Below are 144,179 nucleotides of genomic sequence, written 5' to 3' on the forward strand. Positions count from 1 at the left end.
GCCGTTGAGCATGCATTGTATATCTGCTTTAGAGATTCCCTATGGCATGAGCAAAGGCCCTTGAGATAAAGGTGCAACTTCTCTCCCCCTCCCAACGTTGGCATCTCCTTAAAGATTAAGTATCTTTCTTTAGGCTGGGAACCGATTGCAGCGCTCATCTGTGACCGCCCAGCCCGAGGCAACACACCTGCCACCCCACGGCGTTCACTGAGACAGCAGACCTATCTGCTGTTTCCATCAATCGCTGTGCTGACAGAGCAGCCTCGTGACTATTGTAAAAGGGACATTTCAATCGTATGTGAAACATCCTCTTTGAGGGTATATAACCACCCTGTGTACCCCCGCTTCTTTGGAGTGCTCTGTTCCTTTGTGGAAAGACTCGCCTGGGTTATAATCCTCAGATTTAAGCTCAGAATAAACTCACCCAAATTTTCATTTATAGATTGGTTATGGATTATTTTTTGTCGACAAGGACATTATGATAAGCGAAATAAATCAGTCACAAAAGGACAAGTATTATATGATTCCACTTTTATGAGCCGCCTTGTGTCGTCAGGTTCATCAAGACAGAGAGCAGAACGGTGGTTGCTGAGGACTGAGGGCAGCTGCTGCTTTATGGTACAGAGTTTCAGTTTGGGAAGATGAGAAAGTTCTGGAGGTGGTTGGCGGTGATGAGAACATACTTAATGCACTAAACTGTCCACTTAAAAATGGTTAAGTGGTAAGTTTTGTTATGTATATTTCATCCCAAAAAGCTTAAAAAAAAAAAAAGTAACCGGACTGACGATGCATTTTGGAGAAGTGTGAGGACTACGTGTGCTGTTCTGGAAAGCACAAATCATGGGACACCTGATAGGGACTCCAAACTAATCGCTTCTCCTTCCCTTCCCAAACCTGCTGGATGACCGACAGCACTCGGGAATCACTCCGTTACACAGAGGGAAAGCCTGCAGCAATTTCACATTCGATTATAACGATGATTCGTTTATTGTACTCCACATTTCTGTTATTGCCTTCCCTGCCAAAAGCTTTGCCTCAAAACACACCCACCCCCCAAAACACACAAAGACCCCATCCTTCAAACGCTAAAACCTCAAAAATAGGACAGAGAGAAAAAATGCCTAGAAAAGCAACAGAAGGCATCATCACGTTCTCATAGCTGCTGATTTTACTCCGCAGGGTCCGTTTGAGTTTCCATGAGCAACAACAGCACCGCTGCTGTTTTATCGCTAAGGTTTTAATCGTGAGTAAATGCAGGACTGGCTTCGAACGATTTCTTAGCTTCTGAGGTTCTGCATCGAAACAACGTATACTTGGTGCGTTCTCAAACTGGAAAGACAGCAGTCGGCCACATCTCAAAGGCGTCTTCGGCTCCACAGCCCAAAAAGCAGAGTGCGCCTCTCTCTATTCCTGTCTCCCTCTCATCTCGCCCATCTTTCTTTCCACCTCCTCTCTTTTCCCTCTTTCTCTCTTTCAAGTGATGAGCTCGCGCAACCACAAGCCCAACAGAAATCACGCATTCTTCTTGGGAAAGATTAGTGCCTCAAAAGAGGCGAGAAGCAGCGAGGCCCCACCCACGGGGTGGACCCTTCGACTCCTCCCTCGCGCCAAGAAACAGCAGCCCCCGGCCGTGGGGTCGCGGGCGCCCAGGCTCCGCGCTCGGGCTGGAATCGTGGCCGGTGGCCGCTCCCCGCTGGGAACAACCTCCGCACTGTTCTTGCAGGGAGCGGGCGCCAGCCGTCTGCCGCCAGCCGCCAGCCGCGCCGCAGCGCCCGGGGTGCCAGGGTCAGATCGGGTGACCGCGCAGGCATGCGCCTGGCCGTGGAGCCGGCCTCCGGACAAAAGGAGGGCGCGTCCCGGTCCCGGCTCCGCCCCGCCCCGCCCGCCGGCCAGGGCGCGTATCTCGGGCGTCCGCCGCGCGAGCGTACCCGCCGCGACTCGCCGCCACTCGCCCGGCCCGCCTGCAGTTGCGCCCGCTCCACGCGGCGCAGCCATGTGTCCCCGAGCCGCCCGAGCGCCAGCGCTGCGGCTCCTGGCGCTGGGCGCGCTGCTGTGGCCGGCGGCCGGCGCCTGGGAGCTCACCATCCTGCACACCAACGACGTGCACAGCCGGCTGGAGCAGACCAGCGAGGACTCGAGCAAGTGTGTCAACGCCAGCCGCTGCGTGGGCGGCGTGGCGCGCCTCTTCACCAAGGTGCAGGAGATCCGCCGAGCCGAGCCCCACGTGCTGCTGCTCGACGCGGGCGACCAGTACCAGGGCACCCTCTGGTTCACCGTGTACAAGGGCGCCGAGGTGGTGCACTTCATGAACGCCCTGCGCTACGATGCCATGGTAAGAGGGCGGCTGCCCGGAGGCGCGGGAGCCCCGGCGGGAGGAGTCCCCGAACCGAGAGAGAACCCGGGTGAAGGAGCAGTCAACGGCATGGCACGGGGTGGCAAGCCTAGGACCCGGGCGCACAGTGATGTGGGGAGAAAGCCAGACTCTGGCCAGTGTGCCATGTGGATGCAGACACAGAAGTCCCTTGGGTGATTTGTCCTAAACAGACTGATGTCGTGGGGCCCCTACTGTGAGATGGGGTGTTTAGAAGAGCGGGACCCAGCCCTGCCTACTAGGGGGTTCAACTGGGATTCGTGGGAGCGTTGGCAATTATCCAGTGCCAGGGACCGAAGTAGACCTGTCGGGCATCTCTCTCATTCACTGCTCCGTCTTTGGAAGAATGCTTTATCTCTATCTTATCGGAAGAGAAACTCTGGGTCAAAGAGGATCAGTACATTATCCAAGTCATCAGCTCCCAAAGATAAGAATGGACGCCAGATCCCTTTGACCCCAGAGCTGGTGCATGCTTAATCAGCTCACAGCGTTGGGGTAGACTGGCGGGGTTCAACCACCTTCTGTGTGTGGGTTACTTCCTCTGTCTCTGCCTTACTTCCAGCCCCTATCAAATGGGAACAGTAATTATGTCTACCCTCAGAGGGTTGTCTGACACACAGTTTGGACTCTGTAAGTGTGAGTTCTTCTTATTACCAGACACTACTGTATAGGTTTAAAAAATGAAAGCAGGTTCCAGAGAGGACCAGAATGTAGAAAGAGTGGGGTTTGAAAGGATTTCAATAAAATCAGTTTGGCAGCAGAGATTTAGGAAGAGAGTCCAACTTAAGAGATGAGAGGCTCTTAAAACATGTGCAAGAGTTTAAGTTCAAGCTTCCAATTGCTCTGATAAAGGCGATGCCTTTTTGTTCAACTAAATTCTAGAAAAGGAGCAGAGAAGGGTTACAGAGTAATAAATAAGTGTGACCAAAACATATATATGGTTTGTTTGCTTTTTTAAATCAAACCACCACCCAAGTTTAATCCTGTGTGAAAGCCTAAAGTAAAGGGATTTTGTAGAGAAACCGGGGACAAAAAAATCCTAGGAGCTTCGGAGGAGGAAGAACAGAGCAGGAGTCCAGGGAAATCTGAGAGAGCCACGTGTGTGGAAGGAAGATGCGTGGTCCTGGCCAGGATACAAAGGGTTGACGAGGCCCTTGGTATGGGAAGAGAGTAGAGGTCAGCAAAGCGCAATGCTGCATTTTTTCCGCTGGAAACTTGGAGGGAGGAGGACAGGAAATGGTAAAAGAGTAGAGCTGTTTGGTATTTTCCCCCGACAAGAAAGCTCATTTTAGAGAGATGAGAGAGGGGCAGAGAGCTCCTCTCCCTTCCGATTGTTGGTTTTAAGGGTATCAGGGCTGCTGAAAGCAGCAGCGATTCAAACAGATCCCTAAGCCCCAGAGTTCATCTGCAGGGCTCGCTGGCGGCCGGCCTCTGCTGGCGGAGTACCTATTAATTGAATTGTTACTAGCCTACCTACGTTTCCGTTTCTTCCCAGAAGAGTAGAATAAACCTTCCATGTTTGTTTCGACTTCAATACACCACAACTTTGTAAACTTTTCTTTTTGCGACATCCTTTTCTCCACGGTTATATAAACTCCTTTTGGTAGGAAAAAAAAAATGGAGAATTCTTAGTTTTTCCTAATAATGATATTTTCCTCTTGAAGTCCAATTGAGCTCATGGCGTTAATCATCGCATCAGGTGTTTCTGACAGTACTCCCGGGGAGGCAGATCAGCTACAAGTTACAGCCCATCACCCCCAGGAATGTTAACTATACTTTTTGTTGGATGGAATTACTTTCTTTTAAATTTTGCTTAAAATAATTGGCCTGAGACCCGAGATAAAAATGGGCTAATTATATATAGCTGACAGAAGGTAAAGAGAGGGCGGAGAGCCAGTGGTGAGGCTGATGGCCATGCTCCTGATAGCATCTCTGTAGTTCTGGGGTTTGACAAACATGACTTGACCTGCATGAAATCATCGTGCTTGTAATACTTTAGCGTGTGCTAGCGCTCTGCCCTCTTGTTGTACGGAGATTGTTCACTTTTTGCTTATGTTAGCCCCCTCTCCTGGAATTCACTGCTGTTCTGCTATAAAGCTTCCCCCACCACACCCATCCACCCGCCGCGTCTTGAATCGCAGGAAGCTGGAGAGTCACATCACAGTGGAAAACAGCTGTGGAGGGGCATCTCCAGTTCTCCAGAAACTAGACATCGTTAGAGGAGCCACATCTAAGGACTTGAGGGTGTAGAGGGCAAAGAGGAAACTCCTAGAATCTAGCTTAACTCCAGGAGCACTAGCCTCTGAGGAGGTCCAGACTTTCTAGCCCTGCATGTCCCAAGGATTGCTGTGGGGTCCTTCTGAGAGGCAAGCCTGGAGACCCCCAGACCCAGCTCCTGGAGGGAGGATGTCGAAAGTGCTAGTTGGGCAGCCAGCCCCGTGGCCAAGTGGTTGAGTTTGCACTCTCCACTTTGGTGGCCCAGGGTTTTGCTGGTGGGACCCTGACATGGCACTGCTCATCAGGCCATGCTGAGGCGGCGTCCCACATACCACAACCAGAGGCACTCACAACTAGAAGATACAACTATGTACCCGGGGGCTTTGGGGAGAAGAAGAAAAAAAAAAAAAGATTGGCAACAGATGTTAGCTCAGGTGTCAATCTTTAAAGAAAAAAAAAGTACTGGTTGGTATAGCTGTCTAGATGGACTGGTGTCGTGTCCCCTGAGGCACCAGGAGGACAGCCTGGATGCCCTCACAGCATGAGCTCGGCCAGCTTGCTTTCTCTGAGCCTCGTGTTCCTGAACTGTACAACAGGGGGGATCACGCCCAGCCCACCGTGTAGGATTTTTGTGAGCCATACATGCGATGCGTGTAAAATTCCCTAGCACCCTGCCGGCTCGTAGTAAGTGGTCAGTGAAGCTTCGCCCTGAGCGCCCTGCCAAAAAAAAAGGTTGTGAGGAAGGGAAGGCCTGGTTTTGCGGCCGTCAGTTTATCTAACTCTTACTGGTCAGCCACGCTGCCTAAACTGTTCTTAGTGTTTACTCACTGAGTGGACGTATGAAATCCCCCAAAGCACAGAGTCCAAGGGGATTCATTCCCAGAGAGGGGATGCTTGCCATCGACGTGGGCTGTGAGGAAGACAGCTTCAGTACAGAAGGGCGGCCTGTTTCCGGCAGGCCCTGCATCTGAGGCCCTGCGCCTGAGGCCCTGGACCCTGAACCCACTTTCTGTCCAAAAGCCTGCAGCCTTATTGACCTCAGCATATTGCTCCCAGCGGCCTGAGCCAGGGGCCAGCCCGGCGTAGACCATGGCCCTGCCTTGAACTCCCCCAGGGACCATTAGTCAGATCTCCTTTGTCACATTCCCCTCTTTCCACGCAGGCAACCACGCTAATGTGCGTGATGTTGATGTTTTGTTTCTGTGTGTACTGCAGAAACTTTATTATTGTTTTAGGTGCTTTTTTTTTTTAGGAGGATTAGCCTTGAGCTAATATCTGCCGCCAATCCTCCTCTTTTTGCTGAGGAAGATTGGCCCTGAGCTAACATCCCTGCCTATCTTCCTCTGTTTTATGTGTGGGATGCCTGCCACATCATGGCTTGATAAGTGGTGCAGAGTTTGGCACCTGGAATCCAAACCGGTGAACCCTGGGCAGAACGTGCGAACTTAACTGCTGCGCCACTGGGCCCACCCAGTGCTTGTATTTTTAAATTATGTAACACGTCGTGTTACTCAGCTCATTCTGTTTCTTACTTTTGTCCCAAACTGGTGTTTTTACAATTTCTCCATGCTGCTCTGTGTCTACCATGTGCGTGTACTGTGCATCGTGCCCCCTGTAGGTCCCACATGTGAGGATGTCTTTGGGACTCATCCCCAAGGGCAGAATTGCTGGTCACAGGGATGGGGCACGCACTTGGATGAAGGACTGCCCGATTGCTTTCCCAGAGCCTCTGCGCTCCCGCTCACACCCACACAGTGTGAACCCCCATGTCCTCCCCCATACCTTCAGTATTATCCAGCTTTGCGGTAGGTGCAAAATAACATCTTCTTATTTGGTCTTGTATTTTTCTAATAACTAGTGAGTTTGAGATGTTTGTTAACTTTTTGGGTTTCCTCTTCCCAAATTGCATGTTCATATTCTTTGCTCTTTTTTTTTAAACTTCTTTTGCTCTGTTTTTCGTAATTTTCAGGAGTTCCAGGCATTGGTCTGTGATCAATTTTAGACAATGCAGATAGCTTCTGATTATGTTATGTCTATTAACTTTGTCCATAGTGTCTTTCGTTGAACAGAAATCCTTCATTTGGTATAATCAAATTAATCTTTTTTATTTTTTGCCTTGTGGTTTGTGCTTTTGAAGGTGTACATAAGAGTTTATTACTTTGAAGCTTATCCTCCCCAGCACTCATCACCAGAAGTTCAGAAATTGGCATTGTTCTCTCTGCCTTCTGAGAGAGAATTAGTCTGTAATCTGAGGCCGTGACATTCACCTCTCTGGGTCACTGGTTCCTCGTCTATAAAACAGGAGGTTTGAACCAGCTCATCTCTCAGCTTCCTCACGTCTCTAAACAAATGGCATCCTAAGAAGGGTTTTCATTCCATTTCAACTCAGTGAAACGTTTCAATTCAGGGAAGGGCCAAGAGGACGGAGCAAAGGTGCAGAGGCAGGAATCTGCAAGATGGCCCAACCTGGACCAGAGCCAGGTGGCAGGAATCATGGGAGATGAGGTTGTGTACTGCTTAAAGGCCGCCATGAAAAGTTTGGGCTCTCCCCTGTTGTCATGGGGAGCCACAGAGGTTTCTGAGTAGAGGGCAAGTGTGGTGTAATAAAAAATAAATATTTCATCTTTGTCCCCAGTTCCTGGCAAACAGCTCCCCAGACCCTTGGAATCTCCCCAGTGATAAGTGTCTTTTGTATACTAATGAGATAATTGACCTTAATAAAATCCCTTCCTGAGTTCTGTGAGTCGTTCTAGCGAATTATCAAACCTGTGGAGGGGATGGTGGGAACCCCCAAGTTATGGCTGATCGGTCAGAAGTGAAGGTCGCCCAGGACTTGCAACTGGTGTCTGAAGTAGGGGGCAGCCTTGTGGCACTGTCGATGAAAATAATCCATAACCAACCTATAAATGAAAATTTGGGAGAGTTTATTCTGAGCTAGAATGTGAGGACCATGGCCTGAGAGAGTCCTTCCACAAAGGAATGGAGCACTCCAAAGACGCGGGGGTATACAGGGTGGTTATATACCCTCAAAGAGGATGTTTCACATATGATTCAAATGTCCCTCCCACAATAGTCACAAGATTGCCCTGTCAGCACAGCGTTTGATGGACACAACAGGTAGTGGATCTGTTATCTCGGCGGGCATAGCAGGAAGCAAGTCTGTCGTCTTGAGCTGGGTGGTCACAGGTGAGCGCAGCAGTCGGTTCCTAGCCTAAGGAAAGATGCTTAATCAAGGAATTGCCAACATTGGGAGGGGAAGGGAAGTTGCACCTTTATCTCAAGGGCCTTTGTTCTTGCCATAGGAAATGTCTAAAGCAGATATACAATGCATGCTCAACGGCCATGGTCAGGCCCTTTTGGAAAGACAAGGTCAGGCCGAATTAGGTTTACACCAAATGGCTTCTTCATATACTCACATATATCCTATTGCTTGCCATTTCTATTTGTCAGCACCGAGCCCTTCACTTGTGAGATCTGATGCTCACTCCGGATAGACAGTGTCAGAATTGAATTGAATTGTTGGACACCCAGTTGGTAACCACAGAGAACTGGAGAACTGGTTGACGTGAGGAAAATCCTCTCAGCATCATAGGAAAATCACGGTTTTGGAAGATGAGCAGAAATGGATGGGAAGGGGAAGAGGTTGGGAGAAGAGGCTGGGTAGTGGTGTGGGCGTGAGAGGCCAATGACTGAACTGTGATAAGGGGGATAGAAAGGCTGACTCCACAGGACCCAGTTTCAGTGGGCAGGCAGTATGGCGTAGGGCTAAGAGGGTGAACTCGGGCATGACTCTGTGTGGGGTCAAGTCCCCTCTGTGACAATTAGAATCTGTGGACTGTGTGAGCAGGTTGTTTAATCTCGTCAAGCCTCCATTCCCACATGTGAAGGTGGGTGTAATGGTAGTCTTCTTCCCATGGGGTTTAAAGGAGATGACAACACCTATAAAGTGCTTAGCACAGTGCCGGCCTGTCGTAAGGGGTCAGTCAGTGTGGGCTGTGCTCACCTTCTGCCGGCAGGGGTGGCTCGGGAGAGGGTGTGATCAAAGATGACTAAGGGTTCAATCTGGGGGCACGTGGAGAGTCAGCAGGATTTGACACCACTACACAGGAGAGCGAATTCTCCTGCTTAAGCTTACCTGCTGACAGCTGAAGCCTGCTATTGGAGCACAGAGATGCAATCAAAAGGCTTTTCCTGGGCTTACTGGACGTAGTTGGACCCTGGGGGGCCATGGCAGATGGGGCAGTGGAAAGAGATTCGTATGGGACGTCGGGACAGCCGGGTTTTGCTGCTTGCCTCTTTCAACTCATTAGCTACGTGAGTTTGGGCAGCACATTCCTGTCTAGAAGATGGGAGAGTTGGAGAGGGCCATCTGTGCGTGTCACTTCTCAGCATCTCAGTCCCCGCCCAGCCCTCTGTCTTGCCTCTAATCTGCCAATATAACTTGATTTGTCCTGGGACTTAATTTTACACGTAAGTCTGTTGGCCTGACAGCTCTGTTATTTCCTCCTCACAGTTCCTTTCATGCCAGCTATTTCTTTGTGAAGAGATGACTTGGGTCTTCTCCCAGGTCCCCTCTAGTCAGCCACTGTTTCCAAACCAAGAGGTGCCCAGGATTTTGGATGGAGAGCTCCTCTCTTAGTAACAGAATGATGGCCTAAGGAATGGGAGGGTGATGAGCCCGGTTTCAAGCCTGTTCAAGTCTTTGAGGCTCATTTATTCATTCAGTCCTCAAACATTCAGCAAGCCCTACCATGTGCCAGGTCTGGTCTAAGTGCTGCAGACAGTGAACCAGACCTGCCAGGGTGAAACTTACTGTGCAGTAGATAGAGGGGCGATGCTCATTTGAGCCCTTCCTAATCACATAGAGAGGCTGGGTAAGACCCATGAAGGAGGGAGCATAAGCAAAGCAAAAATGACTGAAATTCCAACACCTGTGCGTGAGGATTCTAGAGCTAAAGATCTGGGCTGCAGGAGACACAACTTCAGGTCCCCACATGTACTGTATATGCCCAAATTGACAGTGAGCGTGTTTCCTCTCCACTCCAAAAAGAATCCCTATACAAAGAGAAGTCACCTTGTATGCAAGTGCTTGCAAAGTCTCTCATATCAAGGAAACTCTCAGAATTACTTTTTCTTCGATAACAAAGCCATGTTCAAGGAAGACAGGTTAGCAGTGCTACTTTGGGAAGCTTGAGATAGCCTGATGGCAGTGATATTTTGTAAAAGACAAAGAATGTTGGTAGTTATTCCAGAGCTCAGGCCTCGGAAGCTGCGAGGGTCTGGGAAGTTGGATCCCCAAGCTTCAGGGATGTGGACAGCACCTACCCCATCCTGGCTGTGGCCACCACCCTCCTGCTTCCTGTTTTCCGGGCTGAGGTCCACACCAGAGCTGGGCTGGGTGAGACTGGACTCAGGCACAGAGGCAGGAAACAAAGGCAGCTTCTTAGCTTGTCTTGTCCTTGTCCTAGCATCTGGTTTTCTTCACTGAAAATTGGAAAGAACCAAACAAATTGGCAGCTTTCCCAACTTCATTTAAGGGTACGTCTGAATGTTCTGTAAATTCCCTCCGTGTCTATTTTCTTCAACCACATTACTAGAATTAAAAAATTCTCTTGACACCTCCTTTTCTCACTTGAATAATTGGTTCTCTATACAATCCAGACATTAGCTGGAGCCCTCTAGCCTCTCAGAGGTGTAGTTAAACCCACCTGAACCCTAATTAGTTGAGCAGGTAATTCTAAATGTAACATGGATATGTGTATTTTGCATGTATGGAGAGTTTGTAGATGTTTTCATCTGCCATGGAAAATATGAAATGCTGTCTGTTCAGTACTCATTCATTCAATCATTCAACAGATATTGAAGTGCAAGTGAGCTGGGTTGGACACCCAGGATCTTTTCTGTCATTCAATCAGACACCACATTCACCTGCCAGGGCCAACATGCCTTGGCCCAGGACTGGGAAGGTGGAGCACAGCCCGTCACCAGAAATGGTCCACAACTCCAGAAATGTATCAGCCAAACCAAATGTAATTTATAATCCTCCCTGTTAAGGTTGTTGTTGAGTCTCCCTGAGTGATTGGCATTTGAGTCCCATTGTATAATAGACCAGGCTCTCCCCTAATCCGTAGATTATAGGGTGCACTGTGACTTCCCATCCTTAACAGGATGAGCTAGTGTGTAAATGACTAGCTAAATACATGTGTTGCAGATTTCTGACAAATGGTTTTTTGATGTTATTATAATTGATTTCTGTGGACTAAAAAGAAATTCTCTTCTTCTGTATCATGTGTACTACATTGCTCTTAAATCAATTCTTCTTTCCTTTGTTTTTCTTTTAATATCATGTTTAAGCCTCCTGTCTTCATTTGGGACATTTTCGACTGCCTCAGCCCTCATGTTTTCATCCCCTAATCTGTTTATACAATTGATGTTATTTCCCTCTGAGTTTCTCCTCACCAGCACCATGGTGGTGAAGCTTGCTCTCTGAGCCCCTTCAATCCTTAATGAGCAGGGTGTGCCTGCATCTTTGCCGGGCTGTCTCACACACATCCCTCTCTGTGGTTCCCACATGTTTTATGGATGGATGGAGGGATGGATGGACAGATGGATGGATGTGCTTAGGTCTTGCTCTCTCCCTGTATGCTCTGTCAGCTTCTTGAGGAGGACCAGGGCCTTGTTACTTGGTACTCTAGAACCCTGTGAGAAAACTAGTGAGTTGTTGAATGATACCCATCTCTACCAGGTGTTTACATCAGCAGCAGTTTGGCAGGGTGGTTAAGGCCCTGGATGCTGAAGCCTCACTACGATTGTTTAAACCCCAGCTCTGGTACTTGCTAGTGCCTCAGATTTCTTGTCTATGAAAAGAACAGATAAAGGCAACCAACCTCATAGCATTCTAAGGATTAAATGAGTTAATATGTGAACAGGGCCTGGCCATGTAGCATAAAGTCTTAACTATTAATATTTCTTTTTGTCATGTTTTTTGTTCTTTAAAAAATCTTCCTTTTCTTGAAATTCCTTTATGTCAAATTCACTGGTAATTTTACAGTCCTCTGCAAACAAAGCTGAGGCTATGAAATCCCCCCTTTCTAATTCAGTTATAGCTATCGTTTGACAGACCAAAGAGTTAATCTCCTTAGCAGATTTGCAATAAAAAGAGACTTCAAAAAGTTCCACTGTCGACCAATGACATCAGTATCATGGCAGAGTGAGTTGTTCCCTTTTTTTCTCCCCTCTAAGTTACAACTAAATGGGATGCTCATTAACCAGCAGAAGATTCCCTGCACAGCACAACAGAACATCTGAGAGATCCATACAGCCGTGCCTCTGAAGGTGGGTAGACTGGATCCCTAGGATGCAGTAGAACCTAGGTGAGCACACTCCTCTCGCTTCCCGGTGGCAGTGAGCTAGGTCATGGATCTTCACACAGTGGCAGGCACTTCTGTAGGAGGAGTTTGGGGCAGCCTGGCCTGTGTGACTTCTCTGGCAGCTGTAGCCTGGCCTGTGTGACTTCTCTGGCATCTGTAGCCTGGCCTGTGAGAGCATCCACCATGCTGCAGTGGCCGCACCAATGGCAATGCTCTACACCGAGTGGTGGTGGCTCAGCCCTGGTGAAGGCGCCTGTCCACTGATCGCAGTGCAGGTGAGAAGGCACCCCACCTGCTCAGAAGGTGCCCTGCCCACGGAGCACAGCAGCTCGAAAAACTGATGGAGTGGTGGCTCAGCCCCAGCAAAGGCACCTGCCCACCAGTACAGCGCAGGTAGGAAGGTGCCTCGCTGGCTCAGTCTCTGCACAAGTGCCCCACCCACCTAGTGCAGTAGCTCAGCCTGTCCCCTGCCAAGAGCAGGGGCCCCACTTGCACGAGAGTGACCCATCCACTGAGCACAGAGGCCCAGCCTATGGGGCACAACCTGCCTGCCCAGTGCAGAGGCCCTGCCCTTGTGAGCACAACCTGCAGAATGGCTGCAGCCAGCCTGTACAAACACAAAGCAGCCGTACCTACACAACTACCAGCATAGGGAATGGGATCAGAAAACACAGCTCCTGCTTCCCTCTAGTAGTGGCAGTTGGAATCTGAACATGATACTACCGCAAATGTGCCAGCAAAGGATTGATTCATCAAACACCATGAAGAACTACAGCAACACTTCAGAACAGAAGGATAATGACAAGTCTCCAGAAACCAATCCTGAAGTCTCAGAAATTTACAATCCAAATGACAGAGAATTCAAAATACTTGTCATAAAGAAACTCAGTGAGTTACAAGAAAACTCAGAAAGACAGTTCAGTGAGCTCAGGAATAAAGTTAGTGAGCAGAAGGAATAGTTCTCCAGAGAGATCGAAACCCCCTCAAAAAAAGCCAAACAGAAATTCTGGATATGAAGAACACAATTAATTAGATAAAAATCTAGAACCCACAAAAAATAGAGCTGATATTATGGAGGACAAAATTAGTGCATTGGAGGATAGAAATATAGAATTGCTTCAGGTGGAGGAGGAAATAAAACTAAAATGGTAAAAAATTAAGAAATGCTTTGAGAAATATCTGATTTAATTAGCAAAAGCAATATAAGGATTATAGGTATTCAACAGGGAGGTGGGAGGGAGAAAAGAGCAAAGAGCTTGTTCACAGAAATAATAGCTGAAAAATTCCCAAACCTGGGGAAGAAACTAGAGTTACAAGTACATGAAGTCAATAGAATTCCTAATTATTTCAATGCAAAAAAACCTTCTCCAAGGCATATAATATTAAAACTGGCAAAAGTCAGTGACGAAGAGAAAATATTAAGGGCTAGAAGGCATAAGAAAATAACCTACAAAGGAACTCATATCAGGCTTTCAGCAGAGTTCTCAGCAGGAATCTTACCAGCTAGGAGAGAATGGAATGATAGATTCAAAATACTGAAAGACAAAAACTTTCAGCCAAGAATACTCTATCCAGTGAAACTATCCTTCGGATATGATGGAGAAATAAAGGCTTTCCCAGATAAACAAAAGGTGAGGGAGATCATCACCACTAGACCTCACTTACAAGAAACAATGAAGGAAGCCCTCCAACCTGTAACAAAAAGGCAAAGGTTTACAAAGCTTTGAGCAAGGAGATAAATAGACAGACAAAATCAGAAAACCGCAGCCCTCTATCAGAACAGGTTAGCAAACAATTATAAAAGGTAAAGGAAAGAAAGCATCAAAAACAACTATAAATGCTTTGATTTAGTTACAAACTCACAAGACAAAACAGAATAGTGACAACAGTAACTCAGAAGGGGAAGAGAAAAGGATGGAACCTGCTTAGGGTAATGGACATAAGAGACTATCAGAAAATGGACTGTCTCATCTTATAGTAACCACTAAACAAAAAATCAGAGCAGAGCCACGATTGATAAATAAAGAGAAAACTGAGAAAACCATCACAGAAAACCACCAAATTGAAATGGCAGTCTGAAAAAGAAGGGAAAAGAAACAATGGAAATATAGAACAGCCAGGAAAAAAAGATAAAATGGCAGTATTAAGCCCTCATATATCAATAATCACTCTAAATATAAATGGATTGAATTCTCCAATCAAAAGACACAGAGTGGCAGGATGGATTAAGAAACAAGACCCAACAATATGCTGTCTCCAGGAAGTGCATCTCAGCTCTAAAGATAAGCACAAGTTCAGAGTGAACAGATGGAAGATGATACTCCAAGTAAATGCCAAACAAAAGAAAGTAGGGGTTGCCATACTTATATCAGACAAAGTAGACTTCAAGATAAAAAAAAAAGACAATGAGAGGGGCTGGCCCCATGGCCGAGTGGTTAAGTTCACGTGCTCCACTGCAGGCAGCCTAGTGTTTCGTTGGTTCGAATCCTGGGCACCGACATGGCACTGCTTATCAAACCACGCTGAGGCAGCGTCCCACATACCACAGCTAGAAGCACCAAAGTATATAAAGCAACTACTAACAGACCTAAAGGGAGAAATTGACAGTAACACAATAACAGTAGGGGACCTCAACACTCCACTTACATCAATGGAAAGATAATCCAGACAGAAGGTCAACAAGGAAATAGTGGCCTTAAATGAAACACTAGACCAGGTGGACTTAATAGCTATAGGTAGAACATTCTGTACAAAAACAGCAGAATATACATTCTTATTAAGTACGCATGGAACATTCTCAAAGATAAATCATATGTTGGGAAACAAGGCAAGCCTCAATAAATTTAAGAAGATTGAAATCATACCAAGCAACTTTTCTGAACACAATGCTATGAAATTAGAAATCATCTACAAGAAAAAGGCTGGGAAAGGCACAAATATGTGGAGATTAAACAACATGCTACTGAACAACCATTGGATCCATGAAGAAGTCAAAGGAGAAGTAAAAAAATACCTGGAGACAAATGAAAATGAAAAGACAACATACCAACTCTTATGGAATGCAGCAAAAGTGGTGCAAAGAGGGAAATTTATAGCAACACAGGCCTACCTCAATGAACAAGAAAAAATTTAAATTAATAATCATAAACTACACCTAACAGAAGTAGAAAAAGAAAAACAAACAAAGCCCAAAGTCAGCAGAAGGAGGGAAATAATAAGAAATAGACCAGAAATAAGTGAAATAGAGACTAAGACAATAGAAAGGATCAAGGCAACTAAGAGCTCGTTCTTTGAGAAGACAAACAAAATTGACAAACCCTTAGCCAGACTCACTAAGAAAAGAAGAAAGAAGGTGCAAATAAATAAAATTAAAAATTAAAGAGGAGGGGCCCAGTCCAGTGGCCTTGTGGTTAAGTTTGGTGTGCTCCGCTTTGACAGCCCCAGTTCAGTTCGAGGATGTGAACCTACATGACTTGTCAGCAGCCGTGCTGTGGTGGCGACCCACATACAAAATAGAGGAAGATTTGCAGAGATGTTAGTTCAGGGCGAATCTTCCTCAAGCAAAAAGAGGAAGATTGGCAATAGATGTTGGCTCAGGATGAATCTTCCTCAGCAAAAGAAAAAAGGAGAAATTACAGCAGGTACCACAAAAATACAAAGGATTATAAGAGAATACTCTGAAAAACTATATGCCAACAAATTGGATAACCTAGAAGAAATGGATACATTCTTAGACTATACAAGCTCCCAAAACTGAATCAAGAAGAAATAGAGAGTCTGAATGGATCAATCACAAGTAGAGAGAGAGAAACAGCAATCAAAAACTTACCCCCCTAAAAAAAAGTTCAGGACCAGATGGCTTCTCTGGAGAATTCTACCAAACATTCAAAGAAGATTTACTACCTATCCTTCTCAAACTATTCCGAAAAATTGAAGAAGATAGAATACTTCCTGACTCATTCTATGAGGCCAAAATTACCCCGATACCAAAACCAGACAAGGACAACACAAAGAAGGAAAATTACAGGCCAATTTTGCTGATGAACATAGATGAAAAAATCCTCAACAAAATATTGGCAAATCAAATACAGCAATACATTAAAAGGATCATACACCATGACCAAGTGGGATTTATACCAGGAATTCAGGGATGGTTCAACATCCGCAAATCAATCAATGTGATACACCACATTAACAAAATAAGGAATAAAAAGCACATGATCACCTCAATAGATGCAGAGAAATCATTTGACAAGATCCAACATCCATTTGTGATAAAAAAGAAAACCTAAAAAAAATGGGCATAGAAGAAAGCACCTCAACATAATAAGGGCCATATATGACAAACCCATAGCCAACATCATACCTAATGGGGAAAAACTGAAAGCCATCCCTCTGAGAACAGGAACAAGACAAGGGTGCCCACTCTCACCACTCCTATTCAACATAGTACTGGAAGTTTTGGCCAGAGCAATTAGGCAAGAGAAAGAAATAAAAGGTATCCAAATAGGACAGGAAGAAGTAAAACTCTTGGTGTTTGAGGATGACATGATTCTGTATATAAAGAAAACCATATAGAATCCACTAGAAAACTATTAGAAATAATAATAAAAAAACCCAGCAAAGTTGCAGGGTACAAAATCAACTTACAAAAATCACTTATGATGAACTAGCAGAAAGAGAAGTCAAGAGTACAATCCCATTTACAGTTGCAACACAAAGAATAAAATACCTAGGAATAAACATAACCAAGGAGGTGAAAGACCTCTACACAGAAAACTATAAGACATTATTGAAAGAAATTGAAGAAGACATAAAGAAATGGGGAGATATTCCATGCTCATGGGTTGGAAGAAGAAACATAGTAGAAGTGTCCACTACTGAAAGCAATCTACAGATTCTATGCAATCCCAATGAGAATCCCGAAGACATTCTTCATGGAAATAGAACAGCGAATCCTAGTGTTTATATGGAACAACAAAAGACAGTGAATAGCCAAAGCAATCCTGAGAAAAAAGAACAAAGCTGGATACCTCACAATCCCTGAATTCAAAGTATACTACAAAGCTAGAGTAATCAAAACTGCATGGTAGTGGCAGGAAAACAGACACACAAATCAATGGAACAGAATTGAAAACCCAGAAATAAAACCACACATGTATGGACAGCTAATCTTTGATAAAGAGGCCAAAAACATGCAATCAAGAAAGGAAAGTCTCTTCAATAAATGGTGTTGGGAAAAGTGGACAGCTACATGCAAAAGAATGAAAGTAGACCATTATCTTAAACCATACACAAGAATTAACTCAAAATGGATTAAAGACTTGAATGTAAGACCTGAAACCATTAAAGTCCTAGAAGAAAATACAGGCAGTACACTCTGACATTCTTCTTAGCAGCATCTTTTTCAATACCATGTCTAGTCAGGCAAGGGAAACAAAAGAAAAACTCAACAAATGGGACTACCTGAGACTAAAAAGCTTCTGCAAGGCAAAGGAAACCATGAATGAAATGAAAAGACAGCCCACCAACTGGCAGAAAATGTTTGCAAGCCATGTATCCGACAAGGGGGTTAATTTCCAAAATATATACATTTCAACAACAAAAACAAACAATCCAAGCAAAAAATGGGCAGAGGATATGGACAAACATTTTTCCAAAGAAGATCCACAGATGGGCAACAGGCACATGAAAAGATGGTCAACATCACTAATTATTAGGGAAATGCAAGTCAAAACTACAGTGAGATATCACCTCACACCCATCAGAATGGCTATAATTAGCAAGACAAAAATGACAAATGTTGGAGAGGACGTGGAGAAAAGGGAACACTCATACACTGCTGGTGGGAGTGCAAACTGGTACAGCCACTATGGAAAACAGTATGGAGATTTGTCAAAAAATTAAAAATAGAAATATCATAGAATCTAGCTATTCCACTGCTGGGTGTTTATCCAAGGAACGTGAAATCAAAATACAGAGACTTATGCACCCCTGTGTTCATTGCAGCATTAATTGCAATAGCCAAGATGTGGAAGCAACCCAAATGCCCCTCAAGTGATGATGGATAAAGAAGATGTGATGTATAGATACACAATGGATAAAGAAGATGTGGTATATAAATACACAATGAAATACTACTCAGCTGTAATAAAAGACAAACCCATCCAATTTGCAACAACTTGGATAAACCTTGAGGGTATGATCTTAAGCAAAATAAGCCAGACAGAGAAAGACAAATACTGCATGGTTTCACTCATATGTGGAAGATAAACAAACACATGGATAAAGAGAATAGATTAGTGGTTCCCAGAGGGGATGGGGGGTGGGAGGTGGGCAAAAGAGGTAAAGTGGCACATATATATGGTGACAGGTAAAAACTAGACTATTGATGGTGAGCACGATGCAGTCTATACAGAAACTGATAACATAATAATGTACACCTGAAATTACACAATGTTATAAACCATTATGACTTCAATAAAATAGCTAAAAGAAAGAAAAAGTGGAAACAACCTGTCCTTAAGGGAGTGGATCAAAAAAACGTATGGTTTATTCTTACAATGGACTGCTACACGGCAGTTAAAATAAATGAGTTATATTTACCAATATAGTGAGTAAACATTGCAATTTTAAAAGTTCCATTTTCTCCCTAATTGCCATCATGAAATCTCATAATGTTCATGCACAAGACACACAGAACAGTTCAACAAAGTTTTAAAAGAAAATCTGTTCCACTCACAAAGTGGCAATAAGATCTTAGTAGAAATATAAATAACACAGGAAATGAAAACCAGGGACCCAGGCAGATGGCCCTGAGAGGGGCTGCCACCGGTGTGCGGGGGATGGTTATGCGGTTGGCTAAGGTTTTCACCGGCTTCCAAGCCGCTGAGTTTTTCTCATTTTACAAGTAAGACATTATTTACTGTTTGTTTTTATTTCCTGCTTCTGAAAAGTTCTAATGACTCACATAACAAATCATAGAGTAAAATGGGGCAGGAGGACTGGGTGGTTTTATTATTCATTCAGTAAACGTCTCCTGAGCAGTGGTGCCAGGCGCTCGTCTGGCGTCACCGAAGGTACAGGGACAGGGGACGCCCTGTGAGAACAATGTGTGACCGACCCCTACAGCAGGACAGGCGCTGTCCGAGACGTGCGTGAGAGGCAGGACAGACGCACAAGCCGGGGGGCTGTCGCCACGTCTTCTCAAGGAAGCGACACTCGAGCTGCATGTCGGGCAGCTCGTTACGTGTGGGCGGCTTAGTGTTCCTGGATCAGAGGGCACTTGAAGTTTGGCAGGAAAAATGAGGCCCCTGAGGGGAGATGGAGGAGGGTCACCCGATTGCGGCGGGAGGCGGGAGCCCTGGAGAGGCGGAAAGCTGGAGCTCGCAGTGGGCAGGTGGGGTTCGCGCACGCGCCGTGGGACGGCTGCTGTGACTAGGTAGGAGGTGTGAGCCTGGCGGCCAGGACACCCCCTGGAAAACTCCGGCGAGGTTTGGCTCAGAAGAGAGGAGCAGAGCGGGCAGTGGGCTGCGGTGGAGGAGGAGGCCCCTGGAGGGGCTGGTGCAGGAGCAGAGCCGCGGGCCTCCCCGGCGAGGTGGCCGGGAGCAGAGGGCTGCCCGGTGGCGCCCTGCCACCTGTTTCTCCGTCGGGGTGGAGGCCCTTTCCCGACCCTGGGACCACACGCATCCTCACTAGTGTCTCGTTCACTAGTTACTGGGGGGTCACTGTCTTTCCCTGCTCGGCTGAGAACTTGGCAGGGGGACTCGCTGGCCAGCAGCTGGGGAGTCTGGGGGAGGAAGGGCGGTGACCCCCAGATGGCTCGCAGACGGCTCCATGTATTGTCTCCGGAAGCGAGAAACCGGACTGTGGCCTGGGCTTCTGCCCAGCAGCCGCATCCCTGCCGGTGCATTGTCACAGTGGCTATAACCCACTTTGCTGCTTTCCTGCCGGGCAGGCCTAAAAGGGAGAGAGGGAGGGGTCGTTTCAAAGCTTGGAAAAAATCTAAATTTTCTGGTAGCACTTGGAATAAAAATTCAGCTGCAAGTCGAGGCCAACGAACCGAGGACGCTGCATCAGGAGCTGGCAGAGCCGGGCCGCCCTGACCTCCCCCTGGCTTTGTTTATCTGGGGACACATTTCCTGGTGGTGAACGCAGCCTCTCTCCTCGGTGAGGACAGGTTCTTGGCCTTTGGGGCTTTCCAGCTTTCAGGACTTTGCAGCTTGCTTGCCTTTTGTGGGCCAGTGTCCTGCTAAAATTATCACTCTGTGGCTGCTGTGTCCATCATCTGAGGCCTCTGAAACAGAACTCTTCACCAGTTTGGTACCCGAGGCCAGAGAGACTGTGTCTTGTAACCCTTTTTCCCCTTACAGTGTACGTAGATGCGATGACCCTGATTCAGAATTCTAGGTTGCAACCAGCCCCAGGGCTCAGGCCCAGTAACTCCAGCCTTGGGAACTGATTCTCTGTCTCTTTTTTTTTCCTCCCCTGCACCAATTATTTATTTACTTGTTCACTTATTTAGTAAATATTTACCAAGTATTTCTCCTGTGTTAGGTACCTTGTAAATGGATTATGGGGGCTTGGGTGAGAAAAGCATGGAAGTTGGCACGTGGCCGCCGAGGACAGTGCAATCAGGCAGCTGACTGTCGGTGTGACTCCTGGGTTCAGTTGCAGACCCCATCCGCGCTGTTCATGGAACAAACATGGTGAAGAGAGAGCAGTCAGGAAGGATTCCTTATTTGAAAGTATTGCCTCTAGCATTTGTTACTGACGATGTACTTTACTGTTGTTAGAAGCTGATAAATAGATTCCACACTTATAGTTATTATGATAGTACAGGCATGAAAGACAAATTTCATCTCAAATATCAATCTATAGCTGATGGACGGTAACTCTCCGCAGAACCAGGATAAGAAGGATTCTCAGGTTCAGTCCAAACTCAGTGGGAGAGACTGACAATCAATTAATTGGCATCTGCCATGGGCGAGGAATGGGCAGGGGACAGTGGCACTATGACATCATGCTTTTGTTTGCATTTCAACTTGGGTGGATACTAGGGACCTTCTATTTAATTTGATATGCAAGAGATGATAATTGAACGTTAAACTCTTTTTAGCTTACAGTGCATTGGAAATAAGTGAATAAAGATGTGATCACCTTGTAATCTCCTGAAAATGTGTCTTAAGTAAAGAAATAGCTTCTCCCCAAAGGGGAAGTAGACTTTAGCCTGCAGTCAGAACTCATGAGAATTATAAACCCAAAGTTTAGACACGACTGTAGGGTTACGCCTAACTGCAGGATATTTTTAATAATCAAAACAAGAAACTTGGAGTCAGAAGTCTTAGAGTATCATCATTCTCTTGTTGATGATTCATATGACCTGAAACGCCTTATGAGCCTTCAACTTAGTCAACAGAGAGTTTCCCCAAAGCCACTGGATTTTCACTAACTATCCACATCTAATGTAAATATTAACAGATACCTGCAGAAGGTGTTAAAAAATATCAGACTGTGTTCCTCAGAGTTCATTTAACAACCACAAGAGGATTTTGAGTCACAGAAGAATCAAATCTCGTCCTGTCCTTACATTTTCATTTGTTTTTAGCTTTCAACAGCAGGCAACATTTCAGGCGTTTGCGTGGCCAAAAATGCTGAGCTGGGCTGGAGGGAGAGTGTGGAAAGTTTCTTTCATATGAGATCCTCGGAGTTTTGGGGTTTTTGTTTGTTGTTTTTTGTAGTGTTTAGGTTTTCTCGTGCATGAAGAAAGCAGTGTGCGTGAGGAGCTGGGAAAGACCAGAATGCTCACGTTATATTTCTGTGATTCTGGGGTTGGACATACTGCAGGTCGTTTGCTAGGCTCAGCTCTCTTAAGTTACAGAAAAGTGCATTCGGTGAAATTTAGTGTTCGTAGTAAAACTATACAAGGTTTTCATAGGGCTAGAGTTAGTGAATGAATAGTTTGCGAATGAATGAGCCCAATATTAGAAATGAAATGTTTGGAAAGCAAAAAAACAAAAGAGAGAGACAGCGAGAGTGTAAGAATGTGAATCAGGGTTGGGAAATCGCTTGCCTGGCATGAGGCTCGTAGCACCAAGTGCGGGGATCAGTTCAGCTCAGATCAGGATTAGGTGTTAAGGGCATGAGGAAGGCTGTGGGCAGAGCAGCAAAAAATTGACCGGCACACAGAGGGAAAGGTGGATGGGGATTTCCAGAGGGGACCAAAAAAGCAGAATAATACCGCAACCTAAATTTTTTAATTCCTTGGATTTGTGCTACAAATGCCGTCTAAGATGTGAAGGAATGTGGGAAGGTGATCACTCTGTTACGTTGTGCCTTTTATTGCTCTAAGTTCTTCTCTTAGGCAGACTCTTCCTAAGGTATTAGGTTATTAATAAAACTAATAGAAGTGAGTAAATAATTTACTTAACACGTTTCTTGAGCGCCTGCTGTATGCCAGCAGTGCGGTGGGAGCACGGTGTGCCCCATGAGTCGCGTGCTCCTCCTTCTGAGAGCTCATGAGCAATGACGTTCTACTAAATGCAGTGGAAAAGAAACGGGTAGGAGAAAGGCAAGGTGGGGAAAAGAAATTGTGAGTTTCTAAAGAAAGTAAGTATTTACAAAGGAATTTTCCTTCATTAATTTTTGTAGGAAAAGTTAGCTGTGTATGGAAGAAAAAGATGTGGTTAGAGATTCTTCTGCTCATTCATGTCTTCATTCCGTGGTGCCTCCCTGCTCTGCTCCGGGGACTGTGCTGGGCCTTAGCGGGCTCGGTGGGCAGGTGTGGGGTCTGCTAGGTGCAGAGAGGTGGCCGTCGGAGCAGAGGGAAAACAGCTAACTCAGACGGGGAGCGCAATGAAGCGTTCTTAGGAAGTCTCTCTTCTAAAAGGATCGTCAGACTTCAGGAGCTAAAGCCATTAGATGAGTAAGATAGTAAAGGCATGGCATAAAAAAGTAGTAGTCTGTTCTATCTACCTACCTATGTATTGATCTATCAATCATCATTTATCTGTTATATACAAAGAGGCAAAGATAAGTGAGAGCATGGAAAACTGCAAGTAGTTAGGATTTTATTTGAGTGCTCACTATGTACTCGGCTTCATACAAAGCCCTTTACATCCAAGCATAGAGGTTAAGAAGGCTCAGGTCACAAGAAAGTGGTTCTAGTCCCAGCTCCATCACATCCTAATTGAGTGGCCTTGAACAATTCATTCAGTGTCTCTACACCTGAGTTTCTTTCATCTGTCCAGTGAGGATATTAATAATCCCAACCTCACAGCACGAAACCTCCCTGAGGAGGGGGCTTTGAGAGCAGTAAGCTTGGGGTGCCTGTGAGATGTTGGGGGAAATATCCACGTGGCAGTTGGATGGTGTCTAGTGGTTAAGATTCGATGCTCTCACTGCCATGGGGCCGATCCATTTCTCAGTCAGAGAACCACACCACCCGTCTGTCAGTTGTCACACTGTGGTGGCTGTATGTTGCTGGGATGCTGGAAGCTCTGCCACCGGTATTTCAAATACCAGCAGGGTCACCCATGGTGGACAGGTTTCAGTGGAGCTTACAGACTAGGACAGACTAGGAAGAAGGACCTGGCCACCCACTTCTGAAAAAACTGGCCCTAGAAACCCTATGAATAGCAGCAGGGCACGGTCTGCTACAGCGCTGGAAGGTGAGAGGGTGGCACAAAACGACAGGGCAGGGCTCCGCTCTGCTGTGCACAGTGAGGAGTCGGCATTGACTCCACTGCACTAACAACAAGAAAATTAGGTAAGAGGAAGAATAAAAATGAGTAGATATTCAGAGATTGAGGGGAAAGGCAAATTCAGAAATGCTGAGTTTAACTGGTGAGGCAGATATGTGGGAATTTGAAGACGTTGTGTTGCTTTCTCTGTATAAACACACATGTGAGGACATAACATACACAAGCCTTTGAGCCGCAGATGCTCGGGAGTGCCTGCGTGGCAGGTGAGGGCCTACAGTGCCAGGAAGGGTGGAGGTGGCAGGACACAGTGGCTCAGGGAGCACTCACTCTGGCCAGGCCCCCACGAACATGCCGTTAGAGTGAGGAATCTGTCAGGAAGGAAGAGAGTGGGGGCTATGAGAGAAGAGGCCCTAATTAGACTGAGAGGTCACCAGCCAGCACTTCCAGGCCTGTTCCCAGATGACCCACAAAGTGAAGCAAAATCGGGGGTGGTGTTCAAAAGGTTTGAGACTCACTGGTTTAAGTACTAAGTTAGCAAGACCGCCTTTGCAGCCAGAGCGGGTGGGTAGGTGCGTCTTGGAGATGGGCTCATTCCAGGAGCCGGTGGAGAAAGGAGTGGAAAGTTTCTCAGAGGAGGTGGCTGGCATGTTGTGTTTTGTCAATGTTACTCCAGGGGAAGCTGCCAGATGTGAAAGTGGTTGCTGTGCACTCAGAACAGTGAGGAATGGAGAACGCAGGGCACGGGGGAGGGCAGCATTGCGTGAAAGCATGGCAGCGCCTGGAAGAGCCCTGTGCCCAGAGCGGTCCAGCATGCCCTGAGGGCCGTGTGATCCATCATTTCACCATCCTGTTCTTCCTCAGACATGAAACTGCTGGGAATGAAAGTCAGGGTGGCCCAGAGCTGCCAAGGAAGAAACCGGTGCCTGCTCTGCAATGCCGAGTGCTATCCCCTGCCTGCCTCTGGGAGAAGGATTAGACCACGGAGTCCTCTTGGGAAAAAACAGTTGTGGGAACATAAGGGAAGAATGCCCGAGGAGATGCGATGAGGAAGAGAGGCCTCTGGGGTCTCTCCCTACAATACCTTTCCAGTCACCTTTTGTTAAAGTCCTTTTGATTTTAACGGTTCCGCCTGGCAGAGGGTGGTTGGAATAATTGGGTTGGCAGATTGAAGTGTGGGCTTATGACAGAAAAGGGAACATGAAAGGCTGGGTGGAGCCTAATAAATGCAGACTCTCAGACCTTCCCAGACCTGGGGATGGCAGGACGATGGACATCTCGCCAGCCGTCCAGGCGAGTCTCATGCACATTGATGCCACCTTCAGTAGGGGATGCGGGACGTGGGGAGCAATTCTTAAACAGCCCGATTATGTGAGTGTCCCTGGGCCCAACCCCAGGGGCACCGAGTCAGATCTCGGGGGGTGAGGAGGACAGAGGACATTCAGTCGGTCCCCTAGAGCCCTGCCGGGCCTGGGAGCCGCTGGTCTAATGGAACATTCCTTAAAGTATGCTTTTATTAGAAGTTCCGGCGTGCCTAATTCTTTTTCTCTTTTCCCTTTCCACCAGGCACTGGGAAATCATGAATTTGATAACGGTGTAGAAGGACTGATTGATCCGCTCCTCAAAAAGGCCAACTTTCCAATTCTGAGTGCAAATATTAAAGCAAAGGGGCCGCTAGCGTCCCAAATATCCGGACTTTATTTGCCGTATAAAATTCTTTCTGTTGGTGCCGAACTTGTGGGGATTGTTGGATACACTTCAAAAGAAACCCCTTTTCTCTCAAATCCAGGTATTTTCTACTTTTATAGCATTCGATACTTGAAAATAGATGCTTTAAATCAGAACTTGGCATTATCTTTATGGACCGTGGGTAAAAGGAGGAACAACGTGTGGTGTTGGACAGATGGCAAACTTAGGATGACATTGATGAAACCCAACGGGTGGCTTCCATGTTGTTCTAAGCTGCTTCTTAAAGACATTCTCCGACATTCTCCTTCTGCTCAATGAACTGCTTTGTTGACATAAACAGTGCAGTAATTCAATGCATTCAAAATTGGACGAGAGGGTGATTTTTATCCAGTGCTAAACAGTGCAGAGTCATTCACTGGAACATGGAGCCACATAATTCACTGCCCTTCTGCCTGCGGAGCCCGGGGGCCTGGAGCTAAGGTTTTCCCTCAACTTACCTTGTCTTTCCCTTTCTAGTATGATTTTTATATGGCTAGTTAACTCTCCATTCTCCCTTTTCATTATTTATCTCTTGTAGTTTTAATGACTTTGTTGTATCTGGCTTTCTGGGAAACATGTATATTCTTGAATGGTCTTATGGTATATATCTTAATATATTTCTGCTATATCTGTATATAGATATGTACACACATAGATACATATATAATCTTGAGACCATTGAAGAAGCATTTTTGAACCACTTTTATGGAAACTCTTTCACTGAAACACTTTGACAATGAGAATAAAAATGACATTTTCTCTAAATTATCCAAATTAATTTTTTTCCATATTTGAAGAAAAGAGGGAAAGTAGGAGCTAGCATTATCTAGAAACAAAGGTTTTCGTGAAGAATTAACTAATAAAGGACATATAATTTTTGACAGTTAGAAAAATAATATATTTATTGTTGTTGTTATTCAAGTAGGTCCAGACCATTAGAAACAACAGCAGGAAGGTCTGTGGTTCTTGGCCCTGAGCAGCCCGGCTCTGCGCCTGAGCGGGGAGGGCCCTGCAGCCGCGTGAAGGCGAGGGGCATGAGGCTGTCTCCACTGGTGGGGGAGATGACATTGTCAGGCACTCCAGGTGGTACATAGACGTCTGTCCCACAGGGGACCAGACCTTTGCTCACCACATGACACTCGCTCAATGGCTATTGCTGAGGTCCTTGTGGAACCACAGGGCAGTTATGGACGTGACAAGTCACTGGCTTTTGAATTATTTTGGAGGTGCCTTCTGAGCAAGAGGGACATGGTTGTGCCAGAGGGAGCCCACTGACAGCCTCAGCTGTTCTCCACCCCACCAGCCTGCCCGCGGACCCCCCTCCCCCTGCAGACCGCACTGCACGGCTGACCAGACCTTCCCTGGGCCTCGGGGACGCTGCTGGTTTTGGGGCCTCCTAGGGCTTTGCTGCAAAGAGGAGAAGGTGGAGACCACAGAGTGAACCAGGCTGCCTAACTTCTAACAAACCAGTTGCCAGTGTGGATAGGGCTGGGGTGAGTGGCCCAGCCGCTTCCCCCATGACAGCCCATCCAGATGGGGTTGGACGCTCCTGCTCTGGGTCCCCAACACCTCAGAAAACACCTCCGCCTGAGCACCTCCCCTTGTTGCATTCGTCCCTTCCTGTTAGCTTCCTGCGCTAGCCTAAGCAGCCTGAGGACCGAGCCTGGGTGTCCTCTCAGTGAACATCTAGAACATAGTATAGAGGCCAGCTTAGGGTCTCTGGATAAAGATGTGGACTTGTTGAATAATTGAAGAATTGTGTGTCTCCATAGGTTGTATTCCATCCACTGGTTTTTGTGTTCATTTAGGATAGAATGTAATTAAATGCCATAAGAGAGTCAAAAACAAAGTCAGGGAAGGGGGAAGGGCTGGGCGAGGTGAGTGAAAGGAGTGGTGGCCAACTTGGGGTCAGACAGACCTGGGGAAGAAGCTCCCAGGCCCCCGGAGGGCCGTGTGAAGCACGTGGGGCAAAGGGCATTCCAGAAGTGAGGTCGGACACAAGCTCCGTGAGCACAGGGACCCTGTCTGCCTCAGCCACTGCTCCGTGTGCCGCATGGTGCCCGGTGGATGGGAAGTTCTCAGCACATGCTGCTGGAATGAACACAGGAGAGCAGGGAAGTGTAGGGCCACAGTTACAAAAGAGCAGATAGTTCAGTTTCCTGGAACAGGGGTTCTGAGGAGGGGAAGCTAGGAAGTTGGGTGAGGACTGGGTGAGTTGTAGGGCCTCCCGAACGCCAGCCTGAGGAGTTCTGGCGTGATTTGGAGGACAGCGTTATCCCTTCTTTCTTTCTTTTTTTTTTTTTAAAGATTTTATTTATTTATTTTTTCCTTTTTCCCACCAAAGCCCCCCAGGACGTAGTTGTATATTCTTCATTGTGGGTCCTTCTAGTTGTGGCATGTGGGACGCTGCCTCAGCGTGGCTTGATGAGCAGTGCCATGTCTGCACCCAGGATTCGAACCAGCGAAACACTGGGCTGCCTGCAGCGGAGCGCGCGAACTTAACCACTCGGCCACGAGGCCAGCCCTTCCCTTCTTTCATAGTCACCAATGAGACGGGGGGTGTTCATGGAGAGCCGTGGGGCTCCAGAAATCCGACCGGCCTTGCTGGGACTCTGACGGCACCCATTTTAGTCCTTTATCAGGCTGTACAAAGGAAGAGGATATGCAGGGGCGGGGCTCTTCCCAGCAGCTCCAGGAGAGAAAGGCTGGCTTGTGTGGGGACTCGTGCAGGAGCTGGGGTATGGAGCAGTGTTTCTGGAGACGCTTGGTTCTTCCAAAACCACTGGCCCAGCAGCCAGTGTGGGCTCTTCCTACAGATCTCTGGCCCCTAATCCAGCCCCATTCCTCCAGTCCCGGTGGCCTGGGCACCCACAGGTACAATTTGTGTTTCTAGCACATTTAGTTTACTTTAGCTGGATAATGAAATTCCTATACCTCTATCCCAGGCTTTCTGCATGTGTGGTGACTGACCCCACGAGCTTCCCGATGTGTTAGGAGAGCACATGCCTTTGTGCTCAGAGGCATTTCTCTGAACTTTTTGTTCCTTCCTGCCAGCCAAACTGAAGCACAAGGTGGTAGCATTCTCTGAAAGTCTCAATAGTCATTCGTTTGTTCATTCATTCCCTGGAGTGCCTGTCTATGTACCAGGGACACTGACCAAAACAACCCCTGCCCACTGGAGCTTACGTGTTTAGTGGGAGAATAAATGAGTAAAACGTTTGCTGGTTGGAAGGTGGTAAGTGCTGGGGAGAAAAACTGAGCAGGAGGCAGAAGGGTCAAGTGTGGCATGGGGGAGGGGGCAGTTTAAAGGGAGGCTCGGGGAGAGGCCCACGAAGGTGACATAGCACTCAGGGGTGACCAGGAGTCCTGGGTTTCTTGAGGTGACTGGCAAGGGGCAGACTATTTCTGACCTTCTCAAGGCAGACAGTGGTGGCAAAGCTCTTGCAACTCCTGATTTCTAAATGCTGCCTGTGAGTTCCTGGCAACACTGCTGGTCAAACCCGCATGCATCCGTATGCTGCTGAGTCTCAGGCACCTAGTCCGGGGCCTCCCTGGCTCTGCCTGCAGCCGTGCTGTTTATCTTCCCTGCTCATTTGCTCGTGTTGAGTTGACTAATGTTGAGATCCCCCCTGGAGCACAGAGACTCCTAAACATCTCAGCATCACAGGGATGTGTTCAGCAGTCTTGTCACTCTTTGGAGAGGTGAATCCTTCTCAGACTGGAGATGGAAGACTCCTGGGTTCTGAACGTTCCTTTTGAGATGTTATTCATGTTTTGACATTTTCATTTTAGTGATGGTTCTTAGAAATTTAGCCTAAAGGAGTCTGGATCATCTGGAGGGCTCCCTTGTCACAGAGTACTGGACGTGACTTCAGGGCAGCATCTGTGTTTGCTGTCTCCTCTCTGCCAGTGAAAGCCATGAGACATCAGGCTTGCTGAGGTTTGGCTGCAGAGACAGGGAGAGACCGAGGTCTTGCCGTGCTGGGTAGCACGTGCTTGCAGCTCACGGAGCGGCCACTGTGCAGTCGACCTGAGCCGGCAGGCGATCGGCTGGTACCGCTGTGGGGAGTGAGCAGCCAGGGCAGAATGTGCACGTGCCAGTGCCCACGGTACTTGGGTGAGGCCCTGGCTAGTGCAGAGCTCGGGGGTGCCCCAATGCTGACCTCATCAAGTGAACAAGACGGGGTTGTCACCTGACATGTTAAGATTGGTGTCCAAGGACTACTGACTGACAGTTTTAAGTTTGAAGATTGATTATCCTGAACTTGCAAAAAAAGCCTTAGAGTTACTAAATTTTTTTGAGCTATAGCTGACATACAGCACTGTGTAAGTTTAAGGTGTATGGCGTGACGAGTGGACAAGCACGTAGCTCATCATTCTTATGTACTCAGGCATTTTCTGCGTTGACACCATGGAAGTATAAATATAAAAATAGATTTTAAAAAACAGATAGGCTTTCCAATCTAACACCTCCCCATAGTTTGAGATGGAATTTAAGCGACATGCTATCATCCACAACCTTAAATTAGTGCGGCCTTCAGTGAATGTAACTGAGGATCTTGATGTGAGTTTTTATTGGCTTTGTAGGGGTTTTATGTTTAATTTATAAATATGTTTTGGTCGTAGTGATTTAAGAGTTTTAGTAGATTAAGGTATTTTTACTTGACATGTATGTATAATGAGCAATATAATATAATAAAAATTACTATTACTAAATATCTATTTTACTTATTTTGTTCCCTAGGAACGAATTTAGTATTTGAAGATGAAATCACTGCGTTGCAGCCTGAAGTAGATAAGCTGAAAACTCTAAATGTGAGCAAAATTATTGCACTGGGACACTCTGGTTTTGAAATGGATAAACTCATCGCTCAGAAAGTGAAGGGCGTGGACGTCGTGGTGGGAGGACACTCCAACACGTTTCTCTATACAGGTGATTGTTTCCAAATATGGCCGGGGTGTCTGCATAACACTCTTTCCTCCATCAACCCCCCTTGGTGTGAATTAGTTTTAGATAGAAAACCCATTTTTTTCTATTTTGAACCTTTAATGTCCCCAAATTTTTGAGTCTGGCTCAATGAGTCTGTCCCCCCACGCCCACCACCTCTTCTGCATGGAACTGTGAGGTGTCTTCAGGGAAAGGAGGAAGAGGAGGGGCCTGGCTGGGGAGGCTTTGGCAGGAACAGCCCTTCCGCTGAAGCGGTTGCTGCTTCGCCTGTCTCTGTATGGGCTATCTAAGGCGAGGCTATTTTCATAAAAGCAAAAATAAGCAATACCCCAAACAATAAGAAATACCCAAATACGTTAAAAGGGATTATCACTAAGAAGGGCGTATGGGTAATTTTTACTTTCTTCTTGGCACTTTAGAGTACTTTCAAATAAGGAATTCATGTTGTTTTTGCAATCAGAAAAAGAGACACAGATTATAAAAAGAAAAGAAAGAAATGCAATATTGGGTCAGAAGTCCTCCTTCCTGATTCACCTGAAAGACCTTGAGCGGGTCATTCCCCCTCTCTGAAGCTGTTAGCTTCGCTCCATGAGGGGGATGGTAATGCTCAACGTGCCACATTGTGAAAGTTAGGTCAGATGGTGTGTGTGGAAACACTTCATAACTGCCCATTGCTGTGCCGTGGTGTGGAGGTTGCCCACCAGTAGACACAGGCCGATCAAATGGTGACACTGGTGAACTCTCACAAAGCAGAGCTGGCCTTCACTTGAGAAAATGAGTGGTTCAATTCCTTACTAATTCATTTCCTTCACAAGTAGTTTTACCTCTTGGTAGACAGAGGCTAGAGAATTATTTCAAACTGGATTATACCCATTAGTGGTTGTGAAATCAATGCAGTGGGTTAAAAAACCAGTAGGGTTTTGTTTTTACAGACTAGACTAAAACAGATGAGGCACTTACTCATACGAAGGATGTGTGTTGTTTCATGGGAAAGGACATATGTGAAGCAATAAGAACAGCTTCAGGCCCACATCAGGCGATACGCAAGTGATGAGGGCGATGATGGGCATTGGCAGTGATGGGAGCTTTCTCTGTGTGGGAAATGTTGCAATCGAACATCTGAGAGCCACTGCAGTAACTCTGGGAGAGTTAGATGGACTGAGAGCGCCAAGCCCAGGACGGATCCCCTTGGAGCAGGTCATCAGGCAGCGCTGGGTAGAGATCAAGAGTCTGGCGTCCGATGGGCTGTTCCACTAACTAGTGGTGAGATCTTGCCTCTGCCTGATCGCCCTCATCTGTGGAATGAGGGCAGTGACAACAGCACCTGTTAGAAAGGGTCGTGTGACTCCCTGTAGGGAAGGAATGGAGGCGGGTGAAGCGCCTCAGAACAGGGCCCAGTATTGCACCATCTTGTTTCAGTTGTGTCCCGGCTTTGTGGGTAAGATTGTGCAAAACCCTTCCCTGGACCCTTTTCTGAGCTTCTGCCTGAGGCAAAGTCAGAACCCAGGACACACAGCGGGAACCGGACATCTGCGTCCACCCTCTCGTCCCTGAGAGTAACAGGTTCAAACTTTTTTGACTGTGATCCCTAATAAGAAAGGCGTTGCACAGGAGGACCCACACACACTGTCAAACACACACACACACAAACCAAAAGAAAACTTTCACAAAGCACCTGCTGTTTTCTGTTCTGCTGTTGATTTTAAGTGCCAGTTACTACCTGGTAAATAGTTTCCTTGTATTGTAGCTAGCCCATGTTTTGAAAACTCGGGCCTGACCAAAACAGTGCGTGAACAATCCAAGGTATCGAAACCCTCCGTTCAGGTGCTCGAGTCCCCGTGTTCCTCCTGACTCGCTTACACACCGTCCTGATCCACGCAGGCTTAGGGAGCCGGTCGGTCCTCCACAGCAGCCATCAAAATGTGCCCGTCAGTCATTGTGCCCTGATGGGCCTGAAAAGGTTTGGTGACTGTGCCTGGCTTCCCATTAATTCTGCAGCCAGAACTGTCCCTTTGCTCCTGTCACTTTGTTTCAGTCAACAATGACCTGCAAAACAGGATGTGTCTTTTGTAAGCAGATGAATTTTTAGTTAATGATGAATGACTAGATGAAAGAAAGATTTAGAGATAAAAATTATAATTTGCTTATCCATAAGTCTTGAGGTAGAGAATTATAGTCTCTGAAAAAACTGCTTCTAGAGTCTTAGTCATTGATTTCATGATTGCTTGCGAAGATTAAACTTGTTCTCGTGAAAATATTTAATTCTGATTCTTATCATTTTGAGTTTAAAAAAAGTCATTCCAGGACACAATAGAGGATAAGCCTCATTTCCTTGTTTAAATAAATGTTCCCAGCCTTAAAAAACAAGAAAAACTCCACTGAGGGGCCAGCCTGGTGGCATAGTGATTAAGTTTGCACATTCCGCTTTGGTGGCCCAGGGTTTGCAGGTTCAGACTTTGGGTGCAGACCTACACATCACTCCTCAAGCCATGCTGTGGCAAGCGTCCCACGTATAAAATTGAGGAAGATTGGCACAGATGTTAGTTCAGGGCCAATCTTCCTCAGGAAAAAGAGGAGGATTGGCAACAGATGTTAGCTCAGGGCTAATCTTCCTCACCAAAAAAAAAAAAACCTCCACTGAATTGTTTGAATTGAATTAGCATAAAATTAATTTAAAGTTAAATATTATTAGTTAATAAAAATATAGTTAAAAATAATGCATCCCTTGGAATTTTAAATCTTGCTGAGAATCATTTCAGCACACACACAGGACCCACCATGTACACACATACACATATACACACCTGAAAGAAAATTTCAAAGGCATCTGGATTGGACCTGATATTTTCTCTCCTGTTATTTAATTTCTCTTAATACTGGTTACCACCTATTAATTTCATTGTATTGTAGCTGGCCCATATTTTTTAAAACGTGGCTTTTAATAAGGCATAACCAAAACAGTAACGCAACTGCTCCTCTCCAGATGTTGGACATCATTCCAGGTTCTTTTTGGTTATAGTGTGCATGTGCAGATGACCTCACAGGGTCTGACCACTCTCACATCGGACTGAAGAGTCTGAGAGCACTTCCCCCTGACCAGGCTTCCAGAATGACACAGCTGCTAGTTTGCAAATGACTTCTCTAGAGAAATTAAATCCTAGAGTCCTGAACTGGTCCATGCTGTTGCCTTTGGAGAAAAAAGTAAAACAGTGAGGGCAAGTGGAAAGCTGTAGCAGGTACGAGGGAACTCTATCCTCTGTGCGACCCTTGAAGGCAGGCAGACTCCTAAGATGCTGTCTCTCTGTTGGCCTCCCACTATTTTAACTGAATTTTGGATTGAGCAAGTCAGTCTGGCCAGCTGTGGCCTTGAGTGACTATAGACATGAGTTTCTATATCTGCAGAGGAATGGGGTTAGAAGTGTTGTCTCTGATCCCCTCTATTCTAACATCTTGCTCCCTAGAGCCATCCACACAAAGAGCCTGATTGCTTACTTCCCAAAATTTGGGCAAATAAACGTGGTCTTCACAGAATACCTTATAACTTCCTTAGGTTACTGCAGTGAATTTAATTATACTCTGACTTCTTTGAGGCTCATACCTGCTGGCTATCCCACTCTGTCCCCCTCTGTATCACTGTCATCTAATGGCCCCCAGGCCACTCCCCAACATTGCCGAGAATTTAGCACCCCACTTCCCGTCTTCCTCTCCTCTCCGGCTCCTGCCTTCATCCTGGCTAAGTGTCTACATGGATGGCTCATCCCTTACCCAAAGTTCAGAGTCCCTTGATCTTCTCAACTCCTGAGTGTCACCTCCACTCCATTTCAACAACTTCACTTCTGGGGCCACAGGCTGAGACCGGGTCATCATCCAGAATTAGTCCATCTCCAAAGCCCCACTGTCCCCCTCCCTTGTCACAGCCTCTCAGCCTTAAAGCCTTCTCACCCCTCACTCCTTTGAGATCTGGCCTTCAGCCTATTGAACCTGCAACCTCGGGAGCTCCTTCCCTCCCAGTCCTTCTCTCTCCCCTTAGCCTGGAAGCATCCACTAGGGACCCTTGACGGAGTCTATGGCCGACACATGGAAGGCAGGTGTCCAGAATTGTTGAATGAATGTTAACAGGTGCAGCTCCTTTAAGATTTATTTGATCAGTTTTTAAAATACCTAATTTTCATTGTCTCTGGATTTAGGCACGCATTTATTGGACTATGAAATTCAACCTCTTTCATTTATTAGAGAACATAAATGATTTTAATGGCCACAGAATTTCATTCTCAAAACAAATGGAGTTCACAGCGTCATTATAGACAAGACAGATGGTAAAAGCTAAGGCTAATTCTTCCCACTGCAGCCCATGGCGAGGTGCACATGTGAGGGGTAGACCCATGCCCACTTTACTACTGGGGGAGGGAGGCCGAAAGACTCTGTCATTGTTTGCAATCTTTCACCTCTCCATTAATTTCCACTCCTGTAGTTTAGATAATCTTGCCTTTTAGAACAAGAAAATTGTCTTACTATGCCACATCCACAGGACAGGGAGACAGTCTCCAACAAAGAGCCATCTCCTCTGGGCATCAATAAGAACAGCTCATGTCTTTGGTTCATTAAGTGAGGAGAGAATCAGCCAAATGGCAAAGGTGTGGCCAGAAGCTTCAAAGATGCTGTGCTTGGTGGCACAGGCACTAACTTGTCCAGTGGTCGCTTGCTGGGGACCTCTCAGTCAACTTTTAGCCACACCCCAGCCTCAACACCAGCTTCCTTCATGTAGCAAAGCCAGAGCCTTCTGGTTCTCCATCTTTGCAGCCACTTAACACTGATCAGTTTTAGCCACATCTCATGAAAACTGCTTTCCAAGATGAAGTGGGGCTATCCAAACCCCAATTCTAAACAGGACAAGCATAAAGCATGGTCAAGGTCATCTGGCAGGTTGAGTTGATGATGGCCCACATTGTGAAGTCATGAACCCACTCCCATGACAAAGTGACATCTCTTCCTGGGGCTACAGTTCATGTTGCCTTAATTTTCCTTCTTGATGGTCTTCTGAGAAGGATCTCATCTCTCCCACTCTCACTGGGAGAGTGTGGGGTTGTGGAAAGTGCTTTGGACTCTGACAGATCCAGTTTCCTGCTGGAGTTGGTCACTATTGGCTGTCTGACCTGAGACAAGTTACATAACCTCTCAGGCTTCAGCTTTTTATTTTTATTTTTTTTATTTTTTGGTGTGTGAGGAAGATTGGCTCTGAGCTAACATCTGTTGCCAATCTTCTTTCTGCTTGAGGAAGATTGTCACTGAGTTAACATCTGTGCCAATCTTCCTCTGTTTTATATGGGACACTGCCACAGCTTGGCTTGATGAACAGTGCTGGGTCTGCGCCTGGGATCCAAACCTGTGAACCCCAGGCTGCTGAAGCAGAGCATGTGAACTTAGTGAGCTTAACCACTAAGCCACCGGGCTCGGCCTTTCAGCTTTTTCTTTTTAAAAATGTTTACAGGCATATACTACCTCAGAGACTGTCATAGGGATTTTAAAAATTAGGTAATATATAAGCAGACCTAGGCCTTAGAGCAAGTAGGTCCAGGACAAATATGTCAATTCTCTAATATTCTGCAACATGGGAAAATGTATGTAATATAGTATTAAATGAAAAAGAGGAGTATACAAAAGTATTTCTTTTACAGCTGTAAAAAACCCAGCTCTTAAAGGACCCATGCACAAATTCACCTGTCTCAGAAAGCAACCTAAAGTCACCAGAAAGAAAGCTGTACAGACCTTTGATGAAAAGAGACTCACCTGGTAGGCTCTGGGTGCATCTCAGTGAGAGGTGAGACATCACCAGAGAATGAGACATTGGTGGTGACCATTGTAACCTAGTACAGGTATGCTGACACAGATGCTGGCAGACACCATTGACATTCTTTCCCTAGCCTGTCATCCCAGGGGTCTGCCACACCCACTAGAGGGCAGATTTAATCCAGTTCAGCCAGGGCAGGCAGCCCACCCTGTGGACCAGCCCCACCCAACAGCAAGCCCTCAGCCTACTTGCTTGCCTGCATAGACTGGTTGCCTTGATTTCTACAGGCAGGCAAGGGTTTCTGCCTCTGCGGGGCAGAGTCTGTGTGAGGAGCAGGTGAACTGTTGGGGGCGTTGGTGGAGAGGTGAGGGCCTCTGCAGTGGGGTGACTGGGTACACTCCAGGGTGTTGGGAAGTGTGCATAGGCCAGGACTGTGTTGATGGTGTGTGTGGACCTATTTGGGATGGGGCTTATCAGTGGCAGAAGACCTGTGCTTCACAATCAGCCACAAAGAGGATCAGCCCCCCTTCCAAAGCCTGAAACAATTGTGTGCTCCTGTTCCTAGGGCCAGCCCCACTCAGCTGCAATCCTGAGAGAGATGACAAGAGGCTTGCAGGCCTGAGGCCTATAGCAATTGTAAGCCCCTGAGCCTAGAACCCAGCTACACTGGGTGCCTACCCATTTAACAGGAAAACTGCAACAGGAGTGTGCTATTAGCCCTTGTAGCCAATGATTCTGGGGCTCCCCAAACCAGATTTACAAATAGCCAGCCAGGGAGGGAAAGCCTAGATTCCCTGAGTACCTGCAGTAAGAGCAACCCTGCTGCAACAAGACACAAGTAGCCCACAACAGGGGTCACTCCTGGAACATTTGGACTGGTGATGAGAGGGAAGCTCACTGCTGGGCCTCATAAGGCATCTCTTACATAAGGCCACTTCTCCAAGATCAGGAGACATGGCTGACTCACCTAATACATAGATATAAGCACAGAGAAAGAAACATAGTGAGGGAGCAAAGGAATACATTCAAAGCAAGGGAACAAGACAAAACCCCAGAAAAAGAACTAAATGAAACAGAAATAAGTGATCTACCTGACAAAGAGTTCAAGCAAAAACTCATAAGGATGCTCACTGATATTGGGAGAGGACTGGGTGAACACAGTGAGAACGTCAACAAAGAATTGGGAAATATAAAAAAGAACCAATCAGAAGTGAAGAATACCATACTGGAAATGAAAAATTCATTAGAAGGCATCAAATAGCAGAGTAGAGGATACAGAAGAATGGATCAGTGAGCTAGATGAAACACTGGAGGAAATCACTCAAGCTAAACAGATGAAAGGAAAAAGAAGTAAACAGAATGAGAACAGTCTAAGGGAACTCTGGGACAATATCAAGTGTGCTAACATTCATATTATAGGTGTCCCAGAAGGAGAAGAGAGAGACAAAGGGGCAGAGAATCTATTTGAAGAAATAATAGCTGAAAACTTTCCTAACCTAAGGAAGGAAACAGACATCCAAGTACAGGAAGCACAGAGAGCACCTATAAGACAAACCCAAAGAGACTCACACCAAGGCCCATTATAATTAAAATGTCAAGAATTAAAGATAAAGAGAGAATCCTAAAAGCAGCAAGAGAAAGGCAACAAGTGCCAGATAAAGAAAAACCCATAGGCTATTATCGGACTTCTCAGATGAAATCCTACAGGCTGGAAGAGAGTGTCATGACTTATTTAAAGTAATGAAAGGGAAAAAACCTACAGCCAAGAATACTCTATCCAGCAAGGTTATCATTCAGAATGGAAGGGGAAATAAAGAGCTTCCCAGACAAGCAAAAATTAAAGGAGTTCATCACCAAGGAATCAGTTATACAAGAGATGCTCAAGGGACTTATTTAAGTGGGAAAGAGAGGGCCATCAATAGGGATGAGAAAATTATCAAAAAAAACCCAGGGAGTAAAATCACTGGTAAGGGCAAAAATACAGTAAAGGTAGCAGATCAACCACCTATGAGATAATATGAAGGTTAAAAGACAAAAGTACTAAAATTACCTATTTCAATGATAAGAGAGTAGTGGATAGACACACAAAATAAGAGATTAAATAAGATTTCAAAAACATAAAATGTGGGAGCAGAGGAGTAAAAGAGTAGAGCTTTTAGAAAGATCAAGCTAAAGAGATTATCAACTCAATATAGATTGCTATATGCATAGAATATTATATAGGAACCTCATGGTAATCACAAACCAGAAATCTATAATAAATAAACAATGAGTAAGTGGAAAGAAATCAAACATACTAAAGAAAGCCATCAAACCACAAGGGAAGAGAGTAAGAGAAGGAGAAAGAAACAGAGAACAACTACACTCAGAAAAAAATAAGGAATAAAATGGCAATAAATACATATTTACCAATAGCTACTTTAAATGTCAGTGGACTAAATGCTCCAATTAAATGCCATAGGGTGGCCAATTGGATAAAAAAAACAAGACCCATATATATGCTGCATACAAGAGACACACTTCAGACCTAAAGACACTCACAAACTGAAAGTGCAAGGATGGAAAAAGATATTCCATGCAAATGGCAAAGAAAAGAAAGCAGAGGTAGCAATATTTATATCAGACAAAATAGACTTTAAGACAAAAACTGTAACAAGAGACAAAGAAGGGCACTACATAATGATAAAGGGAACAATCCAACAAGAGGATATAACACTTGTAAAAATCTATGCACCAACATAGGAGCACCTAAATATATAAAGTAATTATTAACAGACATAGAAGGAGAAATAGACAGTAACACAATAATAGTAGGGGACTTTAACACGCCACTTACACCAATGGATCATCCAAACAAAAGATCAATATGGAAACATTGGCCTTAAGTGACACATTAGACCAGATGGACTTAGCAGATATATATATATAGAACATTCCATCCCCAAACTGCATAATACACATTCTTTTCAAATGCTCATGGAACATGCTCCAGGACTGATCACATATTATGCCACAAAACAAGTTTCAATAAATTTAAGAAGTTCAAAATAATATCAAGCATCTTTTCTGACCACAAAATTATGAAACTAGAAATCAGCTACAGGAAGAAAATCAGAAAAGCCACAAAAATGTGGAGATTAAACAAAATGCTACTGAATAATTATTGGGTCAATGTAGAAATCAAAGGAGAAATCAAAAAATACCTGGAGACAAATGAAAATGAAAATACGACATGCCAAAATTTATGGGATACAGCAAAAGTGGCTCTAAGAGGGAAATTTATAGCAATACAGGCTACCTCAACAAACAAGGAAAATGCCAAATAAACAATCTAACAGTGCACCTAAAGGAACTGGAAAAAGAAGAACAAAGCCCCAAATCAGCAGAAGACAGGAAATAATAAAAATCAGAACAGAAATAAATGAAATAGAGACTAAAAAAAGATAGAAAAAATTAAGGAAACAAAGAACTGGTTCTTTGAAAAGATAAGCAAAATTGACAAACCCTTAGCTAGACTCACCAAGAAAAAAAGAGGATTCAAATAAATTAAATCAGAAATGAAAGAGGAGAAATTACAACAGACACCACAGAAATACAAAAGATTATAAGAGAATACTATGAAAAGCTACATGCCAACAAATTGGATAATCTAGAAGAAATGGATAAATTCTTAGAATGATACAACCTTCCAAAACTGAATCAAGAAGCAGAGAATTTGAATAGTAAGGAGATCAGCCATAAGTAAGGAGATAAAACAGTAATCAAAAACCTCCCAAAAAATAAAAGTCCAGGACCGGACAGCTTCCCTGGTGAATTCTACCAAACATTCAAAGAAGACTTAATACCTGTCCTTCTCAAACTCTTCCAAAATATTGAAGAGGAGGGGAGGCTTCTAAGTCATTCTACAAGCCAACATTATCCTGATACCAAAACCAGACAAGGACAACACAAAAAAAGAAAATTACGGGCCACTGTCACGGATGAACATCTATGCAAAAATCCTCAACACAATACTAGCAAATCGAATACAACAACACATTAAAAAGATCATAAATCATGCTCAAGTGAGTTTTATTCCAGAGATGCAGGGGTGATTCAACATCCACAAATCAATCAATGTGATAGACCACATTAACAAAATGAAGAATAAAAATCACATGATCATCTCAATAGATGCAGAGAAAGCATTTGGCAAGGTACAGCATCTATTTATGATAAAAATTCTAAATAAAATGGGTATAGAAGGAAAATACCTCAGCATAATAAAGGCCATATATGACAAAACCACAGCTAACATCTTCTCAATGGAGAAAACCTGAACGCTATCCCTCTAAGAACAGGAACCAGAGAAGGATGCCCACTTTCACCACTCTTATTTAACATAGTATTGGAAGTCTTGGCCAGAGCAATCAGGCAAGAAAGAGAAATAAAAGGGATTGAAATTGGAAACGTGAAACTGTCACTCTTTGCAGGCAACATGATTTTATATATAGAAAACCCTAAAGAATCCACTAAAAAACTTTTAGAAATGATAAATGAATACAGTCAAGTTGCAGGATACAAATCAACATACAAAAATGAGTTGCGTTTCTATACACTAACAAGGAAGTGGCAGAAAGAGAAATTAAGAATACAGTCCTGGGGCTGGCCCCGTGGCCGAGTGGTTAAGTTCGCGCGCTCCGCTGCAGGCGGCTCAGTGTTTCGTCGGTTCGAATCCTGGGCGCGGACATGGCACTGCTCGTCAGACCACGCTGAGGCGGCGTCCCACATACCACAACTGGAGGAACCCACAACGAAGAATACACAACTATGTACCGGGGGGCTTTGGGGAGAAAAAGGAAAAAATAAAATCTTTAAAAAAAAAAAAAAAGAATACAGTCCTATTTACAATTGCAACAAAAAGAATAAAATACCTAGGAATAAACTTAACCAAAGAAGTGAAAGATCTATACACTGAAAACTATAAAACATTGTTCAAAGAAATTGAAGAAGACACAAAGAAATGGAAAGATAATCTCTGCTCTTGGATTGGCAGAATTAGCATAGTTAAAATGTCCATATTCCTAAAGCAATCTATAGATTCAATGCAATCCCTATCAAAGTTCCAACAACATTTTTCACAGAACTAGAACAAGGAATCCTAAAATTTATATGGAACAATGAAAGACCTTGAATAGCCAAAGGAATCCTGAGGAAAAAGAACAAAGCTGGCAGTATCACACTCCCTGATTTTGAAATGTACTACAAAGGTATAGTAACCAAAACAGCATGGTACTGGCACAAAAACAGACACACAGATCAATGGAACAAAATCAAGAGCCCAGAAATAAACCCACACATTTATGAACAGCTAATATTCAACAAGGGAGCCAAGAGCATACAATGGAGAAGGGAGAGTCTCTTCAATAAGCTGTGTTGGGAAAACTGGACAGCCACATGCAAAAGAATGAAAGTAGACCATTATCTTGAACCATGCACAAAAATCAACTCAAAATGGATTAAAGACTTGAATGTAAGACCTGAAACCATGAAACTTCTAGAAGAAAACATAGGCAGTATGCTCTTTGACATCGGTCTTAGCAGCATTTTTTTCAAATACCATGTCTGACCGGGCAAGGGAAACAAAAGAAAAAATTAACAAATGGGACTACATCAAACTAAAAAGCTTCTGCACAGCAAAGGAAACCCACCAACAAAACGAAAAGACAACCTAACGCTTGGGAGAAGATATTTGCAAACCACATATCAGATAAGGGGTTAATATCCAAAATATACAAAGAACTCATATGTCTTCAACAACAAAAAAACCAACAACCCAGTTAAAAAATGAGCAAAAGATCTGAACAGAGATTTCTCCAGAGAAAATATATGGGTGGCCAATAGGCACATCCAAAGATGTTCAACATCATTAACCATCAGGGAAATGCAAATCAAAACTACAATGAGGTATCACCTCACTCTGGTCAGAATGGCTATAATTAACAAGACAGGAAACAAGTGTCGGAGAGAACGTGGAGAGAAAGGAACCCTCCACACTGCTGGTGGGAGTGCAAACTGGTACAGCCACTATGGAAAACAGTATGGAGTTTCCTCAGAAAGTTAAGAATAGATTTACCATATGATCCAGCTATCCCACTGTTGGGTATTTATCTAAAGAACTTGAAAACACAAATACATAAGGATACATGCACCCCTATGTTCATTGCAGTATCATTCACAATAGCCAAGACTTGGACGCAATGGAGGTGCCCATAAAGGGATGAATGGATAAAGAAGACATGGTATATATACACAATGGAATACTACCCAGCCATAAAAAACAATGAAATCCAGCCATTTGTGACAACATGGATGGACCTTGCGGGTATTGTGCTAAGTGAAATAAGTCAGAGGGAGAAAGTAAAATACCATATGATCTCACTCATAAGTAGAAGATAAAAACAATGACAAACAAACACATATCAATGGAGATTGGATTGGTGGTTACCAGAGGGGAAGGGAGGAGCGGGGGGAAGAAGGGGGTGATGAGGCACATGTATGTGGTGAGGGACCGTAATTAGTCTTTGGGTGGTGAACATGATGTAATCTACACAGAAAGCAAAATCTATTACAATGTTTACCTGAAAGTTATATAATGTTATAGTCCAATGTTACTGCAATAAATATAAATAAATTAAAAAATTTTTTTAAAAACCAGGAAATTGGCAGAAAAGGCAGTTAGCGATGCAAATACAAAGACGTGGCTGCTCTCTAAGATTCTCCTTCTCCCCCTAAGAAAATAAAGTGAACAGACATGACCCAAACAAACAAAAAATGTAGCGGCGACAAGGAAACTACAAACGTCTGGAGTCATTTCTGGTAGTTTGTTTTTTCTGGGTTAGGATTCTACACAGCCACGGTAGCCGGTATAGCACTTGCTTTATGACTGAGAATTGACTTTCCTGAATGATTATTACCAAGAGCCCCTGGGACCAGCCAGCTAACATGTATGCCTAATATAGCAGAAATAATGACGGGCCCGTTACAAACAGCCCCTGGAAAGTTTTCAAGTTTTCATTCACAGAGCAAATCAAGCTTCCTAATTAGCTACAACACACTAGAAAGCGCCGCTCCTGGCCTTCGAGCCCTTGCTCTCTGCTTCCTCGCGTGACCTTCGTCTCTGTTACAGGAACCCCTTAGCTGCTTTCTTTAGTTCACTTGTGTTCAAAGAACTTGTGGCAGGCAGTGGCAACCGTGGCAGCGAAGGCCACAAATTCCTAGAAGTCACGTTTGCCATCTCCATCATTGTCCAGTGTTTGAATGACTGTGTCATCAATCTCCTGCTCTTTGATTTCCTGAGAGAGAAGAGAAGTTGCCCAGCTTATTTTCAAAGGAAATTTCAGGCCATCAAAACAATTAAAAGTTGGATGGCTTTAATAATTTGTATCAGAAATAACCTAAGATGTAAAATGGAAAATGCTAGAAAAGATTTCTCTTGTGACGAGGGACTCTGGGCCCGGCAGAGCGCTCTGGGGGTCTGTGCCTTCTCTTCTACCTTACTTTACGTCCAGTGGACCTGGGCCTTTGAAAAGATTGTGTGGAACAACCAAGATCTGAAAAACTGCAGGTTGTTATCACTGTACTTAAGACACCTGGAAAAGAATACGGCCTAGATCAACATGAGCATATTATAAGCAAATGTCTTGAAAGAAAAAACAAACTTTTGGCTCCCCTAAGGTTTTCCTTGCTGCTGTGTGTGGAAGTCCCCGTAGTGAAGGCTTCTAGGGGATTTTCATGTTTTAAAATTGTTTTTTGGCTCTTGGGAACATGTACTAAATTTGTTAAGTCCTTGTGTTCTTTTTGCCACTTGAGTTACTTTCTAGTTCATGGAACTTTTCCTGACACTTCTCCCACCCAACACTAAAGCCAAGAGAATGGTGTTGCACAGTCTCAGCCGAGCACACCCGGTGCAGGACTACACATGTGGTGGGAGGAATGTGGCACTGAGCACTGAAGAACATCCTGCAGATGCAGATGGCTCAGCATAACCGGTCCCTAGGGCAGGAGTTCCTGGCCCAGAGAAGTCAAGTGAAATGTACAACGGCTGCCTTGAATATAAAACGTGAAAGATCGAGATTCTGGGGGGGTTGGGGTGCGCCCTATAAACCATCTGCTAAAAGATGGATGGGAGCAGTGCATTAATTTCAATACATTCTAGATTGGCCTCCAAACTGAAATTACATTGATTGTACCAGCGGCAGGGCACACAGCGGCTGGCCTGGCCGCCTGGGCACGGAGGGCATCTCAGCCAGTGCTCTCCACTCGGCCCAGACAAGCCCTCGTGGCAGGGAGCCTAACTCTGGACTCGGCCGCCCCCCCCCCCCAATCTCCACTTGCACTGCCCGAGCCGCCTGCTCTATGCTCACATCACCCCAAGCTGTCCTGCGAGCAAAAGAGGCTCATTGCTTAAAAAAAAGGTTAAACCTCTTCTAGTTTAAACCACTAATCGAATCTCTTGTTTTACAAATTTAGAAAACAAATTTAGGCGCCAGGAGCTAAAGGTCTCTCTCCCCAAGGTCAGGAAACCAGATTGAAACTGAGCTGGCCCCCACACCCCGTCTCCTGACCCTCAGCTCCGCTTCCGCTCTGTGAGCCCCACCCAGCTCCCGGGTTGGGGAAACTGAACTGAGGGGAGTTGGGGGCAGGTGGGCTCGTGGGCACTGCTTCCCGCTGCATATGGATTCCACCGCAGGGAAAGCACAAAAACCTGGTCTGATCTAGGGGAGAGTGTTGGCTAAACTGCCTGAGCTGAGTCATTCAACAGACATTTGTCGAGTGCCTTCTGTGTGCTGGGCAGAGCCCGCAGACGCAGCAGCTCCTGGCCTCAGGAGACTTAGTGTTTTGAAAGGGATACTGATTTTTCTAAGTATGCAAGTCAGTCAGTCATATTATATATCATTACAAAGCCCACTGTGAAGGGAGGAGCAGAGATGCTGTGAGAGCACAGAGACGAGGACCTGGCCCAGCCTGGGGCATCGTCACCAGAGACGGTCTCAGGAGGAAGTGCCTTTGGGCTGAGATCAGACAGACGTCCAGCAGTGAACCTGGTGAACAATGATGGCTGATCTTCCTTGAGCATTTCCCTGGGTCAGCCTTCCTTATCTGCACTAACTTCTTTAACCCTCCCAAGAAGCCTGTAAGGCAGGTATTGTTATTGTCTGATTGTCTCCCTTTCACAGATGGATAAACTGAAGCAAAAAGATGTAACTGATTCACATTCACATGTAGGCCTCTGGCCCCAGGTCTTACTCCACGTTGCAGGGCTCTGGAGGTGGCCGAGGTCCAGGGAGGGGAGAGGCCATGGCTGCCGAGCTGCAGGGCAGATGGTCTAGATGAAGCTGCTGAGAGAAGAAAGCGCCACGTCGTGCAGGTCTGGTAGGTTGTGAGAGTCGTGTCAAAACTTGTCGTGTTTTTCCTAAGGCCAGTAGGAAATATTTTAAACTAGAGAGTGCACGATCATACCTATGTACTAGAAAGATCACTCGGGCTGCTGTGTGGAGACTGGATTAGAAATCACTTTTATCCAGTCCTTTTGTAGGAAGTTGGGAACTTCTTAAACCGGTTCCCGTACACATTAGAATCATAGCATGGACTGCCTTAGAACGTTCTGTAATTCATTCAGCCAATTGAAAAACCGGGTCAAGGCCTGCTCCCTGGCACCTCTGTCACCACGTGATCCACCCTCTCGGCCCCTGCTGGCCACTGGAGGCGGTTGCCCCGTCCCATTCCTGCGGGGCTGCCCCTGAGGCTGCCTGGGCACCGGCGCTGTGGGGAGGCGCCCCGCTCCCCGCCTCTCCAGGTCAGCCCGCAGCTCCCCGCTCCCAGACTGTGTACTAGAAGGCTGGGATAGAGTTCGGGTGGATCATTTCTCTCCCAGTAAGATGCCATGTGGGTTTCTAAAGACAGACGCGCGGCTCCGCGTGGAGGCGATATTTGGGCACGAGCACCGGAAGCCGCGAAGCCCTGGATCGCTTTCTCTGCCCACGGTCCTGGGGTTGCCGAGCTGAGGGGAGCAGAGAGGGCTCGGCAGCGGAGAGGCAGAGATTGCTCAACCAGACCAGCTACTGCCTCAGCCCCGCGGGAAGCGTCTTCCTCGTTCCTCGTTAAGTCCGTTTAAGACGCAGATGACACGTCTTTTGTTCTAACAGAAGGAACAGCAAGGCTTTTCAGAACCGGTGTCCCTGTCACGGGAGCTGGTGGTTGGTGGCTCCTGTTTGTAGAGTGCGAGCTGATCTGATGAGGCATTTGACCGGATCGTCGGATTCCTAAGTTTTACATTCTGTTTAAGTTTGGACATGTCTATGGAAGGCAGAAAAATAAAGGCTAAAAAAAGTCAGCCTCGCCCTGCCCCTGGGTTTCCGGGACGCTGCCGCACTCCGCCTTTTCTGGAACGGAGTACGTGCCTTTTCCTCCTGGACGGGCGCGCTGCGCCACCTTGTGCACGTATTGGGAACTGCACGTCCCCAGCTTCTCCGGGCTCCGAGGAGGAACAAGCTTCCCAAAGTTTCCCCAGATGAGGAGGAGAGAGAGGCTGCCACACCCCCTCGTTCCCCGAAGTAAAGACCAGGCTCCAGACTGGCCCAAAGGAGGACCAGCACAGAAGGGAATGAGGATGTTAACCTTCCCTGCTACTCTGCAGTCCATAGGATCATGTGCAACTGTCACAGCCAACACCTGCCCGTGGCCCATGAGGCTGTGCGCTGCAAATGGAGACGGGACAAGGCCTGCGCTGGATCTCACGTCAGTGCTTTCGTGAAAATGAAGTTCCAAGACTTTGTCCCTTTTTTTCCCGGAGGGAGCAAGAAATGAGAGATTAAAGTGGCAATAGCTGTTTCCTGCTTGTGAAGCGCTGGAATTTGCACACTTTTGCTCTGTGGTCATGGAGCTGGTAGGGGCTGCTCTTGGCAGAGGAGCCAGGCAGGAGGGGGTTTTTCAGAACATCCACCCCAGCTTGTCTTAGGTGAAGAGAGAAGCCCAGAAACAGCGTGTGGCACAAAGGCGCAGCCCCCGGGCTTGCGTTTGATTTGGTAGGTGGCCTTTGGCAACCAGCTTTTGCAGCTTTAGAATAGCACATCGTGGGTGGTGGGGAGGTGGAGAGGACGTACGCTCCAGTGTCTCACATCCCTGCTTTTCACTCCGCTCTCCTGCACATTCAAGTTGTGTGACCTTGGGCACATAACCTGTGACAGTTTTCTCATCTGTAAAGTGGGGATGATAATAGGACCTGCCTCATGGGATGCTTGGCGGATTAATGAGATGTCGCCCAGGGCATGGCTCTTGGCCCACTCTCATAATGCTTCATGTGAGTAGCCAGCACGTGCCGAGTCCCTGGGCCCTCTGTAAACGTCTGATAGGAACGACTGGTCCTGGGTGTGGTGAGGGAGGTGACAGAAACAGTAGTGGGTCCAGGGTAGCTGCTCTAAAGTCCCTGATTCAGAACAGCCCACACTAGGTCACTGTCTCTGTGCAGGTAAGACAGGACCTGCAGTGCCCCTGAAGGAGGGGTGGAGGTGCAGAACTGAAGCATGCCAGGTGGTGAGAGGCCGGGGCCCACGCTGTGTGTGGCCAGGCCCCCCACTCTCCTGCAGGCAGGTGTCCAGGAGGCAGTGGTGGGGTGGACCTGTCAGCCTCTGGGTGACGAGTGGCTCCCAAGCTCTCCCCCGGGCTCTCCTCCGAGATGAAATCAGCAGGACTTGGCGGGTGTGAGGTCTGGGTGGGGTGGGTGGTTTGTGTGCTGGTCGGTCACCAGGGTGCATGTGGCTCTTCGGAAAGGCACCTGAGGGGACGCAGAATTTAGCAGTAAAACCTGAGGACAGCCTTTGTCATTTCTGCTCATCTTCCATCAAAGATTCTAAGCTCTGGAGTGTGTGTAGAGTTTCTAGTGGTTACCATCACCTCATATGGGAAAGAAAAATCCATTTACTGAGTATCTACTATGCGCCAGGCACTGTGCTAGGGAGTTTAGACATTTAATCCTCTCAACAGCCCTGTCAGTTAGGAACTGTTATTTCGCCCATTTTACAGGTGAGGAAACTGACGTCTAGTGAAGCAGCTTGGCTGTCCCGCCCAGCTAGTGAGGGTGGAGCCAGGCTCAGGGTGGAGGCAGGAGAATCTTCGCAGTCCTGCATCTGTGTGTCCCCCAGCACCAGGCACAGTGCCCTGGATTTAGGAAGAGCTAGCAAATGCCACTGAGTTGAGAATGGAAGGAGTCATGTGCCAAAAGGGCACTCGGAAATGGGCACATGCCCAAGCGGGGCTCTGAAAGACCAGCTATGGAGACACCAGCTGGCCAGTCATCAATTCAAAACTCACTGTCATCTGGCCAGTGGCCTGCTGGACTGCAGCCAGCTGTATACAAGGGCTGACTTGATCAGCTTTGGCTCTTTTATTTTAGGCAAACCACCTTCCAAAGAGGTGCCGGCTGGGAATTACCCATTCATAGTCACCTCTGATGATGGACGTAAGGTTCCTGTGGTCCAGGCCTATGCTTTTGGCAAATACCTAGGCTATTTGAAGGTTGAGTTTGATGAAAAAGGATATGTCACTTCACATGGAAATCCCATTCTTCTCAACAGCAGCATTCCTGAAGGTACGTGAAATTCAGGGCAATGTTCCACCAGTCCAAAAGTTAGATGGCTGGATTTTTTTCTCCCCCTCAACCCCTCCCACCCCCTTTTTTTTGTTTTGGTTAATGTTTCAGGACAAGTCTCTAATACTTTTGAAGAATCGAGCTTCTCCGTTAAGTTTACTCTTTTCATTAATACGGACATTTAAAACACACCCAGGGCCGGCTCCGTGGCCGAGTGGTTAAGTTCACGTGCTCCCCTGTGGCGGCCCAGGGTTCGGATCCTGGGCACGGACATGGCACCACTCATCAGGCCACGTTGATGAGGCGTCCCACATCCCACAACTAGAAGGACCTGCAACTAAGATATACAACTGTGTACAGGGGGATTTGGAGAGAGAAAGCAGAAAAGAAAAAAAAAAGATTGGCAACAGTTGTTAGCCCAGGTGCCAATTCTTAAAAAAAAAAAAAAAAAAGATTGGCAACAGTTGTTAGCCCAGGTGCCAATCTGTAAAAAAAAAAAAAACGAAAAAAATTTTAAAAAAAATAAGTAAATAAAACACACCCAAAAGCCATTTGCTTCTCCGCATCCCATCAGCGTCCCACAGTGTGCCCCTGCTCCTTGTGCCCTTTCAAGCTTTACCCTGCCACGGGAAAGCCACTGTCAGCGAGGGTCCAGAGGAGAGCTGGTTATTGAAGCAGAGCGGCTCAAACTGGGCGGAGCGGGGCTCCAACCCTGGCCCTGCCACCAGGAGCATATGCCTGGGGCAAGTTGCCCAGTCTCAATGGGCCTAAGTTTCTTTATGTATTAAATGGGGGAGTGTGTTTCTTACATGGTTGTCTGGGACTCAGAGTAAAAATACATTTCTGTCATGGACTTTCATATAGTATGAACATGAACAGGCTCCCGTGCTTCTCTCTCACCTGCCCTTTACTGCTCACCATGATCAGATCAGGGAAGGACGGGCGGTGAGGTCCACAGTGCCCTGGAGAACCTGTGGTCGCAGCAGGCAGAGGGAGGGGCGGGGACCACACAGGCAGCACAACCTCAGCTGGCCGGTTATGCCCACCCTTGGGCCTTTCCTCTCCTCCCCACCACCACTAATGCTATCCCAGGTGGGCCAATAGGTATTCACACAGATGTGATGACGTTAGGATACTCAGCACGCCTTAAGTTAAGATCCATTCCGAGTCTTATTACCAAGAAACAGAATGGAGGTTCCTAACGAAATTTCACAGTCAAAACCAAAATGTACAGAAATATGTTAAAGAAACATATACTCACAACAGGTAAGCTAAATGATGTTTGATTTCTTCTCCAAAATTTAGGCCAATGTGAGATCTGCCTTAAATGCAGGCTAATTTTTGTTATCATTGTTGTTTTCTAGATCCTGGCATAAAAGCAGAGATTAACGAATGGCGTAAAAAATTATATAATTATTCTACCCAGGAAGTGGGGAGAACACTTGTCTATCTGGATGGCACCACTCAATCATGCCGCTTTAAAGAATGCAACATGGGCAACCTGATTTGTGATGCTATGGTGAGTGGTCCTCAGGCATGCAGGCCTATGCCCAGGGAGGGAGGAAGGAGAGGTGGCAGGATGCAAGGACGGACAACTCGATAGTTACAGAGTTGAGCATTTTAAAAGGTCAGTGCCCGGGGAAGAGCTTGGTGTGGATTCATACTGAGCGCCTTGGGCAGGAGCCTGAACCAGACCAGCTGATCATCACTTTATTGCTTAACAAGCACTGAAGCCTTTAGTTTAAGGTGTTCATCTTGGATGTCTGAATTTCGGGTGTTGCGTTCCTTTTGTAAGATGATCTGATGACACAAACTCTCCTACTCTGAAGACGTAGACATAGTCGATGAAACACGTCTGCTTGGGCCTAACCGGGCCAGACTGTTTCACCCGTCTGCCCTCTTGGCTCCAGAGACCTGGGCCTGTGTGACTGGAACCTCCTTCACAAGCAGAGAGTGACAACAGGCAGTTATCGTGATAATAGTAAGTCCTGTGGCTGAGCAGGCTCACCCATGGAAAGCACTCCTCTGACCACCTGTCTGCGGGCAGACTGGCAGTGGCCGCCCCTGGGGGCCGTGCTGAGTCAAGGTCTCTCAGGTCAGACTCACACTCCCACAAGATCACAGCCCACACCCAGGGGGGCTGTTTCTTTGTGCTCGGCACAGTGCCTCGTGCCCGGTGGCTCGGATATAGCCACACTCAATAAATGTCTGCCAAGTAAATGACAACATGCACGCTTTCCAAGGTGAGACCAACGCTGGCTGCTCAGCATCATGCAGTCAGTGCGAGAGACATAGCTAGAGAAGCCAGTGTGTGAATGTCTAGAAAAAGGTCTGGAAGGAAACACCCCAGGCTGTTAGCAGTGCTTACCTCTGTTAAGAGGCTAGGGCAAGTGTAAGAAAACTCTTGTTTTTGCACTATTTTTTTTTTCAAGTAAGAATGTATTATTCATTTTATTTCTTCTAACTAAATAGATATCTTGTAAAAGAAAAGTAAGACTGAAACTGATCCTCCCCAGTTTCAGGAGGCTGTCTCTGTGCCTCCCGAATTGCCAACCTGGGAATTGGCTGGGGACCTAGAGTGGAGGCCAGGGCTCCTGTTGGCCGGAGGTCTGGAGTTGACAGGCCTTCGGGTCCCGCCCTGGAGGCAGCCAGTCTGCACGGGGGCCCTGTCCTGCCACCACAGCAGCCGGCTGTGCTAATGCCCAGCGGCCTGAGAGTGCAGCGGTCTCAGGAGAGGGGGCTCAGAGCCACTTGCTTCTGAGAGTCTGACATGGGACTGGTCACAATATCTTATTTCTGCTTCTCAGAGCATAAAACTAGTTCTGACTAGTTATACTTGGGAAATCTCAGGGAACACAGCAGAGGGGGAAGCAGCTTGATTTCCTCAGTAGAGCTAACCAAATTCCTGGAACTGACCCTCAGGAAGAAGGCCCAGAATAACTAATGTAAATTCCTGCTACTGTTGCAGATCAACAACAACCTTAGACACTCGGATGCAGTGTCCTGGAACCACGTGTCCATGTGCATTTTAAATGGAGGTGGCATTCGGTCGCCCATTGACGAGCAGAACAACGGTATGCTCCCCAGGCCGAGGGCCCTCGGCTCAGCGTGCTCTCTCTCTGACATGCCCCCGGGCAGCCTCAGCTCCCCTCTGCTGCCAGCCACGTAGCACCGTGTCAGCCCCTTCAGTTTGGGCTAACTGCCATTCAAGTCAGTGCCTCACCCGAAGGGCACACACACGCTTGTGTGTTCTCGTGTGTCTTCACACACACAGGCAACGGCAGGGTTAGTGGAACTCAAGCTGGATCTAAACTTCTGAGTCACAAAGCTAAACTGTTGCTGATTTATGCAAAATACTGACAGCCTCCACCTTGATAGCTAGAAAGAGAAAGACAAAACTGCCAGTCTCCTGTGCTGGAAAAAAACATACCGCTGGATTCAATTCTTTTAGCACGTTTAAAGATATCCAGGATTATATCATTTGGTAAAACAACCCAACTAGACTGATACTCAAGACATTATCATTCTCCCCTGATACACTGCCAAAACCAGTCAGTCTCAGGGTATGCTCCAAAGTCGTTTCATCGTCAAACAGGGACAGGTGGCAGGGACACACTGCCTGTCTGGAGGAACTGAGCAATGCCTAACACCCACTGAGATCCAGCCTCAAGCCAGGAAATCCAGGGCAGAGCACAGGTGACTCTTGAGCCACCGCCATTTAGAAGCTCCCGCCATCTCGCCCAGTGGTGGAGGGCACAGCCAGAGGGCTCTTGAACGCATTCCCTCCCTAAGTGTCAGGAGCCACTTCGACACTGCTGATGCTGTCCCAGTAGGGCCCCGAGGCCCTGTGTCTCTTCACCTCCTCCACCAGTCCTACGGGAACCTGGGCTTGGGGTAAGCATGTCCTCGAGCTGTTTTCCTCTGCCTCATCTGTGACTACCCTCAGGCACCATTACCTTGGAGAGCCTGACGGCTGTGTTGCCCTTTGGAGGCACCTTTGACCTGGTCCAACTAAAAGGCTCCACCCTGAAGAAGGCCTTTGAGCACAGTGTGCACCGGTACGGCCTGTCCACTGGAGAGTTCCTGCAGGTGGGCGGTAAGTCCCCCTCCAAGATGAAGTGGGATTTCCTGCTGGTTGGCTTAGCTCCCCTCACCAGGACCTCCATGACCAGGCTTGTTTGGGTTTTCCCCCACCCAACACCAATGCATAGTCTTTCGGTGGTCGTGGACTCCCAGACCACTTAGACTAGGTCAGGGTCAAAGCCCCAAGGCCCCGGCACTGAGCACTGTTTGCCAACTCTGATTTGGACATTAGATGGACTCTCTGCAGGAGCTGGCCCGGCAAACTCTAAGCAGGTCAACTGCCTTGAGGCCTAGTTTCTATTAAAATCTTAGTTGTTTAAACATTCAATATTCTTTGTAAAAAAAAAATCCCTTCTCTGTTCTATTCACAATTGCCTGGAACCATGCCGAGGTGCAAAGGAGTGCAGTGACCAATTAGTATTAACAGAGATGACTTCTGGGAGGGGCAGTGTGCTGCGTAAACACATGGGAACACCTGGGTCTGGTTCCACTGTGAGCTGGGGCAAGTCTTCAACCTCTCTGAGCACGGTGAGAAAACTGCCCTGCTCATCTCACAGATTACAGTGAAAATTGAATGAGAATAAATGCTTCACAAGTTGCCAAGGACTTCTGAAATGCTTTTGTTGATAATTCATTCCACAGTCCCATGAATTAATCTCTAAATTAACATTAATAATCTTATTTGACTCTGACACCATATTTTGGCCCCATTTTTTGACTGTAGCTATTGGCCACCCTTCCCCCCTTGATGGGTGTGATTGCTTTGTCTAGCCTTCCCTCCGTAGGATGCCACACTGTTGGCATTGAGGGGCTGCAGAAGGCGGTGGGCCGCTGGCCTGCTGCCTGTACGGTAACGCAAACATCCTCCATTTTTCCAGGAGAGACGGAGGGAACAGCAGTGAACTGATGCTCTAGCCCAGTGTTGGGTAGCTGTATGTTTTGTGAAAGTCACCCAAACTCAAATTATTACCATTTTGTAGTCTTCAAAATTCTAACCAATGTGCTGCACCTCTCATCTAGTTCTCATTTTCCAAGCCACTGAACAAAGTCGCTGGGCCAGCTGGTTCAGGATTTTAAGAAGATGTGGTTTCTCCCTGCAGTCACCCCTTGCCCAGCCTGGGCCAGAGCCAGTGCTCCTGCCCGTGGCTCAGACCTCCCAGAAGGATTCAAAGACGGACCTAACCAAGAAAGGGTAGCTTCAGTGTCACCTCAACTCTCTTGTTGAAATTTCACTCAAGCTCAAACTACATGAAAACCAAGCCCAGTGCCCTAATTCCAGATTTGGGGCAAAATCCCTTTCTTAGAACACAGAAATTTCCCTTTGGATCCAGTGAAAACAAAGACTCCTTTCTTTTCTAGGAATTCACGTGGTATATGATCTTTCCCGAAAACCTGGAGACAGAGTGGTCAAATTAGATGTTCTTTGCACCCAGTGTCGCGTGCCCCATTACGAGCCTCTCAGAATGGATAAAGTGTATAAGCTGATCCTCCCGAACTTCCTTGCCAATGGTGGAGATGGATTCCAGATGATAAAGGACGAGGTATTAAAACATGACTCCGGTAAGCACAAGCGTCTCTTCCTCTCCCTGTCCCAGTGGTATTTAAGAACAGCAGGACTGGTCTGAAGAGGGGAGCTACTCATGATGCCAGCAGGGCAAAGCCAAAACCAGATCCTACCCCTATGTTGCCAGCTCCCTCCTGCTTTGTTTGAAAACAGCCACACAGTACAGGGAGTATGTGCCCAGCCCCTCCCTAGCACACACACCCCTCCATCCAAGCCCAGGACAAAAACATTTGTCAATCAAAAATGTCTTAAAACTCTAGGTACACCTAAACAGCTATTTAAATTGTGAAATATAAATGAGTTTTGCACTTACAGAAAAACCACCTCTAGACCTTTAGGTTGGACATGGAAAAGCATCATATTAAATCATCTAATCTTTCTCAAAGAAGCTTTTAGCATGAAGAGGTCAGGCAGGAGTGGATGGGATATGCACCCCCCTTTCAGCACAGTGGGTTGGTGGAATCAGTGACGGGAACCATCACACTTGACCCCAGTCAACATTTTCTGCAGCATTGGAGGTCATTCTACCCTAGCCTCACTTTTAAAAATGCAATTGAGAACCATCTCATGTGCATAAAGTCCACTGACAGAATACACTACCCCTTCCTCTTCTCCAGAGCAGAAACCAGGGTGCTTACAAGACACATGCACAGCTTCTCCGCATCTCCAGGAAGGAGCTGAGCCAGGTTCCTCCTCAGCCTTACCAGAGTGGACCTGCCATTTTACTGCTTATTCCAAGGAGGGTGAAGGACAGAGCCAGGGCAAAGGAGGGCAGCCCTTCTGGGGAAGAAAGTGCTGGCTACTTCTGTCCATTCCATGACAGAAGATGGAAGAGCAGGCCTAAAAAGGTGTCCTCTTGAGCCCCACATGAGACAAAGAGGCTGATGGCTGTTGGACAGAAGGAGCTCACACAGAAGGCTGAGGAAGCCTTAGCCTTAGGCTCAGCCTGGCTACACAGTAGAGTCACTTGGGGAGCATTTTAAATTACGTACCAATACCTTGGCCCCAACTTTTAAGAGAGTGTAATTTAATTGGGTTGGGGCAAAAGCCTCTTCCAGTGATTCTAATGTACACCCAGGGGTGAGAACCACTGCAGAGAAGGGTTCTTTTTTAAGTATTAGAGTGATATATGTTTTTATTGAGGTATAATTGACATATAATATTATGTTAGTTTAAGGTATACAACAGAATGACTCAATATTTGTATATGTTGTGAAATAATCACCTGTAATTCTGGTTAACAGCTCACCATAGTTACAAAAAAATAGTTACAAAAAATAGTTATATAAAAAATTTTTTCTTGTGATGAGAACTTTTAAGATCTACTCTCATAATTTCAAATATGCAATACAGTATTATTAACTATAGTCACCATGCTGTACATTATATCCCCAGGACTTACTTGTTTTATAACTAGAGGTTTGTACCTTTTGACCCCTTCACTCAATCTGCCCACCTCCCACCTACCACCTCTTGTGAACACCAATCTGTCCTCTGTATCTGTCAGCTTGGTTTTTGTTGTTGCTGTTTTTTAGATTCTCACAGAAGTGAGATCATACGGTATTTGTCTTTCTCTGTCTGACTTATTTCACTTAGCATAATGCCCTCAAGGTCCATCCATGTTATTGCAAATGCAAATGGCAAGATTTTATTTTTTTTAAGGCTGAATAGATTCCATTGCATATATATATGCCCTGTCTTTTTCTTAATTACTTTATTGAGGTCACTTTGGTTTATCACATTGTGTAAATTTCAGGTGGACATCATTATATTTCAGCTTCTGTACAGACTGCATCATGTTCACCACCAAAGGTCTAGTTTCCATCCATCACCATACATATGTGCCCCTTTACCCTTTACCCTTCCCCTCTGGTAACCACTAATCTATTATCCTTATAGATATGTTTATCTTCCACATATTAGTGAAATCATATGGTATTTGTCTTTCTCTGTCTGACATTTTGCTTAGCATAATAACCTCAAGGTCCATCTATGTTGTTGCAAATGGCATGATTGCGTCTTTTTAAAGGCCGAGTAGTCTTCCACTGTGTGTATATATACCAGATCTTCTTTATCCATTCCTCCATCGATGGACACATTGTTTCCATATCTTGGCTATTGTAAATAATGCTGCAGTGAACGTGGCCATGCATACATATTTTTGAATTAGTGTTTTTGTCTTCTTTGGATAAATATGCAGATGTGGAATTGCTGGATCATATGGTAGTTCTTTCAATTCTTTGAGGAACCTCCATACTGTTTTCCATAGTGGCTGCATCGGTTTACATTCCCACCAACAGTGCACAAAGGGTTCCCTTTTCTCCACACTCTCATCAACACTTGTTATTATCTTTTCAATAATAGTCATTCTAACAGGTGTGAGGCGATATCTCACTGTGACTTAATTTGCATTTCCCTGCTAACTAGTGACACTGAGCATCTTTTCATATGCCTGTTGGCCATCTGTCTGTCTGTCTTTGGAAAAAATGTTCAGATCCTCTGCCCATTTTTTTTTTTTTTTTAAAGATTGGCACCTGAGCTAACAACTGTTGCCAATCTTACTGATTTGGGGGTTTTTTTTTTGCCTTTTCTCCCCAAATCCCCCCAGTACACAGTTGTATATTTTAGTTGTGGGTCCTTCTAGTAGTGGCATATGGGACGCCACCTCATCATGGCCTGATGAGTGGTGCCATGCCCGTGCCCAGGATCCGAAACGTCGAAACCCTGGGCCACCAAAGCAGAGCATGCGAACTTAACCACTCAGCCACGGGACCAGCCCCATCTGCTCATTTTTTATTTGGATCGTTAGGGGTTTTTTTGCTGTTGAGTTGTACGAGTTCTTTATATATTTTACATATCAACCCCTTATCATATATATGATTTGCAGAATGGTATTTTTAAAATAAAATTCTGTTGGGTCCCTATGATTTTGATGTAGTCATAGGCAATTAGTATTTCTCGATCAGCTCTCCTTGCTTTTGGAAATGAAGCCTCGATTGTCTCACCATCAATCATGTGAAAATGATCCTTGAGCAGGCAAGCAAAAGGAAGCCGCTTTTATGTCTCAACTAATTGCTCTTGACCCGGTCCCCTAACACCCTTGTTCTGGAGTGGGTCAAAGGCAATGATGTCAACAATCTCTCCTGAGACACCCCAGAGGGAGACAACTCTGTTCCCCCCAATTATCCAATATTGAACAATCTGGAACATGAAAAAGCAATCAAATTCTTTGCCCTTATGATCATCACTGTTCTTGTGTTCTATGACATTTTGTCCCTGCTTATGAAAGGAATATCTTCCCTGTTATAAATACATAGGACTTTACAGAAATACATTGGTTTTCTTCCTGTTAATTGATAATTACTTTTTCTGTAGTTAAAATTATGTTTGTATTTTTCTAGGTGACCAAGATATCGACGTGGTGTCTGGATACATCTCAAAAATGAAAGTAATCTATCCAGCAGTTGAAGGTCGGATCAAGTTTTCTGCAGGAAGTCACTGCCATGGAAGCTTTTCTCTAATATTTCTTTCATTTTGGGCAGTGATCATTGTGTTATACCAATAGCCAAAAACTCTCCTTGCCATTAAGGCGTGGAACTACATTTTTCCTCAAGTGAGATTCAGGTCTGCCTTTTAGGAACTGGCTTTGTGATGGCTCAGACCATCCTCACAGGCTCCTACAAGCTGAGCTTAGAGGGTCGTAAATGAAGACACTCCATCATCACTCAGGATCAGCAACTTAGTGAACACCCAGGAAAAGAAATGAAAATGGGCCCTAAGAGGCCCTAAACCATTAGTTTACATGTACAAATTTTAGTAACATTTTTTCACAATTTTAAACCATAGAAATCATTTTTCTCCTTTATATCCATTCTAATCCACCAAGCAACTTATGTGTACATAGAACTTCATCATTTACAAGGGAGTTTTAAGCACATTATCTTATTGGATGTCCACACCTCTCTTTGGTGGGCAAGACTGGTATTGTTTTTCCCATTTGACAGAAGAGGAAACTAAAGCCCAGAAAGAGTTGACTTGTTCCAGGCCACACAGCTAAAAGTGACAGATCCAAGACCCGCACCTAGGCCTTCTGATTTCAAGTCCAGCACTCTCTCAGCGATATCCAGTTGCTATTCAGAATGATACTCGGTGGTCTTCACTCTTCCCAACTGTCGACAGCCCCAAGTTCATGGACGACAAGTCTGCTTTATTTTTGGTCTCTAATTTTTTCCTTTGTAGCTCCGGCTGTTATAACGAGTTTGATGGACTTACAAACACAGGGGAGCATCCTCTCTTGTACCCATGTGCCTTTGATGAGTCAGGGAACAAACGGTGCAGCAGATAATGGGAAAGGCCAGAGGCTGCAAAAGGCAATCAAGGGGTAGGGAGGAAGGGAAGGGAAGAAAAGGACACCCACGACCGATTTACATTACAAAAGAGAACGAGCTGAAGGGCATTTAGATGTGTTAAACAGATTTTTGCTAAGGAGCAGCAACATAGAGCCTGACACATGGTATTAGCTGTTAATTTTATGAAATTCCATCAGTTCTGCCTCTATGCTCTTCCTCCGTTCTTCCTAGCGTGAAGGCGTCATGAGAAGAGAACCTTCTAAGACAAGGTAATTCTAAACCTGCACCTGTCCCTCCCCAGCAAGATGCCAGCATTGTACTTATTCTAGTCACATCACCCATACACACACACACACTCTCCCTTCCGTGCCACTCTCCCCTCCTCCCCTCCCCAGAGGGGAGACCAGGGTTGATCTATTAAAAGTGGCATACATAAGAAGTTTGAAATCAGCTCTGCCTCCAGATCTGAACAATCACTCAAAGTCCGTCTCAAGTATAGATATGAGAACTCCTGCCTGGGAGTGGGCCCCTTGGAGTGGGTGCTCAGGAAATACCCAGACTAATGAGATGATTTATGCCCAAAGATCGAATTCTTGCTTAAGGTGGCAGTGAGACCATGTGAGCCTGTCAGCACTGCATAAACAATTCAACAAGAAATGGGAGCCTTCACCTTAACAGTGAGCAAACAGCAGCTACAAGTTTGGAGAAGGAGTATGTTTGTTTCTTAATGTTTACAAATATTAAGTACTCAATACAAAATATACTTTTAAATTTCATAGCCTCTTTATAAAGGTTGTTGCAGTATAATAATGCCCTTGGTTCTATGCCTATACAGATTAGCTATAAATAAACAAATGTCAGTAAGATTGTAAGAGGAAAATTAGAGAAAGATGCATTTGGGGTATACTTTTTATGCTTTGTCAGTAAAATAAATCCTATTGCAGCACAAATTTTTAAAAAACATTTTTCTAAGTTTTCTAAATCTGGGTGCATGTATTTTGCAGTGGTTTAAGAAATAACCTCAAAACACTTTGCAACTGTTGATTCCAAACAATTAAAGATATGCTCCTTAAATTTTGTGGTGATTTCTTCTCTCAAGCAAACACCTATAACCAAGACAGTGTGACTGAAGGGAAACTCGACAGTTTATCACTGGTATCATTTCCTTTGACCACGTGCCCCTTGCCATGTGATAACCCTCCCTATCTCCCTTCTCATCCAAAAAATGCATGCAATTTCTAGGTAGAACAGTAAATAAAGGGTATTTTAAGCAAGACAACTACATTTTCTGGCTTTCATGTACAAAATCTAATGCAGAAACTGTTTTGAGGCATATAGTGGTTTCCTAAAAATAACAATGTCCACACTCGATAGTGTCGGGGATTTTAACGGACTGTCTGAACTGGCTGTGCATCTGAGAATCTTCCTCAAGCATACTGATGACACAACAGGCCAGCTGTTAGATCTTCATCAACCTCACACCTTGAGTCCATTGGTGGCAGAGCTGCCTTCAGCAGTTTGCAACAAAGAGTAAGCTGGGTTTCTCAGAAGAAAGTTTAGGTGGCTAATAGTTGTCCATTAGAAAAAGCTGCTCCCTGAGGGAGAATGTGGTCCCCTGATTAGTTTCCTGGAGCTGCTGTAACAAAGTGCCACAAACTGGATGGCTTACACATCAGAAATTCACCTACCGTCTGTCTGTTCCGGAGCCTAGCAGTCCGAGATCAAGTTGGCAGGGTCGGTTCCTTCTGAGTGCTGTGAGGGAGAATCTGTGCCAGGCCTCTCCTACCTTCTGGTAGCCTCAGGCATTCCTTGCCTTATAAATGGTATTCTCTTCCTGTTTTACATCCTTTTCCCTCTGTATATGTCTGTTTCTGTGTACGAATTTCCCCTTTTTATAAGGATCCAGTTATATTGGATTAGGCCCACTCTAATGACTTCTCGTCATCTGCAAAAACCCTACTTCCAAGTAAGGCCCTGAGGGTTAGGACTGAAGTCCTGCCACAGGCCCTCAGCATCTTTTAGAGGGAAACAATTCAACCGATAACAGTCCCCTGGCATAATCTACATAATCAGCTGGGGCAGCCCTGAAGCAACTAGCAGCTTCTGCATCCTTTATATTCTGTAAATGAAAGGTTATAATTACTATTATTTTTGTACTGGTAAAATCATACACATTTTAGAAGGTGATTTGGTTCAACTATAGCAAATCAAAAGGAATCAGTTTTCCTATCTAATGCAGTCAAAAAGAGGAGCTATAAACTTTTATAACAAATTGGGAGATCTCAAATCTCTAGTGAATAGTACTGAGGCCTCTAAGAACCTGAATGAAATGCTTCATGAAAACATTCAGTTAACAGGGGCCAGCCTGGTGGCATAGACATTAAGTTCACATACTCCACTTTGAAGGCCTGGGGTTCACAGGTTTGGATCCCAGGCGTAGACCTACACTGCTCCTTAAGCCATACTGTGGCAGCATCCCACATACAAAATAGAGGAAGAATGACACAGATGTTAGCTCAGCAACAATCTTCCTCAAGCAAAAAGAGGAAGATTGGCAACAGATGTTAGCTCAGGGCCAATCTTCGACACCAAAAACCAAACCAAAACAAACAAAACATTCAGTTAACAAATAAGCTAGTTAGGGTAGGAAAACAGTTTAACTCTGATCCATGACAAGGATGGCTGGCATATTACAAGCAAGGATGGAAATTTATAGACTCATTATTCATGAGGATTCTTGGTTGCAAAAAAACAAGAAAATGTCTGTAACCAGAGACATATCAGAAGGATATTAGCTAGCTCCCAGAATCATCAAGAAGCATGGAGAGTGAGGCCTAGAAACTGGAGAGCAAGCAGGAAAGTGAGGCACTGCCACAGGAGCAGTCTTCGTGGCCCACTGCACTGGTGCTACCGGGTTCACCTCCACCACAGCTCCACCCACAAGGGCCTTTCACTGTCCTTGTGCCTCCATTCAGATGGAGCAGCTAACGAGCTGAGCCTGGTTCAGGACCAAAGTGACTTTCATGAAAATAGCAGGCTGACTGAGGATTTTACTCCACCTTTTGGCTTCCATAAGAAAAACCGATACCCTCTCCCCCAATTACCTCGGAATTCCCCCAAATAAAGATGTTCCAATTCTGGACAATCAAAAATGAGAAAAGGCCCCAATGAATACTGAGGATTTTCAAGTACAACAAATATGGATAAAATGATATGTTAAAAACAAAAACACTAGCTTCTGAGTTTGTCTTGAAAACTACACTGAGTTCTTAACCTTCTCTCCAACAACGTACAGTCACATGTGTGATATCCAGATTTTTAAGAAAGCCAAAAACGCCATGAAAGTAAACAACACTGCAACCTTTTTTTTGTAAGACAATCACTAAATAATTTGTAAGCATATTAGTAATGAAATTAGCCCCTAAGATATGTTGATATTATTTTATAAGGAAAAATAAATATGGCTAGTCAAATTTCTAAATAACCTTGAAGTTTGTAATTAGATGGGGTTTTTTTTCAGACTTATACTCTACAGGTGAAGCAAAAGAAATCTATACATTTAAAGAATAAACGTAAGTTTTATTTTATTGGTAAAATCATAATGTATTGACTTTATATATCAACATTAACACAGTGTTCTGAAAACTGCACTAACTTCTCATGATGTGAAACTGACTTTGTGATAACTTTTGTGTCATAACTGAGAAATGCTTATAGCATGATTCCTGCTCATCCACAACACACATATATTATTACTCTGCTCAGGTTTTCCTCATGTAGCCTTGCCTTATTCCTTACTGAATATCTATCTTTGAGTAAAAGTGAAAAGAAAAGATGAGACTATAAAATCAGAGATCCTAGACACTACAATAGAATAAGTCTTAATGAACAGACTAGTAACGTAACCTCTGTAATTACTTTCTCTAGAACTACACCCCAGATAGGTAGGCTTCTGGCTCCTTGAATATCTGATAGCTGCTTAACTCTACCCCTCCCCATCCCAGCCAGGAAAGCCCACCACAATGCAAGTGAATGAGAGCAGCATTATAGGGCTAACACGGACGCCAATATAATTCACACTTAAAATAGAAATAGAAAACAAATCACACGGGAACTTCAGTACTTAAATTTTATTCATTGTAATAAACTACTAGCCACCCACTTCAAAACTAATCAAGAGACACAGTGGGCTGAACACCAGGGCTGAGACGATGCTAATCTCCACTAGCCAGCAGCCATAAGCTGAATGCCAGAGGCACCTCACAGAGGGAGAAGAATGTGCAGCTATTAGAAATATTAATAAATTGTAAAAACACAAATCCACGTCATTTAAAGATCATTAATCTATTTATTACAAGACAAGAATATCTTAGAACTTTTCGTCAATGTAGAAAATTAAAACAGAATGACTGAGCGTGGGGTGCAGTTCAACAGGCTGCAGTGCTTTCGCAGGGCCGTTCTCCGTCCCCAGAGCTCAGCGCACTGCCATGCTCAACTTACTCGAATCCGTCTTCCTGCTTCCACTTGGGCTAGGAGACTGTAGTTAGCTGTCTTACCAGAACCACCTGGAATAGGAGAGATGCAGTGTCTCCCAGTGTGTGGGGGCTCTTTCCAGGAGTAGGAAGAGAGGCTGGATAGACAAATACAAGCCTGCATTTCTGTTCTTAGATGTTAGTTCTCTCTCTCCCACTCAGCTGTGAACAGTCCGAATTCCTTGAATTATCCAATATTTTGGCCACATTCAGTACAACTTTTGTTTTTGTAGTTATTTGAAAAAAAAGAAGAATCAGCCTCAGTGTGCTCCCTCGTAACTTCTCAGCAGTTACACCCGTCCTACAGCCCCTTCCCTTCCTCTCCAACATCCCTCTCTGCTTCCTCCTTCTCTGGGAACACCTCTGTACTTACCTGATGCAGAAATCTGGGAGTCTGAGCCTGAGTCCAGTACCCTAAGGTGGGCTGACATGCTCACTGGACCTGCAGCACTGGTTCAGGATTATGTGTAGAGGCACGTGCCCTGGTCTCTTCGACACTCCTTTCACTAGGCAACAGTCACATAAAAAGGTGAGGGACCTAGATCACAGCCACACTCCTGCCTCTTAACCCCCTCCATGTACATTCCACCTCAACACCCCCCAAACCAGTCTTTTTGTATCGATCACCTTCCTGGTGCCAAGTGCTGCTGGGCTGGGACAGGTGATGGAGGGATGAGGAAGACACATCCCTGCAATTAGACTGTTCACAGCTGAGTGGGAGAGAGAGAACTAACATCTAAGAACAGAAATGCAGGCTTGTATTTGTCTATCCAGCCTCTCTTCCTACTCCTGGAAAGAGCCCCCACACACTGGGAGACACTGCATCTCTCCTATTCCAGGTGGTTCTGGTAAGACAGCTAACTACAGTCTCCTAGCCCAAGTGGAAGCAGGAAGCATATGACCCAGGCCTCACAATTATGGTGTCTGACTGTCTTGGTCTGAGTTATTGGCACAGGGATAGGCATGTGACGGAAGCCAAGACAATAAGAATCCTTCCACAAGCTTTTATATGTGTACGGATGGCGAGAGAGACAAGCTCCCTTTTTTGCCCCTCTGTATCATCATGTGATTCCATAGTTGCTTATAACTGTCCTCCCTGACACGAAGGCATGTGCAAGAACGACAGGGAACAAGACAGAAGCTGAGGCAAGCAATGGAGGTGTCCACAGAGTCCTGATACTATTTAAGTGCTGGTTAAGTCCTACTGAGGACAATTTTATTATTGCCTGTCCATAGACGGTTTACATGAACCAACACATTATTTCTCTCTTCTTTTTTCAAAGCAAAGTTGAGTTGACTTCTGTCACAATCAAAAGCTTAAACTAGCCCAAACTAGGAGAAAATGTCAAAAAGCTTCCCTGAACACCTGTGCGTGTGCAAGTGAGAAGGGAAGGGAGTTAAATAGGAAAAACAGTGCAGACGTTAAGTAAACAGGGCTAAAATCCCTCAGGTAAAATTATGCAGTTTTCATTCTTGTACCACTAAAATGGATCTGAAAAACTTTAGAAAACTATCTAAAACACATTCCTTACGAATAAATTCAATGTCACCTATTTTTCCAAGACTTTTGAGCTACTTTTTAAAAATTAAATCTCCAAATAAAATAACTTGGCAGCCCGCTCCCTACTTATGGGAGTTCCTGGGAGTTGCTTACATGTCCCAGTTACTGCATACTGCTCTACGCTGCTCAAGGCTTCTGCAAAATTCCTTTAAGCCACCTCATTTTCACCTCCCCGTGCTGTACCAGTTTTCTCTACTCGCATTGTCCCAGAATATGGATATAGTACTACCGTCACTCCCAAGAGCAGACAGCATGAAGCTGTAGTGTAAAAACAAAGTTTCACTAAGTGGGCATAACTGGAGGGCCTTCCAATGATACAGAAAACTTATAACTCCATGTGCAATAGCCATTCTCCTAAAAAGCATCAGCTAAAGCCATCACATGAAGTCCCTTTTGGGGGCCCTCCTCAGCACCCTTCCTGGTAAGCACTAGAGAGCCCAGGGCACAGTCCTTGGACTGCCTCTCTTTTCTATTTACACCTAATCTCTTGATGGTCTCATCCAGTTTCATTACTTTGCATCTGGATGCTGGTGACTCCCAAATTCCTATCTCCAGGCTGGATCTCTCCCCTGAACTCCACACTCACAACTACAACTGCCTCTTGGGGATCCCTAGTTGGGATGGTTAATAGGCATCACAAACTTTAAATGTCCAAAAGTGAATTCCTGAACTTTCCCTCAAAACGTGTGCCATTCACAATCTCCCTCATCTCATTTAATGGACCCTTCATCCTTCCTATTGCTCAGGCCGAACCCTGAGATTATCCTGGGCTGCTCCCTTTTTCTCCAACTCACAACCCGTCCATTTGTAAATCCTGTTGCCTAACTCAAAAAAAAAAAAGACATCAACTTTTTGACAACTCCACAAGTATTACCCTGATTCAAATAACTGTCATTTCACCTGAATTACTTCAACAGCTTCCTAAACGAGCTCCTTGTCTCTACTTTTGCTCCACTTTAGTCCGTTCTCAACATTCCCAATATAGTAACCAATGTGATCCTGTTACATTAGAAGCAAGAGTGTGTTGCTCACCTGCTCAAAATCTTTCCAACACACTTCAAGCAAAAGTGACAGTTATCACAATAGCCCGCAATGATCTGGTTTCCCATGACTTCTCTGACATTATCTCCCCTCACTCCCCATGATGTAGCCACAATGACCTCCTTGCTGTTCTTCCCATAAAACAGGCACATTCCCACTCAAACCTTTGCGCTTGCTATTTCTCTGCTGGGACATGGGCCCCCAAATACATGCGCAGCCTGATTTTTCTCCTCCTTCAGGTCTTTTCTTCAACGTCCCAGACCACATTATTTAAAATCGCAACCCTGCACTCATAACACTCTATTTCCCCTCAGTTCATTTTTCTTCTGAGCACTTATTACTTTCTGACATACTGCATTATTTCCTTTTTATTTTGTTTATTGTCTATCTCCCTCAGCTTGAACGTAGGCTTATAAATGCACAAATATATCCCTAGCATCTAAAACTTCCCGGCACACGGTGAGTGTTCAATACACACTTGTCAAATAAACTGAATAAATCACCAGCATCCAGATGCAAACTGAAGGATCCAGATGCATCCTTCTCTTGTACCTCTCTGCCAATTAGACTTCTATTTATATTTCTGTTGTAAAATCTAATGGTTCTTAGTAAGTCAATAAATGATCATTTAAGTCCTTACTTTCAACCATTTCTCAGAATCTTCTGATATCTTTAACTAAATGATTATACTTATAACACAATCTTATAATGCCCTTGATAAATTTCAAAGTGTCTTCCCAACTATTTCATTTTATCCCCACAACTAAAAACAGTGATAGTTTTTTCTATAAACACATTTCAAAATGTGAAGCTCATGCATTGGAGGACATAAAGATGGACTGGAAGGAGTGTGCAAAGTAAAATATTTGAAATACACCAGGGGACGTCCTTCTGAAAGGGATCCAGACAGTGACTACTTTTGGAAATAAAAGCTCCTTCCGTGAGGAAACACTGACAAGAACATGAAGACTAGAGACAGATCTAAGTTTGAATTCTAACTTCACCACTCTCTCTGGCTTCTATATCTTCACCTACAAAATAGGAATAATACCATGTCACAGTTATTGTGATGGCTGATGAAATGTTAGAATGTATATAAAATGCCTGGTCAATAGAGAGCACATCTAGTTCCTTTCCTTTTTATAATGTAAATGATTACTTCTGTATGTGTAGCTTTTTATACATCACATTTTTTTTAAATAGAGCTCACCCATTGCTATGGATTGAATTATGTCCTCTTAAAATTCACATGTTGAAACCCTAAACCCCAACGTGACTATATTTGGAGATGGGGTCTTTAGGAGGTAACTAAAGTTAAATGAGGTCATAAGAGTGGCCTCTAATCCAAAGAGATTGGTGGCCTAACAAGAAGAAGGAGAGAGAGAGACAGAGAGACAGAAAGTGAGACAGACAGAGAGTGAGAGAGAGAGAGAGAGAGAGAGAGAGAGAGAAAGGCAGGGAGTGCTTTTTCTCTCTCTCTTCCCATACATTTGTGCAAAGAGGTCACGTGAGCACACAGTGAGAAGACAGCTGTCTGCAAGCCAAGGGAAGAGGCCTCAGAATGAAACCTGCCTTGTCAGCACCCTGATCTTGGACGTCCCAGCCTCCAGAACTGAGAGAAAGAACAAATTTCTGTTGTTTAAACCACCCGGTCCATGGTATTTTGTTATGGCAACCCAAGCAGACTGATACACTCAAAACAACCTTTTTCTCATCTAAATAAACAGAATATCACAATTCATAGAAGAATAGGTGAAGATGGCATAAAAAGGCCTGTAAAATATTTTATTTTTCAAGTTCACCCTGACACTTCAAATAAGGATGTTCAAAATGCTATGGATTTTAATGTGAAGAGTTAGCCTGGCTAATATTCCACCCATCCCTGAGAAATTAGTAAATGTTTAAGGCTTAGTTTTAAAGCACTGATTCACAGAATCTCATACATATTCTAGAATTTTCAAGCAATTAAAAATATAACGGAACTACTAACAGAAGTTTTTTAAAAAATTGACAACATCTAATGACCATTTTTTAAGACCTTGGAAAAAAACAGTGAATATCATTAAATGAGTTAGTTTTCCAAATTATATTTTAGGATTCTCACATTACCCAGTTTATTGCCTAATACATGGTTGAAACTCAATAAATATATTCCAAATGAATGCTACAACCAATAACAAACACAAAATGCTCAATCTTGAAAGGCAAATTTGTTTTAAGGAGAAAAGAATGATAGAATGGGAAGAAATTATAAGTAGAATTCTAAACACTAAATCTTTAAAAATAATCATTTAAATTAACTTTCCTCAAGGAATAAAGTTAATTCCATATTTTTCTTTTGGAGAGGCAACAAACAACATAAACCAAAATCTACTTGACTAAATTGTTTACACAAGCTTTTGGAATATAGTTACATAGATTCAGTGAAATGTACTTGCACCCACACAATCACAAATATCTGTATGTACTCAGTTTTCACACCCAAAAGGGCTATAACCTTTCAATCATCCAGCAAGAGTAAGGAGAAGGCCCATGTTTGCTACGAAAAACTCATAAAAAATGTCTTCTTTCTAGACACACAGTTAACCATGTAGAAAATTTTTAAAAAGGGAGAATAAACCTACTAAAATGTACTAACTCTAAACGAGACAGCAAATCAGATCTTATTCCTGTTTCTACACACTAAACATAATTATTTTCAAAGTGATACAGTACAAAGGTTATTGGTCTTATCTGTTTGTTCTAAGGGGATTATGAATTATCTCTTTGAAAAACAGCAATAACAAGTGATGTATGTTCCAATAAAATGTGGATAACAGGTGTAAAATGAAAGACTATGAAACCCAATCACTTCTAATCATTATTAAGTTTGTGCTAGTCTTTATTAAAACAAAAAAGACTATGAAACCCAATCACTTCTAATCATTATTAAGTTTGTGCTAGTCTTTATTAAAACAAAAAAAAGCAATTTCAGACACTAAATTACATGATATATACAAGAATATACAAAAATAAACAGAAAAAAGTACTTCTCTACCAAACTAGCACAGCAGAAATTTCAACTGGTTATTCTGTCCCAAATCCAAATGTTTACATCCACGACGTCACAGAGGTAACCTCCTTTTGCACCTAAAGTAAAAATAAATCTATTTAATACAACACAATAAACTAAGATTCATTTGTGACTTGCCTAACAGTTCCAGTGTATTAAAATTCTAACCTAAGATATATCTATAACCAAAAGAAATTAGCTGGCATATGCCACAGATATTTATGTTTTACAGAGGACAAAAATGGCAAGGTATAGAGACAGATGTGATCAAGTCCCCAACAGAGAGCCAAAGGTGTCCTGGTACTGATTCCCAAGACAATGGAACATAAAATGTCCATCACTGCCCCATTGTTTTAATATACATGTAATGTAACTATCACTTGAAAGCTCATAATTAATAGGTAAATAGTCCAAATCTGATTATCTCTACTCTACGAAACTAACATTTCATTGCTATACCACAACCTTATAGAGTAGTTATTTCATCTGACCAAAAGGATTAGTCAAAAAATAAAAAGAGCAAAACATGACTTAAATCTTTGCCCAAAACTCAAAATCCTCAAGATTCAATATAATAATAATATTACCATCCTCCAATTCCAATTCCTTTTGTGCTCTTGGGTTCACATAAGCTCAACTGCTTCCAAACTACTCCAGCCTGACTTACAGGGCACTCAGCGCTGCAGATGCCAGCCGGAAGAGCATGGCCCGTTCTAGAGCTGGGACTCAGACTCACACCTTTCTCTGCACAGGCTGCAGGGTATAACATCCCTGCCTGCTGGTAATTAGGAAAGGGTGAAGTCAAAGCAGAGGCTATTCAGTTCCTTTCTCTCAAAATCCACTCTATGTTTGAGCACGTTGAATAAAGAAAATATAAAGAGCCATTTGTTAAGGTTGTTCATTTTTAAAGGGGTCACAGTCAAAAGGGTTTCCTTAATTTTTGTGTCCCTAATTAAAACAAATGTCAGCATACAATTAAAAATATAAAGAATAATATTGCTGCTTTTCAGTTACCTTATTGAGCTCTGGAAACAGCTCTTGTATTACAATATCCAATAAAACATAAGTCAGCTAAAACACCAAAAAGAAATTTTTTTTAGGATATTAGACAAAAAACCCATAAAAATGATAAACACAAAATTCAGGACTGTATTTACCTCTAAATGGGAAGGCAGCAAATAGAACTGACAATATAAAATAAGCACAACAGTAGCTCCATTACTATTAATAATGTTCTATTCTTAAGATGAGGGTTAGATACATGTATTCACATGGAAACATTCTATTATACCTCATAATTCACTTTATATTAAATATTTTATTTGTAACAAAAAATTTAAACAAATAAGCAAGATACAAAATTGTAACTGTATAAGATCTCAACAGAATATGTAAAGACCATAAAAATAAAAATGTTAACTATGGTTATTCTACGTAATCTGAATGATGGAATTCTTGATTTTTAAATTTTTACTTTATTTCATGAGTTTTCTGTATACTCCAAATTTTCTACAATGAATATATGTTTATTTTAAATAAAAACAATTCATGTTATAAAGAAAAAAAGGCAATTGGCAAAAAAGTAGCAAATGAAACACACTTTTTTCTATCTGAATGCTTGAATTACACTGATTGCCCTGCTTTAGTATCGTGTCACTTCACAGTTAATAATACACAGACACTCCACTGTGTCATTCCCCAGCCAACACTAGTCAACCTACTTTAATGAACTGTACCTGCTTGTTGAGAACGGGCTGCTGTAAGCCATCAAACAGAAGCCTGACGCTTTCATACTTGGCTTCTTCACCAATACACTTGACTATCAGATCTAAACAGGAAAGCCACAGGTGGAACAATTTTATATTATAAAGTGACTCATCATTAACTTGACCATAATGCAAAATCCCCATCCTGTTTTCCAGATATTATGCAAAAATGGTAAATCAGCATTTCCTAAACCAATGTTTTTATAAGAGGCTCGTGGAAAAAAGAGAAATGCAGTATCATGTACCCTCCTTTTGGAGATTCACGATGCACAAAGTATTCTGTAAGCTCCGAGGAATGCCGCAGTAAAGAAATCTGCTTATACTGTGAAGTGATAAAAGACAGCCGGGAAATAATATACACTGTATTATCCCATTTAGATAAAACAAATGAAACAAAACCCTAAAATTATGTATGTACATTTGTTCATACGTGTATAGAAATGCATAGAAATATGTCTGTGAGGATTAACACCACACCGGATCATGCGGCTATTTTCGCACAGTGGGGAGAGGCCGGCTTCTACTTCTTACTCTCTACATTTTCATAATGTCTGAGTATCTTAACATCAGGGAAAAAAAGGTTCATTAATTTTTTAATATAGACTTTCCTCGATGAATATGACTTTAATTTATTTCTGTACTTTCTGCATAATTACTATTAACCATCTGACAGAACAATACTTTTGGGAAATGTTTCAACGTTAGTTTAGAGTCCAAAAAGTTCCGATTCATGTTTGACTGCCCAGCTGTCACGTATCACTCTTGTTACCAAAAAGAATCAGTCCTTATTAAAATCTCTGCTGAATGTTTTCCCCCAAGCAGGGAAAAAAAAAATTACTCTTAAGTAAACAAGGTGTTCAAATATTTGTCCTTTCTCTGAATCATAATGAAACTCTTAGCTGTTCATGGAAAGTTCTCACTTTACATTTGCTTCTCTGAGGTATACCTAACCCTAAGAGGTAAACACCAAATTCAGTTTACAAAAAGTGTAGTAGATCCTTGATATTTTAAAGATTATGTGGCTCAATATGGATCTTTGTGAATCTTCTAATTCACCAATACTACATATGATTTCCCAATTAACGTGTGAAGCATAATGGACAAAAATAAGTGATCCTTTCAGATCCTTCAGAAGTCACTAAGTAAGAAATGAGGAGTAGAGGACAACAACAGAAAGGCATGCTAAGCTTACTCACTAGCTAAATTACTCCTCCCCAAATGGAAGTCCTGATGTAGATGGGATTCAAATTCATGCCTCAGCAAAATAAGAAATTATTACATTCACTGGCTTTCCATGTTGTTCTGAATATCAAAACTAAGACTGTTAAAAACATGAATGCTTAGGCCACTATATACAAAACAGGTAAGAAATCATTTCATCATTTTCGTACAGAACTCACTCAAAAATAGTTTCTGTTCACTTTCACATCATAGATTTAGCTTAATTGTCTTCACATAGAGGAGCAGAACTATTCTGAGACTAATTTTCCAACAATGAGAATTCCCTAAGGCACAGTCCTAAGCCCTTTTCCACTCTTACTCTGTATTTTCTCCCTGGGCATTATCATCCACTCACACAGGACTCCCATATCTCTGTTCTGCACCACTGTTCCTTCCACTTCCAAACCTGGGTATCTAACGGCAAACTAGACATCTCCTCCTGAATAATGTATAGGCATTTCACACTCAAAATGTCTTAAACTAAGTATCCTCTGCTTTGATCCCTTGACACTTTTTGCTTCTATTTCTCATCTCAATAAGAGGTCAGTAACATTCATTTATTTGGTGGCCCAAGGCTACCTCCTGTACAGGAGAGGTGGTCATCCTCCTCCTCCTCTGGGATATGTGTAACTTGAACATGTCCCTATGATCACATGTGTGTTTTGTCCGTATGTGTGTCTTCCTGCTAGACGGAGCTACTCAAGCACACTTTTTATATCCCTTGCACTTCACACAGTGCCTGGCACATGGAAGGTGCTCGATAAATTTGTAATGAATAAATGAGTTCTGGTCTTTTAGTCATACACACTAGTGAAGCTCTTCTCATAGTACAGTGAGCAGCTGCACTCTAGCTGTCCCACAAATACAGTCTGATTCTAAGTTATCACTGAAAGAATGGAGCTACTCTGTGAGTAGAAACAGCCTGTCTTGCAGTTCTTAGTGCTAACATAATAAAAAAAAAATTTTATTTAACTAATGAGCTAATTTTAATTGGTCCTTATAGCTATTTCTAAAATGAAAATTCACAGTAAAAGTTAGCCTGAATTATTATTATACATTATGACCTCAAAGGAGTGCTAATCTATATTAAACTACTTCTTAAATACTACACCTGGAATGTAATTCATCATTTCTTCAAAAGTCTGTTTTGCTCGTTTTTGCTTATCCTGGAGAGAGCGAGGTTCAGTGTTCTCACAGAATACAGCATCTAAAAAGAGATAAAAAGAAATATTTTCTGGAATTTTCACCTATTATACACAAAGTGTTTCCTCATAGTAGAAATACTAATAAACCAAAGAAAAACAAAAATTCTCACTCCTTTATATCTGATTAAAATCATTAAGAATACACAAAACATGAAACAAAAACACGAGAAAATACAAACCTCTGAGAAGTGTTATGAGTGAGACCAAACGGTGCTCCTGAAAGAGCTGTTCTAGCTTACAGTGAAGATAGTAGTCAGTGTACATTTCCAGGGTGTTTTTAAAGAGGATTCGAGTTCCCATTAACAGATGATGCAGCCAGTCAGGAACCTGGAAAACCACGCGTCCTGAGGAGGATCACATGGAATACTTCACTGTTCAGATAAACAGCCATTTGAACATTTTCCAATATAAAAAACACAAATGGTCAATATTTTATTTGTAAACACCAGTAGCTTTAATATATTCAAGACCAATTGTACTCAATTCTTATAAAAGAAGTATCCTCAATTTTAAAAAAAGTTACAATGGGGCAGTGTTCAAGAGTATTAATTTGCATCACAGAAGAAATATTATACATGAATGAAAAACAGGTTTTAACGGTGACCATGTCGATCTTACCTACGTACATCAGGTAATCATAGACTCCTTCTACAGTCATCATCTCCATAAAATAATTCTGATTTTGCTTTCTTTCTGTATTCTCAGCACGGTTTGCATTATTCTTAAACAGATCATTGAAAAGCTAAAGTAAAAGTTGAAATAATAAAGAGATACATAATTTATTCTACCTACTGATGATAATCACTAAGGCAAAAGTGACACAGAGCAAAAGCATTTAAACTTTTTCCAATCAAAACAGAATATCAAATAGTTTAAGACTGCCTCCAAAATTCCACATTTATACCCAAAATTGAATACAAAAAAATACATGTTCTCCCAAAATATTATATAACAGTCTGCGTCCATTTTACACCTAACAGATAATTCATTATCCATAAAGAACCCCTTTGTTTTTTTACAACAAAAAGAGTAAATGAACATATAAAGATGTATAAATATATTAACGATAGCTAACTTGAAAACTAACATGATTTAAAGGGTGTTTAGAGGGAACTTTAGCTTTAAGCAAAGTTTATTTGGACAATATCCAACAAAAAGCCTAATCAATGTGAAAAAAAACAAGATGTGAAGAACTACTTACAGTAAAAATGACGAAATGCAACTAAATCTAAGCCTTACCCCCAAAATATGCAAAAATAGTCAATTATCAATAATAATAATCGAATAGCAGAAATTAAGGAACTAAAAGTCTGATATAAAAGATCAACTAAGCCAAAAGATAAAATGGACAAAACCTTTGGCAAGATAGATTAAAAAAGAAAAGAAAATGAAGCTACAATGTCAGGAATAAAAGGGGATATAACTACAGATGTCAGAGAAAATGAAAAGAAAAGAGGGTATTACTGACTTCAGATAAAAAATTTTCAAATTTAGACAAAATGGAAAATTTGCTGAAAATATAATCTATCAAAAAATGACTCATGAAATAATAAACTCGAAGAATATTATAATCATTAAATAAATTAAATTGGTTGGAAAAAAAAAAAACTTCCTACAAACCAAACTCGAGGCCTTGATGACTTTACGAACAAATTCCACTGATTATTTAAAGAATAATTCTAACTGTAACTTTACCAGCAAATAGAAAAAGGTTAATATAACCTTGATAACAAAACCTGATAAGGACAGAATGAGAAAGAAAAATTATAGGCAAAGTCCACCCATAAACATGGATGTAAACTTCCTTAACCTCATAAAGGCTATCTATGAAAAAAGCTACACTATACTATCAATGATGAAACACTGAAATCATTCCCTTTGCATAGGAGTCCCAGCCATGAATGAAACAAAATTGCCATCATTTGCAGATAAGCGTATAAATCTAAAAGAATTAATAGATACATTACTCAAATTAATACAAATCTAGTAAGATTATTTCTGTCTACCAACAAAGTTATAAAGTGAAAAAAATATTAAAAATACCTTTTAAAGTAATAACAAAAATGAAGGTTCTTTGGGGGGAGAAGGGGGCTGTCCGTTGAGCTCACACAGCTCCCCACGCTGGGCACTACACTGAGCTTGTCGCAGACAGGGAACGTATCTTTACATTCCCAGTGCCTAGCACTTAACGGTAAGCACACAGTAAGATACTTGTTTAATGAAGGGATGAAATACTTTATAAGCCATTAAAATTAGGTAATACCATCAAATAAACATAATATATTATAGCAATTAATTCCTTGATTATTGGAAGTTGGTGATTTACAGACTAAGAAAACCACTTTTAGAAATCCCCCAATTACAGTAATGGTAGAAGTTTACAAACCAATATCTAAAGAAACATTTACCCCAATAAAGCAAAGAACCTAGCAACTACATACAATATCCTCCTTACACTGCACTACTGCTTTCCATATAAAGGAAACAGAGAATCCCATCCATTTCATTAACACAGGATTCTCCCTATAATAGAAAAGTCATCTCGAGTAGGACAAGTTCAAATTTAAAGGCTCTTTAAGCAGATGCTCAGTACCTTCTTGTTGTTCTCTGAAGTAGGGCTGAGAATGGTCAGTTCCGGTTTACTTGGCTTAGGTTTTGGAGATTCACAAGAATTAATGAAATTCATGATGAAAGGTTCCAAATGTTGACCTTTCTGTGGTGACATATCATCAGATGAAAATTGGAAATCAAGATTACGATTTTTACTATCATATAACCCATTAAAATTCATTGATACTTAAATATACTCACAACTATCATATTATAGAATACACATAAGTCAGTTATTCACCTCTTTCATTAGTTTTCCAGGAACAGACTTTATAATTTTCCCTGCAATTAAAAGTACAATATTAATTTTATGAAGGTGTAACATACCTCATAATTGCTCATATGAATACTTTACTAGGTAATTTTAAATACTAAACAGTCAAGCAAAAAGTAGAATAAAAAATATTTATAATTGACCATTTCACACATAAGAGAAATTTATAATAAATATGGTATTCTTAATTATTTATAGACACAACATTTGGGATGTACTTTAAAACAGTCCAGCAGGGTGGGGGGGGGGGGGGCGGTGATGAAAGAAGCCAAGTGCTGGTAACTGCTAAAATAGAATGAGGAGTTCATTACTCAAACCTCTCTACTTTTGTGTATATTTGAAATTATCCATAAGAAATGTTTTCAAAAGATTTCAAACAATGGTGAAAATATAAAGATATCTAAAAGTATGCAAAATTTAGCCAAAAGAAAAAAGTTTTAAGAATTGCTACAAGATTTAAGTTGGCCACAACATTTTAGTTTACATTCTGAATTTTAGATTCAGAATATATATTCTATTTGCCAAAATTTCTTCTCGATCTTATCTCCAGAGTCCTTTATTATAACATACCAAACATCTTGAGATTTTCTCAAGCATTTAGAAATGACTGTAAAAATTAGTCAAAATTGATAAATACAACTTAACTTTCTTTCAGTTCAACTTAGAAAAAAGTAGACATAGCAATAGTAAGAGACATAAAAATAAATAAAAATAGACATTGTTTTATTACATGCAAACCACCCAACCCTTCTGCCACGCTATTTCTCTTTTGGTACCCCCATAAACTATGCCTCCCTCCTTTGAATTTCCCAGGTTCCTTAGATTACAGAGTTCCATCCTGTGCTTTTGTCTCTTCTACATGCTCTTCCTGAGCCAAATCATTTGCTCAACCCAATTTCAAATAACACTCAGATCTCTACTTCTTGCCTGTCTCCTGGCCTCTCCCTCCTTGTAAAACTTCTTCAAGTGGATTCTATAAACTCAACAAGTTCAGAACTGCTCTAATTTATTCCCTTATCTCAGCAAATAAGAGCATTCATCCAGTTGTTTAAATAGAAACCTGGGTCATCTTTGATCACTTCTTCTTCTTCAGTCAATCCTATTCAGTAACCAAGTTTACCCAATTCTATCTCCTAAACACCATATAAACTGAATATAAAATGCCCTCACACTTTCCCCTGATAAGACCTCCCCACACACACCAAATGTTTTGGCTCAACTAAATGTATTAATTTGGAGAGTTACAGATGAAAGCCAAATGCCCAACTGTAATATTTAATTAATTCATTCAGCTCTATACTTAGAATTACATTATAGAAAATATATTTAGAAATACTGCTTTTCTTCCATTATTATCTTTAACAATTTTTTCGAACTCTTCCAGCTTAGCTTAGCTTAGTCTGTATTAAACTTTTTATAAAAGGAATCATGCTATATATATTCTTTTGCCTTGCTTCTTTCATTTAACATCATGTTTTTAAGATTATCAACATTCTTGCAAGTAGCTATATGCTATAGGTATTAATTACTATTGGTATTCATTTTACGAACCTACACCAATTTATCTATCGATTCTACTGCTGATGACTATCTGTATTATTTCCAGTTTTGTCTATTATAAACAATGCTGCTATGAACATTCTTAAATATGAATACAGGATTCTCTAGAGCATATATCTCAGAGAGGAACTGTTGGGTCATTCAGTTTTATACCAAATTGTTTCTCCAAGTGGTGTTCCAATTTGTATTCCTACTAACAGTGTATAAGAAGTCCTTTTGAGTTTGACACATGGCTTCACTATATAAGTTATTCTTCTAAATTAATCTGAATATTCTGATTCTTTTCTTTTCAGTTTATCCTCTTATATGTGATTCTTTAAGTTAACTTACCAAGATTTACATCTGGTAGTATCTTATCAAGAAATTGTGTTTCCCCACCATTGGGAGAGAGAAAATCTGCCAGAAGTTGACTATTACTCAGTTCTGGATGCTGTAGAAGTTTCTTGAATGAACAAAAAAAGAAAAAAGGAAAAAAACAGTTTAAAACTCTAGAAGGGTGATAAAAACTGTATTAAAATGATTTTTTTTAATCCAACAAATAATTTTAAATCCTCAAAAGCTATTTCATATTCAGAATAATAACAAAACTACATTTACAGAAAGAACAGTATCGCACAGCAGATAAGGCAGCACCCTCTACATCAGACATAAATAGGTTTGAATTCTGGCTCTTCCATTTGCCAGCTAGGTGTCCTTAGAAAAGTTCCTAAACTGTCTAAGAGTCAGTTTCCTGAAATGTAAAATGAACATAGCACTATCTACTTTATAGTGCTGTTATATAAAAGCATTTAGCAGAGTACCTGATAAACAGGAAGGAAAATTAAACATTAGCTAATATTATTTCTCAGTTTCTGAACTATAAAACAAGTATTATAATATACAATTTTCTTAATAATTATAAAAAGCTGGCATAAAGGGTTTTGCAGAAAACAATGTGGAAATGTGAAGTAACTTGGAAAATCTATTGTCTGTTCTTCTTGCAACACTATTTTCTTATGAGATAAACTGACTTTTTAAAGCCAAAATTAACTGGCTTACCTAATATTCAGTTTTGTAACTATGAATCAGTTACAAAACTTTATGAGCAGAAATCTGTATAAATGAAATACCAGTGCTGCAACCTCTAACTCCATATTACCAGAAACTATTTCTTCTAGAATGAGGTACTCTAGTTTTCAGAAAGAATTAGTCAATTCAAATCATGGGTTAACGGCATCAACAAAGACACAGGTTAACATTAGTATATGCTATGTTCAAATATCCTTGCAGTAGTTAATAGTTATTTCACATTTCAATTTTCACACCACCAAAAAATTATATAAAAAATACTGAGTTGAAGTATTCAACAGTTCAAATACAGGAGATAAAATGTAAATGCTCCTTTATGCTATTGAATATCTTTAATTTAAAAAGTACTTATTTTTGGTTAGGAGGCATCCAAATTTAGATGAATTAACACTTAAGAAAAACTACAAAATTCCATGCCCAAATAAGAGATTTTTCTTTTAAATAAAAGTATCCAGTCTTTGGTCTTATGCACTTAAGAAAGATGATCATTAATTTTAGAGAAGTCTCAAATAAGTAACTTTTAAGCTCATTGTACCAACGATGGAAATATACCAATTACATTGTTTACAGTGCACACACACAGAAAAATGGAATTCAATTCCATGTGGTGAGTAGTAGAGAGTCAGGAGATCCCAAGAAACTGGAAAAACATCTAAAAATTGCAAAAGAAAAAGAACTGAGGAATAAAACAGGAGGGAACATTCCAAAACTCACAAAGTGCTAAACACAAAATCAAACAAAAAACAACACAAAAATAACAAAAACTACCTAGTATTCTTAGAATGCATTTAATCTTTTACATCAAAAGCTTTTCTTTCTTTCTTTAACTTCCCACACCAAAAGTTAGGCCTAGCTTAGCCCAACACAAGACTGTTTTTCCTCTAAGAAAATATCTGGTATTTCATTGGTTATCAATTTAGGGAAAAAACAAGTATACTCTTGACAATAATTAATTTCCACAAGAAAAAATTATTAAATAACATAATTTTAGAAATTCACATTGACAAGTATTTGTAAAGCAAAGCATATACACTGTATATGAGAAAAAGACAAATTAGAGAATGCTATGATCAGCATTGTTTTTAAATTAAGTTGGTGCTATACCTGTAGATATTCCTGAAACTCTTCTCTCTTCGACTTTAAGAATTCATAATTTTTGGGGCCAATGATCCTTTTAGAAGGAAGCTGGGCATCAGGAAATGTGCCTGAAATTAAAACATATGAGACTTATTACTATATTCTGCTACTATTTTAAAAACCTAATTTATAAATTTACTATGGCAAATTCAGATTCACAAAGCTGCCCTATAGAGATGTGACATTATCCTTTAAATAATCTCGAGAAAATCAAAGAGCTTCAAGTCAGAAGTCCAGACCAAAGAACCTGAGTCTAGTAATATCCAAAATAACACCACTTTTCACTGACACAGATTGATTTAGCCCTCTGTACTGGTAAAAAAACAAAAAAAAAAAAGCCTAAAAAATTTCTCATGAGATTATTTTGGAATAGATTCGATTCTTTTAGATAAACTCTTACTAAAGAAATACTACTCTCTCCTGGGAAAAAAGGCAGCACTTTGCCAGTACTATATAAGCTTAAAAACAAAATTTAAAAATCACAGACATGCTTTTTCAGAGAGGGTTGACTTTGGAAATTTTAGCACCAAAAAGGAAAAGTGCTGGGAATCCAACCAACTTTGGTTGATCCAGGATTTTCAAGTACGGAGATAAATGATGTTCTTTCAACTCGAAACTGAAAGGAAAAGTTCTCAGAGAAAGAACAAGACAAGGACGGCACTGCACCACACTGGCAGAGACAAAGAGAAAACCATTTAAAGATAATTACAAACTCAGAATTTAGGCAAAAAGTATGGAGTGAGACCCTGTATTTTTTATCTTCCTATACTCTCCTTATCATGGTCTTTGCTCTTCTGGGCAGAGTAAAGAAGGCTCCCTGCCCTTTTCAATTCAGAAACCACCTGAATTTGGATTAGGGGACACTCCACACAGCTTTTCTAAAATAAAAAGATTCAGAATACACAAATCAAACTCACCAATCTACGTACAAAATGACTGGAAATACTTCATAACTATAGCCCTGATATTAACTAAAGTAAATGGACAGATAAGGGAGATTGAGAGAAAGAACTATAAGGAAAAGTGCTCTCCTTTTCTGATTCAGCTACCCTCAAAAGAAATACTCAACTACAAATTTTGTTTCCATATCTAAATCAAAGAGCTAAATCAAAACATTTGCCATGATACATCGCAAACATATTTACCAAGAAGATGATAGTAAAAGAACACAACAACTCTGAAATGCCTGGTTTAAATTTTCCGCCTCATCAAAATAAACAAAAATTAAACTGGAAAGAGAAGCTTTTCTAAAATATAGTTAAAGAAAAGCTAGCTTCTAAATTTTAATATTATTTAAAAAGCAATAAATGTGCACTGTAAAAACTTAAAAAATATAAATAAGCAGAACTAAGATAAAAACAATACATTCCTATTATCAATAGCAGGGTACACAAGTGTCACTGTTACATTTCCTTGGTACAATTACTTTAAATCAAAAAAGTAATCTAGTTCAACAGCTTTCAAGAAGGCTAATGCTACAGGGCTGGCCCAGTGGCACAGCGGTTAAGTTCATGCATTCTGCTTTGGTGGCCCAGGGTTCGCCGGTTTGAATCCCAGGCAGAAAGAGGAGGATTGGTGGCGGATGTTAGCTCAGGGCTAATCTTCCTCAAAAAAACACAAAGGCTAAGTCAGAGAAAGACGAACTCTATATGACTCCACTCATAGGTGGAAGTTAGTATATTGATAAGGAGATCTGATAGGTGGTTACCAGGGAAAAGGGGGGGTGGGGGGAGGGCACAAAGGGGGAAGTAGTGTACCCACAACATGACTAACAAAAATGTACAACTGAAATCTCACAAGGTTGTAATCTATCCTAACGTTAATAAAAAAAAAAAAAAAAACACAAAGGCTAATGCTGAAATGTAATTTTTTATACAAAAAGGACAACATACCGTGAAATTCTGTTAGTTTTGATTCAAGTACATAGAATTCAAGATATCTTCTATAGACAGACCAATGTTCAGGCTCATGCCCAACTATAAATTAAATGAATACACAGTGAGTAACAAATAACTTTACAAACTTCTACTAAAAGGATGCAGTATTGAAAACATTAATATACAAAACTGGAAATTATTCTAGTCTTAATAATTTATTACTTCTTGGCATCATATTATTAACATATTTTATCCCATATTTTAATTTTAAAATACTTAGATTGATAAACTTCAGCTATTTATGAAGTTCTCTCAATAACATATACATTCTTCTACAACAGAATCATAGAGCTGACAGAAACTTCAAAAATTAGGTAATTATGGTTATTTCTTAAATGTCACAAAAATGATGTATATCATACAAATTTGTAATCAATTTTGGGTCTCTCAAATACTTACCAATTGTCCTGATCTAATACAGTATAGAATAGCGCTATTCAATAGAAATTTCTGCAATTCTGAAAATGTTCTATATTATCTGCACTAATATGGTAGCTATTAGCTACATATTGTTACTGATCACTTGAAACATGGCTAGTGTTTAGTAAAGAACTGAAATTTTAATATAACTTAATTTTAATTGCCACACGTGGCTAGTGGCTACCAAAATCGACAGCACAAAGTAATGGTCTAAAGAATGAGTCAGGTAGGACTACCTATTCCAGTCCCAGTTCCCACATTACTAACCATGTGAACTTGAACAAATAACTTAAGCGCATTGTGCCTTAGTTTGCTCAGAATTAAAATAATTGTACCTACTACACAAAATAATCCACCTAAAGCACTTTTGTACAATGCATAGCACAGAGTAAGCACCACAGAAATGTTAACTGCTATTATTAGCATCTCATTCTAGGACAGATTTAGAAATGCAATGGATTAAGTCAATTAAAACCAAAACAACTCCTGTATTCAGGAAAAAGAACCTGATATAGTCACAACCTATAAAGCAAATTCTATTTTTCTTCTTCAACATTGGTCTTAAAAGATCTATATTATATTTAGTTTTGGTTTTTAAAATCCTGAAATTGCTATTTTGCTACATATATAAAATCAATGTAGTATTTAAATGATACACTTTCTCCCCTCATAGACTACGGCTTTCTAAGAGCATACTACATTGACAGTAAAAGTCTGCAGCACTACGGACATTCTCTCCTTAGAACACAAGTTTTAAGGTTTTCTGGTTTTAATTTTATGGCTAAATTATTAGGCCAAACTTTTTAAAATAAAGCACAAAAATTAAAGATGGTCGTCCAAAAGGCAAAAACAAAAGTATATTCTCAAAATATTTTAAAAGTATATCATACATAAATCTTTCAAAAGAAGATAAAAGTTACTACATGCTGACATAAATTTATTTATCTTGATAAGGATTTATATCTGAATAGTCAAAAGTTTTAAATAATTTCCTGAGAGAGAAGTACGGTGAGGGAAGAGCCAGATTTTAGGTGCGAGGCACAGGAAGGAGCTGCAAGCAGAAGCTAACTAGGAGCTTTCTTTTCAATTCTTTCCAACACTTAAAATTCCAATCGGTAGAAACAGCAGACAAAAGATGCAAACAAAACTATGTTTGAAACTGAAATCACACTATATATCGATGACAGTAGTTTATCTGTACACCTATTAGAATGCTGAGACAGAACAGCAACTAGCAAGACTGATCAGCAAGCACAGCAAAAATCAACTGGCACTGACTCAGAACTGGATAGAGCAAGACCCTGCCCGGCACTTGGCTACAGCTGGAAAATCACAGCTGGCTACTGTGAGCATTCTTCCTTCCCCCTTCCTATGCTGTATGTTCTTGAAATAGGACCAGCTCTGAGAAAAATTGGAAAACCTAATGCTTTTTGAAAAATAAATACGGGGAATTATTAGCACTGCCCTTCACACCATCACTTAGCCATCCCTCTCTTGAAACCAGTTCCTAACACTGCCACTGTTTTTCCCTCTTTCCTCACAGATAGTTCCTTCTTCATGAGCTCAACTTTATTTTTCTGCTCATCATTTCCAAAATGTGCACAATTCTGATGTGCTTTTGCTTACACCAACTGCCCAACTCTTGGACAAACCCCAGGGTGGTGACTGTTTAGCTCACTATGGATACCATTTACCCCCGTCTTTATTACAGTCCTCACCTGAAACAACCAAGAGAAAAAAAATAGCAAAGCATGAAGAAAATTTGCAAAGTTGTGTTTGATCATATTTTTATCAATTCTAATTAGCCCACAACAATGGGAGAGGAGAAATGTCTTAATTAGTCTTAATCAAGTTGGTATAATACCTGATACAGTGCTATATGCATTAATAACAGTCAAGTATAACGGCTAATGATGATGGCAGCAAAACCACTACAAGAAGATTATATAAAGTGCCTTGCTGGTTTGTCAGGTGTCTGGCAGGCAACTACTCAATAAGTGCTGGTTGAACAAATTAATTAGTTAACTGGCAACAGAGATAACCTAGAAAATCCTAAGCTTTCATTCAATTTTCTATTCTGGACACATCTTTTGGATGCAGTCATATTCAACAGTTAGAAATGGCAAAATGTTTATCATTCCTGACAAATCCAGACTAACGGGCACCTGTTAAGAAAGGGATACATAAAGCTTCCTACCTGCTCTTCTATCATTTCTTTCAACATCAATACAAAACACAGGTATTCTCTCCTTTTTCTCCTTCCTTTCAGAGGAGGCATCTTCAAAAAAGTCTACATATGGAATGCTAATTTTCCATGCAGCAAGGTTCCGGGGAGTATTAGGTGTGCTCACTGCTTCCACTGGTGAATCATCCTCCATTACAACAATACCTTCTTCAATCTGAAAAAAAATCATCAGGGAAAATTTAATATTTCCAGGACCTTTAGACCTGTAGGATATGAGATACAATTATAAAGTAATATGTCCATATAAATTGTATAATTCGTTAATAATTTTCAAATTAGGTGATATCAAATTTTCTACCGAAAAAGTAAAGATAAAACATTAAAACTAACAAGCATGCTCCACTTTAGTGGCCCGGATTCTGTTCCCAGGCACAGACCTATACCACTCTGTTGGCAGCCATGCTGTGCTGGCAAGCCCATAGAGTAAAAAACAGAGGAAGACTGGCACACATGTTAGCCCTGGGAGAATCTCCCTAAGCAAAAAAAAAAGAAAAACTAACAAGCTACTAGCATCAACTCCAGGTCTTGTTATATCACCTATACATGAAAATTCAATAGAAACTAGCAAATAGACACTTCAGAGATTGCTAAAAAAGATATTAAAAATACACAAATATAGAAAAATATTTAACTTTGGTAATAAGTTAAAATTAATGTATTAGTTTTCATTTAGGAATGTAAAATTTTATAAATCATACAGCCATTGATGGAGACTGCACAGATAAACTGGAACTGTGCTATACCGCTGGTTACAAAATATATTGGCACAACTCTTCTGGAAGCGTTTTGGCAATATGTATTTATAAAGAGCCATAAAACAGCTTCAATCAAGTAATTCCATTTCTGGGAATTCATTCTAACGAAAGTATTTATTCCAAATAAGTTTTTTAAAACTGTGAAAAAGGCACAAGTATAAATATATTCACTGCAGCATTAAATCATACAAAACTGGAAAAAACAGACCAACCTCTATAGAATTAAGATTGTTTTTTCATCTCCTGACTTTTAAAATTTTAATAATATAAATGTTTAAAATAAAAAATATTTTTAAAAATATTACTTGAAGAACAATTATTTTTAAAAAGAAGTTTAAACATGCTCTAAAAATATACACAGAGAAAGAAGGAAAACACTGTCTCTACCTCATTAAATTGGAAGAGAACCTCTGAAGTGGCACATTAAAACACCTGGTCACCTAGACATCTCTGATTCATGTTAAAGGGGGTAAAGTATTACAGATAACACACATTCATCTTGTACATACATTTTTCAGGCAATGAGTCCAAGTCTGTAGGACATAAGAGGTTTCTGAAAAGCCTAGTCAGAGCAAACCAGGAGGGGAGAGCAATTTCCTTCCAGAATGCTGGCACCCAACCTGCACTCTCAGTTCTACTCTCTTCCCACAGCTGGTAGCCATCTTTCTTCTAAAGTGAATTCTTTTCCTTCCACACAAAGTCCCTTTGCAATGACCTCTTTTCCTGTTCTTGTCCTAAAATGGCTTTCCATAATCCCTAGTAAAACTGTTAGTGATCTTAGGAGGACTTCTTAATGTTCTACTGAAAATAAGAGAGTGGGGCCAGCCTGTTTGCAAAGCGGTTAAGTGTGCACGCTCTGCTTTGGCGGCCCGGGGTTCAGAGGCTCGGATCCTGGGCATGGACTTACGCACCACTTATCAGGCCATGCTGTGGCATCATCCCATATATAAAATGGAGGAAGATGGGCACAGATGTTAGCTTAGGGCCAATCTCCCTCAGCAACAAGAGGAGGATGGGCAGCAGATATTAGCTCAGGGCTAATCTTCTTCAAAAAATAAATACATAAATAAATTTTTAAAAAATAATAAAAAAGTCCTCAAGGCCTAAAAACATGAAACTAAAAAACTATAAAATAATAGGCGTTGGTTTTTGCTTTTGGGGGACAAGGCTATCTCCTTATAAACCTGGAAGAAGAGCAGAGAGAAGCACGTATGAGGGAAACACACACTCCACTGTTTGGAATCTGAGGTACAGAGTAGCATTTTCCATGGTTATTACAACTGTATTTTTGTTAATGGATTTGGCTTCTGAAAAGAGAGGGAAAAATGGATCATTAAATGATAAGGGATTTTGTTTAACAAGCTGACTAAAAGTCAAAAAATGGGACATTCTTAAATAAAAAGAATCCACAAAATCAATCTAACAAAAGGGGGAGAACAAAATTCTTAGCAACATAAAAATATCAAGGAAAGACAAAGGACAAAGCTTTATAATTTATTATTGTTACCATTTAAATGATGTTTATATCAAAAGAATCTAACGAAAAATCTCTAAGGCAATATTTCTCTAAGAATTTTCAGGGCTTCCTTTAATGTTATTTGAAAGTAAGTAAATATTATAAACCAAAATTTAATAAAAAGGAAAACCAAGTACTTTTTCATTTTCAAACAGATGTTCCCTCTACAAAGAGGATGGGGAATAAGAGAGGCAGAGGATAAAAGGCAAGGAGACGTTCCCCTGTTTCCTGGAGAAATACTAACGTTCCTCATTATTATCTTTCCCTATATGGAGATAACTGCCAACATACTAATGGGCATATTATGCTTCAGAAGTTTATTTGTAAATCAGTTCTGAACTTGGACAGAAATGTATTTTCAGATAGACCCAATCTTACATAGTGGACTTTGGTTTCCAGGCCATCATACAAATGCCAATTTATCCATAATCCACATTCATATAGTTATGAGAATTGATGCTATTATAATACTGTATGGTGCATACTGGTGCTTACTTTGTGCTAGGCACTGATCTAAGTGCTTCATATATATTATCTTTTTTAATCCTCACAACACCCCTCTAAAAGCTAGATACTACTATCCCCATTTTACATGTGAGAAAATGAAATCACAATAAAATTAAGCAATTTACCCAAGGTCACATAGGAAGGAGGCACTGCCACCAAATGATCACATCAAAGTTTCTAAAAGAAGATGTCTTCCAGGTCCCACTTTTGGACCACAAACCACTTTAGCCCTGACAGTGACACTGGCAATTTCCCTTTCCCCTACTTCCCTTGCCCCTAAACTTTCCAAAGACAACAAAGAGGATTCCCCGAGGTCCCACAGCTTAGAACTAGCACAGTGCCTCTAAGTCCTGAGTGGCACCATCTAAGTTGGGGTCAAAGCCCTACCAGCCCCACCTTTTCTTTTCAGAGCATTAGAGATTAGTTTGCCCTCTTCTCCTGCTTTCGATTATTATTATCTTTGCTTCCAAGCAAGAACTTCCTTCTTCCTTGGGCCACTACAAAACAGAACAAATTCTCTCAGCTTTTTAAAAATATCCTCTTATTCCTGAAGCAAAAATATAGCTTGCATTTCAAGTAATTGGGAAGAACAAAAAATAAAAAGTACATCTTCCTCCACAAAAATTATGTTTTGAAAACTTCAAAATAACATGGGTAAATGCTTTTGTTATAATGCTAAGCGGGGAGAGAGTGGGATAGCAAACTATATATATAATATAGCCTATTCTATGGGGGTGGGAAGGGAAAGGTTTTTTGAAACAGAAAGTCACCAAAATGTTAGTAGAAGTGGTTATTAGGTGGTAGGAATATTGGTGGTATTGTAATTGCTTTTGCACTCTCCTATATTATTAAAAAATTGAGACTATAATATGCTTAAAATTAAAAAACATAAGTAAACACTATTTTGAAAAAAGACTCCCTCCTCTGGTCTACTGTTTTTCTTCTACTCGTGCTTTTCAGGACAAACAAAGGCATAAAGAAAAAAAAACGCTGTATTTGGATTATCTAAAAAGGAAAAAATAAATAAGATTTTCTTTCATTTAAATTGTTTTGAAGAAGCAGTGAATCTCCTTAACAATTCATCAATGCAGTGGAACAGAGGTCAAAAGAAGGAGGAAAACTGGGTTTATTTATTCCTCTCTCCTAACTTTCCTCCTCCTTGGTCACTGCCAAGCTAACCACTACCATTCATCCCTTTTATACCCAGGTTAGCAAATTTCTTAAGGGCAAAGTCTATGTCTTAAATCACCTTTTAATCCCCAGTGTTCAGAGTCATTAAAAAGCAAAATAAGAATCCAGGGTCTCTGTTCAATAAAAATGTGTTAAATCAAAAGTACAAATGAGACAATATCTGTCTTTATGGAACTCACTAATTGGTAGGGAAGGCAATCATAAGCATATAATTTCAAATACAATATGGTAGGTGCTTGAACATATGATCTAACGGGCACAAAGGAGGGAATGTTCAATTCTATTTGGGGACTCAGGTAAGGGTTTATGAGGAACAGCTGGATTTTGAAAGACAAGTATGAATTTTCCAGGTAAATAAAGGAAAGGCATTTCAAGCAGGACAGCATGTACAAAGATACAGAGAAATAAAATAGTTTGGTGGGTGTAATGTGCATATAAATCAAGTGGGGAACTTATTAACATGCATATTAGGATTCAATGGGTCTAGGATGAAGCCTGAGTGTGTATTTATAAAAAGCTCCCAGGTGGTATTGATGCTGTTGATCTGCAGACGACAGTGAGCAGCAAAAGGTCAGAACATCTATTAACAATTCCATAGGCCTGGACTATACGATTGGAAAGAGATAATATCAGAACATGAAGTAAAAACCTAACCAAAAGACGGTAAATTTTTTGACTATTAGTAGTATCTCAGCTTAACAGAAACCATTCTGGCCTTAGTAAGCAGTAACTTAGTGCTCAGGAACTTTAAAAATTAGATTAGCACCATGAAACTATAATAACTAATGAAAGAATGGAGAATATAAAGGAAGTCCGAAGTACGAAGATAAAGGAGAGGGAAAATAAGAAGTCGGCACAGAAAATTTTTTATGCCTTTGTAAGTCTAAGTTATATATACATCAAATTGAAGAATTTTTACTTACAAAGTCATCTTCACCTTCAGCTACACCATAATTAGGCAACATAGCTCCCTCCATTGTGGTGCTCTTGAACACTCCTTTAATTTTGCTACCTATTCTGCTGATTCCAAATGATTCTCCTCTTTTCTGTGTGCTTCTAAATATTAAACAAAAATGTATCAAGTACATAGCAAATTATCACGATAGTCTACTGTAAATGATAGTAAGGAAGAATAGTTGTGAAAAGGGTAAACTGAATGTATAATATAACTTTTTGGAGTTCTCAGTCACAGATTAAGTCTCAACATTTCAGAGACCAAAAGAGACAGAATATTTAAAGTTTAAATTTAGAGGGATGAATAAATAGGATAATATTTATTAACATTTGAAATTTACCTATTTAACTTTAAAATATTAACTGAACTAAAATGTTTAAAAGACGAGAGCCCCCTAGTGGTACACAGTTCTTATTGCCATACCTATTTTGAAATAGGTAAAAAAATGTGGTAAAATCAACGTTCAAAACAAAATATCCATTTAGAATTGCCCTGCTAAAATAACACAGTGTAACAGAAAAACATATAAAACTATGACCTTCTCAGTACTTCATTTTTAGATGCAATTTTTAAAAATTCTGTCCTTTACGACATTTTTAACAAAATTCAACTTTATAATCATACAAATACTCAAAAGAGGAATGAAGTATAAAATACATCTTACTTAACTGCAAAGTAATAAAAAGAAAATATAAAATGCCAAAGGGAAGGGCTAGCAATGAGCATAGGGATAAAAGCAAATGCAGCCTAAGGAGCAGCCTGCTCTGCCATATACAGGAAATGCTGGTTTTGTAATTTTTTTCAAAAGTAAATTTCTAAAAGCAGAAATAGCTGGAAAGCAAGAAAAACAACAACAAAAGCCAAGAAGCAGCAAAAATTTCTTCCATTATAGCTACTGCCCCATGTTTCAAATAAAAACATAACTTTTATCCAATTTAAAACTCATGCTCACTATGTAATACTGCCTTTACAACAGATATTCAAATAAAAATGACTATTTTAAAATCCAAGACAGTCTGTTCTGAATGCTTAACTTAATGCATAGCTATTATTCCTACAAGCAAATTCATTTACTGAAATAATGCAACAATTAGAGAAATAAAAGTAAACTGACCAAGTTTCAAATACACCAAGTATATTAGTGACGTGCATTTTATACATGTCGAAGGAGCAAATCAAAGTTATTTTAAAACTGGAAAAATCCTAATAATAAGTAGTAAGTAGTAAAAAGGGTACTTAAACTAGAAGATTATTTTATTTAAATAAGCATGCAATGAGCGTTTTTAAAAATCCATGGGGCTGGCCCAGTGGCATAGAGGTTAAGTTTGCACGCTCCACTTCTGCAGCCCGGGGTTCACAGGTTCAGATTCCAGGCGCAGACCTACACACCGCTCATCAAGCCATGTTGTGGCAGTGTCCCACCCACAAAATAGAGGAAGACTGGCACAGGCATTAGCTCAGGGACAATCTTCCTCAAGCAAAAAGAGGAACATTGGGAACAGACGTCAACTCAGGACACATCTTTCTCACCAAAAAAAAAATCCAGAATTGTAAACACAATTCTCTCTGACAGAAGAAATGTTTCCAAAAACAAATATGAAAGTGTTGACAAAATATTATTATAATTTCTAGAATCTAGACAGATTATAAAACAATTGAACTTTTTGAAATACGACATTTTAAAACAATATTTCACTTGGGATTATACTCAGAAATACAGAAACATTGTACTTCTTGCTTTAAAGAAAGTTCTTTATACACAAATAATTCCAAAAGTAATTTAGCAAAATCAGTAACAACAAAAGAATGAATCAATAGTCCTTGAAAAGCTAGATACTGGCTTTTTATTTTTATACTGAAATTTTTTTTATGACAACATACACCATGCTATTTCAAAAGAAGATACCTAGAAGAGGTTAATTTTAAAGGGATATCCCAAATAGGTGATATAAAGGCAGTAATAGCACAGTGTTTTACTTTTTCCCTTTTTAGTTGTAGTTAGGTTGTTTTGGGTGTACTTTTTTGACATAAACAGATAATTTATACAGAAAAGAATCACATGCTGTCTCAAGACTTACCGAAAATCATCCAAACTTAGGCTACCTCTGCAATAACAGATATGTGAAATTATATAAGAAAAGGAGAGAGAGAAAGCCCAGATATTAAACAAATTTCACTTTAGAACACAAAGAAAAATTTAAAAGTTTTAAAGTTACACAGGCAGATAGCATTCATCTTTTTAAAGGGAAGGAATTCTTACGAATAACACAACAGAGGAAAGAGAAACAAAGCACAACGGATAACCATTTTTTGGGGTTTTAGAGTATGAATTCCAGATCACTGAAAAAAGTTCTTAAAAACTCAGTATGTCAGGAAATAATTCTGTATTTTTTGCCCTCGTTTAGGCATCCCATTTTTTTGATTCAGTGGAAAGTATGCAGAGACTAAGCCACCAAAAACTTGGCACAGGGAACAAACTCGTATTTTCCAACATGGAATTCATGTCCATATTAGACATAATTATGCATGCTTCACACATTTTTAGCTTGAGTATTTCAAAAAGTAACTTTTAAGCTAAGAAAGTCAGGTCAATATAAAGAAAAACACACTTTAAAAGACCATAATCAGTACCCAGAATAAAAAGAACCCATATTTTTTAGTTTAAAGCCAGCAAAATTAGTGCCTTAATATGTTGAAGACAACTAGGCATTCTCAAAGTGGCAAAGAAAGCTTTGCATCTCTGAAGCTATGACTCTGACTTCGATTTAGCTATGCAGCAGGCTTATAAAATCAAAGAACTGCTTACCCTTAAATGGTCCTATACAGGAGTTTCATGAAGCTTAATTTCCTAGTATAAGACTCCAAACATCCTAAGTCTATAAACAGGGATAAATTCCACCTGTTTCTCAAGTGATGCTGGGAAATTCCATAAAAGTCTTGAAAAAGTATCCAAATGAAACAAGAGGTGCATGGATTGGGTAAAGAATGCTATTTTAAATAACATGGATGGGATTTTTGTTAAATAAAGTCAATGTTTCATGGTTGTGAAATATAAATTTTTAGGAAAAAGGAATATCTTTACAAAGAATCATATTTTCCATCTTTCAGAAAAGTTATTACATGTATACCACTTATACCGAGGCATTTTGTGGAAGTAATACTTAACATTCAAAGAAATTCAAATCTGTTGCTACAACCCTCGGTTACATCAAAAACTGCAATATATTCTCCCCATGGCTAAGGCTTTCAGATTTTTCCTTGTACTATCCACCCAAACAACAATTTCATTTTCTGACCTATCTTCTTCTCTCTCTGTACATCTCCAATTTACTTATATATTTATTAGAACCTTGCTCAGACAAACAGGAAGGTGTGGAGAGCAACGTGAACATCTATTCTACAGAAGTAAAAATTTGCCATCTGTGTCAATTTTGTACTTATAACAATGTAAGAACAAATCAAGATATTACTTATCCAGTTTATAAATGAATAAAGCTTCTCTTTTCTGTTACTTTTCTTTTGGTCATTCAGAGAGCCAGAAGGGAAAGGGAGAAAAACATCTCCACTTTTGTAACCAGTAAGTATTCTAATAAAAAGTACTTTCTGGGAAAAAAAAATTACTGTCTAAAATTGAGTTATCTGCGGATATCATTTATGCATGCAGTTCATAGTCTCCAATAAAGCACTAATATGTATTAATTATGAGATTAACAAGACAATGCTATATATCTTATTAAATTTTTCTAAATGAATTTCAGGCATGTTCAGGTTACTATAGGTAGTACAGTTCTACAATTCCTGAGTAAAACGTCTTGTCTACTTATGTAGCAATGGAGCGATATATTCACAGAAAAATAGCCTAATAAAGACAGTGGTGCTATCACAGAACGATTAGCATCAACAAGTACAAAAACAAAACATACATGTGATTGAATATATTTACCTGTTGAATTTTGAATTGCGTGTTGGTGACTCTGCACCTCTTAAAAGTTGTCTGAAATACTTCAAAAATAATTATGATTTTTTTAAATTAATATTTGATACTGAAACATTCCACTTTACCTTACTATTTTCCAATTTAAAGAAAATGTTATTTAAGTCAAGTGAATACAACCACAGTCAAACAGAGTAAGGATTAAAATATTGCAAATGGAGATATTCAGGCCAATTGATTTCCACAGGTCGGTAAATAACGTATATACAAGAAAAATGGGGTTTCTGCATTACCACAGTACTACAAAGCCACGCAGGCATATGGAAAATCAGGTAGACCAATTTGGTCACAATCTACCTAGTCACATATACACAAACATAGTTGTGGTATTGAGAATTGTTTTTATAATCAACTTCTAATCTCCATTAAGATATGTAGTAGAAAGGAATATTCATTTTCTTAATTATGTTTTATTTTTCTGTTTATTTCGTTATTTGACTCACTCATCTATCAAAACTACCACTAAATTTTGAAGAAAAATCGTCAAACAAGATTAATATTTTGACTTACCTCATCACTGTGGCAGAACATAGGAGTAAACACATTCTCCAAGAGAGAAAGTACATGCTCGTATGCTTCAAAGAGACATCTCATAGTTTGAAGTTTCACAACATCCATGTATGGGCCTTCAGCAACTATTAAAAAAATTATATTATAGAAATTATTTATGAATATCATACATTATATATTACTTTAAAATTCATGACCATGAAAGAGCATACAAACAGTCCTTAAACTATGTTTTACATAAAAATCCACTATAAGGTGTAGAAATCACACTAGAAATAGGAAATTAAAAACACCAAGGTCCAGTTCTGGCAAGTATTAGTGATGTGAATTGTGAATAAGTTTCTTCATCAAACCTTTCATCTTGTTAGGAAAACAGGATAATGACTGCCTGTGTATCTCACACAGCTGTTGCAATGATAAATAGAAAATACATGAGAAAATTCTGAAAACTGTAAAAAGGCTACAGAATTCATTCTCCTCATCATCTTTGACTTACTTTTTTGAATCTCCTCTACAATAAAAGGATCAAATCGAATTTTGTCAATACTTTCATCCAAACAATATGTTTTATAAATCTTCTGTAACTCCTCATGAAGAGATAACATTTCATCATTTGATAACTCTGGTCGCAAAATTCTATCATTGAATTCCTCTAGCAAATAAAGAAAGAGTAAGAAAAAAATGAATTATTTTAATATAAAACTATTCATGAAAACTTCATGCTCCCAGTTTAATTAGCAGTCAATATTAAAAGTAGCAATTATAAACAATCTATTCCTCATTGTAAGCTTTTTAAAAAGATTTAATTGGGAGTAAAATAACTACTCAGATGAAAGAGAAATTCAGTAAATCAAACATTTTATATACCAATATTAAATATGTAAACACTTGCATAAAAATACAAATTTTCTAAAATTGAGAATAGTAAACACACTTCTAAAATTTTTTTTAAAGAACATATTGGGTTAATTTCTTATACCAAGGGGCTTTAATATTTTAACATCTGATTCACTAAATAACAGTGAAAACTAAGGCTTTTTGAGTTCTAGTCAATGTTTTTAAACAATATTTCCTTCCATCATGGAGCTACAGACCAGTGATGGAGCTGAGAGTCTGAATAAATAAATCTTTTCTTCTAAAATGACAGATGACAGCATTAGGACAGACAAAATATTGACTGCTTTTTTTTTATTACGAGAGGTGTTAATACAGAGTTTACCCCTTAATTCTTAATTATCCAGATGTTTCAGAGAGGAAAGGAAGGATTTTAAAAAAAAGAAAACTTGAACAGAACACATAAGATCTTTGGGATGATACCAAATTTATATATTGTCATCTCAAAAGGAAAGGAGAGAGAAAATGAGACAGAATACTTGAAGAGTTAACAGCCAAGAATTTTCAAAAATGATAAAGACAACAACCCACATATCCAAGACTCTTAGTAAAATCCAAGCAGAATAAATAAAAAGAAAATTACACATCATAGTCAAATTGCTGAACACTAAAAGTGAAGAGAAAATTGTACAACTAGTCAGGGAGAAAAGGAACATGTTATATACAGGCGAAGAAATATAACAATGGAAGCCAATTTTTCATTAGCAACAACAGCATTGTCCAAAAGACAATGGAAGAATGACTTTGAAATGCTGAAAGAAAAAACTATCAAACTAAAATTCTCCATTCAGTGAAAATATTCTTCAAAAATGAAGACAAAATAAACATCTTTTCAAAGACAAAAGCTAAGAGAATTTACCTCCAGCAGCTTGGTACTACAAGAAATGTGAAGATAATTTCTTTCAGCAGAAAGGAAATGACAACAGAAACTTGGTTCTGCAGAAAGGAATAAAGAGCACCAGAAAGGTAAATATGCCAGTAACCATAAGGACCAAAATTTGTGTGTGTGTGTGTGTGTGTGTGCGCGCGTGCATATGTGTAAGGCTGTTGACTATTTAAAGAAGAAATAACAATGTACTGTGAGGTTTACAGCCTACAAAGAATTAAAATATATGATAAGTACAACAGGCAGGAAGGGAGCAATCTGAGGTAAATACTGTTCCTGAAGCAGTAAAATATTTTTAAATGAAGATTGTGATAAATGAAAGACGTTTGGTACAATCTCTGAGCAACCACCTTAAAAAAAGGAAGAAAACAGAAAACACATAGATAAAGAGTCAATAGAGGAGATAAAATGGAATACTAAAAACCATTCAAGCAGCCCAAACAAAGGCAAGAAAGGAGGAAAAGAACAACAAAGAATACATGGAACAAACACAAACACACACCAAAACCTAACAATAAACACAATAATTACATTAAGTGTAAATATACTACACCCCCCAATTAGAAAACAAAGATCATCAAACTAGGTTTTTCTTAAAAAGCAAGATTCAACCATATGCTGTGTACAAGAAATACGTTAATCATACAGAAAAAGATATATAATGCAAACCCACGTGTAAAGAAGGATGGTGTAGCTATATTAATATCAAACAAAGTAGACTTCAAGACAGAGAATTATCAGAGATAAAGAAGAGCATTTACAATCACAAAAGGATAAATTCATTAAGAAAGCATAGCAACCTTAAATGGGCCTGTACCTGATAATAAAGTTCAAAATACCTGGAAACACCAAAAACAAAGACAATCTTGTCACTTTCACCACAAACTCACAACACAAGTTGGAACGAGATATGAGAAAAACAAGTTAGGAGGGGAAGAGGAAACGGACTGAATCAGTTTAGACTAAGGAATTAACAGGCCATCAGAAAATGGACTATCTTATACACGAGTTTCTGAATACAAACTTCAGGGTAGCCACTAAACTAAAAAGCAGAACAGAGACACAAAAAATAAATTAGGGAAAAACAAAGAGACACATCAAAAAAAGCTACATAATTCAATGGGTAGACCAAAACACACAGGACGAGAAACAAAGGAAACGCAGGAAAACTGGAAAATAAGTCATATAATGACATCATTTAGCCCTCAGGTATCAGGATTCACCCTAAACGTAAATGGATTGAATTCCCCAATAAAAAGACACAGAGTGGCAAGATGGATTAAAGAACAGGATCCAACAATTTTCTGCCTCCAGGAAACACACCTCAGCTCCAATGACAAACACAGACTCAGAGTGAAGGGCTGGAATACGATATTCCAAGCTAATGGCAAACAAAAGAAAGCAGGTGTTGCAATACTTCTATCAGACAAAGTAGACTTGAAGATAAGACAGGTGAAGAGACAAAGAGGGGCAGCATATGATGATCAAAGGGACACTCCACCAAGAAGAAATAATGCTCATAAATATGTACGCACCTAACACAGGAGCACCAAAGTTCATAAAGCAACTATTAAAAAACCTAAAAGAAGATATTAAAAATAACACAATAATAGTAGGGGACCTCAACACCCCAGTCACATCAATGGATAGATCATCCAGACAGAAAATCAACAAGGAAACAGTGGAATTAAAGGAAAAGCTAAATCAGTTGGACTTAATAGACATATATAGAACATTCCATCCAAAAACTGCAGGATACACATTCTTCTCAAGTGGGCACAGAACATTCTCAAGGATAGACCACATGTTGGGAAACAAGGCAAGTCTATAAATTTAAAAAAACTAAAATAATAACCAAGCATCTTTTCCAATCATAATGGTATAAAACTAGAAATTAATTACAAGAAAATAGCTGAGAAAAGGACAAGGATGTGGAGACTAAACAATATGCTACTGAACAAGCAATGGGTCATTGAAGAAATTAAAGGAGAAATCAAAAAATACCTGGATATAAATGAAAATGATAACATATCATACCAACTCATATTCAATGCAGCAAAAGCTGTATTAAGAGAGAAATTCATCGCAATATAGGCACATTTTAACAAACACGAAAAATCCCAAATAAGCAATCTTAAATTACACCTAACTGAATTAGAAAAGAACTAACAAAGCCCAAAGTCGGCAGAAGGAGAAGAAATAATGAAAATCAGAGCCGAAATAAATGCTATTGAAACAAAAAAAGGCAGTAGAAAGGATCAATGAAACAAAGAGCTGGTTCTTTGAGAAGACAAATAAAACTGACAAACCCCTAGCCAGACTTACAAAGAAAAAAAGAGAGAAAGTTCAAATAAACAAAATCAGAAATGAAAGAGGAGAAATAACAACAGATTCCACAGAAATACAACGGATTATAAGAGAATACTATGAAAAACTATATGGCAACAAAATGGATAACCTAGAGGAAATGGATACATTCTTAGACTCTTACAACCTCCCAAAGCTGAGTCAAGAAGAAAGAGACAATCTGAATAGACCAATCACATGGAAAGAGATTGAAACAGTAATCAAAAGCATCCCAAAGAATAAAACCTCAGGACCAGATGGCTTTCCTGGGGAATTCTACCAAACTTTCAGAAAGGATTTAACACCTATCCTTCTCAAGCTATTCCAAAAAATTAGGGAAGATGGAACACTTCCTAACACATTCTGTGTGGCCAATATCACTCTGATACCAAAGCCTGACAAGGACAGCACAATAAAGGAGAATAACAGGCCAATATTGCTGATGAACATAGGTGCAAAAATCCTCAACAAAATATTGGCAACTCGAATTCAGCAATATATCAAACATCATGATCAAGTGCAATTTACACCAGGGACACAGGGATGGTCCAACATCCAAAAATCAATCAACGTGATACACCACATCAACAAATTGAGGAATATAAACCACATGATCCTCTCAATAGATGCAGAGAAAGCATTTGACAAGATACAACAGCCATTTATGATAAAAACTCTGAACAAAATGGGGATAAAAAGAAATTACCTCAACATAATAAAGGCCATATATGACAAACCCACAGCCAGCATCATACTCAGTGTGCAAAAACTGAGCACCATCCCCCTGAGAACAGGAACAAGACAAGGATGCCCACTATCACCACTCTTATTCAACATAGTACTGGAGGTTTGGGACAGAGCAATTAGGCAAGAGAAAGGAATAAAAGGAATACAAAGAGGGAGTGAAGAAGTGAAACTCTCGCTGTTTGCTGATGACATGATCTTATACATAGAAAATCCAAAAAAAATCCATCAGAAAACTAGTAGAAATAATTAACAATTACAGCAAAGTTGCAAGGTACAGAATCAACTTACAAAAATTAGTTGCTTTACTATACTCCAATAACGAACTTACAGAAAGAGAACTCAAGAATATAATTCCATTTGCAGTCACAACCAAAAGAATAAAGTACCTAGGAATTAATTGAACCAAGGAGGTGAAGGACTTATACAATGAAAACTATAAGATATTTCTGAGAGAAACTGATAATGACATAAAGAGATGGAAAGAGATTCCTTGCTCACGGATTGGAAGAATAAACATAGTTAAAATGTCCATACTACCCAAAGCAATCTACAGATTCAATACAATCCCAATCGGAATCCCAAAGACATTCTTCATGGAAATAGAACAAAGAATCCTAAAATTCCTATGGGGCAATCAAAGACCCCGAACTGCTATGGCAATCCTAAGAAAAAAAGAACAAAGCTGGAGGTATCACAATCCCTGACTTCAAAATGTACTACAAAGACATAGTGATCAAAACGACATGGTACTGGTACAAAAACAGGCACAGAGATCAATGGAACAGAACTGAAAGCCCAGAAATAAAACTGCACACTATGGACAGGTAATTTTTGACAAAGGTGCCAAGAACATACAATGGAGAAAAGATAGTCTCTTCAATAAATGGTGTTGGGAAAACTCGACAGCCAAAGGCAAAAGAATGAAGGTAGACCGCTCTCTCATATCATACACAAAAATAAAGTCAAAATGGATCCAAGACTTGAAGACACATCCTGAAACTATAAAACTCCTGGAAGATAATATCGGTAGTACAGTCTTTGACACTGAACTAAAAAGGATCTTTTCAAATACCACGTCCTCTCAGACAAGGGAAACAAAAGAAAAAATAAACAAGTGGGAATTCATTAGACTAAAGAGCGTCTGCAAGGCAAAAGAAACTAGAATCAAAACAAAGAGACAACTCACCAACTGGGAGAAAATATTTGCAAATCATATATCTGACAAGGGGTTAATTTCCATAATATTTAAGGAACTCACACAACTGAACAACAAATAAACAAATAACTTGATCAAAAAATGGGCAGAGGAGAGGAACATTTTTCCAAAGAAGATATACAGATGGCCAATAAACACATGCACAGATGTTCAACATCACTAATCATTAGGGAAATGCAAATCAAAACTACACTAAGACATCACCTTATGCCTGTTAAAATGGCTATAATCAGTAAGACGAAAAATAAACGTTGGAGAGGGTGTGGAGAGAGGGGAACCCTCATACACTGCTGATGGGAATGCAAACTGGTGCAGCCACCATGGAAAACAGTATGGAGACTCCTCAAAAAACTAAAAATAGAAATACCATATGACCCAGCTATCCCACTACTGGGTATCTACCCAAACAACTTGAAATCAATAATCCAAAGTAACATATGCACCCCTAGGTTCATTGCAGCGCTATTCACAGTAGCCAAGACATGGAAGCAACCCAAGTGCCCATCGACTGATGACTGTATAAACAAGATGTGCTATATATATATACAATGGAATACTACTCAGCCAGAAAAAAAGACAAATTCATCCATTTGCAATAACATGGAAGGATCTAGAGGGAATTATGCTAAGTGAAATAAGCCAGTCTGAGAAAGACAAACACCAGATGACTTCACTCATATGTGGAATATAAACAAGTACATGGACAAAGAAAACAGTTCAGTGGTTACCAGGGGAAGGGGGGTGGGGGCTGGGCACAGGGGGTGAAGGGGAGCACTTATGTGGTGACAGTCAAGAAATAATGTACATCTGAAATCTTGCACTGATGTAAACTATTATGAACTCAATAAAAAATAATTGATATTAAAAAAGTTATATTTAAGAAAGAAACTAGGTGCATTAAAAAATTAATCTTTTCACAGAGCCCATCAAGTGTCTCATAAAGCCAATAATGCAAGATGTTATAGAGCTTACAATCAAAATAAAACATTTTTGTATTTGATTATCAAAATAATCCTTAAAAACTGTGACATAGTGTTATTAATATGGGCTAATGATTAGGTCTTTAATATACTTTCATTAAACTGAATTTTCAGTAGTTTTATCCTGTTAATAGGACTTGGCTGAAATCAGCTATCAATTATGTCCCAATCTGGAAAGGAGTGGACAGTAGAGACAAGCAATAGGTGCTCTTAGAATATCTACTAAACGAAAGTCCAATGATAGATATAACTACAACATCGAATCTGATCTCAATAGTCAAATAGATTAAAAAGTTTAAAAATGATTTTGATAAAGTAGACAGATAAGCCTCACCCACAGTCAGACAAATTTGCAACACGTGCACCGCTCCTTCTTGTTTCAGAAAGTTCATAAAGCGAAATAAGAGATCTTGTTGCTCCCTGATTTGCTTCAATTCTAACTTCAGCACCTTAATATAATATGGGAGGAAGAGTAAGTTAAGACTATATAAATACGTGATAAAATTGTTTATATCAAAAGTAATACAAGTTATTGCTTAAAATACTTACAGATGGCTTTTTATTTCTAGGTTCTGCAAATTTCTGCAAGAATGGAACCAAAGGGGAAGGTGGTTCGGTTGCTTTTTCAGGCTTTGAAGAAAGAGAATTAATTAATTCAATAAAACTCTCATTTGATTTGACAGATATGAATCAAAATTCAATGCAATCTGAAGTGCTTTCTAACATGTTCAATACTCACTGGACTGTCATCTATGAAGATGATAAGCAAATGATTCACAGTATCCTAATGGAAAATAATAAATATAGGTCAAAATAATTCAATTACTGTATTCTGCCCAGAATTCTCAAAGCTTTTATCATATTATGAAAATTTCTAGAAAAATGAAGAAATAAATGGAGTGGTGGCAAAGCATCTGCACTTACGTAATACAGAGGGATTTTTAAAAATCTACAATGCAGGGTCTCACCTTTTGTGAAAATAGGCAAAGAAAAGTTATTCTGACTTTGGCATTTAAAATGTTTATAAATTATTCTTTTCTTCAAAATCTTATGGATTAAAAGTAAAAGCAACTCAAGTGTCTATTGATGGATGAAAGAATAAGCAAAATGTAGTATATACCTACAATGGAGTATTATTCAGCCTTGAAAAGGAAGGGAATTCTGATAAACCTTGGATAAACCTTGGATAAACCTTGGATAAACATGGATAAACCTTGAGGACATTATGCTAAGCAAAATAAGCCAGTCACAAAAAAGACATATATTCCATGATTCCACTTATATGATGTACCTAGAATAGTCAAAATTCATAGAGACAGGAAGTTGAGTGGTAGCTGCCAGGAGTGAGGGAGGAAGGAGGAATGGAGAATTATTATTTAATGGGTATAGAGCTTCAGTTGTTTTGTTTTGTTTTTTTAAAGATCGGCACCTGAGCTAACAACCATTACCAATCTTTTTTCCCTCTGCTTTTTCTCCCCAAATCCCCCTAGTATATAGTTGTATATTTTTTTAGCTGTGAGTCCTTCTAGTTGTGGCATGTGGGACGCCACCTCAGCATGGCCTAAAGAATGGTGCCATGTCCGCACCCAGCATCCAAACCGGCAAAACCCTGGGCCACTGAAGCAGAGCGTGCAGACTTAACCACTCCGCCATGGGGCCGGCCCAGAGTTTCAGTTTTGTGAGATGAAAGTTCTGGAGACTGGGTAGTGGTGAGAGTTGTTCAACAATATGAATGTATCTAATAGTACTGAACTGCACATATAAAATTTAAAATGGTAAATTTTACGTTGTATGCATTTTACCACAATTAAAGAAAAAAAATTTTTTAAGTCTTACTGGATCAGCTAGGAAATCCAAAGAAGGAAGGAACACGGAACCAGAGAGGATCTCTCTTAAAAGTAAGGTCAGGGATCTGGAAAGAGAAATAACATTGTATATATTTAGTAATTTACATCAGCTCTTACCTGGGGATCTTGTTAAAATGCAAACTAAGATATAGTAGGTCTGGGATGTGCCCCAACATTCCACATTTGTAACAAGCTCCCGAGCAGTGCTCATACTACTGGTTCACAGACCACACCTGGAGTCCTTTGGCTAAAAGAGAATACTATTGAAGAGAAAAAAAAGCATTTCCTTAGCAGGAGGGACTTCGGTAAACATTAGAAAACACTTCCCACTTCAGAAATATTTAAAATGTTTGATGTATTTTTAAATTAATGTTTAAAGCTAACATGCTTAATAGTATAATAAATTACTTTGTAATTATATCTACATTAATATTATGAATTTGTTTAAAATAAAAATATTTTAATTAAAATATTAAAAATTTTAAATAAAATAAAGCAATATTTAAAGTCCATCACTAAAGATAAGCCATGGTTTCTCCTCAAGGATTATGAGGGTGAGAGTAATGAGGTAACTTAGGGAACTATCCACACACGCTGCTGTCAGCACGAGTGAGGATGGACTAGAGGACCTCTAATTACTCTTCCCAGGTAGACATTTAAAACTCAAACTTGTCTGTAGAGTTTATTCAGTGTTTCTGCCAATGAGTCACAATGTGCATGTCTTTAAAAAGGAACATCAGGGAAGTAACAAAGTATAATGATCCCAAACACGAAAATTAATTTTATTCATATTTATCTTTGATTTCCCAAGATCAATTTCCAAGAAAAAATTCTAAGCAACACAACACATCATGAAAACTTAGTACCAAAAATGGCATTTTAACACCTGACAAATTATATTTCTTAAGTGAAAAATTATTCACATCACAGGCTAACCTCAAGTTTTAGTGTACTCCTATTACGATCAAGAATAGCAACATACATATGGCACGGTATGCAAATACTGCTATGACATTTTCCAGTCTATTTTTACCTGCAGTCTGTTGCTTTAGGAGGCAAAATATAAGGAAAAAGTAGTTCAGTAAGTTTCCTTAAATAGTGTAATTCATCTCTTCGACTCCTCAAAGCCACATGAAGCTCTGGACCATATTCTTCTAAAGCAGCTTGCTGTAAAAACTCTGTATTTTCTGCTACAAATAGAGATAAAATTAAATATTTAAAGAAGTTAAGCAACATTAAACAACTTCAGGCATTTACACTAATAGAACATCATTTGTTAGTAGCAGTCATTCCTTTCTCAGCCTTCCTTTCTTTCCAGTATCTACTCTACTGGGAAACTTTTCAAAGCAGGATATAAAGAGAGCAATTTTCCTCTTTGCTGGAAGTTTTAAAATTTTGCAATAAACTGATAAAAAGATCTTTTCCCCCTTGGCAAACAAAAATTTAAACTCCTGTCACTACTTTACAAATTATATCAAACAAAATCAAATGTTTAAAAAAAAAAAGAGTGAAAAAAACCAGACAAAACACCTAAGTACACACAAAGCTTTTGTTATCAAATGTTACATCTTGTTCATCCTCTGCAAATACAAAAAAAAGCCCTCCTTAAAATTCTTTATTGTCTCTACTTTCACATCAAAATCATTTGGGTAACCTTTTAAAGCAATTATAACATAGAAACTGGCTTCCTTGGTTAAGTTCTATATCTTCTGCCCAGAGCATAGGACACAAGAGGGACAGAACTGTATAAGGTGGAAGTCCACTTAAATAAATGTTAACTGACGATAATAGTTATGTTACATAAAGTTTTCCTAAAATTCCAAGCACTAAACTAATATTTTACAACTTAAAAGTAATAGTATTGCCACTCCTTTTTATAGACCTCCAAAGACTAGGAGAAAAACAAGTCATGTTTTCCCCTATCTGCATTCTGTGCCAAGTTTTAAAATCATGAAGTCTGTGAAGGGAATCTTAACCCTAATTCAATGACATTTATTTTTGACTATTTATTTCTATTTTCATTGAAAGAGAATGCAAGCACATTTACCAAAAAAAGCCAATATACGGATTCTACTGGTGTGAGTACTAAGAAGCTAAATGAAGGCTATCTGCCCCTAAGGTACAAACGCAGGATTGGCAAAGAACGACATAGTTTTTATAAGAAATGCATTTTATTTTATAATCATGCGTCATTTGCCAAGCATTTTTTTCCCCAAGAATTTGGGGCAGAATTCTTTTAAAAATTTAGATCATGAGCAGGGAATTAAAATAAGAAGCCTAAGCTATGCTAAATCTCAGCTCTACTTCTTTATTAATTTGATCTTGAACAAATGACATAATCCCTTTGCGCCTCAGTTTCCACTTCAGTAAACAATTATTAAATAGTTATTAACACTGAAAAGTCATCACTAAAAATGAACAAGTAATTATAATATTTGTTGTGATTGAGCATCCAAACATAATATATAAATTAAATCACTAGACTGGAATCTACTTAACATCTGTCAGATGTGAGAGATTTCTGTAGTCATTGGTAATGAGAAAATAAAGGAATCAGGCAAAAGATAAAAAGAACATGGGGGGAAAAACCTTAATTGGGAATATAACCAAAATACAGATGCTGGAAAACAGGGCATGGATTAATCCCCACTAATCACCAGCATATCTACTGTCTAAGCAGTCAGCAGTTTTCAAACCACAAAAGGAAAGGTCCCCAGAATGCAAGACAAAAAGACATCTTCAGGATGAAAGACTGGAGTAAGGTCCTTCTGCACAATTATTATTGAATTTCAATCAAACCAGTGCTTCTAATATATACAGTCAACATTTCTAAGGGCTATGGAAGTAATTACACAGCCAGAAAACATCTACACAATTCTTTTATCAAGAGGCAGATTAAGGAGAGAACACTGAGAGGGTAAGGATGAACACAGATGAAGATATGAACCTTTAATTACTTCCTGAGTTATGCACAACTGTGGGGCCAAAAATTTAGAAAACAAATTCATGGGTTAAAGAAATGAAAAATCAAAAATCTGAAAACTTTTTAAGTAAGTCTATCTAATTCACTGTAATAATATTCTGAACACCAGGACTTTGGGATAAAATAAGAGTCCTCCTAATTCTCTGGCCTTTTAATTCTATAGATTTCATTAATTACAATGTTATTAACAAATCCAACCTAGCATTTTATGATAATTTATAATTGAGGACCATTTTTATATGAATACTAGCAAATTAGCAACTCCTTTCCTGCAAAGACTCAAAATAAGTTTCAGTCAAACTGGTCTGTCTATACACCTCTCATAGAGACAAAATAATTTGGGGATTTTATTAAACCAATCAATGCATCTAAAAATAAAAGATGACTCCATTTACTCACAGTCGGAGTTTAAAGTGTTTGTTTTTAGGAAAAAATAAAGACGATATTAAAAAATACTTTTCACACACAAAAACATGCACACAAATGTTTACAGCAGCTTTACTCATGATTGCCAAAACTGGGAAGTGAACAAGATGTCCTTCTATAGGTGAATGGATAAATAAACTGTGGTATGTCCATACAATGATATATAACTGAGCAATAAAAAGAAATGAGCTATCAAGCCATGAAAAGACATGAAAGAGCCCTAAATGTATATTTCTAAATGAAAGAAGCCAGTCTGAAAAGGCCACAGTATAATTCCAACTATATGACATTTTGGAAAAGGCAAAACTGTAGAGACAGTAAAAAGATCACTGGTTGCCAGGGGTTCACGAAGGAAGGAAGGAGAGATCAACAAGTGAAACACAAGAGATTTTTAGGGCAGTGAAACTGTTCAGTATGATATTGTAATGGCGGATATATGGCATTATGCATTTGTTAAAATCGATAGAATGCACAATACAAAGAGTAAAACCCTAATGAAAAGTATGGACTTTAGTTAATAATAATGTATCAATATTGGTATATCAATTGTAACAAAGTTACCAAATAATTCAAGATGTTAATAACAGGGGAAGGGGAGGATATATGTGAACTCTCTATACTCTCTGCTCAATTTTTCTGTAAACTTAAAACTGCTCTAAAAACCAAAATTTACTAATAAAAAAACTCTTTTCCAGTATTTTTTTCTGACAGTAAAGTAGCGTTAACAAAATGGCTAAAACAAAGTTATTATCTTCTAGTGTGCTCTTGCCAGTGACAGAATAATAATTTCAATTTTTTTATTTAACAATTAAATTACACATATTCAAACTCTTTCACTTTTTAACTACGTTGAAGGTAAAACTATTTTACTTGTCATAATATTATAAGATGAACAGAGAAAATTTTTTAAATATATAATTTGAAATGCTTCTCATACTTGAGGAATTAATCATACCAAAAGACAAACTAATAATCTGATTCAATTTAACTTCAACACTACCTAGCATATAATTTCCCCAAATGTACTCTGATTATATTAATTGATATTACAAGGGAGGGAAAATTGGTTCCGTGCTCACATGAGTTTAAGATGTACTGGTTTAAGCAAAGTTAAAACTGTTTGCTGCAGGACTACTCAGAGATTTTGGTATGCTGGCACTTAACTTGGAATTTTAAAGAAGGGGAAGACAATATCTAGCAATTACCAGAACAGATGACCATGAAATCTCTTCAACATGCTCATCTACATAGAGCAATATGCTAAAGAACATAACTGGAAAAGCAATGACAAAGAAGAATACCAAATGCAAACACAGGAAAATCTCAGTTTCGAAAAGAACCAAGTATAGAGCACAGAAGTAATTTTGTTAAAAGGGAACATTCCAGTTTGATCTAAGAGCAAGAGAAGTCCCAATGAAAATTTCATTCATTCAGTCAGAAAACATTTGCTGAACATATGTGCAAATCACGACATTATAAAGGCCAAGACAAACATGAGAAACTACAAATAGTTCGTCCTGGCTAAAGGAAAATACAGAGTCAAAGACAACAGTAGATCAAAATATTTGACTAGATAGGAAAGTGTTTAAATATACAGTTTAGACTCTAGAGCAGAGTCACTACATTTTTTTTGTAGGGAGGTAACATGAGAATTGTGGTATCGTGAAACTAACATGGTAGCAGTATAGAAGATAGGCTACAATAGGTCACAGCAATTGAAATCATTAAGGAAAAAGGGGGAAGAGATGTGAGAGATACCTCAGAGGAAGCGATGAAGGCAAGAGACTATCATTCAAAAAAAGATGAGAGTCATCAATATTCCATCACCTATATTTAACTAAGTAATTGTATTTTAATTTCATAGATTCTTGAGTTTCACAATCACTTATATGGTTAATAAACTACTGAAAAGAATACTCTCACAGCATTTGTGACTATATCAGCTAACGTACCAGTACTACTTAGATATTTAAGGTGAAAGTTGGTATACAAAACCAGAGTCACTCAAATTTTGTAGCAGAAAACTGTATTACCTTTCTGACTCGCTTTAACTATCACTTCTATATGCTTCATTGCTGCTTTTAATAGTTTCTTGGTTATAATAGATGGAATATCCACCTAGAAAAATTCAACATTAAAATAAAATTTTTAACATATAAGTTACAATGGCAAGAACACTATATTTGAAGTACTGGAACATACGATTTTAAAAATCAAAGGTGTTATTTAGAATCTTTCAAAAACATAATTTAAAAGCACTTTAAATTCTTGGATCATACTAATTGTAACTTTAACAGTTTTTCTACCACAGTAATGAAAATATATCTTAATATGCAGACCCTAATATGCATACCAAATTTTTCTCACAAATATCTTTACTCTTGACTTATTTCTTTGTTTTAAATGTGTTCAAAGAAAATCTCAAGTAACTTATCCCTTTGAGGCTGTAAATCTCTGTTTACTAAGGTTACTTGAAAATGAACATTTTCATTCAGCTTACAAGATAAATCCTGTTTAAAGATATACAGAAGCACTCTAGTTTGGAATAATATTAAGTTCATCATTCCCCGCAGATATTTTTCAACTTAAAAGGTTGGAAACTGTAGTGACTATGGTAAGTTAATGAGAGAGGGTTGAGAGCTTATTTGTACACTCACAAAAGAGAGAAAAAATAAAATAATTGAAAATAAATTGCAAATAAATAAATCACCAAAAAGCATGTTCACTGGACTTCAAAAGGATTATCTTCCACCACAAAACTCAACATGATTTCCCTTATCAAAGGCATGAGAAAACTGCATCATAATAGTGTCAAGTTCTGTGTTAACTTTCCTATTCTTTTTAAATTCCATATTAAGGCAGAGAAAAAGATCACAGGCTGATAAATATAGTAAGTGTGATGGATCCTAAGACCCCAATTTTTAATGATTTACTAGTAAAACCCAGAGCAGTTTATAGATAACTTTTGGCTGTATAAGAGCAAACATGTTCAATAAGAGGGGATATTTTTGCTAGTAGTATGCCTTGTTACAAAATAACATTACTCTTCCTTTATCCCTGGCCTCTTGGTACCCGATAATTATAAATTATTCTCATACTTATCAAGTAAACAACATGTTTTAGTTTTCAGACATTTTATTCAATCTTAGAATACTCATGAAAATTTTCATTTCTAAGTTCCATTTTACAGACTTCAGGTCAGAATCAAAATGTTAAAATAATGAGTTTGTCACTAAACCTTGACTTAAAAAAACACTGTTGAATTCACTATAATGCGTCAGCTATTTGATCAATTATTTTAATTTACTTACTCTAAGTTGGAATTTAAATAGTTTATCATCAATCAATTGATATTTCTTACTAAATCTTTTTTTTTTTTTAAGGAAGATTAGCCCTGAGCTAACATCTGCTGCCAATCCTCCACTTTTTGCAGAGGAAGACTGGCCCTGAGCTAACATCCATGCCCATCTTCCTCTACTTTATACGTGGGACACCTGCCACAGCATGGCTTTCCGAGTGGTGCCATGTCCGCACCCAGGACCTGAACCCGGGCCGCTGAAGCAGAACATGTGCACTTAACCACTGCACCACTGGGCTGGCTCTCTTACTAAATCTTTTATTCCCACTTAAAAGTCTACTACGAGATGACTGCCGCAGAACCTTTTTTTAAATAATATGATTAATGTTTGTCAACTTTTTTCTATTTGCAAAAATGATAAGTGCTCAATGCAAAGAAACACATGGTCAACAGAAAGCAATGCATGGAAAGAACCAAAAATCAGCATCAAGCCCCACCATAATAAGAGTTAACAGTGATAAAAATATATACATGTCCTTAATATACATATTAACAAACTTTAATATGTGAGCTTTGTTTTCAAAGTGGAAAAATACCACATATATTATTTTCCAGCCTCTTCCACTTGACTATGTAAGATCAATAATTTCCCATGTAAATAAGTACTATTCTACAAAATGATTTTTCCTGGCTGCATAGGATTCTATAGTGGACATGTATTATATTTAACCAACCAACAATCCTATCAGTGGACATCAGCTTTTCTTTTCAGCTTTCCTTATTATAAAGTACACTGCAATGAATTTTTGAACATACATTTTTACATACATTTCTGATTATTTCTTTAAACTATATCACAAAAAAGTGGAATTAAATTTCGGAGTATAGACATTTTTAAGTCTTTCAATAAAGATTACCAAACTGCCTTCCAGCGTAAAGTTATACCAATTTGGATTTGTACTTCGTTTGCCTCACAATGAGTGTTAACAGATATTATCATTCTTTTTTGCATCTTTCCCAATCTGATAGGCAAAAGAATACCTGAGATGCTATTCTTTTTTTATATCAAAAAACTGTATATATTTGATGTGAAAGAACATAATTTTCAAGTATTCATTGGCCATTTTATATTTTTCTTTTGTGAATTGCTTATTCACGTCTTTTGCATATCTTTTCTACAGTGGTTGATTGTATTGTTCATTTCTCAAATAGGTATAGAAACATTTAATAAGATTTTTTTTATTTTATTTACTAATGGCAGAGAGATTATATACCAATTTATTGTCAATATATTCGATTCTATTGAATTGAGAAGGCATAGACAAGTATGCGTGTCTACAACCAACACACTATAAATACAGATAGGCAAAGACCCAAACATATACAAAAGATGGCTTACAAGTTATTTTTAAAAAGATCATAATCATTACCATTTACTCAGTAAATTCATCTATCTAGAATAAGACACTTTTTTCTATAGTTGTCTTTTTATTTCTAATTGTCACAAACTAAGATATCCAAGCATTAAAGAAAGTAAAACTGATCAATGAATCAAAAGTGATCCATTCATATTTTAATCTAAAAAATGGAAAGTGAAGGAAAAAACACATATAGTATAGAACAAGGTAAAAATAAAATTTTAAACAATCTCTTTAGTAATGATAAAGCCTCAAATTTCCAAGTTTCTCTTATAAATACATACCTTGTGAATCCTTCGAATTAAGACAGATGCAAAAAACCGTAATGTAATTCTCAGTTCATCAACAAAGGACTCATCATCTGTTACATCCCTTCAAGTGAAGAGAAAAGCAAACATTTAGAAGTTCAGAGAAATACACAGCTTCACTTTCTAGAAAGCAAGTGAAGTCTAGAAAGTCCTCTTTTTTCCATTTATTTATATTATTTTTCTTTTCACTTTTAACAAATAATGCATTACATTACAGAATAATACACAGAAATGTATAAAGAAGAAAATAAACATCTCTCATAATTCTAGTACCAAGACATAATCACTATTACCTAAACTGTAGTACATATTTCCCTGCAGACATCCACATGTACGTAGTCATATTTTTACAATACTAAGATCATTTTCTAAGCATTGTCAAAGAAATTTCTAAGAAACAGCAGAAAGAATAATTTTGGAGAAGCAACAGAATTAAATTAATACAAAATTTTCAATCAGTTTAATATATTTACAGATTAATAATATAAATTAATTCCAAAAGTAAAAAAGAGATGTGCATTCTGCTTGAAAAAGAAAATAAACAAACTCAAACATTTTTAAACAGAAATTTTGACAACCTTCTTCTAAGGAGCTACTTTTCATTTTCCTGAAGTCTTGAAGTCCCTAGAAGAATTAGGGCACTTCCCTAATCAAAGCAAGGAAGAAATCTATGTATATGGTGAGATCCTGAACTTGAAGATGGTGCTGTTAAGTCCCTTGGCAGAATAAGGAAGATAATTGTATCCACCATTGCTTCCCACTATTAACCCAGGGAAGGAGAGATTACAGCAGCAACAGCTATACTCAGGAGAAAATACATACTTTAACATTTAGAAACACAGCCAAATTTTATGTCTGAAGGTCATAATGTGAGGTGGGGGTGGGAGAGTCTTTACAACAGGATTCACTTTACAAAAGGCCTCACCATCAGCTTTGCTTAAATGGCAAATGCCCCATATTTAGGACAGAATCCAACATAAAAAATTAACTTATATAGCTTTTGAGGAAAATATGACATACTATAAACTGGATATTATATGTGTTTTAATACAATATAGATCAACTTAAATATTAGTATTTTTTTAATTAGGAAACTCAAAATATACCGAATCAATATAAAATTAGGGTAAATGTCAGTAAATATTACATCTATAAGTCAGATAGGTACAAGTGTTCAAAATTATAACTAAATACACAATGCTATGTAAGAACACGTGTATTTATTAAGTGATATAACTTGGATTTCTGATTCCTAAATTAAATCTTTTTTTCAGATCTAGAGTACTTTCTGTATCCTTCAAGGCATAGGGCACTTAACATATCCATAGCAGATAGCAAAAACAAAGTTACTTTGGAAAAAAACATATTAAAATTCCAGAAAAATTCTATTGAAATTACCTTTCAATTAATGAAACATCTGAGTATAAATTTTTCCTCTAAATGTACAATTCTTTCAAACATAAAAAGCACATACAAAACATTAAATCACTACATTTAGGAGCAATGAGAAATTCTGTAAGCTACTTTTCTTTCAAAAAGCAGCCTAGGTTTTTTTCCTCTTTGCTATCACCAAACTTTTAATTGATTACCTAGATCAATGGTTCTCAACTGGGGCCAGTTATGCCTCCCAGGTAACATGTGGCAAACTCTGAGGACACAGAGCTTTGGTTCACAACTAGGGGGAGGAGAGGGTGCTACTAGTATCTAGTGAGAAAAGACCAGGGGTGCTGCTAAATATCCTATAATGCACAATACAGCCCCCCACAACAAAGACTTACTTGTCCTAAAATAAATGTCAATAATGCCAAAGCTGAGAAATCCTGGCCTACACTGAAAACACATCATTAGCACATTTAACTTAATGGTATTGACTATCCTACAGAAAAAAGGTCTTATAGAAAGAACATACCTGTACCACGGATAAACAAAGTTTTCCAACACTAATTCAAGAACCTGCATAAAAATTATTTTTTTTAAAGAAAAATCAAATTAATTAATTCTGGGAAAACAAACTGTACTACTAAGTAATGTACAATATTACCAAGAACCAATTTTATTATCCCAAACATTGACATCTAATATCATAGCTTCACATGACAAAAATGTATATGTCAACTTTAAATGGTGGTTGTGATGATCAAAGAGAATATATGAGAAATCACTGTGAAAAGTAACAAACTCCATAAAAAAGAAAAATTACTATTAGAAAGACACACACACATTTCTAAATATTCCCATAAGCCAAAAACAAAACAAAACAAAAACTTAACTTGTTCCTGACTCTGAAGCTTCACTGAGTCAAAAAGTTCCATGGGAAGAAGGAAAATAATAGGATAGTCCTTCGCATTAGCACCTCTCTCTCTGTACGTCAGTATTCCCAGAATAAGATGAAAAAAACACGGGGTTAAAACTAGGTGTCAGTGATTACCTTTGAAAGGAGGGTAGGGACCAGAAGGGAGCATGCGGGGGACTTCTAGGAAGTTAAGTTTTGTTTCTTGATCTGGGTGCTAGTTATATGGAGATTCACTTTGTGAAAATTTTAGCTGTATTTTTAAAATCAGTATAAAGTTATATGTGAAAAAGTAACAAAACAAAAGAAACTCCGTTAAACCTTCCATTTTTAGAGTCTGGGTACAGCAGACTCTAATTTTTTGTTTTAATTTTTTAAAGGAATTGCAGCAGTGGGCAGTAACTTTAAAAAGCAGTAGGAAGGCAATGAAACAATGTATCTAATCTGACTATCTATATACCTTTTCTTGCAGTAGCAACAAAGGTTGTGGATTCTCTAAATAGTAAGGCAACAAGATTTGGATTTTTTACTACAAAAACTAAGCATTAGTGATATGAGCTAGAGAAATAAGATACTTATAAACAGGGATAGGACACAGAGGAGATTAGAAAATTTACCATTAAACACTTGGTCTTACTTTATTCCCCACACCCAATCACCAAATCCTACTGATTTCATACCCTAAGTACCTCTTTTCCACAGCCCCAGTGTTCAGGTCCTCATCTTTTCACTCCTATATGGTAGCAATAGCCTCTAAACTAGCCCTCCGTCCAAGCTAGCTCTCTCTATCCTCCACAGAGCTGCCAAAGTGATCTAAAACATCTGTTTGACCAAATCAATCCCTTGCATGAAACCTTCAATGTATCAAACCACAATACATCAAAGTAAGAAAAGTGGAGCTGCGCTGATTTTGAAGGGGCAGGAGAAAGCTGCATGCCAGCAGCTGTGACCATTTACTTCCTTTTCCCCTCCCACTGTGTCCTGTGAGTCACATCTGAAAACTCTAATTATGGACCCAGTTTGAAAATCACTGACTTCCATGACTGATTAAACTTCTTCAGCATGGCCATTTAAGTCTTTTGATGATCTGATATCTACAAAGCCATATAAAAACTGGTTAAGAACTAACTAAGCCAGACCTGGGTTTTAGACTGAGTTCTGCCACCAACCAGCTAGAAACTTGAGAAAACTATCAAAACTCTCTAAACCCCAGCTTTAGCAAAATCATCAATAATAGCGCCTACTTCACAGGTTGTGTGATTACATGAAATAATGCAAGTATAATGATTAGCATAGTGCCTAATATAAAGTAAGTGATCGATAAATATTAGCTACTAGAATACGGTCTGTTCATTGCCCACATCCTCCCTCAGATTCTACCCTTCAGCCTAGTGAACACTGCACCTTGTTTCAAAGCCTCTCTTTCCTTTCAAAAGCTCTTCCCAAACCCTGAAATATCTTTTCTCACACTATCAGTCTGGCAAACTTCTAGTCGTACTTCCTGAATGTCCCTCTCAACTTAAGCACTTCTTCCTCTGCACGAATAATGCACCTTGTACGTTTCTTCCATTATTGCCTGCATTACATTATACTGTAATTACCTGTTTATATGTCTACCTCCTCTCCTAGATTGAAGTTCCAAGAAGAAAGGAACCAAGTCTATTTCTCTTTTTATTCCTAGGGTCCAGTCCAGTTCCTGCCTATAGCATGATTTCAAAAAATGTTTCTAAATGTTGGAGCTAATATTTATTGAACACCAACATGTGCCAGGCACTAGAGCAAGAGCTTTACACTAAGTTCCTTTGTTTTTTTTTTAAAGAAATGAATGAAGTGTTCAAGACAAATAATATACTCATGCTAAAGGTCTTGTCTTCAACAAATCTCAAATCAGCACTCTCCAATATAATGTGAGAAATATAATGTGAGCCACATGTGTAATTTTAAATTTTCTAGTGGCTACATTTTTTAGAAAATAAAAAGAAACAGGTGAAATTAATTTTTATGATATATTTATTTATCCAATATATCCAAAATATTACCATTTCAACATGTAATCAATATAAAACATATAATAGGATATTTTACATTTCTTTTTCCTTACTAAGTGCTCAAAATCCAGTATATATTCTACATTTAACACACATCTCAATTTGGACTAACATATTTCAAGTGTTTATTAATAGCCACATGTGGCTAGTGGCTACCATATTGGACAGTACAGTCTTAAATCAGGGAATCTTGAGGATGAAAAAGGCCTTACACAACAAATGAAAAAGAAAAATGCCAAGAGTTTGGCATTTATGCAGCATACTTTTAACCAAAGAAGGATACCAACTAGGAAAAAAGACAATCAGGCAGGATTCAGATGCTTAATGCTATTCTTCAACTAATTAGCATTCAACTTAATTCAGTACAGATCTATCAACTACCAACAACGTATCTGGCCCTAGACTTCCTGCTGGGAACAAATGAGACCCAATTCTCTGCCTTCAAGGACTTGACTGCTTTCTCAGATCAGTGGAGAAGACAAGTCTCTAAAAAAAATAACTAAAACATATGATATGTACCAGAAAGGTACATAATAATGTGACTGGAGGAAAGATAAGAGAACACGTTTTCCATTCCGACAACCTGCAGAAACAGTGAAAAGTATCCCATTCTCTGCTCTACCCTTCAGTCAGTGTCAAAACTGCGGTAAGATATACATTTGCTCTTTGACGCTCAGTCTCCTTCTAGAATTACAAAATGATTATTTCTACAGCCTTATCATAAAATGACAATTTTTATAAGAGTTCAGCAATAACTGGGTAAAACAGTGCTTTCTTTGGCTAAAATGTCCATTTAAATCAGACATGGGATCCAAAACATTTCTAACCTACCATTTAAGTTGCATATTTCATAATAATCAACTACCTAGTCAAGAACTGATTAGGTGGCATATATTAAGATGCTCCATGATTAAATTTTACATAGGTATTTAATATTTTCTGCTTGGATATATTAGGCAATATTAATTAAATCAGTTACCTCTGAGAGAGATGCATCAACCTTCGAGGAAATTTTAAGGTCTATCCATGGCTGGTAGTTTTCAAGTAGCAAGGCAGGCCTGAAGAATATCATACAATTAAATTGCTTGAAATCCAAAATGTAATTAGAAGGATGAACAAATAAAAAATGTTTAACTTACCTATGTCGTTTACATTTCACTTTACCACAAACAGCACAGCTACGACCTTGAGGAAATAATTCTTGAAGTCCTAATTGCTAAAAAAAAAAAAAAAAAAAAAAAAGGAAATGGGGAGGGGGAGGGATTTGTCTTTAAATATCTTTACTAAAGAGAACCAACTTTTCAAAAGCTTGTTAATCAATGTATTAATTCAGAGGACTTTTTTTTGTATTATTGTCTGCTTTAACACTGAAACCATTCTTAGTAATAAATACCACTTACTAAACTGCCAATCAACAGAGAAAAAATACCTGATGAAATGCCTGACAATACCTAAGTCAAATTTCCAAAATTAAAATTAAAGTCAATTGCTATGCTCACTTATAAAAAAAATTTCAATCTATATTTGAAAATGATACTCTACTGCAAAAGGATCAGAAAAACACCTATTTTCTATTTCTCCATAACCTTGAATTCAGTGAGGGAGGAGATATGTGATAAACAGTAAGCTTCCTGACCAAATAGGAGGCACCACTTTCAGCTGTTTTCCCTCTAAGTAGAAATACCAACAAACCAACAAACGATGGACTATATCAACTTGAAGAATTATCAAGTAAGACTTCAAGATATCCCACTAAATCCTGATCTACACACTACAGACTTTGCCTATCAGAGACAGATTCAATATACTACCACCTTTATCAAATTTCAGAAATACAAATTTTCTTGGTTAAGCAAACTACCTAGTTATTTCTCTGTTTCTATGGAACAAATAAACACTTAGTTAATTAAAAGGGTTAGATAATTTAACCCAGATTTCCCTAATTGTGTCTGTGCCTCAGAATCACTTGGAAAGCTTTCAACGAGTACTGATTACAAAGCCCTAATCCAGAACTATTCAATCAAAATCTCTATTTTTAAGGATTTCCCAGGTGATTCTACTGTACAGTCAACTTTGGGAACCTCTGTTTTAATTTATTGTCCTCATAGTTAATATAAAGTTAGAGGAAACACTAAAATTGTGGATCCCATCTTTCTGAGAATTTTGTATTTTCTTTTTATAGCCCCTCCTAGGAGAACTATATACCTTAAAAATATACATGTGTAAATTTCTTTGAAAACATTCTGTCTTCCAACACTAAATAATAGCAGATGGATTTTTTAAACCTGACTGCTTCAACGTGCTTTCAATAATGAGATCAAACCACATAGGATCATACATACTGACTCTTAAATAAGAACACATAAATTTTACCTTGGGTTTGTATTTTATTGTGAAGAATATATTTGGTAAGAGAGAATCAGGTCCTAATGAGCAGTAGAATGTTACAGCTCCAGCAACAAATGACCAGAAAATCATTAAAACATGGAGATACCTTAGAAAGAAATAAAAATAATCATTAGAACCACAAAAAGTGTAACACTAAGTTGTCCCTTCATTGATTTAACAAATATTTATTACGCAACTACTATATCAGACTGAAGCAATTTCTCCAGTCATGATTTTCTATAATGTATTTAAGTAAAGGAATCACAGAATGTATGCTATCAAATGTGTATTTCACTGAAAGTATAAGGAAGCATAAATTCTCAATATTTTATAATTTGGAACCTAAGTTGCTATGTTAACTACCCTACACTACATTCTTCCAGAATATCTTCTAATGATATTGTAGTATTCATACCTTACCAAAATTCTGATCATTTTTTATTAAACCAAAAAAAAATTTACTGAGTGCCTATTTTGTGCTACACAGTACAAGGCTAGGGGGATACAATAAGGAACAGCACTGCCATGGTCTCTATTTGCATGGAAAACACTGTCTGGTAGGTGTACCAAGTAAGTAAACGAGGGCAATACAGTGTGATCATGTGTTCTATATTACAACAGAGAAAGTACACATGATATGGGAATACCTCAAGCAGAATACAGAACCCAAATTTCAAAGGACAGAAACGCTTTTTTCACAAAAAGCAACATCTATGGGAAAACTCAAAGAGTGTGTAGGAGAAAACCAACAGAAGAGGACAGAGGAATGAGGAACTGGGGAGGAGGTAGGGGGATTCAAACTTTAGAGAACTACATGGGCTAAGATCTGAGCATAGTTCCAAGGAAGAAGTGGCCTTGAGATGAATCTAAAAACAAACAAAGGCTGTCAAGGTAAAAAGAAGGAAACATTTCAACAGGGATGAAGCAGATAACATGATCAAATATTTGTGAAATAAAGATACAGACTGAAAAGTGTCCATTTGTTTTAGCAAGAAAAGAGGCACTGATAAACTAGGCAAAACCAATTTCAGTAGAATGATAAAGGACTGTAATGGACTGATGAAGAGTGAGATGGGAGTTAGGAAGTGGGATTGGTAAATGTGGATAATTCTCTCTTTAAGGAAAAAGAGCTGGAGATGAACAAGGAGGGAAGGTGTTTAGTAAAACCTGATCACATCTAAATGTTGAAAGGAGAGAAAGAGATGAGAGAGAAAGGTAGGAGAGAAGAGATAAATGAGTGAATAACGTCCTAGAGAAGCTAGTAGTTGAGATTCAGAGCCTAAACAGAAGAAATAGTTATAAAAAGAAGAGATAACTCCTGCCCAATACCGGTGAGGAAGAATAGACGGATGAGAATGCAGTTACACCTGTAGCTTCGGTAGCAAAAATCTAAAGCCATATGATGGCTTTTAAGTGAAACAGGAGATTCTGAGAGTAAAGGTCAAAGTTGGAATGATCAGAAGTTCTAGAAGATTGGGGAAGTTCTGAAACAGCAGCTGGGGAGAAGTGAAGAGAAGGGTATCCTGGGGAACTGCTGGGCCGTACTGAGGCTGGAGAGTTAAATTTACAGGTGTGGGATTTTCTCTAGCAGCATTCAGTAACGAGGATATAAACATTAAAAAAGCAAGCAGCATCAGTGATCCAAGATTTGGATTTTGTCAGGTGAGCAGAAGAAAAGGGAAAGGAGTTAAGTATACTGACAACAGAGTGGTTGAAGCAATGGACTATGGAATCTAAGCTAGACTGACTCTAAACTGCATAGGAAAGTAAGAGACAACAGAAGAGGGACAACGGATAGGAAGAAAGCAGAGGATTCAGGAGGCTGAGAAGTCAAGAAGCAGGTGCAGTGTGACTGACTGCCTGAGAGAAGCAGACACTGGCCAGCAAGTGGGACACTTGATTTTTAAGATTTCAGAGGTAGACCACTGTCTGGTGACAACAAGAGCCACCATATGATGATCCAACTGGGAGACTGGGGAGGAGTCACCCCGACAAAGACTACAATATTTGATAGTACTTGTACAAGCACTGAAGTGACCTAGTATGATGGGAGAATTTAAAAGGACATAAAGCCTATAAGCCAGAGCCAAAGTCTTCTATAAATGAGTACAAATGACCTGGAGATCATTATCAATGAGAAAACAGATAGATGGCACATGTTTCAAAGGAATAAGAGACTCTGCTTTCTTGACAGAATAACTGGTACCAGACTTTCCTTTCCACCATAAACAACTATAAAACTGCACAAAACACAGCCAACAACTGTTTCCAGGCATGGACAACAGGCAGTACAGGACTGTAATCTTTAAGAGAAGGAAAGCACACAAGAGAGTTCCCAACCCAATTCTCTGACTAGGGACAATTTCCCACAAGCAGCATGGAATAGAAACGGTTACATAAGGTACTATGAAGACCTGGGAGTTCAGAATTGGGGAATATAGCACCAAACAGTAAGAAGAGGTGAAGATGGTTGATTAGAGGTGCTTACACATTACAGACAGTGACCAAGTACGTACAAAAGCTGTGAGACAAAGGCTGAGCCACCCAACCAGATGAAACTGCCTGGTCTCCAGGCTCTCAAGGCAAATCTATACTTAAAAGAGACATCCACTGCATACCTATTATTAAACGCTCTCACTCAGCACTTAAAACACAAATATGGTTACCACCCACTCAAAAAACTATAGCTTAATGTTGCCTGCAGAATGAAATACAAACCCCTTAAATCTTTATGGTCCCTTTCAAACTGGCCCCAATTCACCTTTCTACCCTTATTTCTTCCCATTCCTTTATACAAAGCTTCATTCTAACCCAAACAGCATACTTGACATCAAGCTTTAAAAAAAACCTTATGTCAGGTTATAGAGGTACTCACAGAGGAAATTATGAAACTTTTGTCCACAGCCACTTACCAAAAATCATTCTGAGCCAGACAGCTATGACCCAGAACTCAGAATTCTTAGGATTCTAGACTATTTACATAGTACATATTTCATATATAACTTAATTCCCCCAATGAGGTCTGATGCAGTACTCAATCAGATATTAATATATCTGCAGAAAAACATATAAACAATAAGAAATAAATGTCAGAAATAAATACTGTAATAGTCTCATGTCTGTTCAGGTCAGGTTCCATCATCAAACACAACTAGTGCTAAACTTAGGGAAAAAGTTACTTCTTCAAAGCTTTTTGATTTCAGAATTACAGATTAGGAATTGTAGACCTGTACTTAGACTTAATGACAATAAACACTAGATGCAATATGTGTGAGCTACAATTAAGGCAAGCAATAACTAAGGCATTATTTAAGAAGGAAATCTATAGCTTTAAATGCATTAACCCTGTGGTCCTCAACCAAGGGTGCTTTGGGCCCCCAGGGGACATCTGGCAGTATATGGAGACATTTTTGATTGTCACAACTGTGGGGAGGGGGAAGTGGGGAGTACACTACTGACATCAAGTAGCTAGAGGCCAAGGCTGCTGCTAAATACCCTACAATGTGCAGGACAGCCCCCAACAACAAAGAATTATCTGACCCAAATTACCAATGGTGCTGAGGTTGAGAAACCGTGTGCTAACCAGAGACAGAGAAATGTTGAAAACCAACAAACTAAGCATTCAGAAAGTTGGGGGAAAAACAGCAAATCCAAACACATAAAAAGGAAATCTGAAGACTGAATAGATAACTTAATGATGTTAAGAAATTAGTTTTGTGGGGTTTTTTTAACATGAAACGGTATTGTGGTTATGTAAGGAAAAAAAGAGGACTGCTGGGAAGATGGTGGGAAGACTCACCTCCTCCCACAGACACAACAAATTTACAACTACCCTTGGAAAAATTAGCCGTGAAAGAGAATCAGAAACTGGATAAAAATAACCCCCACAACAAGGGACAGTGCTAACTAAGGTAGAAGAGGCAGACGTTCCTTTCTGGAGAGGAAAAAGCCACATTCTATCCAAGCACTTCACAGTTGGGAGCAATCTTAAGGTATGAAGCTTTCCCTGGAGGATCGGGGATCAGAGTGGGAGAGCTTTGCCATAATAAGCAGATTTTGAACTCAGTACAACTGAGACAAGTGTCATAATATCTGGCTCTGCTGGCTATTAAATACAGCAGGGAATACCCCCAGAAAAACTACTAAACATAAAAGAAAGAAAACCATGCTCTTAAAGGGCCTAGACACAAATTGACCCATTTTAGAAAGGAAGACAAAATCACCAGAAAGAAAGGTGCACAATCCTTTGGTGAAAAGAAACTCACTTGATAGCCTCCAGGAGCACCTTAGGAAGGCAGGAAGCCACTGGGACCACCTCCCCAGGGGATGAGACAGTGGCAGCACCCAATATTATGACCTAGTAGAGGTGTGCTGACACAGACAGTGGCAGATGCCATTGGAGTTCTTCCCCTGGCCTGTTGGCACAGGAATTTGCCCCACCCACTAAAGCACTGATTTAATCCAGATAAGCTAGGGCAGGCAGCCACACTAGGGACTGGCCCCACCCAATCTCAAGTCCTCAGGCAACTTGGGTGGGGTGTGTGGGACCTCTGCAGTGGAAGGAGTGGATCCACTTCTGTGGGGCAGAGCATGTGCAAGGGGCAGGCCTGCACTGGTGGAGTGTGTGCAGCCTCTGCAGTGGACCAAGCGGGTCCACATCAGTGGGCAGGGCATGTATATGGGACAGGACTGTGTTGACGGGTTGTGTGGGTCCGCATCAGTGGGCAGGGCATGTGCACAGGGCAGGACTGTGTTGACGGGTTGTTTGGGCATGTGGGCAGAGGGGCTTGTCAGCTGCAGCAGACTTATGCTTCTCAAACAGACACAGAGGGGATCAGCCCCACCTTCCAACCCCTGAAACAATTGAGTGCTGCCACACCTGTGGCCAGCCCCACCCATCTGCACTACTTAGAGAGCTGACATAGCCTTGCAGGCCAGAGGCCTACAGCAACTGTAAGCTCCTAAGTCTAGCAACCAGCCATGCTGGGGACCTAGTCACTTAACAGAAAAACTGCAGCAGTAATGTACTATCAGACCCTGCAGCCAACTGTCCTGGGGCTCCTGCTGCTGATAAAGTGACTGAAGGGACCATAGTAGTTGCACACACCTGAGCATTACAACAAGCCAGCCAGGGGGACAGCCTAGCCACCCCATGCACCTGCAGCAAGAGCAACCATACCATAACAAAAGGACACACATATCCCACACAGGGGATCCTCCTGGAATATGTGGATCTGGTGATGAGAGGGAAGCACACTGGTTGGCCTCATAAGGCATCTCTTACATAAGGCCACTTCCCCAAGATTGGGAGACGCAGCCTCCCAATATATATCCTTCTGAATACATAGATATAAGCACCAAGAAAGAGGCAAAATGAGGAGACAAAGAAATATGTGCCAAATAAGGAAACAGGTCAAATCCTTACAAAAAGAACTAAACAAAACAGAGACAATCTACCTGGTAAAGAATACAAAGTAACAGTCAAAGTGATGCTCACTGATATTGGGAGAAGAAGGTATAGACTCAGTGAGAACTTCAACAAAGAGTAGGAAAATATTAAAAAAAAAAAATCAGAATTGAAGAATATAATAATGAATTGAAAAATTCATTAGAGGAAATCAATAGTAGAGCAGATGATACAGAAGAACAGATCAGAAAGCTGGACAAAAGACTAGGGGAAATCACCCAAACTGAACAGAAAAAAAGACAAAAGAATTAAAAAGAACAAGGACAATCTGAGAAACCAATGGGACATCAAGCACACTAACATCCATATTATAGGAGTCCCAGAAGAAGAGAGAGACAAAGGGGCAGAGAATTTATTTGAAGAAATAACAGCTTAAAATTTTCCTAACCTAAGGAAGGAAACAGACATCCAGGTACAGGAAGCAGAGAGTACCAAACAAGATGAACCCAAAGAGACCCACAAGACACATTATAATTAAAATGTCAAGGACTAAACATAAACAGAGAATCCAAAAAGCTCCAAGGGAAAAGCAACAGGCTACATATGAAAGAAACCTCACAAGGCTACCAGCTGACTTCTCAGCAGAAACCTTAGAGGTTAAAAGGGAGCAGCACAATATACTTAAAGTGCTGAAAGGACAAAACCTACAGCCAAGAACACTCTACCCAGTAAGCTTATCATTCAGAATGGAAAGAGAGAGAAAGAGTTTCCCAGACAAGCAAAAACCAAAGGAGTTTATCACCAAGAAACCAGCCTTACAAGAAACACTAAAGGGACTTATTTAAGTGGAAAAAGAGAGACTACAAACAGGAATAAGAAAATTATTACCAAAATAAAAAACAATAAAATGATTGGTAAAGGCAAATACATAGTAAAGTTGGCAGATCAGCCACCTATGAAAGTAATATGGTCAAAAGACAAAAGTATTAAAATCACCTATTTCCATGATAAGAGGATAACAGATACGCACACACAAAAAAGAGGTTAAATGTAATACCAAAAACATAAGATGTGGGAGCAGGGGAGTAAATGAGTAGAGCTTTTAGCAAGAGGTCAAACTAAAGAGATCATCAACTTAATTTGATTGCTACATACATAGTTTATTGTATTTGAACCTCATGGTAATAAGAAACCAGAAACATATAATAAGTACACAAAAAAAGTAAGAGAAAGGAACCCAAACATAACACTAAAAAAGGCCATCAAGCCACAACAGAAGAGAGTAAGAGAAGAAGACAGGAACAGAAAAGAACTACTAAAAGATCCAGAAAAAATGTAACAAAATGGGAATAAGTACATTATTATCAAGAGCTACTTTAAATGTCAATGGACTAAATGCTCCAGTCAAAAGACATAGGGTGGCTGATGGCTAAAAGAGCAAGACCCATCATATGCTGCATCCAAGAGACAAACTTCAGACCTAAAAACGCTCACAAACTGAAAGTGAAGGGACAGAAAAAGATACTCCATGCAAATGGCAATAAAAAGAAAGCTGGGGTAGCAACACTTATATCAGACAAAACAGACTTTAAAACAAAAACTCTATGGGGCCATCCCCGTGGCCGAGTGGTTAAGTTCACATGCTCTGCTTCAGCGGCCCAGGGTTTCACCAGTTCGAATCCTGGGCACAGACATGGCAGCACTCATCAAGCCATGCTGAGGTGGCATCCCACATGCCACAACTAGAAGGACCCACAACTAAAAATACACAACTATGTACCAGGGGGCTTTGGGAGAAAAAGGAAAAATAAAAAATAAACTAAATTAAAAACTCTAAGAGACAAAGAAGGGCACTACATAATGAAAAGGGAACAATCCAACAAGAGGATATAACTCTTGTAAATATCTATACATCCAACATAGGAACACCTAAATATGTAAAGCAATTACTAACAGAAATAAAAGGAGAAATAGACGATAACACAATGACACTGGGGAAATTTAACAGTCCACTTACCTCGAGGGCTAGATCATCCAAACATAAGATCAAAAAGGAAATACTGGCCTTAAATGACAGACTAGACTAGATGGATTTCTGTATATATTTACAGACCATTTGATCCAAAAACCACAGAATACACATTCTTTTCAAATGTACATGGAACATTCTCCAGGATTGATCACATATTAGGCCATAACACATGTCAATAAATTAAGAAGACTGAAATAATACCAAGCATCTTTTCTGACCACAACAGTATGAAACTAGAAATCAACTACAGAAAGAAAATCAGAAAAGCAACAAATATATGGAGATTAAACAAAATGCTACTGAACAAGTGGGTCAATGAAAAAATCAAATGAGAAATCAAAAAATGCCTGGAGACAAATGAAAACGAAAATACCACATGCTGAAATTGATGGGAAACAGCAAAAGTGGTTCTAAGAGGAAAGTCTATAGCATTAACGGCCTACCTGAACAAACAAGAAAATTCTCAAATAATCTAACAGTGTACCTAAAGGAACTAGAAAAAGAAGAACAAAGCCCAAAATCAGTAGAAGGAAGGAAATAATAAAAATTAGAGCAAAAATAAATGAAATAGAGACTAAGAAAACAAAAGGAAAAAACCAATGAAACAGAGCTGGTTATTTGAATAAACAAAATTGACAAACCTTTAGCTAGACTCACCAAGAAAAAAAGAGAGAAGGCTCAAATAAATTAAGTCAGAAATGAAAGAGGGTAAATTACAACAGTTACCTCAGGATTACAAAAGATTACAGGAGGATACTACAAAAAGCCATATGCCAACAAACTGGATAATCTACAAGTCATGGATCAATTCCTAGAATCATACAACCTTCCAAAACTGAATCAAGAAGAAATAGAGAATTTGAATAGACCAATCACCAGGAAGGAGATCAAAACAGGGATCAAAACCTCCAAAAATAAAAGTGCAGCACCAGATGGCTTCTCAGTATTCTATCAAACATTCAAAGACATAATCTTATCCTTCTCAAACTCATCCAAAAAAATGAAGATGAAAGGAAGCTTCTGACCTCATTTTATGAGGCCAACATTACTCTGATACGAAAAGCAGATAAGGACAACACAAAAAAAGAAAATTACAAGCCAGAATCACTGATCAACATCAATGCAAAAACTCTCACCAAAATACTAACAAATCAAATACAGTGATACACTGAAAAGATCATACACCATGATCAAGCGCAATTTATTCCAGGAATGCAGGGATGGTTCAACATCCGCAAATCAATCAACATGATACACCACATTAATAAAATAAAGAATAAAAATTACAAGATCATCTCAATAGATGCAGAGAAAGCATCTGACAAGATATCTAATCCATTTATGATAAAAACTCTGAATAAAATGGATATGGAGGAAAATATCTCAACATAATACAGGCCATATATGACAAATCCACAACAAATATCACACTCAATGGGGAAAAATTGAAAGCTATCCCTCTAAGAACAGGAATCAGACAAGGATGCCCACTTTCACCACTCTTATTTGACATAGTACTGGACGTCCTACCCAGAGCAAACAGGCAAGCAAAACAGATAAAAGGGATCCAAACTGGAAAGGAAGAAGTGAAACTGTCACCATTTGCAGATGACATCATTTTACATAGAGAAAACCATAAGGAACCCACCAAAAAACTTGTGGAAACAGTAAATGAATCTGGTAAAGTTGAAGGATATAAAATCAACATAGAAAAATCAGTGGCATTTCTATACACTAACAAAGTAGAAGAAAGAGATATTAAGAACACAATCTCATTTACAATTCCAACAAAAAGAATAATTTATCTAGAAATATATTTAACCAAAGAGATAAAAGACTTGTACTTGAAAACTATAAAACACTGTTGAAAGAAACTGAAGATCACACAAAGAAATAGAAAGATATTCCACACTCTTGTATTGGAAGAATTAACATAGTAAAAATGTCCACATTTCCTAAGGAAATCTACAGATTCAATGTAATCCCTATCAAACTTTCAACGATATTTTTCAAAGAAATAGAACAAAGAACCCTAAAATTTATATGGAACAAAAAAAGATGCCAAATAGCCAAAGGAATACTGAGAGAAAAGAACAAAGCTGGAGGCATCACAATCCCTGATTTCAAAATGTACTACAAAGCTACAGTAATCAAAACAGCATAGTATTGGCAGAAAAACAGACACACAGATCAATGCAAAGGATCAAGAGCCAATAAGTAAACTCATACATCTATGAACAGCTAATTTTCGACATGACAGCCAAGACCTACAATGGAGAAAGTCTCTTCAATAAACGGTGCTGGGAAAACTGGAAAGCCACATGCAAAATAATGAAAGGTCATTATCTTACACCTTACACAAAAATTAACTCAAAATGGTTTTAAAGACTTGAATGTAAGACCTGAAACCATGAAACTTCTAGAAGAAAACATAAGCAGTATGCTCTTACACGTTGGTCTTAGCAGCATATTTTCAAATATTCATATATTTTGATTTGTTTACAATTTATGTGAATCAATGTTATTCAGAAAGTTATCAGTAATCAGTATTATTCTGAATAAAGTCTTTTTAATGTCATTGTTCAAAGCTTGGCCTTCTGAATCAGAACAACCTGCATTAGAATCCCATTCTGCTACTTACTATCTATGAGCCTGAGAGCAAGTTATTTAACAACTCTTAGATTCAGTTTGCTGATTTGTAAAACGGAGTTAATAACCATCAAGGAATTGTAAATTAAAACTACAATGAGCTACTGGTATCCATTCACTAAAATGGCAAAATTAAACCAACAGACAAGATCAGACAGAACTGTCAAAGATTTTTGGCAGGAGTATAAATTGGTATAACCACTTAGGAAAACTGTCTGGCAGTATCTTCTCAAGCTAAACAAATGCATATGTTATGACTGAGCATTTCCATTCATGGGCATATACCAAAAGAAGTAAGTACATATGTCTATCAAAAGAAATATATATAAGGACATTCACAGCAGTATTATGCATAACAGCCAAAAACTAAAAACAGCTCAAATGCTCTTCTATAGTAGAATGAATGGACAGTGTGGTATATTCCCAATGGAATACTACACATTAACAAAACAGAATGAACTACTGATATATGCAACAATATGGATAAATCTCAAAAGCAGAGTTAAAAGAAACCAGATACAAGAGGATCACATGACTCCATTTCCATACATGAAATTCAAAAACAAGCAAAAGTGATATATGGTGACTGAGAAGGTTATTGACAAGAAGGCTTCTTGGGGTGCTAGAAATGTTTTATATCTTGATGTAGGTGGTGGTTACATGGGAAGCCATATTCAAAAATTCAGAAATATACAATGATGTGTTATGCACTTTTCAATAAGTTATTTCTCAAAAAACACCACAACAGGCTAATAACGGTTAACTATCTTAGTGTTGTAAGGATAAATGAGACAAAACAACTGGTAACATTTAATAAGAGCACATTGTGTGATGAGCACCATTCTAAATACTCTCCACATATTAAGCCACTTAAGTATGAAAATAATCATACAGGGGCCGGCCCCATGGCCGAGTGGTTAAGTTCGTGCGCTCCACTGCGGCAGCCCATGGTTTCACCAGTTCAGATCTTGGGCGGGGAGATGGCACCGCTTGTCAGACCACGTTGAGCTGGCGCCCCACATGCCACAACTAGAAGGACCCACAACTAAAATATACAACTATGTACCAGGAGGATGTGGGGAGAAAAAGGCAAAATGAAATCTTTAAAAAAAAAAGAAAGAGAATAACCATACAAAGTATGTACTAGTATTAGCTCTATTTTACAGGTGATGGAGAGAACTGTAACAGATAAAAATTAGGAGCCAACCTAGTGGTAGTGCTTAAGTTTGTGCACTCTACTATGGCAGCCCAGGGTTCGCAAGTTCAGATCCTGGGCACAGACCTACACACCACTCATCAAGCCATGCTGTGGTGGTGTCCCACATATAAACTAGAGGAAGACTGGCACAGATGTTAGCTCACTGACAATCTTCCTCAAGCAAAAAGAGGAAGAGAAGACCAGCAACAGACATTAGCTCAGGGCCAATCTTCCTTATCAAAAAAGAAAAAAAACTTAGATCACTTATCCAAAATCACATAACCGGTTTAGAGGAGTCAGAATCAAACTCTTGCAGTCAAGCTTCAGGTTCAAAACCTTCAACCACAACACTAAAGTATGTCAATAATAAACAGAAATTCTTAACACAATACCTAGGCCAAACAAAGCACTCACAAAGTGTTAGCTATTACTACTACTACCATTATTATTATTAGGATCAACTTAAAATAGTCCTTATTGTGGAGTGACGTCAGCATCATGGTGGAATGAGCCCTTCCCACAGTCTCTCCCTGCTAAGATACAATGAGAAGGACATTCATAAACCAAGAAAGGACATTCACACAACACAACAGACATCTCAGACAGGTTAATGATCTCAGGAATAAAATTAATGAACAGAGGGATTCTTCACAAAAGAAAGTGAAACTCTAAAAAACCAATGAGAAATACTGGAGATGAAAAACACAATGAATAAGACAAAGAAAATATGGAGTCCTTAAAAAATAGGTCTGATATTATGGAGGGTAGAATCAGTAATTGAGAGAAGAGAAATAGAGACATGTTGTAGATGGTGAAGGAGAGAGAACTAAGACTAAAAAGAAATGAAGAAATTCTCCAAGAAATATCTGACTTGATTAGGAAATGCAACATAAGGATTATAGGTATTCCAGAGAAAGAAGAGAGGGAGAAAGGAGCAGACAACTTCTTCAAAGAAATAATAGCTGAGAACTTCCCAAACCTGGGGAAGGAGCTGGAATTACATGTAAATGAAGCTAATAGAACTCCTAACTATATCAATGTAAAAAGACTTTCTCCAAGGCATATATTAGCAAAACTGGCAAAAGTCAATGACAGAGAAAAAATATTAAGGGAAGGAAGGCAAAAGAAAATAACCTACAAAGGAACCCCTATCAGGCTTTCAGTGGATTTCTCAGCAAAAACTTTACAGGCTAGGAGACAGTGGAATGATATATTCAAAATTCAAAAAGACAAAAACTTTCAGCCAAGAATACTCTATCCAGTGAAATGATCACTCAGATACCCTGGAGAAATAAAAATTTTCCCAGATAAACAAAAGCTGAGGGAGTTCATGGCCATGAGACTCCCCTGCTACAAGAAATGATCAAGAAGGCCCTCATACCTGAAAAGAAAAAGAAAGGGTTTACAAAGCCTTGAGCAAGGAGATAAATAGACAAAATCAGAAAACTGCAGCTCTCTATCAGAACAGGTTAGCAAACAATTATAACATTACACATAAAGAGAAGGAAAGCATCATAAGCTACTATAATCACTTCACTTTAATCACAAACTCACAACACAAAATGCAATACGTTGTGACAACAATAACTTAGGGAAGAGGAAAGGGATGGAACTTGCTTAGACTAAAGAAATAAAAGGCTATCAGAAGATGGACTATGTCATCAATGAGATATTTTATACAAACCTCACAGTAACCATTAAACAAAAAATCAGAACAGACACAAATGATAAATAAACAGAAAACTGAGAAAAACATCATAGAGAAACACCAAACTGAACTTGCAGTCAGAAATACACAGGATCAGAAACAAGGAAAACACAGAACAACTGGAAAACAAGTGATGAAGTAGCAGTTTTAAGCCCTCACATATCAGTAATCACTCTAAATGTAAATGGATTGAATTATCCAATCAAAAGACACTGAGTGGTTAGAGGGATTAAAAAACAAGAGCCAACAATCTGCCTCCAGGAAACACATCTCAGTTCTAAAGACAAACTGAGGCTGAGAAAAGGGATGGAAGAGGATACTCCAAGCAAATAGCAAACAAAAGAAAGCAGGTTCTGCCATACTGACAAAGTACACTTCAAGATAAAAAAGGCAATGAGAGACAAAGAGTAGTAGTATATAATGATAAAAGGGACACTGCACCAAGAAGACATAACATTTATAAATATATATGTACCTAACACAGGAGCACCAAAGTACATAAAGAAAATTATTTACAGACCTAAAAGGACAAATTAACAGCAACACAATTATAGTAGGGGACCTCAACACCCCACGTACATCAATGGATAGATTATTCAGACAGAAAGTCAACAACGAAATAGTGGCATTAAATGGAAAAATATCCCAGATAGATTTAATAGATATATAAAGAACACTCCATCCCAAATCAGCAGAATACACATTCATGTCAAGTACACGTGGAACAGTTTCAAAGACAGACCATATGTTGGGAAAAAAGACAAGCCTCAGTAAGTTTAAGATTGAAACTATATCAAGCATCTTTTCCAACCATAACGCTAAAACTAGAAATCAACTATGAAAAAAGCTGGGAAAATGACAAATATTTGGAGACTAAACAACATCCTACCAAACAACCAATGGATCAATGAAGAAATTAAAAGAGAAATCAAAAAATATCTGGAGACAAAAGAAAATACACCATACCAACTCATATGGGTTGCAGCAAAAGTGTTCCTAAGAGGGAAATTCAAAGCAATACTGACACACTTTAACAAGAAAAATCTCAACTAACTAATCTTAAACTACACCTAAGAGAACTAGAAAAATAAGAACAAAGCAAGCCCAAAGTCAGCAGAAGGCGGGAAATAATAAGAATTAGAGCAGAAATAAATGAAATAGAAACCAAAAAAACAGTAGAAAGGATGAACGAAACAAAGAGGTAGTTCTTTAGAAAGATAAAATTGACAAACCCTTAGCCAGACTCACTAAGAAAAAAGAGAGAAGGCTCAAATAAATAAAATTAGAAACAAAAGAGGAGAAATTACAACAGATACCACAGAAATACAAAGGATTATAAGAGAATACTATAAAAAAACTATATGCCAACAAATTGGATAATCTAGAAGAAAGAGATAAATTCTTAGACTCACATAACCTCTCAAAATTGAATCAAGAAGAAATAGGGAATCTGAATAGACCAATTACAAATAAAGAGATTGAAACAGTAATTAAAAATGTTCCAAAAAATAAAAGTTCAAGACCAGATGGCTTCTCAGGAGAATTCTACCAACATTCAAAGAAGACTTAATACCTATCCTTCTGAAACTATTCCAAAAAGCTGAAGAAGAGAGAGCACTTCCTAACTCACTCTATGAGGCCAACATCCCCCTGATCCCAAAGCCAGAAAAGGATAACAAAAAGAAGGAAAATTACAGGCCAATATCGCTGATGAACATAGATGCAAAAATCCTCAACAAGATATTGGCAAACTGAATACAGCAATACATTAAAAGGATTATATATCACGATTGACTGGGATATATTCCAGGGACACAGAGTAGGTTCAACATCCGCAAATCAATCCATGTGATATACCACATTAACAAAATGAGGAATAAAAACCACATCTCAATACACGGAAAGCATTTGACAAGATGCACAGCCATTTATGATAAAAACTCTCAATAAAATGGGTATAGAAGGAAAGAACCTTAACATAACAAAGGCCATATACGACAACCCCAGAGCCAACATCATTCTGAACAGGGAAAACTGAAAGCTATCCCTTTGAGAACAGGAAGAAGACAAGGGTGCCCACTCTCACTACTCCTATTCAGCATAGTACTGGAGGTTTGGGCCAGAGCAATCAGGTAAGAAAAACATTAAAAGGTATCCAAACTGGCCAGAAAGGAAGGAAACTCTTGCTACTTGCAGACAACAAGAGTCTATATATAGAAAACCCTAAAGAATCCATCAGAAAACTATTAATCAACAACCACAGCAAAGTTGCAGGATACAAAATCAACTTACAAAAATAAGATGCATCTCTATACACTAATAACAAACTAGCAGAAAGAGAAGTCAAGAATACAATCCCAGGGCCGGCCCCGTGGCTGAGTGGTTAAGTTCGCACACTCCACTTCGGCAACCCAGGGTTTCACTAGTTTGGAACCTGGGCGCAGACATGGCACTGCTCATCAAGCCATGCTGAGCTGGCATCCCCACATGCCAAAGCCAGAAGGACCCACAACTAAAAATACACAACTATGTACTGGGGGGGCTTTGGGGAGAAAAAGGAAAAATAAAATCTTTAAAAAAAAAAAACAATACAATCCCATTTACAATTACAACAGAAAGAATAAAATATCTAGTAATAAATTTAACCAAGGAGGTGAAAGAGCTATACAACGAAAATGAGACATTATTGAAAGGAATCAATGATGACATAAATGGAAAGATATTCCATGCACATGGATTGGAAGAATAAACATAGTTAAAATGTCCATACTACCTAAAGCAATCTACAAATTCAATGCAATCCCAATCAGAATCCCAGTGATATTCTTCATGGAAATAGAACAAAGAATCCCAAAATTCATATGGGGCAACAAAAGACCACAAATAGCTAAAGAAATCCTGAGAAAAAAGAACAAAGCTGGAGGCATCACAATCCCTGACTTCAAAATATACTACAAAGCTATAGTAATCGAAACAGCATGGTACTGGTACAAAAATAGACACAGAGAACAATGGAACAGAAGTGAAAGTCCAGAAATATAACCACATATCTACAGACAGCTAATCTTCAACAAAGGAGCCAACAACATACAATGGAGAAAGGAAAGTCTCTTCAATAAATGGTCTTGGGAAAACTGCACAGCCACAAGCAAAAGAATGAAAATATACCATTATCTTTCACCATACACAGAAATTAAGTTAAAATGGATTAAAGATTTGAGGTAAGAGATGAAACCATAAAACTCCTAGAAGAAAATATAGGCAGTACACTCTTTGATATTAGCCTTAGAAACATCTTTTCGAATACTGTGTCTACTCAGGCAAGAGAAACAAAAGCAAAAATAAACACATGGGACTTCATCAGACTAAAGAGCTTCTGCAAGGCAAAGGAAGTCAGGAACAAACAAAAAGACAACCCACCAACTGGGAGAAAATATTTGCAAATCACATATCCAACAAGGGGTTAATCTCCAAACATATAATGAACTCACACAACTCAACAACAAAATGACCTGATCAAAAAATGGCCAGAGAATATAAACAGACATTTCTCCAAAGAAAAAATACAGATGGCCAACAGGCACACGAAATGATGTTCAACATCACTAAACATTAGGGAAATGCAAATCAAAACTACAATGAGATATCACCTTAAACCTGTTGAATGGCTATAACTACCAAGACAAAAAATAACAAATATTCGAGAGGTTGTGGAGAAAAAGGAAGCCTCATACACTGCTGGTGGGAATGCAAACTGGTGCAGCCGGTATGGAAAACAACATGGACATTTTTCAAAAAATTAAAAATAGAAATCCCATACGACTCAGCTATCCGTCTACTGGGCATTTATCCAAAAAACTTGCAATCAAGAATTCAAAGAGACTTAGGCACCCCTGTGTTCCTTGCAGCATTATTCACAACAGCCAAGAAGTGGAAGCAAATGGATAAAGAATTTGTCTTGTATATATATATATACACAATGGATTATTACTCAGCCATAAAAAAAGACAAAATCGTCCCATTTGCAACAACATGGATGGACCTTGAGGGTATTACGTTAAGCAAAATAAGCCAGATAGAGAACAAAAGACACTGCATACGTGGTAGATTAACAAACACATGAACAAAGAGAACAGATTGGTGGTTACCAGAGGGGAAGGGAGGTTGAGGGTGGGCATAAGGGGTTAAGGAGCACATATATATGGTGACTGACAAATAGTAACGTACAGCTGAAATCTGACGTTATAAATTATTATGACCTCAATAAAATAATTTTTTTTTAATTCTTTACTGTAGCACTCAAATACTCAGCACTATGATTGGCAAATAAATCTGTATATCTATGCTCCTAGTTTAGCCTAACAATACTGTAAAGGTGAAATCATAAATAATTTGAAATATATAAAGCATGTTACTCTACTCTTCCACAAATCACCTACATTGGTCCAAAGGTCATATCCATTTATCTTTCCACAGATAAAATTCATAACCTTAACTCATACTGAAAGAAAAATTTATATGCTAAGTAACACCTTGAAAGATCTTTAGGAGTTGAAGTTCCAAGACTATAAGACAAAAATTAATTTCCAAAAAGGGTATTATTCTAAGTTTAACCATACTCAGGGAAAGTTTCAAATCTTCATAATAACCAGAGGAGACTTTAAACTGAAAATTTCTTTTAAAGTTACTTCTAAAAATTAACTGGTGAATTGCCTGTGTAGAAATCATTTATTGAAAGCATATACTGAGCATATCTTCTCTTCTAATTCCGTCGTTATGCCCCAAATGTTTTCTATATTTTATATATATAATTTTTTTTTAATTTCTGAATAGATGTACCTAGTACTGCCCCCTCCCAGAAAGGACCACTTTTTCTTGTATAACAATCTTCCAGAGACAGTCTAAGCATACATAAGCATGCATACATTTGTATGGGCAGGTGAATATATGTGCAAAATTTTTTAAAAATCACGCAATACACTGAAAAGCACACTATATATACTGTTCTGCACCTTGCAAAAGCTTTTTCCTGGAGAAAGGGTACCTAACCACGCTTTTAGTCAAGACAGTTCTGATGTTTAAAATCACTTTCGCTGATTACAACACTAACAAATGGAAAATGCCAAAAAATGTATACAAAAACAACTTCACTCATAAACCCAACCAATCAGAGAAAACATTTATGTGTTATTTCCTTCTTTCTTTGCATGACACAGAGATACAGGGTACAGATCAGATGGTATCCTATGCCTTCTTAACAACACAGAGCACTAGATGCTATGATTAAGTAGGAGACCTCAGAAATGTAGTTCAACCTGCTCCTACATGGTTGTCCTACCTTGGAGACCTAAACTGACCTGGCTCCCAAAGGAGATGACTAAAAATTTCTGGACAAAACTTAATAATCGTATAAAGTTTACATGTCTTTCATACTAAACCTATTAGTCTAGCTTGGAATACGATCCAGATGACAGAAAGCAAGTAAGTACTTAGTAATTAGTTTCCACTCTGTTGAGGATTCCGTTCTTCCACACTCCTACAATCGAATATCTTACTATCACAATCAAAGCACGTTTTCCAGTAAAATATCACTCGCTATTTAAACCTACTATTATATAAACCCAGAATCAAATAACAGGCAAGCAAAGTGGCTAGGGAAGAAACGCAACTTCAACACAGTCACAGGAAATGGTCACCTTAGAGCAAAATTAAGTTAGGCAATTTCTTGCGAATGCTTCCCCCTTCCTATCCTTGGGGGTCAACTACCTCAAGATAAAGAGTAAGGATGGCTGCATGTTCAAAACATCAAGAGAAAACATCATGCACATGCTGTCGCTGACAAGCGTCTCAGACATCTTTCTACCAAAAGCAAATCTGGAAATAATCTTGAAGTTGTTCTCCTCTACTTCCCATTTCTAGAATTACCATTCCTAGAAACAGCAAAATGAAGGAAATCTACAAGCCTATTCCAGGGGCAGAACCTTCCGATTTCAAAACGTCAAGTGAATTTACCCATTTTAATTTTCGGTTTTTCCCTTTAGGAATATTCTAGAGACGCTGAGACAGGTACTATTTTGCTTCTGACTTCGTTTCAACAAATCCTTACCACTGTCCGTTTCAACCAACAACACTACGAGGAAAGCTTCAGCTGTAAGGGATGTGGGTGTCTGTGGGTGTGGGTGTCTGTGTGTGTGTGTGTGTCTGTGTGTGTGTTGAGAGCGAGGAAAGCTTCGGCTGTAAGGGGGGTGGGCGTGTGCAGAGAGCGAGGAGAGCCCACCTAAAACCGCGGCTGCGACAGGCCCGTGACCCCTCCTGCGTCAGCTGGCCGGACCTCCCCTGTACAGTTTCAAATCAGGCCGGACGTACGATTTCACTCTCGTGAACAACATCGATGATGGAGGACCAGTCTTAAGAAGTGGGTGAAAAGAAGCTAAGAATCGGGTCCAGAGGCTTAGGAGACGAGGCCTTAGCTTAGGAACGGGGGCACTTGGACCCTGCCCTCGCCCGCACTTCCGGGCGCGGCGCTCGGCCCGGCCCTCAGGCCGCCCTTCCCGGAGGCCTCGCCGCTGGCCCCAAGCTCCTCAAAGGCGCAGCCCCGGCGGCCTGCACACAGGGACAAGACTGCCCGTGTCCGCAGCTCCGCGGGGAAGCGGCCGGCCGCCCGGCCGCCCCGCGCCGCGGCGTTACCTGTTGAGGAGCAGGGAGGCGGCGCTGAGGCAGAGCAGCAGGAAACAGAACAGCGGGTACTGACGGCAGATCTCGCGTCCCACGTCCAGCCGCAGCCACTGCTTCAGCTTCTCCCGAATCGTCCGCACCGAGGGCACCATCTCCGCCGCCGTGGCTGAAGCTGCGCTACAGACTGAGGCCGAGGTCGAGGCGACCCCCATCGACCTCCCGCGCCTCCGCCTCGCCGGCCCGGCGGCTGCTCAGCACAGCCGCCGATCGGCCGACTGTCCGGCGGGTGAAGTCGCCTAAGGCCCCGCCCAAGGCCCCGCCGCGCGTGCGTGGCCACCGCCCCCCGCCGGCCAGGAGAACGGCCGCACGACGTGCTCTAGGTCATCACCCCGCGCGAGGCCGCTGGCGTCCAACTGTGTCGTTCTGCCGGCTAGATCCTTGCGCCGGCCTCTCAGCGGGGGCTAAATTCTACTGGCAACGGACATTTTTCGGAAATCGGGGGGAAGCTGCAAACCGAGTGACCACCTGTATTGCAGAAGGGAGAGAGAAGGTTGTGCCCGAGCACAGGAGAAGCTGTAGTGCCCTGCAGCCGCCCCACCCTGCTTGCGCGACACGCCGACCTCGCGGGGCCCGCTGGGGAGTGTAGTCTTTGGGACGCGAGCCCGCGGGGGAATCGAGCGTGGTCGCGCCCCCTCGCCGTACTCCACGCCTCCTCGGCGTAGGTTCAGCTCCTAGTCGGGACAGGTCCCAGCTTTGCAGGACGGTCAACGGGGAGGAGGGGGGACGCCTTATTTTGCGGGCGAGGGGAGGGAAGACCGGTGAGTATAACCACTCTGGAATACGGAAGAGTCAAACCCACCGCTCCGCCAGCCCTGCAAGAGAGCATCTTTTGCGCGCTCACGGCCTAGGTGGAGCTCAGTTCACAAGAGCCCTGCGGGCCTAATCAGAATCCAAGTTTTTGGACAAGGTGGGTTGGCAGGTTAGATTAAATGTCTGTTGTAAAGTCTCGTGGGGCTCTCGCTTTACTAAGTCATCACATTTCTGAATTTTAATTTCCGTATTCTCTGCTACGCTGAGATATGCAGGAAGACATTATTGTAATAAGTAAAATGTATTTAGGCGGCGCGCTAAGCACTTTCATTTAACCTTCACACATTCACCTCATGATGTGGATGCGTACTGTGGTGTCTCCCATTTTACACCTAAATTACTGAGGCGGAGAGGAACATGCTCAGAATCGTACGGGTAGCGAAACCGGCATTTGAAGCCGTTCTAACCCCAGAGCCGGCGCTCTCATGCTGCCTGTTATTTCTCTTCCCTAGGATCTTACCCTCCGAAGTGCGGAGACACGTTCAGAGACGTCTGACTAAATATTCAAAATTTTTAAACCATGGTGTACGTAGTTTCATGAATATTTTCCCACGTTATTCTTCTCAATTCCATGGATCATCTTTAATGATGCATTATTTTCCTTCGTAATGTACCATCCTTTATTAATACTATTTTATTTCATTGATGTTATAATGATTGTTACCATCCTTGATAATAAATCGATATACTTTTCTAATTTCTTTAGGACCAACATCTAATACAATCGCTGGCTCAAAGGGTAAAAACGTAATATATACTGTCAAATTTCCTCCTAGAATGGTTTACCAGTTCTACAGTGGTATATAAAAGTATCCGTTTCACTGATACTGTTTAAACTAACATCACAAATATATTCATGCTGTACCATTTCTGATTAAACCATTTAAGACTACTGTGTAACATCACGGGAAAGATTAGTGCTTTTTTAAATGTTTTGAGGTACACATTTAAAATTTTCAGTTTTGCAGACTTTTTTTTTTAGCATCTTTGGGTTATCTATAACCCTTGTTTAATAGGGTTTATTTAGGGTTTATACCCTGAAGTATAAATAAAACGTGTACGTTGAATTACTCTACATGTATCAAGGGCCCACTGTGGACTTGAGTACTTTATATTTGGGTAAGTTACTTAAACTTTTCTGGGAAGTTATATTGCCAATCTTTTTTTCTGTTTAAAACTTTTCCTTCCTTTTAGGCTTATTCTGAAATTACTGTTCAACTTTTCACTGCGAGCCAGTACATTTTAAAGACAAAATGTTCCCAGTTCTGTTCACATTAGACATCTTTACAACAATTAGCAATTAAAATAAGCTAATTAGACAATAGGCAATTTAAATTTTCATATTGCTCTTAGGCTCAGAAAAGGAAAAAAAGTAAAAATAATTTCTGCCACAAGAGTATTCTTTAAAATCCACACCTTAAGCAAGAAAAAGACATTTTCTTGTTGATACACATCTCATCTTTTTTATTTCGCTAAATGTTTTCTCTTTCACCATATGGTCTAGTGTCCACCTGAACACTGACACACACAGCTTGATTTTTTCCAGCCTTTCATTAAAAGTTTTGAACTTCCTAGCAGGGATATGGGATAGCCACAATCAATCCCGGTTCTGAAACCAGCTCCACCTTCTACTCGCACTATTCCATTGAGCAGAGTGAACTTGATCTAGCTCAACCCCTGCATCCTCAACTCTAAAACAGAGATACCTTCTTCCTAAGTTTGAGAGAGGATTAAACTTGGTGGAAAGTGCCTATTAAATGTCTTTGTACAATGCTTAATACAAAAAGTTTTCTTATTTTATGAATTTATGTACAGAAACCAGCCAAACCAGTTAGCTTTATTTGGATAACAACCTAAAATGATAATGACATGAAATTAAAGCTATGATACCTTATAGGAAACTGAGATCCAAAGAGGTTTATTGCCTGCCCTAAAGTTCTAGACCTGCACTGTCCAATATAGTAGCCACTAGCCATTATCTGGCTATCGGGCATTTGAGATGTGGCTAGTTTGAAGACATGTAAGTGTAAAATACATATCAGATTTTGAAGACTTGGCATGAAAACAATATAAACTATCTCAATTTTTCAAACTTGATTACCTGTTAATTGATATTTTGGAAATAATGGGCTAAAAATTATTAATCTCCTATGTTTCTCCTTACTTCTGTACTGTGGCTACTAGAAAATGTAAAGTTACATATGTGGCTTGCATTATATTTCTACTAGACATTGCTGCTCCAGGCTGTTAGCTGTGGAGAGCCAGTACAGTTAAATGTGTATATTTTTGATAAATGCTACAATTATTACATGTGCTGGGGTACATTTTCAAACTATAAAAAGTAAAAAATACTTGATAATATATTCATCTAAAGGACTTATAAACATCAAACTACAATCTGATAATATCTCCATTATTTTAATGAATATTTATTGAATTAGCAAATAAGGCACTGTACTAGATGTGGTGGCAGATACAATGATTTAGATGCATTTTTCTGACCTCCAAAGGCTTACAATCTAGTGAAGGAGACGTCACACATGAAAAATAATGTATAATACAGGGAGAGTTTTTTTTTTTAAATCACAGGTGATGGAAAAGAAATTTTCAACTCGTGAGGATCTGGAAAGACCTCTGGGAAGACAATTTGAGCAAAGAATAGGATTTATCTCTTTGCTTTCACTTAATTTTCCGAAGTCATGCAGCACTAGGCAATGTTACTTATTTTAAAATGCTTCTAATTAAACTTGATTCCCCCGACCCCACCAGCAAACTGCACAAATTGCTTTTTATATTGGTACAGGAATTTAAAAAGATGGTGTCAGAGTATCTGAATCCCAGTAATTAGGCCTAGTTAACTCTCATGATCCACAATATACACCAAATTTTAACTGTTGAGTGCCATTTTTTTGTATGGCTTGAGTGTGTCAGGAAGAGGTTAGATGAATACAGTTGGTCCTCCGAATCCGCGAGTTCCGCATCCGCAGATAGAGGGCCAACTGCATTCATGGTAGCACTACGCCATTTTATGTAAGGGACTTGAGCTTCCGCAGATTTCAGTATCAGCGGGGGTTCCTGGAGCCAATCCTCCGCGGATACCAAGGGACGACTACATGCAAACTACCCCAACGAGCCATTTCAGTCCATCTCTCTCACAGATGGAGCATGCTCTCCTATCACAGGTTTTCCCCCTCTATGTCTCAAAGCTTCAAGGTTCTTATTTTACGTTTTGCGGCATCCGTCATGTTATTTTCAGTCTTTATTTTACATTTCATAATATCGTCTTCATAATCTATCCCTTTGTATCTTCTGGATAAAGGAACCATCGAACTGCCTTCTTTATTCCAAGAAATGTTCCTTTCCTTGGTTTTCAAAAAAGGAACTCATTACAATGGAGAATGTAATTCAAGGAAGAACATTAAGGGATTTTTATGGGTAGGAGTTTCAGATGTTCAAAATGCAGTTATTTCATATTTAACCTCCCTTTTTTGTGGCCATCAAGTAAAACCTTCAATAGGAAAATACGAAGAACTACAACTTTACAGAACCAGTGGCTCACAGATACTCTCTGGGCAAAAGCTGTTTTGACCATGTTCTGGGTGGTCTCAAGATCTTAGCACCAAAAGCTAAGCATTTAATGTTTGTCATCCTATTTCTAAGATATGATGGAATAACCATTCTCTCAAACCTCACTTTCAGGGAAATAGGTAATTTGGCCATAAATTCAGAAAATGTAAACTATTCAGTAACTGATGAGAAACTGAAAATATGCTCAACTGCCTGCTGATAAATATTCGATTGGTAAAGGCACTTATAATCTAACACCACCATTATCCTGTATAAGATGAACAATGTTTCTTGTCTACTTTTTAAAGTTAGCTTTTAAATAAGTAAAACATTCCACCTTATTTCCTATGTTAACTATAGAGACAATGGCATCCTTTCATAAAAAGAAAAATGCTAACTATATTCAGATGTTTAAATATGGCTTTCAACTGAAAAGTAACTTGGAAAACATTTTGGAAAGGCTTTGCAATCCTTCCTTTTACCTCTGGGGAGACTATTTTCTAAAACAGGAAAACAAAAGCACTTTGAGATGGTACCTATAAAGCACCATGCAACTAGATTTGGTTCAAAATTGTGAAAATCACTAATACTAGTACCTCAATTCCAATTCTAGTAAGGTTGCTACCAAATAATTAAAATCAATTTTTACCTTCACTAAAAAGAAACGTATTATTCTGGTAAGCTGATTCCAGCGATAAGAAAATAAACTCAATACAGTATATCCAAGCAGAAATAAAATAATTTTGTAGATTTTTATTGAAAAAATTTTTTTGGAAAATTTCCCCTATATATTGAAGGACAGCGTTTAAATTTAGGCTAGCTCAGATAAACTCAAGATTTTTAAAGTGAATTTTGAGCATTATCAGAAACCCATATGGCCTATACTCTTCAATTTTGTGAAAAGTTACAGATATATCCTTATTTATTCAATATAATTAAGAACTGTATGTTCAGAGAGCAGTTCTATCACTTCTATTATCAGTTAAAAACAAAACATATAATTTGAAAGCTTAGTTTAGCTTCTCCAAGAATGCTCACAGAAACACTGATGGCAGGATTGGAGCAATTGTTCCAGGGCTTCAGAGTTACGAGCCCAACAAATGCCTCTATCTAGTCCTTTTCATGTACTGGCTTTTCAAACGTTGATAACACATCATGTATTATTCTTCAATTGGTTTAAGCCTATTTACATATTCAGCAAGTGCCAGTTTCATAGCTTTTTTCCCACTGTGTAAAGCAGCATATGAAACTGCTATTGATCATGGTAGAAAATGGGAAATTCTAATTCTCACATACACTGTTGACAGAAAATGAATTTGAAGGATAGCAGCCCTAATGAATATCATTTAAACAATTCTGAAGATTCTTTTTGCAATTACAAATAGAAGTATCAGATCTTCAAATGTTGCCAGATGTTTTAAAACCATGGTTTTGTTCCTAAAGTTACCTTTAAGCAGAGATTGATAAATTTTGGGTTTTGATTCATATAAATAACTATGTTACAAACCTATAGCACAAGCAATGAAGGAAGAAGAATCAGCTAACAGCCATATGTAAACCCCAGAGAGCCACGACTAGGACTTTTATCTTGATGTTCTCCTCATTGCACATGTTCTTCAGGGCTACTTTGCTGATGGTTTTAACACACCTACAGCAAGGAGACTACTATTTTGGCTGAAGATTTTTGAGAGGTTGGCTTGGGATGGGGTAGAACTCTCACACACCAGAAATATGAAAGGAAAGACAAGGCAAACAGTTTGTTTACAGACACTATCAACAAAAGGTAAGGCTAGGATGGAAGGGTAAACTGGGACCAAATTAGGAAAGTTTAAATCACATATGTGGCCTACATTTTATTTCTTTTGGACACTGCTATTGTAGACTTTAGAGATAGATATGGAGAGCCACTATAATTAAATGTGCCACTTATAAATCTGGTCTTCGGGAACCATTTATTTGTAAATATGAAATTCAGCCAGACCTGAACTTCCTAAAGGGTAGGGGAGGACTTGTAGACATTTCAAGCCTAATCAGTAACAGTGAACGATCATATGTAACTGACTGTGATGAGAAATTAAGAGGACATAATCAGTGACAGCACAGCACCGTACCATGTACAGCAAACAGCTGAAAGGCAGACCTGCACATAACACAGATCGGTGAAGTCCTGACGTTAAAATAGGAGTGCACATGGAT

The 144,179-nt window shown here is 39.9% G+C and overlaps 2 protein-coding genes across 13 annotated transcripts; one reads left to right on the forward strand and one right to left on the reverse strand.

Annotated features, from left to right (window-relative positions):
* Window positions 1–524: 524 nt before the first annotated feature.
* NT5E (5'-nucleotidase ecto) lies at window positions 525–59,819 on the forward strand. The gene is made up of 9 exons (XM_023650758.2): window positions 525–2,332; window positions 25,224–25,446; window positions 30,130–30,318; window positions 48,555–48,749; window positions 50,114–50,268; window positions 51,718–51,823; window positions 52,696–52,845; window positions 54,192–54,392; window positions 57,798–59,819. The coding sequence occupies exons 1-9, from the start codon at window positions 1,481–1,483 to the stop codon at window positions 57,959–57,961; spliced, it is 2,235 nt and encodes a 744-aa protein (XP_023506526.2). The 5' UTR covers window positions 525–1,480; the 3' UTR covers window positions 57,962–59,819.
* An 8,127-nt stretch (window positions 59,820–67,946) lies between these two features.
* On the reverse strand, window positions 67,947–138,308 carry SNX14 (sorting nexin 14). Of its 12 annotated transcripts, none has more exons than XM_070223520.1 (30): window positions 137,559–138,169; window positions 117,863–117,983; window positions 116,629–116,705; window positions 116,469–116,547; window positions 113,061–113,104; window positions 111,128–111,215; window positions 108,161–108,245; window positions 103,752–103,908; window positions 102,708–102,783; window positions 101,611–101,655; window positions 101,421–101,501; window positions 101,206–101,320; window positions 94,299–94,454; window positions 93,803–93,927; window positions 93,242–93,300; window positions 91,377–91,403; window positions 89,267–89,399; window positions 84,327–84,528; window positions 81,665–81,748; window positions 79,740–79,840; window positions 77,898–78,009; window positions 75,975–76,015; window positions 75,717–75,836; window positions 73,742–73,865; window positions 73,303–73,467; window positions 73,030–73,125; window positions 70,668–70,759; window positions 69,946–70,002; window positions 69,519–69,706; window positions 67,947–69,008 (listed from the first exon to the last, which is right to left on the reverse strand). In XM_070223520.1, the coding sequence occupies exons 1-30, from the start codon at window positions 137,756–137,758 to the stop codon at window positions 68,984–68,986; spliced, it is 3,075 nt and encodes a 1,024-aa protein (XP_070079621.1). In that variant the 5' UTR covers window positions 137,759–138,169; the 3' UTR covers window positions 67,947–68,983. The 12 variants fall into 12 exon arrangements, with proteins under 12 accessions (XP_070079621.1, XP_070079622.1, XP_005596873.2 ...); XM_070223521.1 differs by having other exon boundaries at window positions 103,752–103,905; window positions 137,559–137,894; XM_005596816.4 differs by having other exon boundaries at window positions 69,519–69,709; window positions 103,752–103,905; window positions 137,559–137,894.
* Window positions 138,309–144,179: the final 5,871 nt, after the last annotated feature.

The sequence above is a fragment of the Equus caballus genome, chromosome 10 (assembly GCF_041296265.1).
Source record: "Equus caballus isolate H_3958 breed thoroughbred chromosome 10, TB-T2T, whole genome shotgun sequence".
Lineage (NCBI taxonomy): Eukaryota > Metazoa > Chordata > Mammalia > Perissodactyla > Equidae > Equus > Equus caballus.

Coding starts and splice junctions, on each gene's coding strand:
- SNX14 (XM_070223520.1), bottom strand. CDS start 137,758: ATGGGGGTCGCCTCGACCTCGGCCTCAGTCTGTAGCGCAGCTTCAGCC. Junction 70,760..73,029: donor AATGATGAATTACATTCCAG/GTGTAGTATTTA, acceptor TTTCCTGTTTAG/ATCTGATAGTCAAGTGTATT. Junction 69,707..69,945: donor TGTTTCCAGAGCTCAATAAG/GTAACTGAAAAG, acceptor AATTACCAGCAG/GCAGGGATGTTATACCCTGC.
- NT5E (XM_023650758.2), top strand. CDS start 1,481: ATGAGCTCGCGCAACCACAAGCCCAACAGAAATCACGCATTCTTCTTG. Junction 25,447..30,129: donor CCCTTTTCTCTCAAATCCAG/GTATTTTCTACT, acceptor TTTGTTCCCTAG/GAACGAATTTAGTATTTGAA. Junction 51,824..52,695: donor CATTGACGAGCAGAACAACG/GTATGCTCCCCA, acceptor GACTACCCTCAG/GCACCATTACCTTGGAGAGC.